Here is a 122,368-nt window from a genome sequence, read left to right on the forward strand (position 1 = left end):
GCCTTGAACTAATGAGTCTTTTAGTGGACCAATATAAAAAGGATATGAGTAAACTAGTTTTAGAAATTACTGCTCTAAACAATGCATTTGAAATAAAAAATCAGGTCTTATTTGACAACAAAAATAAAGAACTGAAGGAATACCTGGCCAAATTGAATAAAGATATAATTGCAAAAAAACAAACTAAAATGGCCAAGGATAGATTAGCCTTTTTAGAAGGGTTTGCATATCACTGGGCAGGACCCAGACCTGGGGGTCGTACACATAAAGAATTTAGAAATAATTCCAACAGGACTAGAAGATTGCCAGACAGTACAGAATCCGATTCATCTGTATCTTTTCTCTTTCAGTATACACCCAGAGGATCCTCTACCAACTCACCCGGTGGCACCAACCTAGGAACACGCCCTGATGAAGGACGTACATTTAATGCACAATCTATAGCAATACCCAATACAGGTGATGGTTCCACTCACATTTCGGGTCACACGACTTCTAAAAACACAACACAATACTACACATTTAGGCTCACTAGCCTCCCAAGCACTGAATATGCTTACCTTTATGAATATACATTCGGCCTAACACAAACGCACAAACAGATACCATCATTGAAAACGCACTATCCCAAAACTCTGATGAAACACTAGGAGCATATAGTATTCCCAACCAAGGGACTTTTTTTCCGGGCGTCCCCATGACAGGAGCGAAGCAGGGTACATTGGACCCATTTGTGACCCGTATGGGGAACCAGATATGAACACACCCCCACAAGATGCTGGTATTGACGTGAATAATCTGAGTTCTGTTTCGCTTAGTAAGAATGAAATTGCTATTTTGAAATTGGGACTGAGTTTCTGCCCGGCATTTGATGTTGAAAAGTATGAGGTAATTTAGGATTTATATTTATTTGCCAGGAGTTTAACATTTAAGTACATTTTTGATGAGGAGCGGGTGAGATTAAAAAAGGACAAAGAGCTCACTGAGCGCATGAAACATCTAAAGATGCAAGAATTTAGGGCATTAAGGGATCTTATCCTTTTACTAGAGGGAAAATGAGGCAACCCAAAATAGAAATAGTGATGTGTTACAACATCAAGATCCTCCTACTCCATCAACAGATGAGCAAGAACTACACTACCCTAGATTCAAAAATAAATCCCTTAAATTCCCAGACCTCACACAAAACCCCAATATATGAGCCTTCCTGGTGGCTACAGTAAGCAAGATTAAGAATACCCAGTTTGATAAGGTGATACCTAACCTCACACGAGCACAACATCTAGCTCTTTCCTCCCTTAAACGAAAAACGGGGATTATAATTAAACCCGCATATAAGGGGGCAATGTAGTAGTGATGAATCAGATAGACTACGAAAACATGTGCTTTGAGATACTTAAAAACTAACAATGGTACAAATTTCTCCTAGCCGTACTGCGCGTTATAGCACTGAATTCAAGGAAATGATCAATGGAGCCTTTCTTCAAGGCCTCATTGATCAGAGTACTTATGAGTATTTGAATATCCCCTTTCCTCGGGATGCTACATTTTACGCCCTACCTAAAATCCATAAAAACCCCTCTAGACCACCAGGGAGACCTATTGTGTCGGGTATAGGTTCCATAACAGAGAATGCAAGTAGGTATGTGGACTTCTTTTTGACCCCGCCTGTGACAAGACTCCCGTCCTTTGTCCAGGACACCCTTGATTTGTTAAAACAAGTGGAAGGACTCTATATACCAGAGGGAGCCCTCCTGGTGACCTTGGATGTAGAGTCCTTATATTCCAGTATCCCCCATGCCAAGGGCCTTGATATGGTACAAATGTTCCTGATGGAGGAGGGTGACACTAAACGAAAGAGGCTATAGTAAATCTTTACTACGGAAAGCCTTTAACAGGGCATTACAACAGGACAGAACCTCATTGCTTTTGAAATCAAAAGGTCGTAATACCAACCATAAAACTGTCAAATTTGTCACCAAGTTTTCTTCTCAACACAATCAACTAACAGGGATTCTGTCCAAGCATTGGCATATCTTATTACAGGACGCCACTATGGCCCGACACGTAAATACCTACCCAGAGATTGTCTTCCGGAAAGCTCCCTCCATTCGGGACAAAATTGTCTCCTCTCATTATGACCCCTGTAAAACAAAACAACCTATACAAAGAAATGGCATATTTAAATGCAACAGTTGTGACTGCTGCCAATGGCGTTTTTTGCTACCTAATCAAGAGACATTTGTAACCCAATTTTTCTGCGAATTGTGCAACAGCAGGTGTGGTTTATCTTATATCTTGCCGATGCGTGACGTTCTACGTCGGCAAGACAAAAAGAATGCTGAAACAGACAATTAAAGACCACACATACTATTCTAACGACCGTAATTTGTTTCACATCTCTAGTCTGAGATTTTTTCTGCTGGACCACTGAGAAAGGTTACCAACCGAAACGCGTCTGGTCCCTTCGCTCCAAGAAATCCCAGCCATTCTTATCTGTGATGTATTGTTCGGCCACTTGTTTTTAATCATTATATGTTTTTCATTTATGTACACAATTTATGTACACAATTACTTCCACGTTTTGTCTATGAATGTTCTAGACTGTACAAATAAAGCTGTTCAAACTTACTCAAACTCTGGTTTTTGCCATTCAAAGTCCCACCCCCAGGGGATCTTTTTGCAATAGTCTTTACTTAGGGATGCTGGCAATTTCCAGGGTAACCACCGCATCCGAATTCTCTATTCCATATTCATAGGGTAGCAAATACCCACTTCCCCGCCTCTGTTCGAATTCGGTGGTTATATTTGATTAAGACATATGGCTGGATTCAGCCAATATATATACTGTAAAGTAAATATACATATATAATTTATAGTTAATGTTTTCTTTTGCCTGATAGGAGCATTTTTACTTTTTCCTATCTTGTGCTTGCCTGTCCGCGGTGGTTTGGACCCTGAGCGCCGCCCCCCTCGGTCTCCTACGGACGGGGCGACGCCCACGGTCCGGACTCCTTTAGGGTGGGCAAGAGACGATATCCCCAGAGTAACCCCGTACCAAACCCTCCTCGGCCTGAAATTGAGATTTCTCTGAGAACAGACATACTCTTCTTTTCTTTTTTCCTCTCCTTTCTTATTCAGCAACTAGGGATTTTTTCTCAGCAACTAATTCCTTGTTGTTTTGTTCATCTCCAAACATGTTTAGAGGTACAGGTTTCGATAACATTCTATCCTCTTACAGAGAACACAGTAAAAAGGAAGCCCAGGACACCAACATTGAATCTTTGGCCTTCCAACTTAGGAAAGCCATAGAGAAAAAAACGAATTTTCATTTACATATTGACAACTTTGAGACCTACACAAAAGAAAACCTGAACCCTCTTGGTTTGAGGATTCAGATTTTACCAACATTAGAAGATTTGGATGACAATTTTAAAACAAAGTGGGAGGCCAACCTCCAGCTCTGTTCAAAAAATATGATGTGTTTACTAATTGAAGAATACCAAAAACGCATCAAAGGACTAGATCGTGCTATTGAAAAGTTTTATGAACAACTTGAACCACAATTAGATACCCCCAAATTTAAAAATCTAGAAAAAAACACGAAAAACTACCTAGATAAAAACATCAAATTCAATATTAGTAAAAAAGAACAAAAACTATGCAGAGATCGCATAGCTTTCCGTGACAAAAAGGCTTATTGATGGAATCAAACACAACTACGACCCTTTAGACGCGATCTAACAAGAGCAGACTCCATGTTAGGCTCAAATTCATCTATTAATTCCTCACAATCGTCCTCTTCTCAACCCCTACAAGGTAGGGGTAAACAAACAATAAAAAACAAGCGGTCCTTTCCCCAAGAAGAACCATCAAACCTGAGCAAACGTCCTCCCACTCCATCAGGGTCTACATCTGGCCCCATGTTAGACACACGACGCATGACCAATGCCAACTTACCGGTGAAAAACACTCTGGAAGTCAAACACATGCTGATTTCCGACACTACTCATGCCATGGCGGCAGACTGAATATCAAATGAAGATCCCTCATGAAATACACCCACCATTTTACCATCAACAGTCCACGAAAATAGCGATATTGTAAATTTATCTAATTATCCCCTCTCAATAGCCGAAATCTCACTATTGCGAAAGGGTCTCACCTTTTGTCCATCCACAGATATCGATAAATTTGAATTAAAAAAAGATCTCAACCTTTTCGCCCGTAAAATATTACTACAGAGCCAATATGCACAGCAACATAATCCAAAAATGTTACAACCTAGATCAAAAAAACTTGAAAACACAGCTTTGGATACTCTAATTTCTCTTTTAGAGGAACAGGAGGGTCTAGACCTAATTGATCGAATAGATTTAGATGCTCTGTTGGGCAATCAATCCCAACCCAGTACCCCCTCTCGCTTTCAAAAAAAAGTCCGATAAATTCCCAGCACTGAATACGAACACAAACCTAGCTGCGTTCGTGATGCTAGTATCTAGCGAGGTAGAAAAAATTAAACTATCTAAACATAAAAAAACTTCCAACTTAAATGAACAGGAAAGCCAAGCACTTACCACTCTCATAGACCAGACCCAACTAACTATTAAGCCCTCCGACAAGGGGGGCAACATTGTGGTCATGAACAATGAACACTATGCTAGAATGTGTTGGAACATCTTGAATAATTCCAAATGGTACAAAAAAATCTCTAGAATTACCATAGATAAATTCTTTACTGAATTCTATGAATTAGTGGATAGTGCTTTTCTTTCAGGCTGTATAGACAAGCCCACTTGGGACTATCTACGAATAAAATATCCTAAAATCCCCACATTTTACAGCCTCCCACAAATACACAAAAACAGAATTGATCCCCCAGGGAGACCCATAGTCTCGGGTAGAGGGAGTATCGCGGAGAACTTAAGCAGATTCGTAGACAGTAAATTGCAACCTTTTGTTCAAATTCTTCCATCTTATGTGAAAGACACCATTCACCTATTACAACTCTTGGAGGGCCTGTCGATTCCCCCGGATGCCCTGCTGGTGGCCATTGATGTCGAAGCACTCTACAGCTTCAAGGCAATCGAACGGGTCCTCATACAATCCAATACGGACTCTTCTGCTATGCACAACTTTATTCTGAAATCTTTGGAATACATTTTATCACGAAATGTTTTTTCTTTTGACAGTTCCCATTTTCTCCAGGTGCAGGGCGTGGCGATGGGGACATGCTGTGCCCCATCGTACGCCAACCTGTACCTGGGGGAATGGGAACTGTCTTTTTTATTGGACGAGACTCATGCATCACACACTCAATATATCCTGTCTTGGCACAGATATATTGATGATGTACTAATTGTCTGGACTGGTACCCCTGATCAACTGACTAACCGTGTAAAATGTATGAACAAGAAGAATTATAATCTGTTTTTCACTCTGAACTCTAGTCCACACTCTATCGACTTTCTAGATATCACGATCACCAAAGATCGTGAAGGCCAGACCAAAACTTCTCTCTACAGAAAACCCACGGCAGCCAACACCATACTTTATGCCACTAGTTCGCATCCGACTCCATTAATACGGTCCATTCCTTACGGACAATACCTCAGTTTACGGAGGAATTTTTCCGATCAACATACTTTCAAAATGGAAGCAGATAAACTAAGGATGAGATTGACCCTAAGAGGATATTCACAAACATGCCTTAAAAAGGCCTATAAGAGAGCCCAATCGCATACAAGACAAACCTTATTGTTTAAAAGTCAAACTAAAAAATCGACTGCAGTGGTATCCCCGATGGAGAATCCCCAACACCAATCCCGGATTATTACCAAGTATACGAAACAACATGACCGTGTCCAAAAAATTGTGAGCAAGTTCTGGCACCTGCTCACGTGTGACCCTGTTCTGAGCCCCTTTGTAACACAAAAACCTTCTATAACCTATCGCAAAACCCAATCTCTGAAAGATAAACTGGTTAAAAGTGAATTCACTGGGGAATTTAGATGTGACCCCTGCAAAAGGACAGGGACTTTCAAATGTGGGGGTTGTAATATCTGTCAGTACATGTGTACCCGTAAAGATATCAAACTACCCAACGGCTGTCCATACAAGCCGATACATTTTGCTAATTGCAAAACTGCAGGGGTAGTCTATCTCCTCCTCTGTTGCTGTGGATGTTTTTATGTGGGTAAAACAAAAAACGAATTTTTAAAACGGGCACAGAGGCACATCTCCAGTATGCGCTCGTGTAACCCAGATCTCCCCCTAGGGAGACATGTACAGGGACTACACAATGGTATTTTTCCACAAGTTTATTTCATTATTTTAGACCGCATACATCCCAGCAACAGAGGAGGAGATTGGGACAAAACCCTACTACAACGTGAATCCAGGTGGATTCAGACATTAAGGGCCACCATCCCCCCCAGTTTAAATGACAATATTAGTTTTAAACCATTTTTGGAGGGATTTACCTCAGGCAACTGGGAACCTTAAAAATTGCAAAAATGAAAATCAAATGTCCACCGTGATGGGTATTTTTTTCCTTTTTTATTTTTATTTTTCCTTTGCCCCCGCATATATAACACTGTGACAGATTCCCATCTAATTAGGTGACAGAAAATTAAATTGTTTTCCTTGGTTTTTTATGACCAAACTATATCTATGTCTCTGCTTCAGCTGTTTCCTCTTTTTCTCCTTTTTCCATTTGTTGTCTCTTCAAACACTTTTCCCAATATCCACCGTTAAGCACTTTCTGCAACAATAACGGGTAACATGGCATTGTTCGTGTTTTTTCTATGTAACAATATCATTCATATTTACACATTTCTATGTCTGGCCTATGGATTTTTTTCATTGCAACATCTGGTATGCAATTATGTCTGCCTTAACCAATTGTCAAACATTATGTCTGTTCCTCCATTATAGATCGATCGGGACATTTCTGGGGTGCTTCTTTTCCCATTTTTTTGACTCCCCACAGCGCACAAAGAGGCGTTCCCACGCCCCTTACATTGACTATACGGTGTTGACTATGTTGACATCCGGCGGTCACATGGTGCGCGCTGGCGTGCCCGGAACGCACGCCGCGGTCCACGCTTGTTGTGGGCGGCGCCGCTGCTCTGCGGACACGGGGTATCACATCCGGCCCAGACGTGCAGGCGGGGCGGCCACGCCCCCGAACACACTGCGCATGCGCCGGCGTCTTTTTATGGCGGACACTCGCATCTAGAGTGCGCACCGCCATTACCTCACATCGGATGGATACAAGGTAGGATTCGAGCTGGATAGAAATTTACCACCACGACACACCACTACAACTTGGGATTACCTTACCTTTGGGGATTCCTTTGGGCTATTTAGTAACTTTCTTGCTGCCTTTCCCTGATACTTGGTGACAAGGTATAAACCTACTATATCTATTTCTATGCACCCCTTAAGAACCAATATGAGTGCTCTGTATGTTACATACTGGATTGATAAATGACTTAGTGAGAATGACCAATATTGATATATCTGTCTACTAAATTATGTGCATCACAAATCACTCATATATATATACTGTTCTGAGGGATCCCAACGACCTGATATTTTCTACATCTACAACTGGCATTTTTTCTATTCTTATCTAGAAGCACACAAATTTCTTACCAGAGATCACTCAGTTATTGAGGGGATGTCTGGGGTCTCCCACATTTTTGGTTTCCATGTGTCTCATGGTGGTGATGCTATCCACTGCTTCCCTATTTTACACCAAGGACCCCTGGTTCCCGTCTGACCTACCCCATTTCTTATATCATACACAGGAACTCCCCCCACTAAAGGAGACATATACTTTCTGATTAGGCTACATTATCGCCTTTGCAAGGAATCTACGTTGGACATATATCTCTACCGTATGTATACAACGTTACAATCCTATACGATATCCATTGTAGGTATGGACACACAATATGGGCCAGATTAATATCCACTAATATTCTATTCACAGACGCCGCACAGTGTGGGCCACCTTTTTTGTGATCCTTGTGGGAGTCTCTTGTGGGACAGCTGCACCCCTCCCGTCTCATATAGCCATCTGCACCTTGATACTTGACATGTCAATTGGTACAAAATTATGTTTAAAGGCCAGACAAAGACCTGGAGAGGCTGATACCCGGTGAATTCTGTCTATAATACAAGCCAGAGACATCTCTGGCTCTGTTTTTTAAGCTTTGTGGCCTTTTTTCCACATCACACTTAGGATGTTTTTTCAAGGTATGTAAATACTTGCTGATATGAAATTATGCTGTGAAATTTGATGACCCTATATGGGTGTAACAGACATCTTGTAGAAAATATGGATGTAAATGTCTTTATATGCAATATTTTTCTATTATGCCTTCTTTCTAATGACCGTAATTTGTTTCACATCTCTAGTCTGAGATTTTTTCTGCTGGACCACTGAGAAAGGTTACCAACCGAAACGCGTCTGGTCCCTTCGCTCCAAGAAATCCCAGCCATTCTTATCTGTGATGTATTGTTCGGCCACTTGTTTTTAATCACTATATGTTTTTCATTTATGTACACAATTACTTCCACGTTTTGTCCATGAATGTTCTAGACTGTACAAATAAAGCTGTTCAAACTTACTCAAACTCTGGTTTTTGCCATTCAAAGTCCCACCCCCAGGGGATCTTTTTGCAATAGTCTTTATTTAGGGATTCTGGCAATTTCCAGGGTAACCACCGCATTCCGAATTCTCTATTCCATATAACACATACTATTCTGGTGGTGGAAAGATGGTTACACCTATTAGCTGTCATCTTGATCTCTACCCAGTGTTAATTTCGTCGACTAAAACCGACTAAAATGTTTTCGTCGACTAACACAATTCAGATGACTAAAATACGACTAAAACTAAAATGGCATTTTAGTCTTAAGACTAAAATACGACTAAAACTAAAATGGCATTTTAGTCAAAAAACTATAACTAAAACTAAATCGAAATTTGCTGCCAAAAATTAACACTGGTGCATGCTCAAAGCATAAATAATAACATATTAGATTTTTCACTCCAGGACCAGCAGTAGTATATAATGAGTTTGGAAATTGTAGAGAAATGCTTAAATAATGCATTACAAATTACAATTGAACTACACCCATTTGATTATAGATGACTAAAATGAGTTTTAGTCGACTAAAATGTAGGGCGTTTTAGTCTACTAAAATATACTGGAGTTTTAGTCGACTAAATACGACTAAAACTAAAACACTTGCAGAAGACTAAAATAGGACTAAAACTAAAATGCCATTTTAGTCCTAAGACTAAGACTAAAACTAAATTGAAATTTGCTGCCAAAATTAACACTGTCTCTACCACAGATTCAAAACATCTTGTATCTCCTTTATTGTACTAGCGGTGGTCCCACCTTACCCCAGAGGGGGTAACTGGGATAAGAGAATTTTGCAAAAGGAGTTTTTTTGGATAGAGCGTTTGAACGCCATATATCCACCAGGTTTAAATTAAATCATTTCTTATAGACCTTTTTTATAAATTAAAAAACTATCCCTATATTGTGTATGTATGTGCAGAAAAGGACTCATTTTGCTGCAGGCTGAACATTTTTAATAACTGGGGACAAAAGTTAAAAACCTGGAAATTGGAGAGGGTTATTAAAGTAGAATTCCAGTTAAGACTTTTTTTTCTAGTTTTGCTAGAGCAAGCAAAGGCTAGAATCTCAGACAGGATTTTATTGCTGTGTGTTGCATGGTCTCTCTAAATTCACCATAATCCAAATACATTCGCTTCCCTCAAAACAAATGTACAGTACAGTCAGTGGAGTATTTAGGTTTTGTGCTGCCCTAGGCCTGACTAAACTTGGGCACCCCCTAATTTAAATATGACCCACCCCATCCTGGAAAGGCCACACCCTTTCCTATTTATGACCCACCCTGTCATCTGTAAACCACAGACCACAAACACAGTCTATCAGTGCCCATCAGTGAAGCCTCATCAGTTCCCATAAGTTCAGCTACATCAGTGCCCATCAGTGCAGCCTCATTACTACCCATCCGAGAAGTCTCATCAGTGCAGCATATCAGTGCAGCCTCATCAGTGGCCATCAGTACAGCCCCATCAGTGGCCACCAGTGCATCATATCAGTGCTGCCTTATCAGTGCAGCCCTATCAGTGCAGCTTATCAGTCCTGCCTTATCAGTGGCCATCAGTGCATTCTATTAGTGCCCATCAGGGCAGCATATCAGTGCAGCTCCATCAGCTTTTTTGCTGCCCCCCAGCAAAGTGCTGCCCTAGGCCTGGGCCTTGTTGGCCTAGGCCAAGATACAGCACTGAGTACAGTATATGTGCAAAGAATGGTAATAATAATAATAATTTGATATCAATATAGTCCCATATAACACATTTTTTTCAAAGAAAGTTACTTTATTCAAACACAATAATATTTGTTAAAAATCCAAAGATTGAGGCTACTAGGAAGCTCTTTTTTGGTGACTGCGAAATAAGGGAAGGCATTAGGACCTAGAGATATACATCTAACTTTTCTTTGGGGTTAGTGCTATCTAGATTCTCCAATAGTGGAAGTTAAGCCAATCGTTTCTTCCTCCCTCCCCACCTAGGTAGCAGAGACATGTCCACTGACATCCGACCCAATCCGATCCGTCAAATCTGGACGGATGGAAACCCTATTTTCCATCCGTCCAGCGGATCGGATGGGATTGGATGAGAATGGACTGACGGTCCGTTCCCATTCGATTTCCCCCATAGAGATGCATGGGGAACTGACAACTGTGTCTCCGCACACAGCGCGGAGACACAGCTGTCATCCATCTGCTCAGCGGGGGATCGACTGATCGATCCCCTGCTGAGAAAAGCTGAGTCCGTTTGACGGACACATTGTGTGAAAGAGCCCTTAGGTGGAATTTTAGACTAAACCTAATTAAAAATGCTCCTTTCCCCCTCCTAACACCCATGCTGACTAACCTGTGTAAGAATAATGTACTTTTGGTGCTGGCTGCAGGGGAGAGGAGAGAGAGCTCAACAACAGCTGGAATGCCTAGCAGCAGTGACGTTACCCATAGGCCCCTATGGCCCAGCCGTTGTTAGTGCTCCCTCCTCTCCCCTGCAGCTGCCAATAGCTTACACAAAGGATCCCGATCACATGACCGGACCAGCCTAAAAATAGGTAAGTATATACAGGTGCATCTCATATAATTAGAATATCATTAAAAAGTTAATTTATTTCAGTAATTCATTTCAAAAAGTGAAAACTCTTATATTTTTTATAGATACGTTACACACAGAGTGATATATTTCAAGCATGTTATCTGCTGGTGTTGGTCCACTGTGTATTATCAAGTCCAAATTCAGCGCAGCCCTCTACCAGGAAATTCTAGAGCACTTCATCCTTTCATCTTCTGACCAGCTTTATGGAGATGCTGATTTAATTTTCCAACAGGACTTGGCACCTGCCCACACTGCCAAAAGTACCAATACCTGGTTTAATGATCATGGTATCCCTGTGCTTAATTGGCCAACAAAATCGCCTGACCAAAACCCCATAGAGAATCTGTGGGGTATTGTCAAGAGGAAAATGAGAGCCACCAAACCCAACAATGCAGATGAGCTGAATTCAAAGCAACAGTGCCACAGGTTGATCACCTCCATGCCATGCTGCATTGATGCAGTAATTCATGCAAAAGGAGCCCCAACTGAGTATTATGCATGAATTATGCAAGTAGAGTGCATACTATCCTGTACATGAAAATACTTTTCAGTAAGCCAACATAACTGTATTAAAAATCTTTTTTTTTTTTTTTTTTTTATTGGACTTATGTAATATTCTAATTTTCTGAGATATTGAATTATGGGTTTCACTAGCTGTAAGCCATAAACATCACAATTAGAAGAAAGAAATGCTTTAAATATATAACTCTGTGTGTAACGCATCTATATAAAATATTTGTGTTTCACTTTTTTCATTAACCACTTGCCGACCGCCGACCAACTATATAAGGCGGCAGTCAGCCCCTCCCAGGCAAAGTGACGTACCGGTACATCACTAGCCTGGGAGCGAATAGGGGGCGAGCGCGTGCCGCCGGTGGCGCGCTCCCGCCCCCGCTTGTACCCGAAGAAGCCGGCGCGTGTGACCGGCGGACCCGATGTCCGCCGCTCACTCGCGATCGTCGGGTGGAGAGGGAGAAAGGCAGGCGGCTAATGTAAACAAAGCCGCCTGTCACTCTCCCCTGTGTAAAAGCACTGATCACTCGGTCCTGCTATGTAGGACCGTTGATCTGTGCTGTTACACACACAGCCACATCCAATCACAGTAAGAAACGCGCCCCTAGGGACACACTTAACCCCTCCCTCTCCAATAAAGTTAACCCCTTCCCTCCCAAAAGTCAGTCAAGGGTCCGATCTGTCCGCCGTAATGTCACAATACCGCAAAAAAAATCGCAGATCGCCGCCATTACTCGTTAAAAAAAAAACAATAAAAATTACAAAAATCTTTCCCTTAGTAAACGCAATAACTTTTGCACAAACCCATCAAAATACGCTTTTTGCGATTTTTTTTTTTACCAAACATATGTAGCAGAAAACAAATTGGCCTAAAATGTTAAAAAATTTTGATTTTTAAATTTTTTGGGGGGAATTTCATATAAAAAAATCTGAAAAATATTGTTATTTTTGCAAAATTGTCGCTTTTTTTGTTTATAGCGCATGATCAAAAAATCGCACAGGTGATCAAATACCACCAAAAGAAAGCTCTGTTTGTGGGAAAAAAAGGACGTCAATTTCATTTGAGTACATCGTCGCATGACCACGCAATTGTCCGTTAAATTCACGCAGTGCCGAATCGCAAAATAGGCCCTGGTCAGGAAGGGGGTAAAATCTTCCGGGGCTTAAGTGGTTAAATTACTGAAATAATATAACTTTTTGATGATATTTTAATTTTATGAGATGCACCTGTACAACTTTAATACATAGGTTAGTCAGTGTGTTAAAAGGGGGAGAGAGCATGTTTAAGATTAATTAGATTTAGCATGGAATTCCACTTTAATCGATCAGAAAGAACGTCATGCCTATTGGATGGTTTTTCATTTTGATCAAATTGGATAATAAAATCAAAGCATGTAATTCTATCATTTCATACAGTCTTTTGTTTCCTTACCTGCCAAAGATACTGCTTACATTATAAATTACAATATATGCTTACAATATAAATTAAAATGAAATTAATATTTATTCTTCATGGCAAAATAATACAAAAGACCTATCCAGTAGAATAATTGGCTACAGAGTCATCAGCAAGTGAAGTTACAAAGGATGCCTGATTCTGCTCCAAGCCATGATTGGTCCCCCCTTGCTTAGAGACACACTGTTCAGGGTACACTGGGAATTGCAGTTCGGCTGGTGCATCTGTGTCCTAGCTACATGAGCCTAGACTACTACACATCCCAGAATCCCAGGGAACATTGGACACAACATCACTTCCTTTTAAAACCCTATTTGACTGCAAGGTATGGGCTGAACTGCTTTGTTAGAAGAGCCTTATCTACTGTGTAGTTTATGTATTTGTATGTGTGCTCCTACAAAGTGATGCATCAAATATTGTGCTTAGACATCTGAATTTACAAATATTGCTCACTAGTACTTTTCAGGGACAATCTAGCAGCTTTCATTGCTGCATGCACTGCATCATGCTGCCTAGAAGTTGTTTTATTCCATTCTTTCATAATCTTGTCATAGCCATAACCTTTAAAAGAACCTTGATTTATACGTTTTGAGAGTTGTAGAAGAGAATTTAATGTAAGGAATACGTAATTTAAATTACATTGCAAAAATACAAAGAGAAATTAGCATTTCTGTAAATATTTAGGGAACAAACAGGATATTTACTGGGTATTTAAAGTGTATTTTTTGTTCTTTTTTTACATATTGGGTTATCCAGTACTGTGTTTTATGTTATGCGTTTGTAGTATTGCAAAAAATGTATTTTTTTTAGCAATACATAGATATTTTTAGATTTCAGAACAATTAAACCAATAAAACAGACAAAAAAAAAATGTAGATTGCAACAAAGCACAGGTTTTGCATTAGTAATTGTCCTTTGCTCATACAATTGCTGCTGGAATCTAACTAGTTATTTTTTTTTTTTACATCAGTTATATGTATCTTCTACATGTTACAGGTGATATGAATAAGTTTTAAAAAGAAAATAATTTTATTACAAGTAATTGTCATGTAATCACAACCAGAATGTCTAGCTCAGTGTTCTTTTTTTTTTTTTTTTTTAATCCTAGCCACACACACACATATATATATATATATATATATATATATATATATATATATATATATATATATTTTTTTTTTTTTTTTTTCAATTGCTTATAATTCTCTTATAATTCTTTTTTAAATTTAATATTTTTCTTTACAAAGAAATGCCAATTCTTTTAATGGGAAGGGAGGAGAAGGCAGTTGGAAGGCGGGGAGGGGGCTGGGGTAATGAAAAATGAATGTCAAGTTACAAAAAGTATGTATTTTTTGTTTATAGATTCATCAACCTCAACTCACACACATTAGTGGAGATTTACTAAAACTGGAGCACTCAGAATCTGGTGCAGCCGTGCATGGTAGCCAATTAGCTTCTAACTTTAGCTTGTTCAATTCTGCACTGACAATGAACTCTGGAAGTTGATTGGTTTCTATGCAGAGCTGCACCAGATTTTGCACTCTCCAGTTTTACTAAATCCCCTCCAATAATATATATATATATATATATATATATATATATATATATATGTGTGTGTGTATATATATATATAATGATGTTATGTTATGTTGTTGCACAAAGTGGTCCCTTACCTCCTCTGTCTATTCCCTCACCCGCACTGTCTGCTACTTCTTCTTCCAAGTCCCCCCCTCGGCAAGCTGTGTGCTAAGTGGGTCCCCATGTGCACACGCTCCCAATACGGGCTGTGTGCATACATAGATACACACAGCATAGACAAACCACATCCCTCCCTGTTCTCAAAGGAGTATGACTAATAGTAACAGGATCCTATGGCTTGCTGTGGGGAGGAGCCAGGAGCGCCAGTGTGGGACCCGAAAAGAGAAGAATCCAGGCCACTCAGTGCAAAACCACTGCACAGAGCAGGTGACTATAACATGTTTATTATTTTAATGAAAAAAAATTAAAGCTTTACAATCACTTTAAATATTCACAATAGCCATTACTACTGAAGTGTGTCAGGAAAAAATTGTACTTTTTGAGGCCTGGTACACACTTGTGTGGGTGGCCCCCCCCTGTGGGTCCGCACCAGTTCCCACAGCTGAAACCACCTGCACCGAATACACAGGAGATGCATGAGGGTGCCTTTAATCCAAATGGCACCCGCACGCACTGGAAATCGCAACAGCCACTTCCCAGACTGGGAACTGCACTGCACTTGCGTTTTCCATGCGGGCTCTCGATTTCAAACACGGCGCAGGGATCTTTTCCCTGCGTTTACACTGGCTGTTGAAGGAGGGATGGCCTTGCCTCCAAAACACATTCCGATAGGCCAAACACTGCATCAGGCTGTACCAGGCTTTGACACCTTTGTTCTGTCACCGATCGAACAGGCCAGGATCTCCCCGAGTCTCCTTCGGCCATGGCAGAGACTGACACACGCGGCACCTGCCACTGTTCTCACTGGTCTCCCTTTGCTGACTCTGATATCATGATGAGCCTGATACATTTTACAAAATGTGAGTGTATTTTATGCTTTTTTAAAGCCCCGTACACACGATCAGATTATCGATCTGTCGTCCGTTTTTTGTGGCATGCTAGTCTGATGCGGAAAGTGAAGAGGCTATTTTCATACGAATTTTCCCGTACGACAGAATTCTACTTCAGAAGTGATGTCATGTGTTGGATTGTTTTGTATGTGTTCTTTCGTCTCTGAGCATGCTTAGTCTTGCTCTTAAGATTTTTTTCCGTCGAAATCTGTACTAATGAGATGAAAATCGGTCGTTGTATTACGGATGACAAAAATTTTATAGCCTGCACATCAGGATTTTGTCAGCCGAAAAGTCGGAGTTGGCTGTCGAAAGCACCATACTAACAATCCGAAAATCGGCAGATCGGTCGTCGGACGAATTTTCCCTTCAGATTTTCTTATCGTGTGTACGGGCCTTTACAATTCAACTTGTGAATAAAATGTTACTGCACCAGAGATGGCTGGCGCTCCTCTCTCTCCCCTTCCCCCTGCATTTTGTCTCCACAAACGGGATACATATCCTGCCACTTTTCTCATTAGAGACCTGCAGGTGCAGCAGCTGATTGATAATTATAAACCACTCCCATACAGATTCACTTTGCACAAATAAACAAACAGTTATTCCTTTAAAAAAACGAAAGGTAGGAATCTGCAACAAAGTTTGTTAAAATCTTTCCAATGTACATAGATAAGCCAGAGGGGAATGTTTATTTTTTCCTCACCATAAGAAGAGTTACTCTTAGCTAATGAACGGCATCACCTAAATGCCAAACCTAATGCCATAGCACAAAATTGCTACTGTGTGCCACCTGTACAGGATGAAGCCATTATAATTTCCTGAACGTTAGTAAAATGCTTTGCGTGTGTGTCCTGTATCAGAGTGAAGATTTGGCTTCACCTAACGCTCTCACGTTTTCCATTTAGAATTCTGCGCTTGCAGCCTTTAACTACACCAAAATGAAAAAGGAAAAGAGGCGTCTGACTGAGAGAATCTTGAACCATGCCCTGGGGATTATCTACTTGCTTACAGGAGAGGTAAATACATACAGCCCTAATCAAAGCCACCAGAAATGACCATAAATCATTAATAGAAATCAATAGTACTAATAGGAAAGAAAGATACATGGAAAAATTCCATTTGGATAGCATAAGAGTAGACATTGAGCCCCAACATCTGATTTTCTGATAATAACATTTTATTTTTTATAAGCACTTGAATAAGTGATGATTACCAATATACAATGGAAGGGTTATGCTAAACCACATAAATGAGCATGTGTAAATAATAAAACTCCAAATGTAAACATTCTCTTTCATAGACCAAAGACTTGTACTTTTGTCCAATTGGGGAGATTTTCCTTCACTTCCTGTCCCATAGCCAAAACAGGAAGTAAGAGACAAATTAAGGGAATCCCTTGGGGACCCCCAACTAGTGTCCCCATTGGAAGATTTTCCCTCTATTACTTTTCTGGGGACAATCCAAAATTTGAGATTTTCCCTTATTTTCACTTTCATTGATAATGGTAAACTAGAAGGATAGGGAAGGTGAATCTCCCTAAAGGGGGCACAGACTAGACAGCAACTAAAACTGCAAATGTACCCCTTAAAAGTTCAGGCGCTGTTTGGAGAACCAACATATGGCAGTCTGTATAATAAATGTTAGCCCTCTGCAGCTAGAGGGGAACCAAAACACCAAAGAACGAACAACAAAAGATTCCTCTTAATCCAGTGCTGGGGGGTGATGGCTTCAAACCACTTAAGGCAGTGGTCCTCAACTCCGGTCCTCAGGGCCCACTAACAGGCCAGATTTTAAGTATTACCTTGGGGAGATGCAGACTAGAGTACTGTAATCACTGAGCAGCAAATTATATCACCTGGGATGTATTTCAGTTATCTCGAAAACCTGGCCTGTTAGTGGTCCCTGAGGACCAGGGTTGAGGACCACTGACTTAAGGCATACCTAGGAAAAGTCATAAAAATGTCTATGCCAAAGTTTGTGATTAAAAGATTTATTGTGAAATCAAAGTCAAAGGATTCCAAGATTGGAAAGGGTTAAAATATGGCTGACAGATAATCAATGTTAAACATCATGCTTTATTATAAACCTCGATCTCACCCAAACCTCAGAAGGCTGACCGCTGGTGCTGGGGGCAGCCAAAAGGTGTGTTGGCACCGCATGTTGCATGAGCATCCACCAAATTGAAGGGATGATAGACCACTGGTTGAACCCGTAAGGGTCAGTGATAAGGAGAAGCCCCCAATGGACTGGGCAGAGGACTCTAAACTGCTGGATGGTGCAGCTGGTATATTCGGGCAGCGCACCAACACAGATCGATGTTGGACTGACTCATGAGGCTTGGAACGGAATGCAGATGCGGTGGTAAAGCAGATGGAAGGCTGTCAGTGAGCTTTAGTCATGACAATGTGTTTTGGGTGTGGCCCTTTAACAAATCATGATTTGATAAAGGGCCTTGCTTTATTTGAAAACTGGAAAAAAAAAAAGGTTTTGCCTTTAGTTGTACCTTTGAGCTTTTTGTTCATGACAAAACTTGCTTCTCTCCCCATACAAGTCCATGGGAATGCAAAAGCAGGTGGATGCAGCTTTGTAGGAGGGGAAATACCCAGAGCCGCTGATAGGGGGGGCCCACCAGTCCTCCTGTAGGGGGGCCGGGCACAAAGGGGGGCCCAAAAACACAGGTAATCGGTGCGGTCGGGCAGAGAAGCAATTACAGAAGGAAGCCCTGTGCGGCTCTCTGCAGCAGCTGAAAGCCAGTTTCTCCCCCCTCTTGCCAGCTTTCAGCTGCTGTGGAGAGAGACACAGACACAGGGCATCATTCCTGTAATTGCTTCTCCAACACTGATCCCCCTCCCTGTTCTGCCTGCTTCTGATTCCCCTCTCCCCTCCCGCAGCACTGCAGGCTTCCCTGTCCTGTAAAAAAATAACAAATTATTAAAAAAAATAAAATGAAACGTAATAAATAAATTAAATTTTTTTTTAAATAAAATAATTTTAAACATTTTTGAAAAAAATTATATACATATTTTTAAAATGTAAAAAAACTATTAAGGGCTAATTCACACAAGTTCTCTGTTATGTTTGTGTCCGCTAATAATGATTTTAGTGTATTTTTAGTAAAAATATTGTCTTGATATATTCGGGGGTGTGCCACCATAGAAAGCTGCTTCAAAGGATTTAACTGACAGCAGCAGGAGCCAATGGCCTGTGGCAGAGGAGAGAGCCGCTGCAGACAGGTACAGCTTTGGACTGATATCAGGCTCAGGTAAGTATAAGGGGGTGAGGGGGCAAAACACACACTGAAACATTTTTTATCTTAATGCAGAGAATACATTAAGGTAAAAATGTTAAGGCTTTTCAACCACTTTAATGCTTGTTCAAATGTGAACAAACATTATGTATTGTAGCTAGATTGTAGCTAGATTGTGCCCCCGAGAGCAGCTAAATGCTTACAGTGAGGTTGGAAGAAGATAGTGATTATCACTAGAGGCTATAGCAGCGGCAAGCGATAATTGCAAGGGAATCCAGCAGGCTGGTTGTACCCAAGTTGATCGATTAATCAACCTGGTACATTCAGCCTGCCCATTAACGGTTTGAATCTCGGCCAGTTCCTGCTGAACTGGTCGAGATGTGAACCGCATATTGCCAGCCTTAGGCCCCTTTCACACATGCGGACCGTTCAGATCCACCTGTCAGTTTTTCAGGCAGATCTGAACAGATGCCCTATGCATCTTTATGGGGCAGCGGATGTCAGAGGAGACATGTCCGCTGACATCCGATCCGATCCTGTCCTTCAAATCCGGACGGATGGAAACCCTATTTTCCATCTGTCTGGCGGATCGGATGAGAACGGACAGGCGGTCCGTTCTCATCCGATTCCCCCATAGAGGACAGCAGGGATCTGACACCTCCCATCTCCGCACACAGAGCAGAGACAGAGCTGTCATCCGCCTGCTCAGCGGATAAACAGGACAAATAGCATAATATGATTAAAATAGAGTTCCGCACCCCCCCCACAAAATAATTAAAAGTCAGCAGCTACAAATACTGTAGCTACTGAATTTTAATATTAGGACACTTACCTGTCCAGGGATCCCGTGATGTTGGCACCCCAGCCGATTTTCGGATCAGCTCTCGGGTGCTCTCGGGGTAAGGGAAAGTGGCAGTGAAGCCTTTTGGCTTCACAGCCGGTTCCCTTTTGCGCATGCGCGAAGCACGCTGCGCTTCCTACCTGGCCCAGCAGTGCAGGAAGGAGGAGGGGTCCTGAACTTCCGAGGGACCTCGCCGAGCTGGGGTCCTGCGGAAGTGGGGACGAGTAAGTCCCCGTTCACACTGGGGCGACCTGTGAGGCGACCTGGTCGCCTCACAGGTCGCCGTAGGTCGCCTTCCATAGGGAAGCTGCGGACCCGTTCTAATAGGAGCGACACAAGTCGCTCCGACTTAGAAAAAGGGTCCGGAGCTTCTTTGGGGCGACCCGGAGCGACCGTCATAGACTTCAATGTTATGAAGTCCGTGCCGGCCGCTCCGAGGTCGCGGGGCGAGCAGCGCGACGCGACCTCGGAGATCGCCCCGGGAAGTAGCGTCGTTGCTATGTGAACGGGGCCTAACTCTCAAAAACAGGTACTGTTCCCCCCTCCCCCCCTGAAAGGTTCCAAATGTGGCACCAGAGCAGGGGAGGAAGCAGATATATAGTTTATATTTAGCATACAGTTTATATTTAGCATTGTAACTAGTAAGCATCTATTTATAAATGATCCTTTCTGTTGTTATCAAGGATTTACACATTTTTCCTGTTAACTCCAATTAGAAAATGTGTGAATCTTGAGTGAAAAAAAAATTAGTCAGCCATGTGTGAAAATATTTATAAATAGATCCCTTATTTTATTAAAATTTTTTTTTTTTTGTATTTTGCCTTATATACTATACAGATAAATAAATTAATATTTGAATACAGCACCATCAAAGCATTGTTTAGAATAAGGAGTCAGTCAACAGAAAGGGAACTTATGGCTGGAATACACGATAAGAAAATCGGCCGAAAATTTCCGTTCAGCGAACGATCGGCCGATATTCTACTCATTAATGCCCAGCCATCAATGAGCGATATCGATATTGTGAACGGAAAATACCGTTAGAAAAGACCGAAAAATTCTGTCGTCTGTTTGCGAATGAACGATATTCTATACATTGGTGTTAAGGTCGTTCATTTGAAATCTGTAGAACATCATCACGCTGAACACTGTTTTGATGGTCGGCGGTCAACGGTCGGGCGATATTCGGACCGTGTATGTTGGCAACGTTTTCGATCAACGAACACTTTTTCATAAGTCGGTGGTCGAATAATCGGGCGATATACTACACAACATGGATCTATATGTAAACAAGAAAAGTTAAATAGTTGTAATCAAAAAAGGGGCAGACTCCTTGGACCATTAGATCTTTTTCTGAGGTTACACTTCTCAATTTCAATGTTGGAGCTCCCTCTAGTGGTAATTTCCCTATTTTTAGAGGTAATTAATATTTTATACTGTTAAAAACATGTGAAAATCACACTGACTGACAGCCTTGTTTTTCCCCAAACAAAAAAAGCGTATATTTTACTTTGCTACCTTAGGTAATGACCACATTATCACCCAAGCAGTGCTAGGGTCATCGGTTCAAAGCCCTGAACGCAGACAGCCTGGAGCATTCCATATAGGGAAATTGTTCAGTTTATCGTCATCACCCAAGGCAAAACCTTCATGTATATTTATATAGATGTGTGACACCATTGCTGTGTTCTCCTGTTTGTACAAACTTTGATCTGCAAGCTTTATAGTGCAGGGAGCTTGTTGGAAAACATGTCAATATAATATGATTTAAGAAACTTTCTTCATTTTATAATTGTATAACTGATTGAATTTAGTGGTACATCTGGCACATGATTGTTTTGCTGTTCTTTAGGAGTATGTCATAGTGAAGAAGAATTCTCCTCATAGTGCCACCCACCTGCTATCTGGAGAGGTGAGTACTGAAAAGGAAAGATTGATGACTTGGTCAATGGTAATGATTGTGAAGGGTTGTTAGACTCCCTGCCAAAACTCTTAAGCCCTTGTTCACTTCGGGGTGATTTGACATGTCAAATCGCATGCCAAATCGGAGCCTATTGCCCGCAACGGCACCATCTGACCTGATGAGACGCCGACTTTAGGGTGCCGCACCAATTCCCAAAAGTAGTTTCTGCACTACTTTGGGCGATTTTGGGGGTGATTTCAATAGACATCTGTGCATGACCCCCCAAACAGATGATGTCTGTGAAATTGCCCCCGAACTCACACTGACATGCTGGTTTGAAATCATACAAGTTCAACTGGACTCGCACCATTTCAAACTGGCCCTCGTTGTGAATGAGGGCTTAGGGTTGAAGCATTTTATATAGTTGAAGTTAGAAAGGACCTTTTATTTCTTTAATTTGAGAGTTTCTTATCTTTTCCCTTTATGAAGAGTAGAGGATGGGGTATTGGGGAATCTTAGACTAAATCTCTGCTGTGAACATGTGGCAGCCACTACCAGTTTTGGTTTGATATCCATAACTTAGTTGATTTGCTTTTGGGGAAAAATAGGTCCACCAACTTTCACTCTGAATTTTTAAATTTCCTATCACTTGTTATACCAGTGACTGTGGTCATCAGGACAATTAGGGAGGATAATTCTTCCCATCAGGTAGACAGTGTCATAAAATACTGGCAAATGCTCTAACCCTCCCCTGTTCAAAGTTTTGGGTAGAGATGCAATTGTCAAGGATCTTTTCCGAGAGACATTTTTTTTTGTATTTCAGGTGCCTATAAAATGTGGGGATGTCTCAATCTATTTTTCCATGGATGAGTGGGACTTTATAGAGGAACATAAACAACTTTATCATGATGTTACACTGCAGAACCCGAAGACAGTTCATCCTTCTGAAATCCTAGCAGCTATCAGCCAAGGTGGGTTAGACCCCTTTTACATATGCGGACCATTTATTTCATCAGTTCAGTCACGTTTTTTCAAAGAAAAAATGGATGAAGTTTCATCCATTTTTTTTAACCGTTTTTTACATCTGCCAGCTAGAGTCCTTAACCAAATGATAATACAAAGAAACAGGGCAAATTTGATATTAATTGACAATAAATTAATAAACACCTAAAGTGCTTAGCATGAATAAATAAATAAATAAATACACCCAAATAGCAAATAACATACTCAATCACTATAATGCACCCCGTGAAGTGAATTTACAGAATTCATGAAGAATACAGTCCATAAAACCTCAATGTATTAAATAGGCTCGAAGAGAAAAACAGTCCAAATTATATTCCAAAAGTGCTTCAGCAGGTAGCCAGTGAAAGGTATCAACCAGAAAACCGAAAATAAGGTGCTCAAGTGTTGAAAATCATGTGCAAATTCACGCTGCTATGGTATGGTGATAAGGTGACTTTTCCTCTCCCCAAGGACGCTGCACTTACTGGACAAAATGGACCCCTAGACAATATTGTGTAAGGGTCACACAGGCAAAGTCCGGCATATGATCCGGGCAATACTCCCTAGGGTTAGTTGGAACCACTTGGGGACCTCCTATAGGCTCTCACCAGGATAGGACCATATGTGGAAGAAAAAAACTCCCAATAGTGTAATATTGCTAAAAATTCGTATTTATTGAACATAAAGATAAAGCACTCACATTTGTTGAGGTAAAAACAGGCGGTGTACAGTCATATACGTCTGTGATAACGCCCAATAGGAGGGCGAAACGCGTCGACGCAATTTCCGGTTCCACGACTGCTGTGACGTCATTTCCGGTATCGGTGAAACGCACGCCGGAGCCAGAGGAGCCCGCTGCACACCGCGATCTTAGTGATCATCTATACCGATTTATGACTGTACACCACCTGTTTTTACCTCAACAAATGTGAGTGCTTTATCTTTATGTTCAATAAATACGAATTTTTAGCAATATTACACTATTGGGAGCTTTTTTCTTCCACATATGGTCCTATCCTGGTGAGAGCCTATAGGAGGTCCCCAAGTGGTTCCAACTAGCCCTAAGGAGTATTGCCCGTATCATATGCCGGACTTTGCCTGTGTGACCCTTACACATATATTGTCTAGGGGTCCATTTTGTCCGGTAAGTGCAACGTCCTTGGGGAGAGGAAAAGTCACCTTATCACCATACCATAGCAGCATGAATTTGCACATGATTTTCAGCACTTGAGCACCTTATTTCCGGTTTTCTGGTTGATACCTTTCACTGGCTACCTGCTGAAGCACTTTTGGAATATAATTTGGACTGTTTTTCTCTTCGAGCCTATTTAATACATTGAGGTTTTATGGACTGTATTCTATATGAATTCTGTATATTCACTTCACGGGGTGCATTATAGTGATTGAGTATGTTATTTGCTATTTGGGTGTATTTATTTATTTATTCACGCTAAGCACTTTAGGTGTTTATTAATTTATTGTCAATTAATATCAAATTTGCGCTGTTTCTTTGTATTATCACGTTCAAAATCCTTTTGATTTTATGCACAGCAGCACTTTTGAGGCACAATTATATCGCCATAGCGCAGCATTAATTTCTTGTTTTTTCATTCCTTAACCCAATGAGTCCTGGAGATTTTTTTTGGTGTAAAAAGGAGCCATTTGTCTGTTTACATCCATTTTTTACCACTTCAACACAGGGCACTTTCACCCCCTTCCTGCCCAGGCCAATTTTCAGCTTTTAGCGCTGTTGCATTTTGAAGGACAATTGCGCGGTCATGCAACAATGTACCTAAACCAAATTTATGTAATTTTTTCCCACAAATAGAGCTTTCTTTTGGTGGTATTTGATCACCGCAAAGTTTTTTTTTTTTTTTGATAAACAAATAAAAAAAGATTAAATGTTTGAAAAAAAAAGAAAAAACGTTTTTTGTTTATGTTATAAAATTTTGTAAATAAATACATTTTTTCCTGCACTGATGAGGCCACATTGACGGGCACTGATGAGTAGGCACTGATGGGTTGGCACTGATGGTGAGACACTAATATGCAGCACTGATGGGCACTGATAGGCGGCACTGATATGCAGCACTAATTGACACTGATTTGTGGCACTGATAGGTAGCACTGATATGTAGCATTGATGGGCACTCATAGGCAGCACCGATGGGCACTGATAGGCGGCACTGATAGGCAGCACTGATGGGCACTAATAGGTGACACTGATGGGCACTGATAGGCGGTACTGATGGGCAATGATGGACGGCACTGATAGATGGCAATGATGGGCACTGGTGGGCAGCACTGATAGATGGCAATTATGGGCAGCACTGATGAGGAGGGCACTGACAGGCTCCCTGAGCACTGATTGGCATCCCTGGTGGCATGGGTAGGCATCCCTGGTGGCCATGGGTGGGCATCCCTGGTGGTCATGGGAGGGCAATGCCTGGTGGCTCTAGTGGCATCCCCAGAGGGTCTGCACTGGTAATCAATGCTCTGATTACCAGCACAAGCCCCCCCCCCCCGTCAGGAGAGCTGACGATCGGCTCTCCTCTACTCATGCCTGTCAGGCGCGAACTGAGGAAAGCCGATCAACGGCACATCCTATATACTATATGACCAGCTGTGATTGGACACAGCTGGTCACATTGTAAAGAGCCAACCTCATAGGCTCGTTACCAGGATCGGAGATGCGGTGTGTCAGAATGACACATCGCACCACCGATCGCCGCTCTGCGCGCCCCCCATATGACGCCCAGTCAGGATAGAGCAACCACTTTGCGGCCATCATTTTGTTATATGACGGATGGGAAGTGGTTAAATGAAAAAAAAATAGGGCTTTCATCTGTTCCAAAAAACAGATGTTGATGGAAGCTGATGTAAACAGATGTAAATGGATGATCATCTGTTTACACCTGTTTTTCCATAGATATGCATTTTTGTCCATTTTTTATCTGTCAACGGAAGTCAGAAAAGGTTTAAGCCTCATGCACAAGGGTGTAGAATTTTATATGGGATCTTGGCAGAAAAATGGCAGCAGAACCCTGTGTAAAAAGCAGTCCATAGTGCATCTCAACTCTTTCTGACATACAAGTGTTTATGTCCATTTGAGTTAAAGTGGAGTTCCACCCTATTTTTATACTTACCTCCATCTTCTCGCTCCGGGTCACCTGAAAAAGAAATGGATAATCGCATATTTTTTTTTTTTTTACTTACCTCGTAGCGAAGAAAATATACTTACCTTACTTCCTTCTTCCTCCTTCCTCGGCCGCGGCCCGTCGTCACTTCCTGGCTCTGCAATGATTCCTGGGAGCTGGACGTCATAGCTCCCAGGAATCATTGCGCCTGCACCGGCCCCGACGTCAGTTCCGGGTCGCGCGCGTCATCCCCTTCTAAACAGCTTCTGGGCATGCCGACCTGGAAGTGACGTCGGGGCCGGCGCAGAGCATCGTGGGACCACAGAAGGCGGAAGAAGACGCCGAAGAGGACGCGCTGGCTTCAAGCTGCCCACATCTGAGATGGCAGCGCTGGACAAGACGTTTGCAAGGTAAGTATTTCGTCTTGCAGGTAAGTGCAACCCGGGACAGATCAGAGGCTAGCCATTGTGGAATGCACTAGCCCTGACTGTCCCGGGGGTATTAAAAAAACAAAAAACAAATCCAGGGTGGAACTCCGCTTTAAGGTTCAAAATATTTGCAACGTCATTCATTAAGAATGACTAAATGGTAAGGTCATTCTGTGCCTGTGCCATGGCAGCTGCCTACACATTGTTTATGCTTATATTTCCTCCCTGGCCCTGAATGACTAGAGGTGGCACCACACCTTGCCATGCCAATTGACTTTAACCACTTCTGGACCGGAAGATTTTTTTCCCTGAATAACTAGGCCATTTTTTGCTATTCGGCACTGCGTTACTGTGACTGAAAATTGCGCAGAGTACAGACGCTGTACCCAAATAAAATTGATGTCCTTTTTTCCCACAAATAGAGCTTTCTTTTGGTGGTATATGAACACCTCTGCAATTTTTATTTTTTGCGCTATAAACAAAAAGAGGGACAATTCTGAAAATAAAAAAACAATATTTTTCACTTTCTGCTATATAACATCCCCTCCAAAAAAACTTAAAAATCTAATTTTTTCATCATTTTAGGCTACATATTCTGCTACATATTTTTGGGAAAAAAATCCCAATAAGCGTATTTTGATTGGTTTGCGCAAAAGTTACTGCGTCTACAAACTAGGGGAAAGATTTATGTCATTTTTATTTATTTATTCATTTTACTAGTAATGGCGGCGATCAGCGCTTTTTAGCGGGACTGCGACATTGCGGCAGACAGATCAGACCACTAACTGACTTTTTTGACACTTTTGGGGAGACCAGTGACATTATTATAGTAATCAGGGCTAAAAATATGCACTGCTACTGTAATAATGACACTGGCAGGGAAGGGGGTTAACCCAGGGGCGATCAAAGGGTGAAATGTGAGCCTAGGGGGTATTTTCTGACTGTATGGGGGAGGGGCTTGTGAAATCAATCCAGAGACCGCTGTTCTCTCTTCATGGGGAGGGATTGCTGGTGCCCAGCGGCAATCGCAGCCGTCCTCTCCATGGATCGGCTTCTCTGCTGGCGAGTGGGCGTGCGTGCGTGTGCCCCCAGAATCGCTCCTGCGAACCGCCATACAGGTACGGCATTTTGCGGGAACCTGCCAACCTGCGGCCGGCGGCTGTTCGGCTAGTTGTTAAGTGCTTCTAAACCTACAACAGTAAAACTCGTCTGTATATGCAGTAAAGCATGCTTGTTATACTCCCTGTGGAACCTAAGGGGTTAAACCTCTGCATTATGTAAAAAGGCTGTTTGATCCTGTCTTCTCCAATCCTTCCCTTCTTCCACAGTCCCCAAACCATCTCCTGATAGAACAGAGCCTTGGGGGCACTCTGCACATGCTTAGTTTGATGTGTATTGCTAGAGAGGTTTTTTTTTTTTCTTGGAAGAGTGCATGCGATCAGCACAGGGCCAATCAGCAATGTCCAGACAGAGGGTTAGGGATCCTGCAGTCTCATAGGACAATCAGGGGGGAATGAAAACTCCTCCTACAAGGTTTAACCAGACACTGATAGAAGTCACGAAACTGCTATATACTGCTGATGAGAAAAAGTATTTAGCAGTTTATTTTGACTAAAACTTTTACATTTCCATGTTCTGTGTACTGTGGGAGACCAGGTATGGTGAATGCAGGGTCCTGGGTTTAGTAACACTTTAATGAGCATGTCATGGTATTTTACATGGGACACATGTAAATGTTTGTGCATGCGTACCACATGAAATACAGTCAAAATCAAACCTTGAACGCCAAATTTTCTTTTTTGGTTTACACAGACATAGTATGACTGTGTTCAGATCCGTATTAAACTGTAAAGATCCCAAGGCAGTATACAGATTGCAGTATGGGTCTGAATGTAGCATATTAGAAGCCCTAAATCGATTCACAAGTAGACTCATTTTTTCCCAGATATGCTGCTCTGGGATGGATGGAATGCAGGAAACAGGCCCTCCTTCAATTGAAAAAAAGTAAACTTGAGTTTGTTAAAGGGCCTTATATGTATGGGTGGTTCCTGCGCTATCTGAGGATATGTATTTTTCCCTTCTTACTGCTGCACCACAGTACTGGTACCAGGAACCAGTTAATACAATGTATACAGTTTGGGTGGGTGATGCGCTTCAGAAGTGAATATAAAGTAAAAATATGATAAATGTATAAACTGGCGTGGTACAAAGTGTTCTAGTGATAAAAAGTGTTGGTGTTGGTTAATAAAAGGTGATCCAATACTTCATTTATATCTCATATATATATATCAATATAAGTAAACTATTCCAGTTATCTTCTATACAATAAAGTGCTGAGTGTTTATACTTTCCTAAAAGGTATCAAATAAATAAACCGTAGACAAGATAAAAATAAAGATACTTCAAAAAGAGATACAAAGTGCTGTGTGCTCATTTGCTTAGATCAAAAAATAAATAAATAAATAAAGTGCTGTGTTTATAGTGTCCATATATATAGAGATCCAAAATCAGGTGTCATTCCCTTCGATATCATTAAATAAAACAAGGTGCTCTCATGCAAAGTATGGGTGTTGTGACTTGTTGCCTCCACCAGGTGTCACATCTAGGTGCTCTATCTTCTCACCTCAATAAGGTGTATATTGCGCCTGTATACAAGCTTAGCCTCCGAATATCATATAGGCTTTACTTATTCCGGTATCTTGCTCCACTTCCAAGTGTTTCCTGTCCTGTCCTGTTTAGTATTTAGGGGTGCATACACTTTCCGTCCTTAATTCCATATCGTGGCCTCGGGCTCAGTAAAAACATAGGGCAATCATGGTGCAGTATGTCAAACAAGATATTTTATTAAAAACGTAGTTGCACTTACAATTTGTAGATCATTTGAATGCGGGTAAAATCTCAATACAGCGTGGGGAGCGTTATCGCTCCGATCTCTAACGTCACTTCCGGTAGTCTGGCGGCTCCTCCTCGCTGTATTGAGATTTTACCCGCATTCAAATGATCTACAAATTGTAAGTGCAACTACGTTTTTAATAAAATATCTTGTTTGACATACTGCACCATGATTGCCCTATGTTTTTACTGAGCCCGAGGCCACGATATGGAATTAAGGACGGAAAGTGTATGCACCCCTAAATACTAAACAGGACAGGACAGGAAACACTTGGAAGTGGAGCAAGATACCGGAATAAGTAAAGCCTATATGATATTCGGAGGCTAAGCTTGTATACAGGCGCAATATACACCTTATTGAGGTGAGAAGATAGAGCACCTAGATGTGACACCTGGTGGAGGCAACAAGTCACAACACCCATACTTTGCATGAGAGCACCTTGTTTTATTTAATGATATCGAAGGGAATGACACCTGATTTTGGATCTCTATATATATGGACACTATAAACACAGCACTTTATTTATTTATTTATTTTTTGATCTAAGCAAATGAGCACACAGCACTTTGTATCTCTTTTTGAAGTATCTTTATTTTTATCTTGTCTACGGTTTATTTATTTGATACCTTTTAGGAAAGTATAAACACTCAGCACTTTATTGTATAGAAGATAACTGGAATAGTTTACTTATATTGATATATATATATGAGATATAAATGAAGTATTGGATCACCTTTTATTAACCAACACCAACACTTTTTATCACTAGAACACTTTGTACCACGCCAGTTTATACATTTATCATATTTTTACTTTATATTCACTTCTGAAGCGCATCACCCACCCAAACTGTATACATTGTTAAAGGGCCTGTTCATGCAGTGACCTGCGTTTTTCCACAGAAGAGCAGCGCAAACCACTGCTAGGGAACAAAGCTGTTTTCTGTGTGCCCTGTTCCCACTACAACTGAGCACAAAGGTGTGGAGTGGTGAGGTGTGAAAAAATGCAGGATGTCTGCATCTCATCGGGGCTCACCTAAAGTTTCCATCTGTCCATCCATTTCTACGCACCACAGTTCCACTACAGGGGAACCACACTAAATCAGAGAACAGCAAACAAAAAACACAATTTAATTATTTTTTAATATTCAAAGCATATTTACCTGTCCATCTACATCTCCATGCTTTATTTTGCTGAGAAATCACTTGACAAAAAAAAAAAAAAAACCCAGTTTTGAGTAAGAGCAGATGAGTTATATAGCATTTACTTCATGGAATCCATCTGCCCTTAGCTCAGGCATGCAGGCAGGAGGGTGTGCTTAGTTAAGAACCCCCTTCCTCCCCTCCTGAAGAATCATTGGATGTATAACATCATTTGCCTAGGCCTGGAAACCAGGAAGTAATTGCATAATTGTAAAAAAAAAATAGTTTAAAGCAAGTAAATATTTTAAACCTTCCTATTTGTTTACTGATGCCAGCAGCATAAATATTAAAAACAGCCAATGTTGATTAAGTTAAATTTCCTTCAGATTTACCTTTTCTATGTAGTGCAAGGGCCTGCCAGATTGCATACAAATTGAAAGTGTTTAGGTTTGACCTCATATTATATGGTTTTGGTAAGTCTAAAGGAAAAAGTCTTCAGAAAATCTTATAGTGTGTATGGCCCATTAGTAAAAGCTGCTTATAATACACACATTACACATTGTAAGGCACACAGTTAACCCCTTGATTGTCCCTAGATGTTAACTCCTTCTCAACCAGTGTCATTAGTACTGTGTCAGTGTACAATATTAGCACCGATCTCTATATTAGTGACACTAATGGTGCCAATTAGTTAGTGTACCTCCCAGCCAGTGTCAGCTAGTGTCAGATTGCCAGCCATACTATCACAGTCCCACTATAAGTCGCTGATCACTGCCAAAAAAAAAAAGTATCTATACCGGACGCTATAACTTTCACTCAAATCAAATAATATACAGTACACTTATTGGGTTTTTATTTTTACCAAACACATGTAGCAGGACACATTTTGGCCTTAGTTATTGAAGAAATTAGATTTTTTTTTTTTTTTAATTTGGATATGATTTAAAGCAGAAAATATTTTGTATAGTTTTTTTTTCCAAAATTTTCTGTCTTTTTTTGTTCATAGCACAAAAGTAAAAAAACCCAGTGGTGATTAAATACCACCAAAAGAAAGCTCTATTTTTGTGAAAAAAATCATAAAAATGGTATTTTTGCGCAGTGCCGAAAAGCAAAAAAATGCTCTGGTCATGAAGGGGACTAAATCTTCCGGAGGTGAAGTGGTTAAACATCCCTGCAGACCCAAATTCTCACTGCAGACCCTTAAACATCCAATTTTATGAAGAGTAAACTCTTTTTTTCCCCAGTGATCGGATATTTGATGTGTACACAGGATGACGTCGTTTACATTTTAGTAAATACTGTATGGCTCAGATTCACCTAACTTCAATACACCTCTCAATAGTTCTGGTACTTTAAATTATATTTGAATGACAGTGGCACGGCACAGGATCATGGAATCTCAGTCAGGTTTACTCTGATGTCGGAAGTAATTTGAGAACTTATATGGAGAAATAATTTTATTTGTATTATGGATGTACCATTGTAAATAATTATCTATATTGATATTACCAGAATGTCATGAGAATGATGACCCTCTATATATGAAGGACATAATGAGTGGAGGATTAAGGGATGTTCAACAAGTAGAAATGCTTTCGGGCAACGGTGCAGGTCAGTAATGTTCATTGGCTTTGTAAATTAGTTACATACTACACAACTAGTATTAAAGCTGAATCCAGTTTTCCTTTCACTTTAAGGCTGGGTTCACATACCGGTATGTGCGAATTGGAATGCGAGTTTCCCTGTTCCGATTCGCATGAAATGCGAGTGTGACTGGCTCTCAATGGAGCTGGTTCACACAGGTCTGCGGGGCCGCCGCGTCCACATTCCAAAATGGTCCTGTGTGTGTCTGGGTCTGGTTTAGAACCGGTGAATGGGAACGCACTAGACCCCATTCTGGGAACTGCAGCCGCACATATGTGAACCTGGCCTAAATCATTTGTTTGGGCCAAGCTGACCTAAACTACTTTCAAGTTATTTTCCTTGTGCATCATGGCAGCATACAGTGGGTTGTGGCTCCACCCCCAAAACCTGATAGGACTGGTTAACTATAAATCAAAGACAGACCCAGCTCGCAGCATTCTCCTTTTTGTCCTCACCTAATCAGGACTAAAGTGGCAAGGTATCCCTTACCGGTTGTCGCCCCAGCCAGGTTTAGCCTCTCCTGGGTGGAAGTCCTTCCTGTACAGTCTCTAAATGAGCTATATGGTTGGAGCCCTATTCTGGTGGTCTGTGGGGCATAGTTCAGCCTCTCCTCGGTGGAAATCTTATCTGTACAGCAGGGGTGTCAAACTCAATTTAATCGAGGGCCGCACCAGCAACAGGATTACCTTCAAAAGGGCAGGTTGTATCTGTAAGACTAGATGTCCAGAGCATCCCCTACCCTTACATAACTTCTGATGGTGGTCTCTTGAGTCCCCCACCTTCCCTTACATTACAATGCACCACCCTTACCATGTGTTGCTGCTGGGAAGAAGATGGAGGCAGTGGTGGAAAGCACAGGGCCTGGAGGAGGGCTGGAGCTTTCCTGCAGCTGCAGGAAAGGTGCGAGGGCCACATGAAATGGCCTGGAGGGCCAGATTCAGCCCTCGGGCCTTGTGTTTGACACATGTGCTGTACAGCCTCTACACATACTATATAGTTGGAGCCCCATTCTGGCAGATCAGCCTGTGAAAGAAAGCTTTAAACAAGCTTTGACGTAAGTGACAGCATTTTCCCTTTGCTTTCCATATGCTTTTCACCTTTTTTCTTTTTTTTTGTGGACTTTTGCCATTTCCAAGATGGCTGCAGCAGTGCAAGTATACTCTGAGCATGAAAGGCAGGAAGTGATGCAGCTCATGTGGCCTGTTTCCTGGCTAGCCCTTTTCCAAGTTCCAAGATGGTGATCTGAGCATGCTTAGGCACTGATATCATCACTAATGGCAAATGTGATAGTTTTAAATGGTTTATGGCATTCTTGGGCAACATATGGTGGAGCTCTCTACTCATGCATGCTGGATGCTGTTGTGGTCATTTTTTGCAGGTATGTTTTCCCTTTTTATGGCATTTACCTGAGCTTTTCCTATTTCCTTCTCAGTGTTGCTCTGGAATCAATGTGCTCTTTATGGCATTCACCTGGGCTTTTGCTTTCTTCTTCTCAGTGTTGCTCTAGGATCACTGTGCTGTTTAAGGCATTTCACCCTGGCTCTTCCTATCCCCTTCTCAATGCTTGCTCTGGGATCACTGTGTCATGCTGTTTTTTATTTTAATCTGCTGCTTTTCTCTGTTTCTATGGGGAACGCAGCCCAGTCAGACCACCCATTGCTTTTAAGGTATTGGGATTAGGTAAGTAATGACGATTGAGAAAAAGAGAGCCAAATCTACAGCCCTGTAAGGACCTCAAAATGGAGGAAGCCCTCTAAAGGTCATGACAAGTTGCCATCTACGAGCAGACATCCAGGCAACGTTGATCAAGGTCATCATCTCACCACTTATTATCATTGCTTCCAGTTTATAAACATCACAGGTTACCAGCCCAAATAGTTGCTGCATTTGTGGTGGAGAGTCATTGCCTGCCAAGCTAATATGTCAAGTCTGCCTGGAACAAGCAGGATACAGCCCTGCAAGGACCTCAAGATGGAGAGAGCTTTCTAAAAGCCAGAACATTTACCATTTAGGCGCAGACATCCAGGCAATGTTGATCAAGGCCATCATCTTGCCCTTCATTATTACTGCTCCCCATTTACAAACACCACAGGTTACCAGCCCTAATGGTTGCAGCGTTTTTGAGAGAAAGTCATTGCCTGACAAGCTAGTATGTCAAGTCCGCTTGGAGGAAGCTACAAATGACAAAGAAGGGGATGTCTGGAAAGTAGCTGCCTTGATTAAAGAATCGGCCAAGGAGTTGATACATGAAGCCTGTACTTCATAGTCAGTGGTTGAATTGCCTAGCATTTCCAACCAAAGCCAGTAGGTGGTGTCCAAATTGGAAAGCTTGTCGGAAGAAGAAGGGATTAAAGGGGCCACAGGCTTTGACGATTGCCCAATAGAGCCTTTTGCAAGGGCGGTTAAGGACGCAATTGCCCGGAGTGAAGTGGAGGAAACTCTCCCCAAGGTTAGAAAGTACTCATTTCCCTACACTGAACAACTGGAGGAGTTACCCCACAAAGAATGGAGGTCAGAGAAAAATGTCAACCTGTTGCAGTCTCCTCCGATGGTGGATGCATCATTAATGCAGTTGGCAAGACACGTCACCTTGCGGTTTTGTTCAAGGAGGTTCTAGCTCGAAAATTAGACCCAGCTTTGAAGTGCTCCTACGTACTGTAGCATCTGCAGATGCCTGCTGACCTGCAATAACCGGTCCATATGCTGAGTGAGTCTAATTTAATCGGTTTCATAATTATCAACCAGCTGCTGCACCTGCGGGACTCTGGTGAAAGTGGCAGGGTCTGCACCCCTTTAGACGTGATTTCCTATTGGGAGTATTTTACCAAAAAATACATTTTTTTTTGCAGTGGATGCCAAAAATCTGACTTGTATCTTTGTGCAGACTTCTTGAAAAATTAATGAGCCAATTACTTAAGCTGGAAATTATGTTTCAGGGGGGCATTCTGTACACATTTTGTGTACAGAACACCCCCCGATAGCCATATTGCCTTGCATTTTACAGAAAATGACAGCCCTGAAGATTGAAAAGGAAAGTGGAAAGTGGAGTTACCATTTAAAGAAGTCCTTCTGGAGGAAGTGAAGACAGACAAGGTGGTAACAGCTTTGTAAGAGCTGAAATTGGTGGGAGACTCTGCGGCGGATGTGTCAGTAGACGTCAATTGATGTTTTTCAAGAGCGGTGTTCTCCGTGTTCACAATAAATAAATAGGGCATTATGACTGAAGCCATGGTCAGCGGATCCCGCCTTAAAAATAAAACTGGTGCAAGATACCAGACAACAGATCCAATCTATTTGGGAGTAGACAGGATACAGCCATCTCAAGGATGACCACTAGCAGGTCAGGGTGAATATTATCTGACGAAAACAGGAAAAATCTGAAAAAGTCGAGCATACAGGCGTCAACCCCCAAGTAAATAAAAGGAGGCAAACTCCTATGGACCAAGAAAAAGATTAGTAAAGGAACTGGAGAAGTACCCAGTCTTCATTGTTGAAGCCTTAAAAATTGAAGGCACCTGTCTTAGAACAGCGGAAGTCCTTTTAAGTGTGCACTTATCCAGAGGGTGCCCGTGTAAAGCTTTGCAAACACACCTGGATGGAAAATATTCAGGATCAGTGGGCCACATCAGCTATATTGGTGTGACATTGGTGGAAGTTTAAGGGGTGTCCACTTTCCGATCTCTTCCAGCCAGCCAGGCTACCAGATTTGATGGAAAAGTGCAAAATCCTGGTCCAGTTTGTAGCTGGATTAAATGAAAAATTAGCAATTGTGAAGTGCCCAGAGGCGATGAGGATTAGGTTCACCTCTGTTCCTAGCAAAAAAAAATAAATCAAAATCAGGTAATTTGTGCCCAGTGCTAAACTTGAAAAAACTCAACAAGCACAGAAAGTGGGAGTCGTGTAAGATAGAGAACCTCCAATGAATTATATTATTGATAAATCTGGGAGACTGTATGCTCTGTAGGTTTATTAGACACCTACTTACTTTTCCCAATCCATCCTAAATTCCTTTACCAGTTTCAGTGCTTCCCCCTTGGTCTGTACACCTCTCCCAGGGCATTCACAAAGGTCTTACTGTCTGCAATAGTGACGGAAAAAAATTCAGCAGAACTTCCACAAGGTAAGATCCATCTTCTGATAGAGAAAGTCAAAGGTGATTTGGGAGCAAAGTCTCTTCCAGCAGAACAGTGCCTGAGTATCCTTGGTTCTTTGTAATTGGCCAACTGTTGTTTTCAAATGGAAGATTATCACATCAGACCCCAGCCAGAAAGGTTGGGGGACGTATTTCAAAGAGCTGGCTGCTCAAGGTCATGGGATGTTCAGCTCATGAGGCAAAGTATGCTCTTGAACTGAGCGTAGTGTTCAAAGTCCTGTCATTCACTCCTTTTATGAGAGAAGCAAGTGTTGTATTGTCCTATACAGCAGTGGAAAGGTAGAATTCTTAGGCTGTCAGTGGAATTTCCTGTATCAATATGTCAGGAAGGCAGATGGAGCCTGACGAATAGAGAGAACTCTCCCCTGATGAGGGCACAAGGTTGTTGAGCCAAGAGCCGGATGGACACTAGGCAGGTACTCTGACAAAAGCACAGGTTTCCCTGAGGTGCGGAGTCTTAAGTGCTAGCTGGTATTCACCAGGGCCCCTGATGGTGGGGATGGACTATGCTGCAGACTAGCACCAGGTCGCGGTCCCCAGGATCACCCAGCCAGGCAGAGAGCAGGTTCTGGTCCAGTAGCAGATAAGCAGACAAGGATAACCAAGAGAGTAGTCAGACAAACCGAAGGTCAGGGCGGGCAGCAAGTAGCAGGGTCAAGAGGAAGCCGGGTCAAACAATCAGGAACAACAGGTACAGAACACAGAATCACAGGAAGAGCTGAAGATAACACAGCAATTAACTGGAGTGACTGCTGTGTTTAAATAGGCCGTTGGCTCCAAGACAATTAGCCCAATGATGAATCCATGCACGCCAACCGCGTACGCCAATTGAGTACGCTAAGAGTGTGCGTGCATGCGCACTGGCGAACGTGCGTTCCTGACGGGAAGATTGCCAATGCGCCTGTGCCGGTTAGCAAGTCTCTGAAAATTTATGTATACATTATATTACTGCTGCTATTGCTAATATAATATTGGGGAATCACACTGGTCCTCATGTGTACTTGGAGGCTGAGAGTGACCTTGCTAGCAATTTCACTCCTGTCATTCAAGTTAAATTTTTTCTTTTTTTTGGAGGGAGGGGGGGGGGGGGGGCTTTGCGAGTAGCTGGTCTTGCCTAGGACGCAACATTTTTCCTGCACCGGCCTTGCCCAGGGTCCTCTCATATAGGTTTAGGGATCTCTGTTCTACGCTCCAACACAGGGTTTACACTTCTCCCCACTGGTAATTTAAGCTCACCTGGAACCTGCAGCCGGTGATCTCGGCCTGGAATACGGCTAGGCTTTTGTTTTGTGGTTAGTTGCCTGTTTATTTTCTAAGACACTGTACAGCACCTGTGAAAAAGACTTTTATATAGCGTATATGAATACTTTAAACACTGTGCAGTAAATTGTGGGTCTAGGGAAATGTACACAAGGCGTATAAAATTAAATAAGTGCGCAGGATCAGTAGTGTGAATAGCTGCAACCTTCGAACCAAATGGTGATAAAATTGTGTAGAAAAGAAATCAGGTGCGCTAAAATTCACTGGTGTCACAAATCAGGAAAAGGTGTGACACTATGAGTGTCCCCCATATACCTGTGATGTGTTTCCAAAATTGATGTGCACTTGAACGGGTGTACAGTAAATACTATGCACCCTGGTGCATATACTTGGGTGTGTTATGGTGAATAGGTGATGATGAATGGATAATGTGATACCAACATAAACCAACAAAGTGCACAAGTAATTCAAAGAAAAAGTGTCCAATATTTCAATGGTTGCCACCTCAGTGTATAGTCCATATACGTATAAAAGTGCATAAAGTCCCAATCGTCCCCTCACAGGCTAAAGTAAAATCCACTCTGTGGGTTCCTCTAGATCCGTGGGGTGCAGATGGGTTCCACCACCTTTGTGGGGATTAGCCCCTTACCATAGAGAAAAGAGGTTAAGGACGGATAATCAACCCAGTAGTGTCTTGGGAATTCAGGGAGGTCACCGTGAAATAATCAGATAGTAAGTGTGGCCTCTTACCGGATCGCTCAAACCAAAAGGCGACTGTCTCACTGATCTTTCGGTGTCTCAACCCAATCCCGGTCCACTCTTGTTCTGGGTGTTACTCTCCGCACAGATGAGGGCTTCCACGTGTATCTCACAGAAACAGAATCAGACCATAGCGCAGTACCTTTGACAATTTATTAAAACAAAAGTATCCAGTGCACTTACAGTTAGATGTTAACTAATGGACACAGGAAACCGATACCGATATTGGAGAGGCTGTGGCCGCCTGCAGTGCGGTCCTCGGCAACTTGCAATGACGATGCGGCGCTCCTCTGTGACGCGTTTCCACTAAACAGTCGTCTACTCCTATTTCCGTAGACGACTGTTTAGTGGAAACGCGTCACAGAGGAGCGCCGCATCGTCATTGCAAGTTGCCGAGGACCGCACTGCAGGCGGCCACGGCCTCTCCAATATCGGTATCGGTTTCCTGTGTCCATTAGTTAACATCTAACTGTAAGTGCACTGGATACTTTTGTTTTAATAAATTGTCAAAGGTACTGCGCTATGGTCTGATTCTGTTTCTGTGAGATACACGTGGAAGCCCTCATCTGTGCGGAGAGTAACACCCAGAACAAGAGTGGACCGGGATTGGGTTGAGACACCGAAAGATCAGTGAGACAGTCGCCTTTTGGTTTGAGTGATCCGGTAAGAGGCCACACTTACTATCTGATTATTTCACGGTGACCTCCCTGAATTCCCAAGACACTACTGGGTTGATTATCCGTCCTTAACCTCTTTTCTCTATGGTAAGGGGCTAATCCCCACAAAGGTGGTGGAATCCATCTGCACCCCACGGATCTAGAGGAACCCACAGAGTGGATTTTACTTTAGCCTGTGAGGGGACGATTGGGACTTTATGCACTTTTATACGTATATGGACTATACACTGAGGTGGCAACCATTGAAATATTGGACACTTTTTCTTTGAATTACTTGTGCACTTTGTTGGTTTATGTTGGTATCACATTATCCATTCATCATCACCTATTCACCATAACACACCCAAGTATATGCACCAGGGTGCATAGTATTTACTGTACACCCGTTCAAGTGCACATCAATTTTGGAAACACATCACAGGTATATGGGGGACACTCATTATAGTGTCACACCTTTTCCTGATTTGTGACACCAGTGAATTTTAGCGCACCTGATTTCTTTTCTACACAAATGTATACAATGCGTAGTATTGAAAAAAAATTTAGTATTAAGATTTGCATGACAGATAAAGTTGAATTTATTTACTTTACCAGAAAATTTTATAGATGAGCAGGACAGTGCCTTAAACAATGAAAGAGACGGCTGTGAAGCAAATGAAAACGACATTCTTCAGGTGGAAATTGACTCCCAAACATATTCCGGTAAGATAAACTGACCAATCACTGGAAGTTTAACTTCAGTCAAAGCGTTTTTTAATGAGTAACCCCGCTTTTGTTGAGAAAAAAACATTCCCCTCTGGGTGATCTATTACAAGGATTTTAACAAACTTTGTTGCAGATTCCTACCTTTTGTTATTCTTAATTAATAGCTGTTTGTCTGTGACTATGTGCTAAGTGATTCTGTATGGGAGTGATTTATAATTATCAATGAGCTGCTTCACCTCTAATGAGGCTCTAATGAAGAAATTGGGAAGGTCTGCATCCCTTTTAGATGTGTTTGGGAGTATCTCACCAAAAGGGCCATTTTTGTTGCAGGGAATGCCAAAAATCTGACTTGTATCTTAGTGCAGACCTCTGGGAAAATCAGTAAGGCAATCATACATGCAGGAAATTACAATTTCAGGGGGCATTCTGTACACTATCTGTGTACAGATTGCCTCCAACTTGCCATATTGCATTGCATTTTACAGAAAATGACATAGCTGCAGATTGAAAAGCAAATGTAATTTTTCATAACATTCAATTACAAAATGACTTGGGTCGCTATTGTATGTGCTATATTACTTTTTTTTTTTTAATTTGCCAGTTTGTTTCCCCACAAGATTGGAGTTACCCTTTAACTTTGGAGAGTAAGGGCTCTTTCACACAGTCTGCCTCCGTAGGCGGATCCGTGCTGCTCAGCAGGGATCGATCCGCAATCCCCGCTGAGCCGGCGGATGACAGCTCCGTCTCCGCTTGCAGTGCGGAGAGGGAGGTGTCACAGCCCCCGCTGCTCTCTATGGGGAATCGGATGAGAGTGGACCACCTGTCCGCTCTCATCCGATCCCATCCGATCCCCAGGACGGATGGAAAATAGGGTTTCCATCCGTCCGGATTTCACGGACAGGATCGGATGCGGATGGCAGCGGGTGTCAGCGGACATGTCACCGCTGACATCCGCTGCTCCATAGGGCTGAATGGGGCATCCGATCAGATCCGCCTAAAAAACTGACAGGCGGATCTGATTGGACCGCCTGTGTGAAAGAGCGCCAAGAAAGAATAGATTTTTTAGGGCTGCCTGATGCCTCATGTTCCCCCACTACTACTCCCGGTAAAAGCATTGCCACCTGAAAAGGAAGTGAGGATATAAGTCCAACAGCAACAACATATTTTTGGATTCAAATTAAGTATTCTTGCCTTATTCTGCAGTAGAGCAGTAAAAACGTAGAGGATCAAATCCTTCCCCACTTTCCCCAAAGTAAATCAAAATGATTAAGGCTAGTGGTATACTTTAATTATTAATAAAAAATACTTTAAAGGTCTTAGACTTCTTTTACACAGGTGGCCAGGGGACAGTAAAAACAGGCAGTTGATCTGTGTTTTTACTACACCTCAACTGTCCACCTACAAGTGGATGGGTTGCCGCTCGGATTCCTCACAGCATCTTTAACACTACATCCAGGGTTTTACATTTGGCAACGCCTGTCAAACTCTCCCATGTAAGTGAATCGGGCCATGCTGCATCTGCAAGCATGCAGCATGCCACAATTGCAAGCATGTAGCACTGCAAGCATTTAAACACTTTGCTCACAGTTGCCTGCACATTCCCACAATGCTAAATTTTCGTTCAGCAATGAAATAAAAAAAAAAAACAATTTAAAAAACAGGAATTCACCTCCTGAATGCCTGCAGACCTCCTTTTATCGCCCTCTGAAAAGCAATCAACTGTGGAATGCTTTTCGGGAGTGAAAACAAACACTAATGCTAGTTACACAAATAACCAGTTTTATTTAATGATAAAATGTATCTATAGCCAAAACTTTTTTTTTTTAATGGGGAAGAGTTCAAACTTCTGTCAAGTTTTACAGATGTCAGAGGCTTATGCCCCATACACACATGCAGATTATCTGCAGACTTTTGTCTGCAGACTTACCTTTTCTATGTAGTGCAAGGGCCTGCCGGATTGCATACAAATTGAAAGTGTTTAGGTTTGACCTCATATTATATGGTTTTGGTAAGTCTGCAGATAATCTGCACGTGTGTATGGGGCATAAGTATGAGAGATTCCTTCACTTTTCTGTCTGCTAAAAAGGCTGCTCCTAGGACAGCAAGTAAAGGGAAATCTCTTTAACAGTAACACAGACAGAAGAAAACATGCTTTAACCCCTTGTTGTCGGCCGTACACAAATATGCCGCCTTTTGGCGCCTAGTTCCTAGGGCTTTGGGGCCTCATATTTGGTGTCAGAAACCTCTTAAAAGGCCAGGAGGCGCCGGGACTAAGAGGTTAAGTTAACTGCTTTCATACCAGGCCAACTCTGGCATTCCTCTCCTACATGTAAAAATCATCATTTTTTTTTGCTAGAAAATTACTCATAGGGAATAAAATGGTGATCATTGCAATTTTTTTATGTCCCACGTTATCTGCACAGCAATTTTTTAAATGCAAAACAGTTCAAAACTGTAAAGTTAGCCCAATTTTTTTGTATAATGTGAAAGATGATGTTACGCCGAGTAAATAAATACCTAACATGTTGTGCTTTAAAATTGCGAACAATCGTGGAATGGCGCCAAACTTTCTTAAAACTCTCCATAGGCTACGCTTTAAGTTTTACCAGTTTAAAGTTACAGAGAAGGTCTTGTGCTAGAATTATTGCTCTCACTCTAACGTTCACAGCGATACCTCAAATGTGTGGTTTGAAAGTTGTTTACATATACGGACGTGACCTATGTATGACTTTGCTTCTGCATGCAAGCACAAGGGGGCAGGGCATTTTTTATTTATTTTTTTTTATTTTACATTTTTTTTATTTTTACACTTCCCCCTTGATTTTTTTTTTTTTTGTCATCCTTTTTTATTCCTATTACAAGGAATGTAAACATCCCTTGTAATAGGAATAGGGCATGATAGGTTCTCTTTACTGCAAGATCTTGGGTCTATTAAAGGCCCGTACACACACGCAGATCGGCGGACGAAAGATCTGCCGATTGTATGCGTGTTAGTATGGTGTTAGTATGGTGCCTCCGACAGCTGTCTGCACACAATCTGCGGACAAGAGTCTTTCTTGCAAACATGAAAATTTTTGTCTGCAGACACCAGAACGGACGATTGTTTGCCTGTCAGTACAGAAATCAGCCGACAGACCGCAGATTTGCAAGACTGGGCATGCTCAGAAAATGAAAAACACAGGGAAAGTTAACCATTACATGACATCACTTCTGCAGTCAGCTGAAGTCTGCGGACAAAATTCTTGTGCTGTCCTTGTGCTGTCTTTGCACTTTTCAACAGACACCGACATCCCGGGGAGAAAAGACGAACATTTGTATGATGACGATCTGCGTGTGTGTATGGGGCTTAAGGCCCGTACACACGTACCGATCGTCGTCATACAAACGTCGGCGGACGAAAGATCTGCCGATTGTACGCGTGTTAGTATGGTGCCTCCGACAGCTGTCTGCGCACAATCCGCGGACAAAAGTCTTTCTTGCAAACATGAAATTTTTTGTCTGCGGACACCAGAACGGACGATTGTTCGCCTGTCAGTACAGAATTCGGCCGACAGACCGCAGATTTTCAAGACTGGGCATGCTCAGAAAATTAAAAACACAGGGAAAGTTAACCATTACATGACATCACTTCTGCAGTCAGCTGAAGTCTGCAGACAAAATTCTTGTGCTGTCCTTGTGCTGTCTTTGCACTTTTCAACAGACACCGACAGGAGAAAAGACGAACATTTGTATGCCGACGATCGGTACGTGTGTACGGGGCTTAAGTCCTCAGATCTCACATCCAGGCAGGAAAGCCTGAGATAAAAAAGAAAAAAAAAAACGATCTTGGCTTCCCAGCTAAAATAATGGCAGTGTTTACAAATGCCGGGGCCGGAAATGCGTCATAACGTCACGCTCGGCCTCCGAAGGGCATAGAAATGACCAGGGACCATTTGGTCAGCTCTATGGTAAGTGGCCGGGCGATTTATTCTCTGGCTTGCACGGGCGAGCCACTTCAGCGCCGATCAGCTGTTTGATTGTTTTTACAGGCAGCAGGAGGGGAAGGGGTTAGGGACAGGGTCGGGGACGAAGACACCCCTCCAAATCTCCTGCCGTCTGTAAAACAACATTTTTGCATATACAAATGATAATGTAGTCTAGGTATGTTCATTGTTACTTTGTAGTTCATCTTCATTAAAGTTGATATACTGTATGCCTAGGAGAAAATGTTAGTCTTGTCAGCATCTGTCAAATAATTGAACCATAAGTCTATGACTAATGTGCATAACTAATTTTATATTTTTAATGACAAATTGTGTAAAACGTTTATTTTGGCACACTGTTTAATAAAAACCTACTCAGGGATTGTATGTGCCACTATGACTAGCTGAAAAAAAGCCTGCTTTCCTCAAGTTTTTGATCAAAGGTATATGATCATTTCAAAAGGACAGTTTATCTGTACCTGTACCTCTTATCCCCTAGCTGCATTTAATTCATGGTCTTATTTAATTTCTTCTCTGGTATGAAGATGTTTCAACAGATCTCTCATTTGAGGTGGGAATTGTGCCGGGTCTTCTTGTTTCTGAGTCAAACCCCAATAACACCTGTAAACTCTAATCTCTATCTATTCACAATAACTTTTACTATTCAGTTGTGTCGAAAAAAAATTTGTATTTGTATTTTGGAAAAAGGGATCTTTACTAACAGAATTTTTTCCAACAGAAAACCGACATTCGATTTAACAATAGTGAAAACAGTCCCTGCTGCTATAGCACCAAGGAGACTGTTTAAAAGCCCATGCTATGAGGCTCCATTCACATCTTGGCATCCCAGATTCTGCCCACGATCCCAAATCATGGCAAATCGCAAGATGCCTGTGCGATCCCTGTCACTTCCAATGGCACCCCAAATGTGGCGTGATTTTGCTACGATTGTCACCCAATGAATCGTGGTAAAATTGCGCTAAAAGGAATCGTGGGATGCCTGTTGCCCAAACGAAGTACAAGAACTTCTGTTGGACGACAGGCATCTCGTGTATCTGTTTGCACAATTTTATTACGATTTGTTGGGCGACAATCGTGGCAAAATTGCACCTCATTTTGGGTGCCATTGGAAGTGATGAGGATTGCACAGGGATCTCGCGATTTGCTGTGATTCAGAATCTAGGACGCATTAATCTTTTTTGGCTAACATGGTACAATACTCTTCTACAGCGGTTTTTTATTGCTATAATTGTTTTGGACAATTACATTAATAAACAGATGACCACTTCCACCTTTAGACTGCAGTGGTGTCTGTAGTTCCATCTGCAGACTGGAGTCCTTTTTTTCCAAAGAAGCCTCCAGCCTGTATGTGTATGTTATTATGCCATAGCTGACAAAGTCATCACGTGATTGGAAACCACTGGTTTTCATTGATTGTCAGTGGGGACTGGAACTGTCAGTGACAGCCAGGATTGGGAGGGTGGATGTTAATGCTGGTTTGACAAAACAGAAGTGTCAGCTTAAAGACTACATGACATTTTTGTGTTTTCCATTTTATATAATAGAAGAATATTACCCTAACCATATATCTGACAACGAGCAAACTGAGGATCTATATGCCAGGAGCTGCGAGCAGATAACACATGGTGATGCTTGGACAGGTAGGAAAGTGTTACTGGATTGAATTCCTTTGCAATATCACAGAATGATTAATGATTAAATGTTAATAGAAGGTTGAAATATCTTCCTGAAGAGGCATTCTTTGTGGCATTTTAATTCAAATTTTATTACCATATCTGAGGTTTAATTTTTTTGAAAATTGACAGGTGTTAATTGTCTTGAAGCTCTTATGGTTACTTTATACTATAATACTATAGTAATACTGAATAGTTTTCCCCTGTCTTTCACCCCTGCCCTACTAATGTTTACCCAAAAGGCAGTTGTGGGCACCCTCATACACTGTCTCCCTCTACCTTAGTGGCATCGACGCCTGTCTAAAGGCAGCCTCATCTCCACTATGGAAAAATGCACAAACTGATTGTTCCAACCATTTAGACATCCTTTTCTTGCCAAACTGTCTTCTCCTTCTCCCATTGAGGAAACCCTTGTCACGTCATCTACCCTACCCTGTTGTATGTCATAAACTAACCTTTTTACCAAACCTTTAACTTTTTTTTATCAGTTTGACCGTATACTGTACTGTATTTACAATATTTCCTATATTTAATCTTAATAATAACTTGCATTTTAAAATAGCATTGGTTATGAGTTCTTTATTTGGATTTGCTATATTTTTAATACAATTTTCCAAATTTAGTAGGAAATTTAATAAAATGTTTATTTCATAAACTTGCTTAACCACTTCTAGACAGAAAGGATTTACCCCCTTAATGACCAGGCCATTTTTTGCAATTTGGCACTGCGTGAATTTAACTGACAATTGCACGGTCATGCAGTGCTGTACCCAAACAAAATTCATGTCCTTTTTTTCCCTACAAACAGAGCTTTCTTTTCGTGGTATTTATCACATCTGCGGTTTTTATTTTTTGCAAAAAAGACCGAAAATTTTTAGAAAAAATTACATTTTCTACTTTTTCTTATAAAAACTATCTAATAAACTAAATTTTTGTCATACATTTAAGCCAAAATGTGTTTAGCTACATGTCTTTGATAAAAAAAATCTCAATAAGCATATTTATTGGTTTGCGCAAAAGTTATAGCATCTACAAACTATGGTGTAAATAATGGAATTTACACAGCTTTTACTTTCTGACTGCCTATCTCATTTCTTGAAGTGATAAAAAGGCAGGGCAGTACAAACCCCTCAAATTACCCCTTTTTGGAAGGTAGACACCCCAAGGAATTTCCTGAGAGGCATCTTGAGCCCGTTGAATATTTAATTTTTTTTTCCCTGGTGTTTGAATAATAACCCCTAAAAAAATGAAATAATATATTGCTCACACATGCTATGGTCATTTGTGGAATTATACCCCAAAATACATGCTGCTGTACGGGGATACCCCCTGTGTGAGACTTTTTGGGAGTCTAGCCACGTACAGGACCCTGAAAACCAATCACTGCCTTCAGGCTTTCTAAGGGCATAAATTGTTGATGTCACTCCTCACTACCTATCACATTTTCGGAGGTCATGAAATGCCAAGACAGCACAAAACGCCCCCAAATGACCCCTTTTCGGAAAGTAGACACCCTAGGCTATTTGCTGAGAGGCATTTTGAGTATTTTGCAGATCTCTCTTTTTGGTCACAAAGTTTTGAAAAAAGAAAGAAAAATGTCCCTATTGTGAGCAATATATCATTTAGTGACAACTTTGTGTAAAAAAAACAAAACAACATTTTTGGCATCTTCCCGATACATGTGGCAAAATATAAAATATTCTATGGACTCGACATGCTTTGCAGCAAATAACTTGGAGTGTTTACTTTCCAAAATTGGGTTATTTGGGGGGGGGGGGGGGGGGGGTTGTGCTATCTTGATATTTCAGGGCCTCCGAAATTGTGATGGGTAGTGAGGAAGTAAAATAAGCAATTTATGCCCTTAGAAAACCTGAATATTCCCAAAACTTGTGGCAAAAAATAAAATATTCCATGGACTCAATATGCCTCTCAGCAAATAGCTTGGAGTGTCTATTTTGCAAAAAATGGGTCATTTGGGGGGTGTTTGCACTGTCTTGGCATTTTTTGCCCAATATTAGAAGCTTATGCCACACATCACCCACTCTTCTAACCACTTGAAGACCAAGCCTTATCTGACACTTTTTGTTTACATGAAATCATTATTTTTTTTTTTACTAGAAAATCACTTTGAACCCCCAAAAATTATATATGTTTTTAAAGCAGAGCAGAGGCCCTACAGAACAAAATGGTGGGTGTTGCAATTTTTTTGTCACACTGTATTTGCACTGAAATTTTTCAAACGCAATTTTTTATGGAAAAAAAAAAAACACTTTTTTTTTTAAATTTAATGCACAAATACACTATACAGTATCTCACAAAATTGAGTACACCCCTAACATTTTTGTAAATATTTAATTATATCTTTTCATGTGACAACACTGAAGAAATTACACTTTGCTACAATGTAAAGTAGTGAGTGTAAAGCTTGTATAACAGTGTAAATTTGCTGTCCCCTCAAAATAACTCAACACACAGCCATTATTGTCTAAACCACTAGCAACAAAAGTGAGTACACCCCTAAGTGACAATGTCCAAATTGGGCCTAATTAGCCATTTTCCCTCCCTGGTGTCATGCGACTCGTTAGTGTTACAAGGTCTCAGGTGTGAATGGGGAGCAGGTGTGTTAAATTTGGTGTTATCACTCTCACTCTTTCATATTGGTCACTGGAAGTTCAACATGGCATCTCATGGCAAAAAACTCTCTAAGGATCTGAAAAAAAGAATTGTTGCTCTACATAAAGATGGCCTAGGCTATAGGAAGATTGCCAAGACCCTGAAACTGAGCTTCAGCATGGTGGCCAAGACCATGCAGCGGTTTAATGGGACAGTTTTCACTCAGAATAGGCCTCGCCATGGGCGACCAAAGGAGTTGAGAGCACATGCTCAGTGTCATATCCAGAGGTTGTCTTTGGGAAATAGACGTATGAGTGCTGCCAGCATTGCTGCAGAGGTTGAAGGGGTGGGGGGTCAGCCTGTCAGTGCTCAGACCATACGCCGCACACTGCATTAAATTGGTCTGCCTGGCTTTTGTCCCAGAAGGATGCCTTTTCTAAAGATGTTGCACAAGAAAGCCTGCAAACAGTTTGCTGAAGACAAGCAGACTAAGGATATGGATTACTGGAGCCATGTCCTGTCGTCTAATGAGACCAAGATAGACTTCTTTGGTCCAGATCGTGTCAAGCGTGTGTCGTGGCAACCAGGTGAGGAGTACAAAGACAAGTGTGTCTTGCCTACAGTCAAGCATGGTGCTGGGAGTGTCATGGTCTGGGGTTGCATGAGTGCTGCAGGCACTGGGGAGCTACAGTTAATTAAGGGAACCATGAATGCCAACATGTACTGTGACATACTGAAGCAGAGCATGACCCCCACCCTTCGGAGACTAGGCCGCAGGGCAGTATTCAAACATGATAACAACCCTAAACACACCTCCAAGACAACCACTGCCTTGCTAAAGAAGCTGAGGGTAAAGGTGATGGACTGGCCAAGCATGTCTCCAGACCTAAACCCTATTGAGCATCTGTGAGGCATCCTCAAATGGAAGGTGGAGGAGCGCAAAGTCTCCAACATCCACCAGCGTGGAAGAGGACTCCAGTGGCAACCTCTGAAACTCTGGTGAACTCCATGTCCAAGAGGGTTAAGGCAGTGCTGAAAAATAATGGTGGCGACACAAAATATTGACACTTTGGGCCCAGTTTGGACATTGTCACTCAGGGGTGTACTCACTTTTGTTGCCAGCGGTTTAGACATTAATGGCTGTGTGTTTGAGTTATTGTGAGTGGACAGCAAATTTATACTGTTATACAAGCTGTACTCACTTTTGTGAGATACTGTATATTGCCAAGTTGTTTGGTAAAATATAAAAGATGATCTGATGCTGAGTACATAGATACCAAACATGATATGCTTTAAAATTGCGCATGCCCCTGCAGTGGCAACAAACTACTTACATTTTTAAAAGCATTTAAAAGCCTTAACAGGTTACCACTTTAGATTTACAGAGGTGGTCTACTGCAAGAATTACTGCCCTCGATCTGACGTTCACGGCGATACCTCACATGCATGCTGCAATTGCTGTTTACATACCAGACTGATGCTTGTGTTCACCTTTTGAACGCAAATTCCCAATGGCGCTGTTTATATCTGGCGAAACCAAAGTCATAAAATGCTCGTAGCTTCCAGTATCTTAGGCCATGGAGATGATTGAAGCTGTTCTGGTCTCCAATAAGCTCTATGGTCAGCTGATGAAACCACCGGCTGCAGTCTCGGGTTACCCGGTGGGACGGGAGAGTCTGAGAAATCCGTGGAAGGTGGCTGGAGGGGGGGGGGGGGGGTTGGAATGTCCCCTCCCACTGCTTGTAATTATCTACTAGGATTGCTTTCATTTACATGAAAGCTCACAGCTGGCTTTAAAAAACTATACCAGAAAGTGTGTGGTATGCCCACCATTAGACCTCCCAGCATTCACCCACTTCTAATGATGGGCATACATGGGCTGAAGGAAAAAAAAAGAACATAGCAGATTCTTCCATTCGCATTGATCGTTGTGAATGAAGAAATCTCTGCCAAGAAAAGTGTTAAAAAATATATGGCAAAGCATAGGGGATATCCGCCCTCTGTGTCCACCCCATCCCCAATGCTTCGCCATATATGCTCTTTTTTTAAAGGATTACTACAGGCAAGCACAGTAAAAATCATTATTGACATGTAGTGATCTTTTAAAATCGATCTGTATTAATTAAATAAATTAAAACGCTCTCAGGAAATAGAGTTGTCAGTGAAGAACAGGAAAAAGCCGATTGTCCAGCTTAGATAAGACTTTCTAAGCTTCACAAGCAACTAGCCAAAAAATTATTAATATCAAAGATAAAGATATTTAACATACTATTAATAGGAAAAATTTCATTTTTTACTGGAATTCCCCTTTAACTGCGGTGGTGAAATCACCTCCTACAGCGCTTCAATCATTGATTGCGTATAGGGTGAGAGCAAACGCTGTTGCTGCCAGAATAAACAAATCAGTGCTGCAGCTGATGGGCGTACCTGCAAAGCAAACAGTGGTTAACAATAAAACACAGTAACAATAAAACATTATAGTATAATAGTATATTATAAAGTGCAGTAAAAGTAGAAAGAGTAGAAAAGTAGAGTAAGAACAGAAAATTAACTCAATAAAACGACAACTGTTTGTTTTTATTTTTTTATTTTTTTTGTAAATTTTTTTTTTTTACACTTTTTTTGTAATTGTAAAAAAACTGTTCCAGGCTAGGGTCTCTCAAAATGTGATAGCCAACATCTTTCGAGACCCTGTGTGAAAAAGTGTGCCTTAGACTGTGCCGTGCTGTACCCTATACTAATATTCTACTAGTGTGTGGTAACAGTCGCCGATGCAGAGAACAGGCTGGCCAGGACGGGAGGGACAGAAATAGCAGGTGTCATGCCTATATCCGTGTTTCTTACAGACACGATATCTTCTTTGGGGTGTTTTTTGGGTAGGGGTATTAGGGAGGACATCCAGGAAAATTCTGGCTCACTGCATCTGGATTGTGAATTTGGGCCACAGCACCTTCTGGATACAGAAGGGCTGTGATGATCTCTTCCTGGAATTTTAGGAAGGATAAACTTCTTCCTGACGCTTTGTATAGCACATAAGCTTTCAGCAGGGCCAATTGGAATAAGTATACAGACACTTTTTTGTGCCGGCATTTTTTTGGCCTTACAGGCAATAAAGTACAGCGCTATCATCTGGTCGTTGAAGTCCACCCCTCCCATGTTAAGGTTGTATTCGTGGACACAGGGGGGGCGTCTCAACAACACCAGTCGCCATTGCAATTTGGACTGTCATATCTGTGTGAATGGAGGACAGAACAAAAACATTCCGTGTGTCCCTCCACTGCACTGCAAGCAATTTATTACACTTCAAGCAGGCTCTCCCCCCCCCCCCGTCTTAGTCGGGAATCTACAAGCCGTTGAGGGAAGTCTCAGTGATTAGGTCACATGGTGCCACGTGCGCCAATTCCAAAATCAAAAAGTTGACTAAAAAGTGGCAAGCTTGTGTAATAATTGTCCGCGTATAAATGGTACCCCTTTCTGAAAAAGAGTGACACCAAGTCCCAAACAATTTTGCCACTGCTGCCCATGTAGTCTGGTCAGTTGGGGGGCTCCACATTGCTATCCTTTCACTTGTAAACTCGGGAAACCTCATGTATAGCCTGTTGCCCTGTCTCAGGGCATATACATCTTGACCCCATATCTGGCAGGCTTGCGTGGGAGAAACTGTTTGAAAGCAAGACCGCTAGAAAATTTAGGGACTCTTCAACGCAGACAGCTTGTTGGGATGTATACAAGGCAGCAAACTTCTGGTTGAAGTGGTCTAATATGACAATATGTCAGTGGACCAATATGACCACAACTCACTCTTTTTAGTAATGCCCATGAGGAGGGATAGGCCCAGAAAGGTTTTAAATTCAGAAACAGTAATACGTTTCAATGCAAATTCTCTGACAAGGGTCAAATTTGGATTTGCGGCAATGAATTGATTCGCATATAAATTGCTTTGGTCCACAATAGATCTGTAAAGATCTTCTGTGAAAAACAGCTCATAAAAACAAAGGCAGGAAAATCGGCTGTTTCCACCTGAATTCTGGATTGGCCACTTAATGGGGGAAGTATGGCCGCTGCAGAAGTGGTGGGCTCCCAATCAGGATTTGCAAGCGCTTTAGGAAGGACACTATGGGCTCTATGGGCCTGTCTTTGAATTCTTGGTGGCTGCGGGACACTACTTGTGCTAACTACCGCACCAGCTTGAACTGCACTTATGGAACTCGCCACATCATCAAGTGTTACTGCAGTGCTGGTTTGACTATAACCAGGATGTACTAGGCCGCGTGTGCTTGCCACCAGAAAAGTTTCACCAGAAAGTTGAGCAGCACTAGTACTGACACTCTGCTGTATACGAGAACCCTGCAGTTGTTGCACCTCAGTTACAGAAGGAGGTCCGGTACGCCTGACCTTAGCAGGGACCACTACTCCATTGTCAGAGCTATCTGTCAGGGTGCCAGTGCTCTCTACAGGTTTGAATACTGAGCCTGATTCTGACAGTGAGGCTTCCCCATAGCTCTCATCGTTCATGTTCAGTATCGTGTAGGCCTAGTGTACCTCTGTTTGGACATATTGGCCAATAAATTTATAGATGCCTAGTGTGACTCACAGGTAAAAAAGCACCTGGTTGTCAAGGACTGTTTGAACCCCTACCAAAAAATGTAATTGCTAGTGCTAGCAGAGATCAGGCCTGACTCTAACGCTGCGGTTTAGTGTGCTGTGTATTGGAAGTAACAATCTGCTGATTCTACACTTCTTGGGTGGGGGGGCGACAGAGGGGCTAAACGCAGGTGCTGGCAGGTGTCGGGGCTGATCCTGCTAACGCTGCGTTTTGAGAACACTATACTAAACGTTTTGGGATGCTAGTATAGTTCTGATCAGATTAAAAATATTGATCCATTCAGATACTATACTAGTAATGGAGGTGTTTAGTGTGTGTTACTGGCAATCAAAGGGTTAAAATGTATTTCTAAATATGTGGTGGGCAATCTGACGCTGTCCTGAATTGACGCTAACGGTAATGTTAACTGATGTCACCTGTGACACCAATACAGTGATCAGAAAAAAGATCTGTACACTTTATTAGTGACACTGTAACAGGACAATGAAGGGATTAACGTCTCACGCTGGAACCGAAAAGGACTCCAGGAGAGGAGATTGCATCTTTTCCTGTGCTTACATTACACAGGCACAGGAGGTTCTGCAATTGGCCAGAATTGATCAACAGGTCCAGGCCAAAAATCATTGACTGATCGGTTCTGAACAGAATCAGATCATCACGGGGACTGCGGGGGCATGTGCGTGCCCCCCTAGCCCCGCACGCTACTGACGTATGGGTACGGCAATTTGCGCAACTGAGCCACCTGGCCGCAGTATATCTGCGGCGGGCTGTCGGCAACAGGTTAAAGTGGAACTTTAGTCAGAAAATCAAGTCCTGCTCACCTCAAGCTGGCTCTTTTGCAGGTATAGCTATGTAAAACATTAAAAATAAGTGTCTATACTGTTTAAAATCAGTACTGTCTCACCCTGTTCTGCACATGCTCAGATGCTCTCTATTTTTAGGCACTTTTAGGCACTGCTGAATTTGTAGAGGCCGATTTGCTGACAGCCTTAAAGAGGAATTAAACCCTCCTATCCTTTAGAGCCCAGGAAGCTGCTTCTGTTTGATCTGCAACTGCCATTGTACTGCACATGTGATCAGATATGACACCAGCCATTTGATGGTTTGACAGTTTGGTTAAGGACACAAGCAAATGTGACAGTTAGCAATACCAGCATTCCAGGATTGTAACTGTTTTCTTAAACCATTAAATCAAAGGGTTTAGTTTCGCTTTCTGATTTACTGTTACCCGTTACCTGTTCAGGCGCTTTGGGCATCAGCAAAATGGAAGCCTTCGCAAGAAGAAACAGGAACGATGCTGGAGACAATTTACAGTCCAAAACTAATATTGGTGGCATAATTATTAATTTGGAATGTATGGTTCTTGCTAAAGAACATTATTTTATCAAGTTGTAATGGGTAAAGTTCAGCTGGAAGGTTCTTTTGTAGGCTGTATTCTAAATTCACCTATAAAAACCCAAGGTGTAAGTGTCTGTAATTTTGCTGATAGTGAAGTGTTAATGTCCACTATCCCGTGATTTTACCCTGCCACATATGAGCACCTGATGATTTAGGGTTTACCAAATTCATTGTGTAAAAAGGTGTCTTCCACAGGGACAGATGCTGTCTGCATTGGAGGTCATTGTATATTTATTATTATATTGTATATCGTACTTTGCTCAAAGCTTTAGACACAAAAACAGATTATGCATCATTTATTCTGCCACAAGTGACCGGCAAAGTGTCAGAAAATATTTTCCCTATTGTATCTTACTGATGACAACTTTGTGTGCATTTATTCACAACTCAATTTGGAGAACTAAAATGCAGGATGATGCAGGAAGCTTTGTGTGTTTAATTGCTGTTAGGGATGAATTTAATTGAGAGATTTTAAATTCTTGAAATTTTGGGTAAAATTCCAGAGATTTGGCTGTATTGCAGTGGAGTTAATGACCCTTAAAGCGCAAATCTGGGCATTGTTTTCCTTAACCAGTTAAGCCCCGGAGGATTTGGCTCCTCAAAGACCAGGCCCCTTTTTTCAACTTGCCACTGCGTGAATTTAACTAACAATTGCGCGGTCATGCAATGCTGTACCCAAACAAAATTTACGTCCTTTTTTCCCCAGAAGCAGAGCTTTCTTTTGGTGGTATTTGATCACCTCTGCGCTTTTTATTTTTTGCGATATTAATAAAAAAGTAGCGAAAATTTTGAGAAAAAATGACATTTTCAACTTTGTCTTTTAAAAAATATCCAATATACTCAATTTATGTCATATATTTTTGCCAAAATGTATTTAGCTACATGTCTTTGACAAAAAAAATCTCATATTTTTATTGGTTTGCGCAAAAGTTATAGCGTCTACAAACTATGGTGTAAATACTGGAATTTATGCAGCTTTTACTTTCTGACTGCCTATCTCATTTCTTGAAGTGCTAAAATGGCAGGGTGGTACAAACCCCCCCCAAATTACCACTTTTTGGAAAATAGACATCCTAAGGAATAGAATATCCTGAGAGCCATGTTGAGCTCATTGAATATCTAATTTTTTTGTTACAGGTGTTTGAAAAATGACTAAAAAAAAAAAAAAAAAATTAATTTTTTACACAAAGTTGTCATTGAAATGATATATTGCTCACGCATGCCATGGGTATATGTGTAATTACACCCCAAAATATATTCTGCTGCTTCTCCTGAGTACAGGGATACCTCATATGTGAGACTTTTTGGGAGCCTAGCTGTATACGGGACCCTGAAAAGCAATCACCACCTTCAGAATTTCAAAGAGCGTACATTTTTCATTGCATTTTCTCACTACCTATCATGGTTTAGGAGGCCCTGAAATGTCAAGATACCACAAAACCCCCCCAAATGACCCCATTTTGAAAAGTAGACACCCCAAGCTGTTTGCTGAGAGGCATGGTGAGTCCATGGAATATTTTATATTTTGCCACAAATTTTGGGAATATTACATTTTTTTTTTTTAACACAAAGTTGTCACTAAAAGATACATTTCTCACACATGCGATGGGTATATGTGGAATGACACCCCAAAATACATTCTGCTGCTTCTCCTGAGTATGGGATTACCACAAGTGTGAGACTTTTTTGCAGTCTAGCCAAGTACAGGCCCCCGAAAACCAATAACCACTTTCAGGCTTTCCAAGGGCGTAAATTGTTGATTTCACTCCTGACTACCTATCACAGTTTTGGAGGCCATGAAATGCCAAGACAGCACAAACCCCCCCAAATGATCCCTTTTCGGAAAGTCGACATCCTAAGCTATTTGCAGAGAGGCATGTTGGGTGTTTTGCAGATCTCACTTTTTGTCACAAAGTTTTGGAAATTGAAAAAAGAGGGAAAAAAAATGCATTTTCCTTTTTTTTCTTTATTTTCCAAAATAAATAAGAGCTGCAAAATACTCACATGCCTCTCAGCAAATAGCTTGGAGTGTCTACTTTGCAAAATGGGGTAATTTGGGGGGGTTTGTGCTATCTTGGCATTTCATGGCCTTCAAAACTGTGAGTGAAATCAACAAGTTACGCCCTTAGAAAGCCTGAAGATGGTGATTGGTTTTCGGGGTCCTGTACGCGGCTAGACTGCCAAAAAGTCTCACACATGGGGTATCCCTGTACTCAGGACAAGCAGCAGAATGTATTTTGGGGTGACATTTTACGTATACCCATGGCATGTGTGAGCAATATATCATTTAGTGACAACTTTGTGTAAAAAAACAAACAAAAAAAAAAAAACAAATTGTCACCTTACAGAAACTTAGGGCAAAATATAAAATACTCAGTGGACTCAATATGCCACTTAGCAAATAGCTTTGATTGTCTACTTTTCAAAAAGGGGTCATTTGGGGGGCATTTGAACTGTCCTGGCATGTTATGCTCAATCTTAGCCACACATCACCCACTCTTCTAACCACTTGAAAACCAAGCCTTTTCTGTGACTTTTTGTTTACATGAAAAAATATTTTTTTTTTACTAGAAAATTACTTTGAACCCCCAAACATATATTTCTTTAAAGCAGAGGCCCTACAGAACAAAATGGTGGATGTTGCACATTTTTTGTCACACGGTATTTGTGCACAGATTTTTCAAACGCAATTTCTGCGAAAAAAAACTTCTATTTTTTTAAAATCTAATGCACAAATACACTATATAATTCCAAATTGTTTGGTAAAATTTAAAAGATGTTCTTATGCCGAGTATGTAGATACCAAACATGACATGCTTTAAAAATTGCGCACACCTGTGCAGCGGCAACAAACTACGTACATTTTTAAAAGCATTTAAAAGTCTTTACAGGTTACCACTTTAGACTTACAGAGGAGGTCTACTGCAAGAATTACTGCCCTTGACCTGGCATTCGCGGCAATACCTCACATGCATGCTGCATTTGCGGTTTACATATGACACTAGACCAAAGCTTGCGTGCGCCTTTTTGCGCAAGCACGGGGGGACAGGGGGGCTTGATTTTTTTTTTATTTTGCTTTTTTATGTTATTTTGACACCTTTCCATTTTTTTTTTTTTTTTAATCATTTTTATTGTTTTCACAGTGAATTTAAATATCCCCTATGATAGCAATCTGTAGTGACAGGTACTCTTTTTTTTTAAAAAAATTGGGGTCTTTTACACTCTAGATCTCTCCTCTGACCTTAACACATCTGACCACGCCAAAATTGGTGTGATAAAATGCTTTCCCAATTTCCCAATGGTGCTGTTTATTTCTGGCGAAACGGAAGTCATGAAATGCTCGTAGCTTCCGGTATCTTAGGTCATAGAGATGATTGGAGCCATTCCCGTCTCCAATCAGCTCTATGGTTAGATAATTGAACCACCAGCTGCACTCTCGGGTTAACCGGTGGGACAGGAGAGCCCGAGAAAAAACGCAGAAGGCGGTGGGAGGGTGGGGGTAGTCCCCTCCCACTGCTTGTAAAAGCAGTCTAGCGGAAAATTATTCCCTAGGATTGCTTTTACATGTAAGCCGACCGCTGGCTTTAAAAAACTATACCAAGATGATGCCTAAATCTGCAGGCATCATCCTGGTATAACCACTCAAAATCCAGCAACATACCAGTACATTGCTGGTCCTTGTTTGGCATATAGTGTAGGTTTTTTTTTTTTCATGCAGCCTACATATACATGACAATATTCCACGTATACCTAAAGGTATTTTAACTGCAGTGATGAAATCAACCTACCACAGCGCTGCCATCAGAGGTATCCATATATGCTGAGTGCAAACGCTGCTTGTGTCAGAATATATAAAATCAGTGTGGCAGCCGACGAGTGCCTGCAAGGGAAACAAGTTAACAAAAGAATGAAAAACAAAGTACAGTAAAAGTACAGTAGGAAGAGTAGAACTGTTTTTGGCTTTTTTATTTTATATTTTTTTTGTATTTTTTTTTTTTACACTTTTTTTTGTGAACTGCAACTTTCCAGGTTAGGGTCTCTCAAAATGTCAATAGCCATCGAACATCTTTCGAGACCCTGTGTTAGTGTTCCCTACCCTTTGTCGTGCTGTACCCTACACTAAAACTCCACTAGTGTGTGGTAACGATGGAAACAGTCCCCGATGCAGAGACCAGGTTGGTCAGGACAGTCGGGACAATAATAGCGGGTGTCACACCTAAATCCGCGCCTGCTACAGACACGACATCTTCTTTGGGGGTGTCTTTTGGTAGGGGTACTCAGGAGGACTTGTGGAAAGTGCCTCTAATGCAGCCGGCTCACTGCATCTGGAAGGGGAAGTTGGGCAAGAACACCTCCTGGGTACAGGTAGGCATTGATGATCTCTTCCTGGAATTCTCGGAAGGATCCGGTTTGTCCTGACGCTTTGTATAGTACAAAGGCGTTCAGCATAGCCAATTGAAATAAATAAATAGACACTTTTTTGTACCAGTGTCTGGCTTTACAGGCAACTAAATACGGCACCAAAAGCTGGTCATTAAGGTCCACCTCTCCCATATTAAGGTTATATTCGTGGACACAGAGGGGTTTCTCCAGTTGCCGTAGTAATTTGGACCGTCATGTCTGCGTGAAGGGAGAACAGAACATAAACATTCCGTATATCCCTCCACTTCACTGCAAGCAATTTGTCAGTTTTCAATCAGGCTCTCTCCCCCCGACTAAGACGGTAATTTACAAGCCATTGGGGGAAGCCCCGGCAATTAGGTCGCATGGTGCCACATGCGCCAATTTGTAATTCGAGCAGGTGACTAAATAGTGGCTTGCTTGTGTATAAATTGTCCACGTACAAATGGTACCCCTTTCCGGATAAGGGTGACACCAAGTCCCAAACTATCTTGCCGCTGCTCCCTATGTAGTCTGGGTAGTTGGGGGGCTCCACAGAGCTATCTTTTCCCTTGTAGACCCAGAAACTAACTCTATAGCCTGTGGCCCTGTCACACAGCTTATACAGTTTGACCCCGTATCTGACACGCTTGCTGGGGAGACACTGTTTCATAGCAAGGCAGCCAGTAAACTTAATCAGGGACTCGTCAACACAGACAACTTGTTGGGGGGGGTAAACAAGGCTGCAAACCGCTGATTGAAGTGGTCTACAAGGGGCCGAATTTTGTGGAGCCGATCATATTCAGGATCTCCCCAAGGAGGACAGATTTCATTGTCGTTGAAATGCATAAATTGCAGTATTTGCTCGTATCTCGCCCTGGACATGGAGGCAGAGTACACGCGCATATGGTGAAGTGGGCTTGTGGACCAATATAGCCACAATTCACACTTTTTGGGTATGCCCATGTAGAGGGAAAGGCCCAGAAAGGTTTTAAACTCGGAAACCATTATAGGTTTCCAGCAGAATTGTCTGGCAAGGGGCGAATTTGGGTTGGCGGCGATGAATTGACCAGCGTATAAATTTGATTGGTCCACAATAGATCTGAAAAGATCCTCCGTGAAAAACAGCTCATAAAAATTCAGGGCAGTAAAATTGTCTGTTTCCACGTGGATTCCAGGTTGGCCAGTGAATGGGGGAAGTACGGGTGCTGTAGTATCAGTGGGTTGCAAATTAGGATATGTCAGCGCATAAGGGAGAGCACTATGGCCTCTACGGGCCTTTCTTCGAATATGTGGTGGCTGTGGGCCACTACTTGTGCTAGCCACCGCACCAGCTTCAACTGCACTTATGGGAATCTCTGCACCTCTTCAACTCCAGAATGGGGTCGGGTACGCCTGGTTCTAACAGAGACCCATCCGTCATCAGAGCTGTCTGTCAGGGAGCCGCTGCTTTCTTCAGGTTCGTATACTGACCCTGATTCTGCCAGTGAGGCTTCCCCATCGCTCTCATCTGACATGGTCAGTATACTGTAAGCCTCTGCACTACTATACCACCGTTTTGACATTTTAGCAACTAAATTTACCGGCACAGTAGTGTGACTCACAGGTAAAAAAAGCACCTGGTTGTCAAGGACTATTTCAACCGCTACCAAAAAAAAAACTGCTAATGCTAGCAGGGATCAGGCCTGACTCTGCTAACACAGCGGTTTTGTGTGTTTTGTGTTTTTTTGTAAGTGACCGTAATCTATTGATTACTACACTTGCCTGGGTGGGGTGGGCGGAGGGGCTAAACGCAGGTGCTGGCAGGAATCAGTGCTGATCGTGCAAACACCGCGTTTTGGGAACCCTAAACTATGGGGACGCTAGTATAGCTTTGGTCAGATCAGATATTGATCTGTTCAAACACTATACTAGTAATGGAAGTGTATGTGTGTTTATGTGGTAATTAAGGGGTTATTTCTAACTATGCGCCGGGGATCTGCGCTATCTTAGACTGACGCTAACACTAACTAATGTCACCTGTGACACTAATAATAGTGATCAGAAAAAAAAACTGTACACTATAAAAGTGACACACTGTCACACTATCGCAGATATATAAAAAACACTATATTACCTGTGTATAGTGTGCAATGTGACAGGGGGGAAGGGGTTAACTAGGGGTGATCAGGTAGGGATCAGGGGGTTAGAACTTTATTACGGGGGGGTGGCGGGTATCCTAACTCTAAAAGGAGCGGCTGCAAGCCCTAAACCTGGTCACAAGTCACACTGATACAGGTATATAGGAAACTGCTATATACTGTATGCAGTGTGTGTTGTGACAGGGGGTGTAGGGGTTAACTGGGGGTGATCAGGGGGTTAAATCTTTATTGTGGGGGGGTGGCGGGGACCCTAAACCTCCTTGGGACAGAAACTAACTCGCTAGCGCTAACTCAAGTCACAATCACACTAATAACAAAATACAGTAAAACACTATATTACCTGTATATTAGTGTGCAATGTGACCGGGGAAGGGGTTAACTAGGGGTGATCAGGGGGGGATCAGGGGGTTAAATCTTTATTGGGGGGTGGCGGATATCCTAAGTATAAAAGGAAGGGCTCCAAGTGCTAAACCTGGTCACAAGTCACACTTATACGGGTATATAGGAAAATGCTATATACTGTATACAGTGTGTGTTGTGACAGGGGGTGTAGGGGTTAACTGGGGGGGGGGCGATCGGGGGTTAAATGTGCCTATCTACGTGTGTGTGTGGGTGCCTGGTGCAGTACTCACAGTTCTGATCCGCTCTCTCCACTCGATGAATCCAAAAAGGATTTGGGGAGGAGAGAGCGGGTCTTTTCTGTGCCTGTGTTTACATTACACAGGCACAGACAGTATCTGAATGGGCAGGACCGATCAACAGGTCCAGGCCAAAAATCATTGGCCTGGACCGGATGACTAATTGGTTCTGAACCCAATCAGACCATCAGCGGGGCTGGGGGCGCGCGGGAGCCCGCCCCAGAGCGGCGGGGGCGAGCGACGTAGGGCTACGTCGCTTTGCCTGTAGGGGGCTGACTGCTGCAGTAAATAGTCGTGCGGCGGTCAGCAAGTGGTTAACTACTCATTTCTAGTGATGAGCCGAACACCCCCGGTTCGGTTTGAACCAGAACACCACGAACGGGGGAAAGTTAGTTAGAACTTTCGAACTCCATTGAAGTCCATGGGATTCGAAATATGAAAAATCAGAAGTCCTCATTTTAAAGGCTTAAATGCAAGTTATTACCCAAAAAAGTGTATGGGGACCTGGGTACTGCCCTGGGAGACATGCATCAATGCAAACAAATTTTTTAAAACAATCGTTTTTACAGGGGCAGTGATTTCAACCACTTCAATACAGGGCACTTTCACCCCTTTGCTTCCCAGGCCAATTTCCAGCTTTCACAATTTGAATGACAATTGCGCGGTCATGCAATGCTGTACCCAAATTACATTTTTATAATTTTTTTCACACAAATAGAGCTTTCTTTTGGTAGTATTTAACCGCTGGGTTTTTTTTTTTTACTAAAAAAAAAAAAAAAGTTTTTCCTAATTTCTGTCAGTAAATTTTGTAAATAAGTAATTTTTCTCCTTCACTGATGTGCGCTGATGAGGCAGCACTGATAGGCTGCACTGATAGGCACTGAGGTGGCACTTATGGGCAGTGATGAGGAGGCACTAATGAGCACTGATAGGTGGCACTGATAGGCGTCTCTGATGAGCACTGACGGAGGGCACTGATGGGCACTGACAGACACTGATCGGCTCTCCTCACCTCACACTCTGACAGTGTGAGGCGAGGAGAGACAGTAAACGGCACTTCCTCATTTACATGTGACCGGCTGTGATTGCACACAGCCGATCACATGGGTAAATAGCCATGTCATTGGCTCTTTACCAAGATCGGGATCACGCCATGTCCTAGGAACACAGCGCAGCCCCGATCGCTGCGCTGCACGCCCCCAAAAAGCTGGTGCACGCCCCCGCAGGTGACCGAGAGCAGCCGTCCCAGAACGAGAGCCGCACCGATCTGCCATCATTTGACGGTGGGCAGGCGGCAAGTGGTTAATAATGCTTAAAGTGAAACAATAAAAATGAAAAATTCTTTTACATATCATGCCTGGGGGGTCCCCTTAATGTGCCTGTAAAGTGGCGCATTTGTGCGATGTATGTAGCCTGCTGCAGCAATACTGACATTTCTAAAGGTAAAAATGCAATTTAAACTTGCTCACAGCTTTAATGTGTTGTCGGCTCCCGGCAATACAGTTTAAAAAAAAACATGAAAAAAGCGACATGGGGTTTTCCCCCCGGTCCATGTCAGGTCCTTTGGGTGGGGTCCCCCCCAAAATCCATACCAGACCCTTATCCGAGCAAGCAGCCTGGCTGGCCAGGATGGGAGGGGTGGCGAGTGAGCGTCCTCCCTGAACCATACCTGGCCTCTTGCCCTCAACATGGAGAGGGTGCTTTGGGGTGCCCCCCCAAAGCACCTTGTCCCAGAGTTGATGGGGACAAGAGCTTCTTCCGGACAAGTCTGTGGGTGAGGGGCTTATCGGAATCTGGAAGCTCCCTTTAACAAGGGGGCCCCCAGATGACGCCCCCGCCCCCCATGTGAATGGATATCGGGTACCCCTACCCATTCACCAAAAATGTGTATATATAAAATAAAGACAAAAGGCAGTTTTTGAAAATCCTTTTTTAAAAAATAAAAATGAAAAATCGTGTCCCCCCCGATGTAAATCTATCGTCAATCACGTCGCTCGCTGCACCCGAAAAATAAAAACAAAAAAAGATGCTCCCGCCTCTTCACATGCCTCCTGCGTAATGAGCTGTTTGAGCTCTTTTATAGGAAAGGGGCAGGGACACCCGGTTACATCACCCAGTGGCACCGCCCCTTCTGACGTGATGTCAGTAATTTATTCACTGCGCCAGCGCAGTGCATTATGGGGCGCTCGTGACATCAGATTCCTATAAAAGAGCTGTCAAAGCTCAAACAGCTCATTACGCGGGAGGCGTGTGAAGAGCGTCTTTTTTTTTTTTTTTCCAATTTTACGTGTGCAGCGGGCCCATGTTGAGGGCAAGAGGCTGGTAAGGTTCAGGAGGGGGGGGGGCACTCCCTCACCCCCCCCATCCTGGCCAGCCAGGCTGCTTGCTCGGTTAAGGGTCTGGTATGGATTCTGTGGGGGCCCTACGCTGTTTTTTTTTTCAGTTATGGCGTGGAGTTCCCCTTAAAATCTGTACCAGACCCAAAGGGCCAGGTATGGATTTTGGGGGGGACCCCACGCCGTTTTTTTTAAAAATTCTGTCATATTGTTCCCCTTAACCATTTAAATACAGGGCACTTTCACCCCTTTCTTGCCTAGACCAATTTTCAGTAGTGATGAGCCAAACACCCCCAGGTTCAGTTCGCACCAGAACACCATACTGTAATGTATTGTCGGCTTCCGGCAATACAGATAAAAAACGGGTCTGGTATGGATTTGGATCTGGTACGCCAATTTTATAAAAGAAAAAAAAACGCACAGGCGCAAGGCGTAGGAACGAGCCCTGCTGTTTAAAATTCCATACAAGATTCAGATTGTGAGGAAAGGAATTCCTCCTCTTCCTCCCGCTGTTCTGCCTCAAGTGCTCTGTCTATGATACTATGAAGCGTGTGCTCCAGCAGGAAGCTTAGAGGAATAGTGTCACTGATGTATGCATCGTCCCGGCTCACCATCCTTGTGGCCTCTTTAAATGGTGACAGAACAGTGCATGCATCCTTTATCAGCAGCCACTGGCGTGGCGAAAAGAAGCCAAGCTCCACTGAGCCTGTCCTTGTGCCATACTCGCACTGGTACTCGTTAATGGCCCACTGCTGCGTGTGCAGCTGCTACAGCATTGCCAATGTTGAGTTCCACCTGGTGGGCATGTCACAAATGAGGGGGTGGGTGGACAGGTTGAATTCCCGTTGAATGTCAGATAGCCAAACACTGGCATTGTATGACCGCCGGAAATGGCCACCGACTTTTCTGGCCTGCCTCAGAAGATCTTGTAAGCCCGGGTACCTGTTCAAGAAATGCTGCACCACCAGATTTAGGACATGTGCCAAGCATGGGACATGTGTCAAGTGTCCATGTCGGAGGGCGGAGGGAAGGTTGGTGCCATTGTCGCATACAACTATTCCTGGCTCCACCTGTCGTGGCATCAACCACCTCTCAGCCTGCCCCTGCAGAGCTGACAGAATCTCTGGCCCGGTGTAGCTCCTGTCCCCCAGACAGACCAACTGAAGCACTGCATGGCGTCTTTTAGCCTGACTGCTTGCGTAGCCCATTGACCACTTAGGGAGCACTGGTGTTTCAGAGGACAATTCAGCAGAAGAAGACATAGAGGAAGAAGAAGAGGAGGGAGTGGAGTAGACAGATGAGGCAGAATTAGCACCAGCTTTTTGGAGGCGTGGTGGCAGAATAAGCTCTAGCACTGAACCCTGTCCTGCATCCTTCCCAGCTGCCAGCAGAGTTACCCAGTGCGCCGTGAAAGAAATATAACGTCCCTGTCCATGCCTGCTGGACCAAGAGTCAGCAGTAATGTGAACATTCCTGCTGAGTGCTCTGTCCAACGAGGCCAAAACACTACCCTCCACATGATGGTAGAGAGCTGGAATGGCCTTACGTGAAAATAAATGTCTTTTTGGAACCTGCCACTGTGGTGCAGCACCTACCGCAAATTCACGAAAGGGGGCAGAGTCTACCAGATGAAAAAGCAGCAGTTGTAGTGCTAGCAATTTGGCCAAGCTAGCATTTAGTCGCTGAGCATGTGGATGGCTGGGACAGTATTTTTTTTTTACAGTTCAGCAACTGAGGTAGCGAAATTTGCCTGCTGGTGAAATCAACAGGTGGTGTACTGTTAGCAGATTGGGTGCAAGTATCTGTGGCATTCATTGCTATACCATCATCCCTCTCAGTGCAGGTTTTTGAGAAGACATGAGGTATAGTAGGGGTAGAGATCTCAGATGAGGAGCAAGGTGAAGTATGCTTTTTTGTCATGATGTTGGTCTTTCAGGTGCTGTTGCCAATGGACTGCATGGCAGGTCGTCATATGTCTTGTCAAGCATGTGGTGCCTAAGCGGCTGGTGTTCTGGCCATGCTTGATCCGCTTAAGAGATTGCAAACAGCTTGCTGCGGTCTACTGCACATGTGTTGAAAAAAGCCCACACCAATGAACTTTTGAAAGTCAGCGTGGAGTTAGTAGCACCCTGCCCCTGTGGAGCTCTGTGGTGTGATGCAATAGGGTGGCTGCCCTTAAGGCAGCCCCTGGAGCATTTCCTGCCTCATTGGAGTTCCACCTCCTCCTTACTTTCCTCCTCTATTCTCGCAGGCACCCAAGTACAGTCAGTGACCTCATCAGCCCCTCCCTCCTCGTCACTAGAGCAAACTTGGCAGTATGCTACAGCTGCGGGAACATGACTGCTAGTTTCTTGTCTGTCATCGTCACCCCCTCTCTCTAGGCTCACGTTATTCCTTCCTCAATCTAGGAACCAACATCAGAGCATTCAAATTGCTGCGCATCCTCCAGCATCATGTAACTGACACTATGATCAAATAATTCAGGTGACTCCTCATGGTGAGGCTACGGAAGGAGTAGCTGTAGACAAGGAGCCTATGGAACGGGAAGCTTTGACAGCGTTGGTGGAAGGCAAACAAATATGAGCCTGGGTGACAGAGGACGAGGAGGATGAGTTATCCACTCCACCAACTCTCCTGCATGTTGTGGCTCAATAACACGGGCAGCACCAGAAAAAAAAAAAAAGGACAAGCGTGCCCCGCCTACAGAGGATGCACCATGTCCGTGGCCACCAATTTTCACTGTGGACACAGAGGCTGCTTGCCCTCTTTTAGTGGCCTGTGGGCGTCTGCCTCTCCTTGTTGGCCTTTCAGACATGATGTGGATTTTGGGGGAGGTTTTATAACTTTTTATTATAGAATGTGGAATGGAAATATGATGCTTGGGTGCAAATGTTTTGTGCTGGGTGCACTATAAACTGTTTTTTTTCAAATTTCTTTTATTGATCAAGCGTAATACAGCCATCACACAGAATATGCATTAGAACACAAGTCCAAAATGTAGAGTACATGAAGCATCTGAGGTTAACGTCAACAACCACTTTGTCAGACCAATAACATATAATTAGAGCTCCATACAAAGAAAAAAGGAAAAAAATGAAACGGTATCAACTGGTGTAACAGTAAATCTCATGATAGCAAACCATGGGGTAAGTGACATGTAAAAGGAAGTGATGCACACGTATGCAACAGGGGTAACCACTTCATAAGTACCAGACAGAGACGATCAGGTAAAGTCCAGATCAGGTAGGGAGGGCGGGTGGGACACGGGGGGGAGGCAGGAAGGGGGGGGGCCAGGAAGGTATAGGAGACAACAGGGGAGCAGAGGAGGGAATGGAGTAGATATGCTCAGTAGCGGGTGGTGGCGAAGAGGAAGCTCGGCCAGTAGGAAACGGTTAGAGTCGTCCCGCGCAGGTGACCCCCGCACAGGTCAGTCCGTGGGCGAATCAGAGCCCCCGCCCAGGGCCACGCCCTCCGCAGACATGACAAAAGAGTTCCAGCATGCCCAGGTCCTGGAGTATTGCTCCCTCCTACCCTGAGCCGTAAGAACCAGATCCTCCAGCTCATTAAGCCATTTGACTCTACGCAGCCAGAGAGAGACCGTCGGGGGCGACGTGCTCTTCCAACAGAGGGCTACACAGGATTTAGCTGCATCTGTCAGGTGCCTAAGCACCGAGCGCTTGTAGCGCTTAGGGGCAATGCCAGTGCAGTGCAACAAGAAGAAGGCCGGATCATCCGGGATGATGCGTTCCGTCATCAGCTGGGAGATCCTACGGACCTCCGACCAGAAGCCCCGGATCAGGGGGCAGTTCCAGAAAACGTGGGACAGGGTGCCTCTATCCCGCAGACAACGCCAACACCTATCAGTCGCCTCCGGGAAGATGCGGCTCAATTTGTCTGGAGTATAGTACCAGTGCATGAGGATTTTGTAGTTGCATTCCTGGATGCGGGTGCAGATCGAAGACTTAAGAGAAAATCTGATAATGTTGCGCCTCTCCGAGTCAGTAAATGTCTTCTGAAGCTCTCCTTCCCATTTGGCAATGCCCGGAAGGACAAAGTCCTCTGGCGGCATGGAGAGGAGTTCATACATCTGCGAGAGGGCATGGGGCAGTGCTCCCCTCGTTACCAGTACTTGCTCCAGCGGGGTGTGGTCTCTTCCGAACCGCGTCGGGGGCCCCAGTCCACGCAGAAAGTGGAGAAGCTGTAATGCCTGCCACCGAGTCAAGCGAAAGCGTCCCGTTATCGACGTCAGCTGGGAGAGAGACACCCACTCGTGGCCCTCACAGAAGTGTGAGACCTGGAAAGCTCCTTCTGTCAATAGAGCAGCAAATCTATCCCCTGCGCAACCCGGGGGGAACCGGGAACAGCTGGGAGTAACTATCCGCTAGACCCCTGGAGGCCACCACCACCGCACACGTCTTAAGGGTTGGGCCCAAGGTGGGATGACGTCTAGCTTCGACCGGAAGGTCCTTCAGAATCAGGGGTGCCCTGGACAGACAGAACGGGAACAAGGAAGCCTCCAGACTCACCCACTGCTTCAGGTCGGCGTGTCTCGCCCAGTCTACCCACCTTGCCAGATGTGCCGCCTGATAGTAGCGGCGGACATCGGGAAGGGCAACACCACCGTGTCGCTTGGGTAGGACCAGGAGTCTGCGGGCCAAGCGCGGCCTCCTACCGGCCCAGACAAAACGCGTGAAGACAGAGTCAACCTTACCAAAGAATGACGCCGGGATGTGTACCGGGAGCGTCTGAAATAAATAGAGGAGCTTCGACAGGACTGACATTTTCAAAATGTTGCATCGTCCAAACCATGAGTGGAAGCCTTTAGACCATTTGTCAAGCATAGTGCGAATCAGCGAAAGGAGGGGCGGGAAGTTCAATCTGAACAGATCTGCTGGATCCGGGGAAAGCCAGGTGCCCAAGTATCGGAGTCCCTCCGTGGCCCAGCGGAATGGAAAGTCGCTGGCCAACAAATCTCGCAGGTCCGGTGGTAGTGCCACCCCCATGATCTCCGACTTGGAAAAATTAATTTTCAAGTTGGACAGGGCCCCGTACGTCTCAAATTCCTTCAGGAGACAGGGCAACGAGATTAAGGGTTGGGCGAGTGAAAAGAGGAGGTCATCCGCGTAGGCGGACACCTTGCAAGTGGAGGTTCCCACCCGTATCCCGGAGATGTTCGGGTTTGCGCGAACCCTAGCCAGGAAGGGTTCAAGGGAGAGGGCAAATAGCAAGGGCGAGAGGGGGCAACCCTGACGGGTTCCATTGAAGATGCGGATCGGGTCCGACAGGACCCCGTTCGCCTTCACCCTTGCCCCCGGACTGGTATAGACCCCCTGAATCCAGGCCATCATCCGTTGACCAAGGCCAAAGCGGCGCAGGACCTCGAACATGTAGGGCCAACTAACCCTATCGAACGCCTTCTCGGCGTCGGTGCTCAGGAAGATAGAAGGCATGTGGCCAACACGAGCTCGATGGATCAGGTCAATGACCTTGGTCGTGTTGTCCCTCGCCTCCCGTGTGGGAACAAAGCCCACCTGGTCCCAGTGGATCAGGCTCGGCAAAAAGGACTGGAGGCGGAGGGCAAGAAGTTTCGTAAAAAACTTCAAGTCCGCATTGAGTAGCGAGATCGGGCGGTAACTGCCGCACGCCGAGGGGTCCTTCCCTTCTTTGGGGATGACCGAAATATGAGCACTCAGTGTTTCCTCACGGAACTCGCAGGTGCGGCCCACCGCATTAAAAAGCCGTAACAGGTGGGGCGCCAAAACGGTATGAAGTGTCTGGTAATAGGCGACTGTAAAGCCATCCGGGCCAGGTGCCTTGCCCTTTTTTGCCGAGGATATGACCGCCACCAGCTCTTCTTGTGTAAAGGGGGATTCCAGAGCCTCTCTGTCAGACGAGGTGAGTTGCGGCAGGGAGATCTCGTCTAGATAGGATGAGAGTGAGAGCAGGCGGGACGGCTGCTGAGGTAAACCGTACAGATCAGCGTAAAAGGTCCCGAAGCACTGGGCTATGTCTTTAGGCAAGTGTACCTTCGAGCCATTAGCATCGATCAGATGGGGAACGTACGAAGCTGCCTGCTGCTCTCTGAGGGACCGAGCCAGCACCTTGCCGCACTTGTCCCCAGACTCATAGCTAATCTTCCCACCTCGTTGGATCTCCGCCTTGGCCCGATAGCGCAGAAGGTCTGCAATCTGATCCCTGAGGCGCGTCAGCTCCGCTCCCACCCCAGGATCAAGACCCCTCTTGTGACGGTCCTCCAGACCTGCCACCTTCGCCAACAAGTCGGTCAGTGCGGCTTCCCTCTCCCTCTTGAGGCGCGCCCCATGTCGGATGAGGACCCCCCGGATCACCGCCTTATGCGCCTCCCAGAGCACACTGGGGTCGCCGTCCGGCTCCACGTTCGTCTGGAAATACAGTTGCAGATGCTGAGTGACGTCAGCGAGCACCTCCGGCACTTGCAGAAGGCTCTCGTTCAGCCTCCAGTGCCAATCCGAAACCCTGTTCGTGCCACTGAGGTTGACCGTCAAGGTCACCGGGGCATGGTCCGACCAGGTAATAGTGCCCAATTCCACCCCCACGACCGACTGGAGTAGCCTGTGCGGAAGGAGGAACAGGTCAATGCGCGAGTAGACTTGGTGCGGCGTGGAAAAATACGAGTAATCCCGCTCTCCAGCGTGGAAAATCCGCCACACATCTACCAGTTGAAGGTCGCGCAGCAGAGTAAGGATCTGTCTGCGCGTACCCCGAGGGACCGACGAGAGGCCCGTTGAGGTGTCCAATCGAGGATCCAGCGGGATATTGCAATCACCGCCCAGGATGAGTTTGCCCTCCGCAAAGTCCAACAAGGACCTCAGCGACTTGCGTAGGAAAACCTCCTGATGTACATTAGGGGCGTAAATCGTGGCGAGCGTGACCCTGACCTCGCCCAGGAGTCCCTTCAGGAACAGGAACCTGCCCCGTGGGTCCACCTCGCGGGCCTGCAAGGTCCAAGGGAGCCGGTTAGAGATCATAATGGAGACCCCCCGAGATTTGGCCTCGGCGTTGGGGGCATGGTATACGCATGGGTAAAACCTGTTCTGCAGGAGGGGGAATGCTCCCTCTCTAAAATGCGTCTCCTGTATGAAGGCGACATCTGCGCGTAGTCTCTTCAGCTCACCCAGTAGGACACGCCGCTTCTCGGGCACATTAAGCCCTCTGGCATTGAGCGTGGTCACCCGCACGGGATCCATGAGGCCCAGCAAGAAGAGAAGAGACTCAGGAGGAAAGAAGGGGGAGGACCAGGTTATAAGAGATATAGGGTAGGAGATCCGAGCCAAGACTTGGGATAGGTGGGGGGGTACCAGGGGAAGGAGGGAAGGAAATCAGTAGGAGAGGTAGTGGGGCAAGAATCGGTAGGTGAAGGTAGAGGGAACAAGGGGAAGAAAAAAAAAAAAAAGGGACAGACAACGACAACAAGGGAGGGCACTCAGAAGTGGTAGGGGAAAAAAAAAAAAAAACTTCAAGACGTCCCGGGACCCCTCCTCCAAGAGGGCGGAGTCACACCTAAGGACGTAGGCCTACTGGGGACGAAGACCTGGAAACTAAAAACGGAAGCGGAAGAGTCAAGCCCATAAGCCAAAACTCCCCCCATCCGTTGGTGCGTACCAGGAGAGGGGACGGACGGGGGAGGAGGGCGAAACCCCCCCCCCCCTACCCGGTGCCCCAACATAGAAAAGAAAAAGACTGCCAATCAGTAAAGTGCAAAATCAAAGGAACAGTAAAAAACAAAAAACAAAAAAAAACATCCCAAACTTAACAGTATTGCAATGAGCACAACTCATCCGCCCTGCATAACCAGGAAAGGGCAAGGACGGCGGCTAACGAATGAGCCCGGGGACCAATCGCATGGAACTACACTCTCCAAGCCCCCGGATCCGGGGGGGAAGGCCCCCGCCGGCCATACCCGTATAAGAGCCGTGCACCCAAGGGTGGGCCGGTGTCTGCAGCACAGTGGGCCTGGAGGTGCAGGACTGCCGATTGTATGCCCCCCCCCCCCCGAGGTATAGATCAGACGAAAACCCTGAGATACATGAGTCAGCCAGACAGAACCCCCACAATCCCACCCCCCCAGTCAGAGCCCCACCCCCCGCCCATAGAGGGCACCCCTCGGTGATCCCCCCTGCCCCCCCCCCCCCCCGCACAAGCCGCCGTCCACCATAGGGAACTAGATCCAGGAGGGCAGGACCATCCCCCCACCAACCCCCACCCCCCCCCATCCAGACCAAAAGTAACCCGTTGCTGCCATAGAACACGCTAAATCTTGACCAGGTTCATCACCCTCTCCCCCCCATCCCGCAACCACGTACTGCAATAAGTCAAGGACCCAGTGGGGCAGTCAAGAGTCACGTGCCCCCTGCACTTCAGAGCACGTATGGCAGAGACACTGGGGACAAGGTTGGCGAGGGGGAGCCATCAGACATCGGGACAGCACAAAGTCACTAGGGATAGGGCCGGCGAGGGGGGGCCAGGTGCCACCGGGGCAGCACACAGTTCAGAGACAGCAGCCTGAGGATCCCAGCCCCCTCGGTAGCGGTCCGTTCCAGCAGGGGTAATGACAAGTGTGGAGACCATCGCATCCAAAAAGGCCGGGGGGGGGCAGACAGCGGGGCAGTCCGTGACAGTGTAGCCGCATGAAAGACAGTCACCAGATGGGGACATGGTCACAGCATGTAGGGGGCCGGTGAGGAAGCGGGGGCAGTCGGAAAGTCATCAAGGACCAGCCGCCGTACACAAGGCGGCGAAGCATTTGGGTAGGGGGAAGCGGGGGGATCCAGCTCAGCGGCTCCTGCAAAAAAGGGGAAAGTCTCACCTCAGGGGAAGGCTCAGCAGTCCGGGATCAGGAAACGTCAGTCCTCCCTCACCGCCGTCGCCGGCTCCGGAAGCAATCTGCGGCGACCCCGCGGTGTACGTGCTGGAAGGCCTCTCTCCCGCCCGGGTGTGTAAGGCGCCCTGCGTCCTGGAGCCGGGAGGTGCTGTAGCCAGTTGGGGACCTCAAATGGGGGGACCCCCAGGAATGTAAAGAGCGCTTGCAGCTCCTCCGGGTGGCGCAGTGTCATTGAAGCTTGGCCCTTCCGAACCGTCAGGGCGAAGGGGAAGCCCCAACGATACGTGCAGCCCTGCTGCCGAATACGATCCAGGAGGGGCTTCAGCAGGGCCCTGCGCTGTAGGGTGGCCCGTGACAGGTCCGGCAGGATCTTAATCTTGGCTCCATCGAAGTCGACCTCACCCGCCTCCCAGGCTTGTCTGATGATGGCATCCTTGTGCGTGTAGCGGTGCAGCCGGAAAATGACATCGCGCGGCCGATCAGCATCGGAGGACCGGGGCCCCAAGGCACGGTGCACCCGGTCAAACTCCAGCGATGCAGGAGGGATGTCCGGCACCAGACGGTGACAGATGGCGTGGACCGTTGGCTGCAGCGAATCCCGCTCTGTGGCCTCAGGCAACCCACGCAGCCGCAGGTTGTTTCTTCGGCTACGGTCCTCCATCTCCTCCAAACGAAGCTGCAAGTCGGTGACACGTTGCTCCTGCGCCTCCCGCGCGTTCTCCAGCAGGGCCACCCGTGCCTCCAACGACTGGACCGAAGACTCCCCCTCGATCACCCGGTCTGTAAGATCCTGAACGTCCGAGCGAACCGCCTGGATATCTCTGGCGTGGGCCTCTTCAAGCCTCAGGGCCAAGGCCTCAAAGTCTCTTTTCGTAGGTAAGGCCTGGATCAATGCCCGTAAGTCACCAGCATCCCCCAGCGGCAGTGTAACAGTCATGGGGGGAGCAGCGGGTGGCAGGCGCGGGGACCCCAAATCCAGCGGCCGGGGTGTAGCCGGGGAAGTCGGAGCCGATGCCATGGGGCCCGGGGGATCCACACGTGTGCGGGCCTGTCCCGCGCGGGCTGTCGAGGATCGGGTCCCCGGGAAGTACCTGTGCAGTTCTGAGCCGGGCGAGGTGCGGAGAGGTTTCCTGGGTCCTCTCCTACGGCCGGTGCTCATTCCGTTGTGATGGTTGGCAGTCTAAACGTGGTGGACAGGGAGAGACGGCGGGAGCTCCGAAGAAGTGCGACCTCACTCCGCCATGTCCAGGACACGCCCCCCACTATAAACTGTTTTACTATTGTGTTTTATTTTTTTTTTTTGGGGGGGGGGGATTTTTATAACTTTTTAGTATAAAGTGTGGAAAGGGAATGTGGTGCTTGGGTGCAATATTTTTGTGCTTGGTGCACTTTAAACCGTTTTATTATATTTTTTTATTAATAAAGAAAAAATGAATAAAGCCAAACAAACAATTAGTGCTGCTGCGCAAAAAAAAAAAAAAAAAATCCCTGCTTATGCAGAAGGACGCACTAACACCTGTGACAAAGAAGGGGGAGGACTAATTATGCAGCAACAGAACCTGATGCTGCAAAAAAAAAAAGTTGAAAAGCAAAAAAAAAAAAAAGACTATATACAGTGTATATATATATATCAATGAAATAAAAAAGGGGATCAGTGGGGTGTCACAGATGTGTTGTATACAATACACTTCAGTGGCCCCACTTCAATCACAGCACCGCACTAAACTGACTGCATTACACTGTGTAGCATAAGAATCAGCCCTACACTACACTGCACTGCTTGAAATATATCCTGCAATAACTGATAAATATATATATAAATACTCAACTATCTGAGATATCCTGCAATAGCTAAAAAATATATATACTACACTGGCTGATTTATTACTTGATAAAATGCACAATCCACTAACTACCTGCCTAATCTCACTCCTATCTCACCCTAACACACTCTACACGGCTGCTGTGCAAGCAGCAGCTTTATATAGCATGGGGCGGGGCCTTTGGCCAATCATGGTTCTGACAGGACACTGTGCTGTGATTGACCAAAGCATACAGGTCATGTGCATGCTTTGGCCAATCATCAGATCATCAGTAATTTATTCACTGCACCAGCGCATTGCATTATGGGGCGCTCATCGGCGGGCGAACTTCCCGCCGAGCGCCCCATTTGTTTGTGTGTTCAGCGTTACTTGCGTTCGAATCAAACTCGAAGCTCATCCCTACTCATTTCTGTCTAGTGGATTGGAAAGCCGAGATACTCGCCTAATCCTCGGATCCTCCCAGCCCAAGACGGGTCCCTGCAGTCCCTGTTATTTTTTGTAATAACAACTGTTGCGGCTAAACAGCCACTCAGCTGTTATTACAGCAGCGGGAGAGGACATCCCCCCCCCTCCCGCCGCCTTCCGCCACTCCACCCGGGTCTTCTGTCCCACTGGGAGACCCGAGAAACCAGCCGGCACGTCGGCCGGCTGGCCGAAGACCCAAACAAATCCATGATTGGCTCGGATTGGGTCTCTGATGTAGTAACCTGTAAGCGATGCCATGAAATCACTTCCGGTTACTGGAGCCTTAAAGGGCCATATTTAAAAAAAAAAAAGACAGTATTCAAAACAGCCTGGCGTTTTGAATGCTTTTAAGTGCAGAGGAGGGGTTTAATAGACCCCAGATCCCTCCATAAAGAGTACCTATCACTGCCTGTTACTGTCACAATGGATGTTTACATTCCTTGTGAAAGCAATAAAAAAAAAATAAAAAAATTTAAAGGACAGTGTAAAAATAAAAACTTTAAATATACAGAATATCAGAACCTTATATTGGCCTGAAGAGTGGCCGGAAAATCTGTATCAGTCCTGAAAAAATGATATTGGTCGATCCCTACAGTTAACCCATGCAGTATGGGCACAGCCCACTTCATGGGAAAAAATTTGCCCAGACTTGGGCTTAAATTGTTATCAAGCAAAATCTTGAGCATCTACTTTTAAAGGTTTCACACAACATTCACATAACTTTCATCCAGAATTCACACATTTTCTAGTTGGTTTCATTTGAAAAATGGATGAATCCTGGGTAAAAGTCATATAAATCTTGTGTGAAAAAATTTATAAATAGACCCCTTAGTAGTGCATGGGTGCTCAACCTGTGGTCCTCCAGCTGTTGCAGAACTACATGTCCCATGAGGCATTGCAAGATTGACAGTTACAAGCATTACTCCCAAAGGCATATCTTTTTTCACATATTGTCCACTGATAATAAAAAACATATACTGTATATACTGTACATATATTATGTAGGGATAGACTGATATAGTTTTTTTTTTTAGGACCAATCGCGATTATTAGCCGCCTTTCAGACCAATAGCCGATAACAGGTGCTTAAATATTTGAAAAATCAACACAATTTCTACACAAATCTGGTATAAACTAAACATGTTTATTCAAATTTTGAACATTAAAAGTAAACAACTGGGAAAAATAAATTGGCATAAATACCTATAAACCAGATGCTGTATGTCACTGTCACTTGTCACCAGATGCAGCGTGTCACTTGCCATCGTCATTTGCCACCGAGATGCAGCATGTCATATGTCACCGTCACCTGCCCCCCAGATGCAGTATGTCACTTGCCACCAGATGCAGCGTGTCACTTGCCACCCTCACCTTCCACCCAGATGCAGAATGTCACTTGCCACCGTCACCTGCCACCAGATGCAGCGTGTCACTTGCCACCGTCACCTGCCATCAAGATGCAGTATGTCACTTGCCACCAGATGCAGCGTGTCACTTGCCACTGTCACCTGCCACCCAGATGCAGTATGTCACTTGCCACTGTCACCTGCCACCAGATGCAGTGTGTGACTTGCCACCGTCACCTGCCATCCAGATGCAGTATGTCACTTGCCGTTGTCACCTGCCACCCAGATGCAGTATGTCACTTGCCACCAGATACAGGGTGCCACTTTCCACTGTCACCTGCCACCCAGATGCAGTATGTCACTTGCTACTGTCACCTGCCCCCCATATGCAGCTCGTCACTGTCACCTGCCACCCATATGCAGCTTGCCACTTTCCACTGTCACCTGCCACCCATATGCAGCTTGTCACTACTTACACTACTTCTGGCAGCCTCGCCGGAGCGGGTAAACTTCCACATGCAGGTGGGGGGCAAGAGATGATGTAACTATCTCTCTGCTCGCCCACGGCTGCAGCTCTGTCAAGAACAGCCTTCGCGGCCCTGCTGTAGGGGCGGAACAGCGATGAAAGGAGGTGGGCAGTGAGAGATGATGTCATCTCTCTGCTGCCTACAGCACCGCTGACAGAGCAGCCTTTTTCGGCCCAGCTGCAAAGGTACTGGGTTGGGGACCCCCGCTTTAAATGGTATGCAGAGGGGCAGATTGACAAAGACTGCAGCAAGTGCTGCGCAGGGACAGGTGGAGGTCTGACTAATATTGGTAATATTGGTAAGTTTCTGGCAGATACTAATTATTAGAAAAATGTTAAATATCAGCTCTAAAAATTGGCTGCTCTGATAATCGGTCGACCCATATTATTATTGATGTGTGTTTGGAAACAGCTCTCTTTTACTTATTAAGTAATATAAGCACTATTCTGTTAGAGCCAGTTTACAGAAGTGTGGTGCAGTTTAGATGCAATTTACATGTGTTTTAAGTGCATTGCTATTGAATGTATATAAAGTGCCATATACAGTACCTCACAAAAGTGAGTACACCCCTCACATTTATGTAAATATTTTATTATATCTTTTCATGTGACAACTCTGAAGAAATGACACATTGCTACAATGTAAAGTAGTGGTGTACAGCTTGTATAACAGTGTACATTTGCTGTCCCCACAAAATAACTCAACACCCAGCCATTAATGTCTAAACCACTGGCACCAAAAGTGAGTACACCCCTAAGTCAAAATGTCCAATCTCGGCCCAATTAGCCATTTTCCCTCCCCGGTGTCATGTGACTCGTCAGGGTTACAAGGTCGCAGTTGTGAATGGGGAGAAGGTGTGTTAAATTTGATGTTCTCGCTCTCACTCTCTCATACTGGTCACTGGAAGTTCAACATGGCACATCATGGCAAAGAACTCTCTGAGGATCTGAAAAAAAGAATTGTTGCTGTACAAAAAGATGGCCTAGGCTATAGGAAAAGATTGCCAAGACCCTGAAAGTGAGCTGCAGCACGGTGGCCAAGACCATACAGTGGTTTAACATGACAGGTTCCACTCACATTTATGTAAATATTCTATCATATCTTTTCATGTGACAACACTGAAGAAATTACACTTTGCTACAATGTAAAGTAGTGAGTGAACAGCTTGTATAACCGTGTAAATTTGCTGTCCCCTCAAAATAACTTAACACACAGCCATTAATGTCTAAACCACTGGCAACAAAAGTGAGTACACCCCTAAGTCAAAATGTCCAAATTGGGCCAACAGGACAGGTTCCACTCAGAATAGGCCTCGCCGTGGTCAACCGAAGAAGTTGAATGCACTTGCTCAGCGTCCTATCCAGAGGTTGTCTTTGTGAAATAGATGTATGGGGGGTCAGACGTATGGGGGGGTCAGCCTATCAGTGCTTAGACTATATGCCGCACACTGCATCAAATTGGTCTGTATGGCTGTCGTCCCAGAAGGAAGCCTCTTCTAAAGATGATGCAGAAGAAAGCCCACAAACAGTTTGCTAAAGACAAGCAGACTAAGGACATGGATTACTGGAACCATGTCCTGTGGTCTGAATAAACCAAGATAAACTTATTTGGTTCAGATGGTGTCAAGCGTGTGTGACGTCAACTAGGTGACGACTACAAAGACAAGTGTGTTTTGCCTACAGTCATGCATGGTTGTGGGAGTGTCATGGACTGAAGCAGAGCATGATCCTCTCCCTTCGGGGACTGGGCCGCAGGGCAGTAATCCAACATAACGTCCCCAAACACGCCTCCTAAACGACCACTGCCTTGCTAAAGAAGCTGAGGGTAAAGGTGATTGAGCATCTGTGGGGCATCCTCAAAACGGAAGATGGAGGAGCTCAAGGTCTCTAACATCTTCCAGCTCCTTGATGTCATCATGGAGAAGTGGAAGATGACTCCAGTGGCAACCTGTGAAGCTCTGGTGAACTCCATGCCCAAGAGGGTTAAGGCAGTGCTAGAAAATAAGGGTGGCCACACCAAATATTGACACTTTGTGCCCAATTTGGACATTTTAACTTAGGGGTGTATTCACTTTTGTTGCCAGCGGTTTAGACATTAATGGCTGTGTGTTGAGTTATTTTGAGAGGACAGCAAATCTACTCTGTTATAGAAGCTCTACACTCACTACTTTACAAAGTTTAATTTCTTCAGTGTTGTCAGATTAAAAGGTATATTCATTTTAAAAGTATGGGATTAGAAAAAAATAAATAATCATACTTACCTAGAAGGCTGCAGCACCAATCCCAGTTGCAGTCGTCCCCTCCAACTCTAAGACCGAGAACTAAGACAAGCGAACAAACACAGCTAATCACTCAGCTTTTGGTCTTCAGCCTGCAGAGAGCTGGTGACTGTCAATCAGCTGCTCTCTGCTCTGCCCCTCCAGCGTTCACTGGAGCTCTGGGTTGTGCAGGGAGCAGGAGCAGCTGGTTCAGGTACTCAGCAGCTTGCAGAGAGGCTGAGCCAGCTGCCAGTCCAGACTTTTGGGTGGATCCTGACCATATGGTCGGGATCTTTTCAGAGCCCGGACTTGATCTGTCTGCTGTGAGTTTAAAAGGGTCACAGGAGTGCAGAACTGACTGCACTCCTGTATCCATAGGAGAAGTATAGCAAAAAAAGCTTTGGCTATCTGGTGTGACTAGAGCCTTATGGTATTGCTTTTTGGTGCAGCCAGTACATCAGCTTGAGCTGTATAGGAATGGGGAAATTATTTTTCTGTATTATAATGTAATTTCTTTTTTAGTGTTTTCAAGCTACAACTATTTACTGTAAAAATATTACATTTAACATATCTTCATTTTTAATACGTGTCCCTTAAGTTGTAACCCATTCAGTTCTCCTGGTATTCATACAATCTCTTTTATTTCCAGTGCACCCTACATTCACTGATAGTTTCATAGACAGGACTATTCCTGAAGAGTCATACAGTGTGAACTGCTCCCCGGATGTTTTGGCAGAGGATGACCTTAGCTTTTTCCATGGGCTTCAAGAAGAAAATTCACCTGAAAAGTCACCTTCTTATGAGATAGGCAATCTCACATTTACTTCTGTGTCTGAAGAATGTGAACAAGGATCACTGCTTCTGAATGAGAGCTTTACCAATATAAATCATGAAGAACCAAAGAGAGATAAGCAGTCGGAAACCAGAAAGGTTGGAAAGAATTCTGAAAGAGTTAGCAGATCGTATTCTCAAACCAGTAAGCAAACCCTGCACATTGAGGAAAAACCCCATCACTGTGATGAGTGTGGAAAATACTTTGATTACAAATCCAATCTCATCCGACACCAGAGAACTCATACAGGGGAAAAACCATATGGCTGTGATGAGTGTGATAAGCGCTATGCCACCAAATCACATCTGACTATCCACAAGAGAACTCATCTGAGTGGAAAACCACATCGGTGTGACCAGTGTGGAAAACACTTTACATACAAGTCCCAGATTACCATGCATCAAAGGACTCATACAGGAGAAAAACCTCATACCTGCAGCCTGTGTGGGAAGAACTTTGCCTACAAATCGTATCTGATTATTCATCAGAGGATCCACTCAGGTGAGCGACCCCACATGTGCCCGCAATGTGGGAAATGCTTCACAGACAAGTCGAACCTACGCAAGCACCAGAACACTCACACAGAAAACAAGCCTTATGTCTGCAGAGAATGTGGCAAGCACTTCAACTCGAAGTACAGTTATACTACACATCAGAGGACACACCAGAGAGGAAAGTGCAAATAATGCTGCTAATATAGTGCGATTAGTTACTTACAAAGCGGAGGCTGCCATTGTAGAGGCTAACTTTGTTTTTGGATGGCCTTACACATTACAAAAAAAAGAAAGCCCTCTGATAGCCTTGAGCCTTATGTCTGACAACTGGACCTTAAACCTTGGATGTGTTAACATCAGGTAGAAAATGAGAACTTTCAAGGTCAGAAATGCCCATTACTACATCACAGATTTACTGATAACTCAGCACAACTGAGCACTAAATTCTTTTACATTATTTTCCCCATCAGCCACTGCGGGAGAAGTACATGGTGGTTTTCAGCTGTGCAGAACTCTATCTTTCCCTGCCTTTTATTTTTGGTGAGAAAATTGTTTTTATTTTAACTGACTTAGGGTCTATTACTTTTGGACAAATAAATGTACATTTTTTTATGCTGGTCTATCCAAACTAGAAAACAGCAGGAAGTTTCTAGGAGCCAGGGCATATGTATTACCATTGACAAAAGTAAATGCTCAACCAATATAGGCAACAGCTGTTTTTTTTTTTCTTTGGGCATATTGGCTAAGCAAGTTTCTGAGATATATGTTGAAAGGCAAACAGCAAATAAACAGCTTTCAAAACTTTACTGTGGAATAATAAAAATGTCCATATTCTCAATTGCTTTGAAGTCCATCATAAGAGCCAGCTGAGATGGTCTGAATGTCTTCTGAAGAAAAGGACTCCCCTGGAACTTCCTCTGGAGCAGTTACGGATACATCCAGTTGTAAAAAGACCCAACACAGACCAAGAGCATGTTGGATATACTGTACCCCCAGCTAAAATCACAATTAAGCAAAAGGAAGCCTGCCATAATAACCCAATGAGCATTCCTGAATCACTCTGATCAGAAAACCTAGGGTGATGATGTCTTTAAAACAAACTATTGACATCACTCAAAGAACCTGTACATGGGAGTTCCCATTTTTTGTTGAGAGTAATCTGACATTTGAAATATAATTTTTGCTAAACTCTTCTGCACCTTGTAAATGGATATTATACAAGCTCTCCATAGTCTGTGGGTCACAACAACAGCTTATTTATCAGTGGACAATATTGGGAAGTTAGATATGACTTTTACAATTTACAAATCCATTATCTTTTGATTTGGTGTCATATTTTTACAAATGTTCCAATTTCCTACACTCTCCAGCTGTTCTATAAAGGCCCCATCATTATTTTTATTGCATCTATAATTCACCTGGTGTATCAGTACCCTTAGAAATGTCACAGAGGCTTTTGTGAATTGATAGCTTTTGTTTCAGCCTTCAGAATTATGGTCTTCATTATGATGGGTGAAAGTAGCCACAGACAAATTCACCAAGTTTGGTGTCAACATGTCTCTAAGGAGTTTGTGTTTATAAATGTTTTTTTTTTAGGAAACCCAAGTCAAGATGTCTCTGTGTCACATGCTGGAAAGTATAGATTAGAATATCAGAAAGATACAGAAGCTGCTTCAAGTGTACATACAGTCTGTCTGTAGGTTATAGTGAATGTTAATATCTTCTGCTGCATAAGCCGGACAGAAGAAAAATGATAATAAAATACACAGTACCAGGAAACTTGCATAAATGGTACCTCTGGCACCTCATTCTATGTATTGTTGCCTTTATTGTCTATGGCCTGTCTACTTTCTAAAAAAAATTGTGTATTGTGGATTTATGTGGCTGCTATATTCTATATAAAATTTACTGAAGGAAAGTCTTTATATATATTTCTATATGCTTTTGTGACCATTAAGGTTTAACTCCAGCCAAGGAATTTTTGTTTTTGAGTGAAGAAGGATTGAAACCTCTACCAAGTTCTTACTGCTCTCTATGTCTCCATTGAGGATATTTTATTTCTTGTCTTGGTGGCAAGTGGTCACCTAGATAGAAATATAGGGGAAATCTCCCCTACAGTCAGGTCCATAAATATTGGGACATCTACACAATTCTTATTTTTGGCTCTATACACCACCACAATGGATTTGAAATGAAACAAACAAGATGTGCTTTAATAAAAATAGTACACTCTGCGCTTATGTTGAAATACTTGAATAAAAAATGATATTAAATACTAATAGGTAGGCTGCTGCCTCCCTGAAATATAGTCAAAGTCTATATAAAGATAGAAAGAAGGTGAGGGACTTGGCGCTGCCTAGTGGCGATGATATAAATAAGGGTAAAAATGTATACAATATATATGATGATATGTATAATAAAAAAAATAGGAGTAAGATGTGAAACAAAACTAATGTACAGTATACAAAAGATAGATCAATAAATATTGTATCAAATAATTAATATAATAGCCTGTATATAAGTGCCTGTACGTGGCATGTGCACATGTAAAATATGAAAAAGTGTATATAAAAATAATGATGTAAACAAGGATATGTATGAAATATAACCAATGTACAGTTTGCAAAATTTATAAAAATATGTATAAAATTAATCAATATAGTATCAAATAATCAATATAGTAGCAAGTGCATAATAAATAATAAAGTGACCAAGTGTTAATAAATATACAAGAAACTGAAGATGCTGTTATATCAGATACTCAATATAGTGGCAGATGCATGAGTGCCTGTAACATGTGCAAATAAGGTGACCAAGTGCTAATAAAAAATCAAATCGAAAAATATGTTGTGAACAAGGATAAGTGATGTTGTAATAATCAACAATGGTGACTTCAGTGGATATAAATATCAATGGTGAATAAAGTAACGGGATGATGATCTAGAGGTGACTAAGTGACTATAAATATTAAATGATAAAAGGATGGCTTGGTGGCTATAAATGTCCAAAAATGTATATATTCAATAAAGTGGCAAAATTCTTCGTGTAAATATACACAATACCGGTGACCCCGTGGTGGGTCATAAGGTGAGGTGCTCTGTGACCCCTATGATAGGTAGCCCACTCACCAGAAGTACCCACCCCACACAGGGGTATAGAGCGGGTATATAAATGGGATGGTGGTCCCTCAGGTGGATCCTTGTTCCCTCTGTATGTCTTAGGATAGACGTGCTGGAGAGTCCCTGTAAGGTACCAAGGTATATCGGGCAGCTGCTGAAGACGTATGCTTACAAAACGCGCATAGCGCCGTCGCCTCACTTCCGGTTCTGGCACTGGCGTGGAACGCAGTGCGTTCCAGACCAATCGTTCACTGCTTGTTTGTATCTGCTTAAATGTGAGTACCTTTTACCTGCTAATTCCTGAATAAAACACTTGCCATACGGTATCACACTATATGCCTTTTCTTTATTCTCTACGGCCCATGTGTATATGATCTGTCCCGCTGAGATTGGTTGACCTTACTCTGGAGCATTGGAGCCACCGCTCCATATAGGCAGGACCCCACCAGACCCTGGCCACCCTCTCTTAGGAATCCCGATATACCCTTGTACCTTACAGGGACTCTCCGGCACGTCTATCCTAAGACATACAGAGGGAACAAGGATCCATCTAAGGGACCACCATCCCATTTATATACCCGCTCTATACCCCTGTGTGGGGTGGGTACTTCTGGTGAGTGGGCTACCTATCATAGGGTTCACAGAGCACCTCACCTTATCACCCACCACGGGGTCACCGGTATTGTGTATATTTACAGGAAGAATTTTGCCACTTTATTAAATATAATAATTTTTGGACATTTAGGCTCCATGTACACGGGACGCTGGAAATGGCCGTTTAGGAGCAGTTGGGCGTTTTTTTCAGAAGCCCCTGAACCCATCTACATTTTATCTTATCTGTCCATGTACACCAGGTCGTTTACAGTCATTTGCAGGCAGTTGCGTTCAGGGACTGTTTTTAGAACGCAATTATTTGCGTTCGAACGTGTGTTTCCCGGCGTTTCAAACGCACAAACGCGTCCGAACGCATCTGAACGCGATGACCCGCGTTTAGCGTTCGCGTTTTTCCATTTTAAAGGGGAATAATTTTTTTGACCTCTAGGAACGCTTCTAAACGCAAACGCCCGCAAACGCTGCTAAACGCGGGTACAAACGCGACCGAACGGACGTTTCAAACGTCCTAAAAATTCCAGCATTCAAAGGGACTTTTAACAACGTCCTGTGTACATGGAGCCTATAGCCACCAAGTCATCCTTTTATCATTTAATATTTAGAGTCACTTAGTCACCTCTAGATCATCATTCCGTTACTTTATTCACCATTGATATTTATATCCACTGAAGTCACCATTGTTGATTATTACAACATCACTTATCCTTGTTTACAGCATATTTTGCTATTTGATTATTTATTAGCACTTGGTCACCTTATGTGCACATGTTACAGGCACTCATGCATCTGCCACTATTTTGAGTATCTGATATAACAGCATCTTCAGTTTCTTGTATATTTATTAACACTTGGTCACTTTATTATTTATTTTGCACAGGCACTTATGCACTTGCCACTATATTGATTATTTGATACTGTGGGGTGACTAGCTGGGTGGTAGGCGTGGATGACCCCTTGGGGGGGTTCGGTACACAGGGACACAGCCGAGAAGTGGTTGCAAACAACACTTTGGTTTATTCATGCAATTTTCTTCAAACAAGTGCATGCAGCAAAAACATCCAAAATAAAATAAAACACAAAATAAATCCTTGCCACTGTGGGCGGCTACCTTCTCACATACTGGAACCTATCTAATGAAGTCTGTCCCCAACCTACTGTTGGGCAGACTTGGCTGATCATACAGCAAACTCTCAATAGTCCATGTTTTATCTTCACACAACAAATGTCCATTGAACATGTCCCTTTTCCTCTTCACATCGAACATGTCCCTTTGCTTGTCTCTTCATATAGCCAACAGTTCATTTATTTCTTCCACATAGAAATAGTTCAAGACCTCACCTTGAGTAGTCTTCAGTCTTAATTAATTTCCCCTTCACACAGGAAATGTCCATTGGTTTCTTTTCACATAGAAATAGTTCAAGACCTCACCTTGAGTAGTCTTCAGTCTTAATTAATTTCTCCTTCACACAGGAAATGTCCATTGGTTTCTTTTCACCTAGAAACGATCCAAGACCTCACTTCGAGTAGTCTTCGCACTTGTTACTCTCCTCAGCTTCACATCGCTTTAGGAGGTCTTCCCCATGCTCACACAGCTTTCAGGGGGCATTCCTTCTCCCCTGCCCACATGGCGTCGGGAGGTACACATCTGACTGTCCTCCTCTCCCAGCCCACACGGCGACAGGAGGCAGCAATCTTTAGACTTCCTTTGGACAAATTATAGAGGCCTTCATTTCCTCATTCTGAACAGCTGAGTGGTTTTCAACTTCCTGCTGGCTATCTCTGCAGCCAACACCCTATAGTAATTGGTGAACTTTCCAAACCAGGTGGAAATGTATCTCCTGTCTGTGACTACATCCACAGATTTACCTGACTTCCTGTCACATACCCCCCCCCCCTCTTGTTTCAACCCTAGGGTTGGGACACAGATTTCCAGACACGCATGTGTCAGGCACTTCTCTTGACTCTCACTGATAAGCCTCCTAGTATCCTCAAGCTTCCGGATGAAACTGTTTCTGTCATCTTCATTGACAGATTTCTCATAAATGTCACACAGTTTGTCTCTCATCTCATATACATCTTCCTCAACTGCATTTTTGGCATCATTTCGCTCCTTCTCAAGTTTGTCTTGCATACAAGTTAGTCCTATCCACCAAGGAGGACCGTGATCCATAGGCAACTCAATTTTGCTAGTCTTAAAGTCTTCAACATTCTTAAGACCCTTCTCTCTGCAATCAACAAATGATTTCCACAACACTTTGAGAACCTCTGCTTCACTTAGCTTTGTTCCAAGAAATGCCTTCTTGAGCTTGGCTTGCTCTAAGATGCTGTGCAGAAGGCCTTCCATTTGCGACAACAGGCTGTCACACATTTCTTCAAAGTGACCCCTGTTCATTTTTCCAGCAACATCATCCATTCCAACTGAATCTTCATCTCTTCTTCTTGCTGTTCTAAGGCTCGCTTAGACTTTTCTAGCTCCTGAACGCTTTTCCCAACATCATCCTTGGAGCTGACCAAATATTCAATTTCTGTACACAGCTGTTGGTTAACTCTTTCTAGTTCAACCTTACACTCTAGAGCTTCCTCCACGGAGCGAGCCAAGAACAGGGCTTTGCTCTCTTTATCACGCGCCTCCGCTTCTGCACGGTCGCGTTCTTCTACATATTTTGCAGACATAGACTTCTCCTCACCAAGCATCTGATCAAACTTCTTTTTCACATCTTCAACACTCTCTAATGAACCAACGCTTTCTTCCATGCGTTTTTTCATATCTGCTATCTGAGCTTGCAATGTTGCGACTTGCTCCGATAGGTTTTTCTTTGCTTCCTCCTCCAATTTTAATTGTTCCAGGAAGCCATTTTTCTCATCTTCCATTTGTTTGAGCTTTGTGATAAAACTCAGCCTTTGACACCTCTCTTCCTGTAAGAGTTCCTGCGTGTCTTGCAGCTGCGATTCCAAGATAGAAAAATCTTCCGCAATTTCTCTAGATTTGCTGTCTGCTTGAGAAAGCTGATTTGTGACATTGTCCAACTCAACCTGCAGTCGGTTTGCCTTTTCTAACAGCTTAGCACACAATCGGTCACCTTCTGACACCTGGACTTGCGATTCCTGCAGCTGTGCCTCTACTTTTTCTCTCTTGTGTTCAGAATCTCCTTTTCCCTGCATAAGAGCCTTCACCTCATTGGCTAGCTTCTGGGAATGAGAATGTAATTCTGCCACACAGGCTTCTTTCTCCTTTAGCTGCTGCTGGAAACGTTGGGCTTCATCTTTCCAACTTTCACAGTCTGCACGTAATTCATCTACCACATTGCTCAAAGTGGTGAGCTCATACACAGTACTCAGTAATTTAGCCTCTCTTTCACTTTTCACGTTGTCGCTGAGAGACAATGTCGTTTTCAGAGCGACATTCTGTTCCTGCACCCCCTGCAGGTCTATTTTGGTAGCTTCCAAAGACTGAAGACTTTTTTTCAGCTGATTACGCAACTCCAACATATCACCCCTACTTTGCTCCTGCAAAGTCTGAATTTCAATTTCCTTTTCCATGAGGATTGTATCTTTCTCCATTATAGTCTCTCTGCGTTTTTGCAACTCGGAAAAAAGAAGAGCAGTGGATTCTTCCCACTGGAAAACCTGAGCCGGCACGTTTCTATGCTCCATCCTAAGCAACTCCAGGGCTCATTCCTTTTCTTCCATTTTCCGTTTCAAGGCATCCAGCTCAGCCCTGTACACATACTCGGTTTCCTCCAAACCGATGACCTCCATTTGCTGCTGGCGTCTCTGTTTCCAGCCTGCCATGCTCTCTTGGTGAGCCTTTTGTTTAGCTGCAAAGCTCCGCTGAAAATCCGCATTTGCCTGAGTGTTGCTAGGGACAACAACCTCTCTTTTTAGCAGACTCCGTTCAGGCATGGATGGGGCTCGTTCAGGCGGTAGCATCCCCTCCATCCATAAAATCCGGTCTCTCATTTCAGCTATCTTTGCATCTTTCAGGCGTTTTGATCGCCCCATCTTCAATTACTCCACAATAAATTTTTCACAGTCCAGCAAAAAATTTTGAGACCGCTGTCTCTTTAAAGCCAGTAGCTTTTCTCTCTCTTGCAGGATCTCCTTTCCTGCAGACACAGTTTGTGCAGTCTCATGCACCAGACACAACAAAGTTCATCAAAAAAATTTTTTTTTTTCTTTCAGGATCTCCTCTCCTGCACACATAGAATGTGCAATCTCATGCATCAGACAAAGTTCATAGAACATATGCACTTCTTTGCAGGGATCTCTGCTTCTGCCCGCATCCTCCACCATATGTGGGGTGACTAGCTGGGTGGTAGGCGTGGATGACCCCTTGGGGGGGGTTCGGTACACAGGGACACAGCCGAGAAGTGGTTGCAAACAACACTTTGGTTTATTCATGCAATTTTCTTCAAACAAGTGCATGCAGCATAAACATCCAAAATAAAATAAAACACAAAATAAATCCTTGCCACTGTGGGCGGCTACCTTCTCACATACTGGAACCTATCTAATGAAGTCTGTCCCCAACCTACTGTTGGGCAGACTTGGCTGATCATACAGCAAACTCTCAATAGTCCATGTTTTATCTTCACACAACAAATGTCCATTGAACATGTCCCTTTTCCTCTTCACATCGAACATGTCCCTTTGCTTGTCTCTTCATATAGCAAACAGTTCATTTATTTCTTCTACATAGAAATAGTTCAAGACCTCACCTTGAGTAGTCTTCAGTCTTAATTAATTTCCCCTTCACACAGGAAATGTCCATTGGTTTCTTTTCACATAGAAATAGTTCAAGACCTCACCTTGAGTAGTCTTCAGTCTTAATTAATTTCTCCTTCACACAGGAAATATCCATTGGTTTCTTTTCACCTAGAAACGATCCAAGACCTCACTTCGAGTAGTCTTCGCACTTGTTACCCTCCTCAGCTTCACATCGCTTTAGGAGGTCTTCCCCATGCTCACACAGCTTTCAGGGGGCATTCCTTCTCCCCTGCCCACATGGCGTCGGGAGGTACACATCTGACTGTCCTCCTCTCCCAGCCCACACGGCGACAGGAGGCAGCAATCCTTAGACTTCCTTTGGACAAATTATAGAGGCCTTCATTTCCTCATTCTGAACAGCTGAGTGGTTTTCAACTTCCTGCTGGCTATCTCTGCAGCCAACACCCTATAGTAATTGGTGAACTTTCCAAACCAGGTGGAAATGTATCTCCTGTCTGTGACTACATCCACAGATTTACCTGACTTCCTGTCACAATACTATATTGATTAATTTTATACATATTTTTATATATTTTGCAAACTGTACATTGGTTATATTTCATACATATCCTTGTTTACATCATTATTTTTATATACCCTTTTTCATATTTTACATGTGCACACGCCACTTACAGGCACTTATATACAGGCTATATTGATTATTTGATACAATATTTATTGATCTATCTTTTGTATACTGTACATTAGTTTTGTTTCACATCTTACTCCTCTTCTTTTATTATACATATCATCATATATATATTATATACATTTTTACCCTTATTTATATCATCACCACTAGGCAGTGCCAAATCCCTCAAGATGTGCTTTAATGGCAGACTTTCAGCTTTAATTTGAGGGTATGTACTTTCAAATCAGGTGAACGGTGTAGGAATTACAACAGTTTGTATATGTGCCTCCCACTTTTTAAGGGACCAAAAGTAATGGGACAGATTAACAATCATAAATCAAACTTTCACTTTTTAATACTTGGTTGCAAATCCTTTGCAGTCAATTACAGCCTGAAGTCTGGAACGCATAGACATCACCTGACGCTGGGTTTCATCCCTAGTGATGCTCTGCCAGGCCTCTACTGCAACTGTCTTCAGTTCCTGCTTGTTCTTGGGGCATTTTCCCTTCAGTTCTATCTTCAGCAAGTGAAATGCATGCTCAAAAGGATTCAGGTCAGGTGATTGACTTGGCCATTGCATAACATTCCACTTCTTTTCCTTAAAAAAACTCTTTGGTTACTTTCGCAGTATTTTTCGGGTCATTGTCCATCTCCACTGTGAAGCGCTGTCCAATGAGTTCTGAAGCATGAATTATTGAATGAAGCATGAAAGGCTGAATATGAGCAGATAATATTGCCAGAAACACTTCAGAATTCATCCTGCTGTTTCTATCCGCAGTCACATCATCAATAAATACAAGAGAACCAGTTCCATTTGCAGCCATACATGCCCACGCCATGACACTACCACCACCATGCTTCACTGATGAGGGGGTATGCTTTGGATCATGAGCAGTTCCTTTCCTTCTCCATACTCTTCTCTTCCCATCACTCTGATACAAGTTGATCTTGGTCTCATCTGTCCATAGGATGTTGTTCCAGAACTGTGAAGGCTTTTTTAGATGTTGTTTAGCAAACTCTAATCTGGCCTTCCTTTTTTGAGGCTTACCAATGGTTTACATCTTGTGGTGAACCCTCTGTATTCACTCTGGTTAAGTCTTTTCTTGATTGTTGACTTTGACACACATACACCTACCTCCTGGAGAGTGTTCTTGATCTGGCCAACTGTTGTGAAGGGTGTTTTCTTCACCAGGAAAATAATTCTTTGATCATCCACAACAGTTGTTTTCCGTGGTCTTCCTGGTCTTTTGGTGTTACTGAGCTCACCGATGCGTTCTTTTTTAAGGATGTTCCAAACAGTTGATTTGGCCACCCCTTATGTTTTTGTTATCTCTCTGATGGGTTTGTTTTGTTTTTTCAGCCTAATGATGGCTTGCTTCACTGATAGTGACAGCTCTTTGGATCTCATATTGAAAGTTGACAGCAACAGATTCCAAATGCAAATAGCACACTTGAAATGAACTCTGGACCTTTTATCTGCTCCTTGTAAATTGGATAATGAAGGAATAACACACACCTGGCCATGGAACAGCTGAGCAGCCAATTGTCCCATTACTTTTGGTCCCTTAAAAAGTGGGAGGCACATATACAAACTGCTGTAATTCCTACACCTTTCACCTGATTTGGATGTAAATACCCTCAAATTAAAGCTCAAAGTCTTCAGTTAAAGCACATCTTGTTTGCTTCATTTCAAATCCATTGTGGTGGTGTATAGAGCCAAAAAGATTAGAATTGTGTCAATGTCCCAATATTTATGGACCTGACTGTATAAGGACAATGACAAGTGAAAAACACTTTATTAGAATGGAAAAAGGTTAGATCTGCTTTTAGCCCATTAATTCTGCTTGTGATCCTGTTGAGAAGATTTCCTCTCAGTTCCTGTCCCAATGACCACCCGAGGGGAAAATCTCAGCAGATAGAAGACATTACAGAGGGTAATTTTAAAGTCTGCCTGTCTGGAGAGATAATTGAAGGCTGCCATTCTGACCTCTCCTGGTACTCGTTGCTTGGCTGTCATGTTGATGCTCTGGCCTCAAAATACTGGTCCAGAACAAGTAATTTTGACATTTCTCTGATTTTCAATTAATTTATACCTGTTCTGGGTCTTTTTTTTTTTTTAACCAGTTTAAATTTTCAGGTAAAAGGGAGCAACCTTCATATTTCTCTCATGGCAGGTGTAGTTGCACAGGAGTACATAGGCACAGTCTTGTGGCAGCATGCGCATTGCTATATTTCAGGAAAAATTCAAGAAAAAGGGTAAGGTTTTCAGAGTGCTGCAAAAAAATTTCTTGATGTTCCCTATAAGATTTTATTGCAGGTCCACTTTAAATACACAAAAAATATACCGTTATATACCAGCTTACAAATTGAAAGGTGCCAAAAAGCCAAATATACTACTATATATCTCTTTTTTTCAAATGATAATCATTAAGGGAGCCTTCATCAGTTCTTTACACACTTAAAGTGGACTTAAAGCATATCTAAATCTAAACAAAAATTATATTTATTGCAGCTTACCCTGGTTGCATTAATTTTTATTTTTACATGCTTTTTGTTTCACCTAGTGTGGGGGGGGAGGAAGGCCAATAACACTGAAGAGTTTACAGAATCCTACAAGCTCACTAGATTTCTGTCAGGGTCAACATTTTTGCACATATCAGATATTAAAAATGCTTAAAATGGTATATTTGACAGACCAAAATGGAGCAAAGCTAAGTTCATTGTACTGGTTTAAATAGCGTACATTTTACCAAGAGATTTACACTATATTGTCAAAAGAATTGGGACACCTGCCTTTACACGCACATGAACTTTAATGGCATCCCAATCGAAGTCCGTAGGGTTCAATATTGAGTTGGCCCACCCTTTGCAGCTATAACAGTTTCAACTCTTCTGTCCACAAGATTTAGGAGTGTGCCTATGGAAATGTTTGATCATTCTTCCAGAAGCGCATTTGTGAGGTCAGGCACTGATGTTGGAGAGAAGGTCTGGCTAGCAGTTTGCGCTCTAATTCATCTCAAATGTGTTCTATCGGGTTGAGGTCAGGACTCTGTGCAGGCCAGTCAAGTTCCTCCACCCCAAAATTGCTCATTCATGTCTTTATGGACCTTGCTTTGTGCACTGGTGCGCAGTCATGTTTAAACAGGAAGGGCTAACCCCAAACTATTCCCACAATGAAATTGCCCAAAATGTCTTTGTATGCTGGCGCCTTAAGATTTCCCTTCACTGGACCTAAGGGACCAAGCCCAATCCTGAAAAACCTCTTTCACACGGGCGTTCTGTATGTCCGTATATCACCCCATTCGTTTGCAAATGATATACAGACATAATGCATGTCAAGGAGATTGCGGATGTCAGCGGATGACCATACGCTGACATCCAATTTGCATCCTTTCAGTTCTGTTCCATTTTTTGGAACGGAACAGAACCCTATTTTTTCTTCCGTTTAAAAAACCGAACGGACGCAAAATCGAATGTCAGCGGTGTCATCCGCTGACATCCGCACTCCCATAGACATAAATTATGTGCGTTTATCATCCGCAAACGGATGGGATGATATGCGGACATACGGACCGGATGACACAAATGTCATCCGTGTCCGTGAAAAAATAAAGTGCAGCAGCGGACGAAATAAACTGAGCGGCTGTGTGAAAGAAGCATAAAGGCAGGTGTCCCAATACTTTTGGTAATATAGTGTATGTTTTCTTGTTACATGAGAGCAGGCTAGCGAAATGCTTAAAATTCAGATCTAGCCAAAACTTTTTATTAATGCAGATATGACATACCTTAGTCTGTGGGAGGGTATTGATTGCTACGCCGCAAGCGGAACACACATGCCAGTCACACAAGCAGAGCATGGATTGGATGGGATTTCCTCTGTATGTTTAGGATAATGCTTGCAGCAGCCACAGCAAAAACCCCTCCTACTAACAGGGAGTAGGCAGGTTACCCAAAGGACAGTAGCTATAGTGACCAGTCTCCACTAAAGAAAGAAGTATCAAGAAAGGGCTAATGAAAGCCTGTTTTTCAGATAATTAGATTAGCTTTAAAATGTGTGTCAGGGCAAAATAAGAAATAGATACGCAGTACATGTTTGCGATGCATGCACATTTCTCACATTTTATACCTAGGTATTTCTGTGTACATGGCAAGTACACAGAAATACCTACTGATCTGCCAGAAATGCTCTAAGCTCCTGAGCTGTCTTAAAACACACAGCATTTTTGTTGAGTGAATGGCGTCAGCCCTGCTCAGGTTTCTTTTGCTTAACTACTCAAACCCACCCACTCTTCCACCGCCACAACATAGACAACGATGATTCCATATTCCCAAGATAAGAACTAGAAGGGCTAATTACTCTCCTTGAGAAAACAGGAAGAGTGCAGAGGACAGTAATTAATTTCTGACAAGATCAACGGGACTTCAAAAAGATGTAGCAAAACAATTTCAATGGTATATTTAACAGGCCAATGAAGGCCTCTTGATCCCTTTAGGGAAAGAGAGCCTTGACTGCTGGGGGCATGGCCAGGGGGCTTGGTTTAAGCAGGCTATATGGGACAAAGGATTGGATGGAGTCTTGGGTATGGGGATGGGCCTGAGCTCAGTTAAAATACCTTCCCCAAAGGAATTCTGGGTCTTCAAGAAGAACGTCACCAAGGATTTTCCGGTGCGGCGGATTTTGCACGGCTGGCGCCGCGCGACACGGTCCCCTGATTCCTGACGTCCGGTTTCGCTTCCCATGCTGTCCAATATTCTTTCCCTATTACCATCGGTGTGCTCCTCCCCCTTTAAGACCCTCTTGTTTAGGGTGGCTTTTTCTTGGGCCTTTTTCGGCGCTTTTCGCATCGGGGAGCTGTTCGCTAAGTCCAGATCTTCCCCCGGCGGTATTCGGGCGGATGACGTGTCGTTTTCTGAACATTGCGTTAGTTTTTCTTCGCACCTCGAAATCTGATAGCTTTGGCAGAGGCAGACGCGTTGTTTTACATTGCTGTCGGGCCCCTTTTGTCCGGTTTCATTATCATTTCACTTTAGGTCTATTCATCCCTCGTCCCCCAATTTTCTTGTCCATGCGGATTCATCCTCCCTCAGCAGGTTCCAATTTTTGAGGGTTTTCAGTAGGGCTGCAACTAACGATTATTTTCATAATCGATTAGTTGGCCGATTATTGTTTCGATTAATCGACTAATCGGATAAAAACCTCCACAAAAAAAAGGTTGGTGTATAATTTAGTTAATATTCTTAAATATCTATATGCATTGGTAAATATAAATATCCAGCTATATAGTTGGATATTTAATCCACTCTGAGACAGATATATGTATTATTGGAGGTTTAAATGTGGTACATATCAGACTCAGAGACCAAAATTTTTAAAAAATGAAAAGACCTAAAAACACTTTTTTACAAATTTTCAGATCGGATTGGTATAGATTATTAACCCCCTTAGCGGTATCCCCGAGCGTGACTCGGGGTGGATTTTCCATGCTATTATCGGTATCCCGGAGTCACGCTCGGGGTAGATGTGCAGAGCGTGCAGCGGGGTTCCTTACCTTCTCCGACGATCCAGCGATGATCTCCCCATTGCTGTGATCGCCGCCGAGATCCCCACCGCTCGTCCGTCGGTATGATGACTTCCTGGTTCCGTTCCCTGCAGCAGCAATGCTGCATGGGAGCGGAACTGGTAAGGGAAATTCAAAAGTTGCACCAAACACAAACACATAAAAAGGAGGTGATACAGTGTAATCTGAGAGGATTACACTGTATCACCTTGGTAAAAGACACAGTGCCCTTTCAGTGCCCCTTACCATTGTCATTTGTGAGAAATAAAATCATTTGAAAATGGCATCAAAAAAGCGCTGTCCTACATATGCGCTTTTGGATCAGATGAGCGACTGCGACAGCGGCAGCGACACGGAGCTGCTCGCAGAACAGAGTGACAGTCTGTCGTGGGGAGATTTTTCATCTGACTCTGATACCGACACTGATCCAGAAAGTGACGCTGATGATCCCGCACCTGACCTAAGCGATGTGCGCACTTGGTTCCCTCTAAACAGCGATGCGGACCAGGCAGCGCCCCCGAGATTCCGATTCACTGGATCTCCTGGGATGAAGGTTGATGTGGAGAGTGACAACCCTCTGGCGTACCTGAAATAATTTCTAACTGAGGAGGTAATTCTAAAAATCGTCACTGAAACCAACCGCTACCATGAGCAGCAATCCGCTACGCTGTGTGCCAGATTTTCCAGATCCAGAAAATGGGAACCGGTCAGTAAAGAGGACATCTGGAAGTTTCTGGGACTCATCATTCTTCAGGGGGTGGTGGGGAAACCACTCCAGAAATGGTATTGGACCACCAATAAGATGTTGGCCTCTCCATTTTTTGGCACAGTGATGTCTGAATATCGTTTTTTCACTGATCATGAAAAATTTACATTTCGCCAACAACGAAGAGTTTGATGAGGCCACGCATCCTGCGCCCAAACTCAAAAAAATCTGGGAGGTGTGCCAAATGATTGTCACCAACTTCCAGCGGACCTATGTGCCAGAAAGGGATGTCAGTGTGGACGAAAGTCTGATGGCCTACAAGGGACGCCTGAGCTGGATACAATTTATTGCATCCAAAAGAGCGCGGTTTGGCATCAAATTTTATATGCTCTGTGAATCATCCACTGGATATATCTGGAATGCGGTCATTTACACCGGAAAAGGTACCAAGTTCAATCCCAGGTACAGCGGCTATGGGATGGCCTCTGTCCTTTCACTGCTGGACCCATTGCTGAACCAGGGATATTGCGTGACAATGGACAATTTTTACACCTCTCCGGAAATTTATAAAGTTTTGCTCCTAAACAAAACTGATGGGTATGGTACTGTTAGGCCAAACCGGCGTGACATGCCATCAATGTTTAGCAGGAAAAATCTAAAAAAAAGGAGAGATTGTTGCCTTTCAAAAGGGTAAAATGATGGCAATGCGGTGGCGAGACAAAAAGGACGTGTGTCTCATGAGCACCGTGCACAACACCTCCACTGCCATGGTCCGCACAAAACACGGAACAGATATGCTGAAGCCGCAAGTCGTGATCGACTATAATCACACAATGGGAGGTGTCGACCGAGCCGATCAGGCAATGACATTTTACCCGGCGATGCGGAAGCAACAGAAAAAGTACTACAAAAAGATTTTCAGGCATCTCCTTGAACAATGCCTTTGGATCGCCTATATCCTTTATAAAGCAAACACTGCCATACCTCTTGTTCATTCTGACTTTATCTGGAAGGTGGCTGAGCAGATTTTCATCAACCACCCGACGCCATCAGTATCTGCTAACAGACCCGGACGACGCGCTGTTGACATTGGGAATCCAGAACGCCTGACAGGCCGTCATTTTGTAGGCTTTGTACCGCCAACCGCAAGAAAGTTAGCACCTACCAGGATGTGCATCGTTTGCTGTTCCAAGAAGGATGGCAATGGAAGAAAAGTCAGAAAGGAAACAAGGTACTATTGTCCTGATTGCAACGTCGGACTTTGTCTAGTTCCATGCTTCAAACTGTTTCACACTCAGGATGTGTATTGAATTTCTTTGTTTGACAAATTTCATTATTTTTCATTGCATTATTGAATAAAATTATATTATTGATTAGATTATAATTCATGTGTTTGTGTTTCAAATTTATCACATCTGGGATGTCTACTAGAGTCTTGTTTTGGTAAGTTTTAAGTAAGTATTTACTAAGAATTGTAGGCCTTCAATACATAACGCCAAATTTCCATGCAAAAAATTATACCGCTTTTGGTACATAATTCCTGACATAATCATACCGCCAGGGAGGTTAATGACACTCCCTTATTAATAGGCAGGTAGCTTGATACAAGCTCCCTGCGCCTGCTGTCACTTATGCTGGCCATACACAAACTACTTTTTTTAGAACATTTTTAAAAACATTTATCCGATTTTACAACCATTAGTGGGGTCCATTTGGTGTTTGTTGTTGACCACAGTGACCGGGAAATTCAAAGGAGCAGAATGGAAAACTTCTCGATCAAACAAATCTTTAAATAGTGTATGTGGTTTTTGCTCATAAGTTAATATTAATTTTAAAATTGAATGTTAAAAGCAAGTGAAATTTTCAAAACAACACTTGTCCATTTAACAAATATACAAATCATTTTTGTATAAATATAGATGCAATATTTTTGTCTAAAAATCCAATACATGTATGGGCAGCATAAGACCTTTAGTAGCAGCGGCATGCTTTTTTTTTCACGATGGGGTTTAAAAAAAATAAATAAAAATAGCTCTTTATAGTAAAAAAAAAAAAAGCAGATCATTGCTACTGTAATATAATTTCTACTATGGAACAGTGAAAATATTTATATCTTGTATCATGTGTATGTATATAAAAAAATATGCCCAGAAGTCGTATATGCAGGATATTTTAACTGGGAGTCAAACATGAAGCAGCTGAGACTTTTTTTTCATGGATATAATTTTAAATATAATGCACAATACTAGTAAAATTTTACTCTAAATGTAATTGTTAATGCCTTATATCACCTCTAGTCTATCAGCCTCCACCTTCTCTGGGTTCAGATGCTGATCTTCCCTGCACAGAGCCCTTAAAGTGATTGTAAGCAAGGTATATAGCAAGGTAACAAAAAAAAAAAAAAACCTCTGCCTTTAGAATCACTTGGTTCCTTCTCTTGCCCAGGACTACATTTCCCATGAGGCATTGCTCCTCACACATTCACAAGTTCCCTGCCATCTACCTACTGACATGTACAGATGGTGTACTGAGCTGTATGTGCGTTGCACTGTATTTTCTGATATGTAAACAAATAATGCATTCTGTATGCAGGACAACTAATCGGCTGACAACTATTTTCATAATCGATTAGTTGTTTCAGCCCTAGTTTTCAGGCTTTGCCTGACCAAGTTCGGTTTCCCTACCTCAGATTTTTCGACGCACTTGTTTCGTATCCCATGTCGTGGCTTCTGGCATGGGATTTTCTGACGCAGAGCTCCAGCGCTTGGGTAGGTAGGAATCTTCCAGTTTTTCCTTATATGTTCGTCCACATCTTTTGTATTAATTTCAGGCTACCACCCTACCTTGGTATGGATCATCGGGGATTCCTTCATTTATTGGGCCTGCTGCCGGTCTGGCGTTCAATGTGATGGGAAGAACCTGGGCTTTGACGACGCTGTTGCCAGAATCCGCTGGCGCAGTTTGCGTGGATTAAGGTGGTCCCAAGTTCTCCAAGAGTGTCTCAAACTCCGTTCGCACATTTCCGGCCCCATTATTTTGATCCTGCATGCCGGGGGGAACAATATTGGTTACGCCCGGTCTGTTGACCTCATCTCAGCTGTTAAACAGGATATTGATCATTGTTACGCAGTCTTCACTAGTTTGGTTCTCGTTTGGTCCGAGATTGTGCCTCGCCTACTTTGGACTCGTGACATTCCGGGTCCATGCCTGGAAGGTTCCCGCCGGAAGATCAATGCCCAGGTGTCAAAGTTTGTTGGGCACTTGGGAGGTGTTGTGATCCGACACAGGGACCTGGAGGGTGACAATGCGAATTTGTTGCGCCCCCGGACAGGGTTCACCTTAACAACATTGGCCTGGACATTTTCAACCTTGGCCTTCAACGGGGTGTTGAACAAGCGCTGACTTCAGTGGAGCGCACGTCAGTTAAATCCTGACGTGCGGGTGGCGGTTTTTGACCTTGCCAGCAGTTAAAGTTATGGTAATGGGTTATGCCCTTGTTTGTAGTACAACTGTGACTGGCGCTGGTCTAAAAGTGTACTTGTTTGGTATTGGAAACGAAATAAAAGCTGTGGCCTTGCCCTTTCCAACTTAATTGTTGTAAGTGTGGTTTCATTTGGGGAGGGGAAAGCGGGATTGGTTATTATGGTAACATGGTTACTGGACCTATGCACCTCAGCAGTCATGAAGGCCCCTTGATCCCTTTAGGGAAAGAGAGCCTTGACTGCTGGGGGCATGGCCAGGGGGCTTGGTTTTAGCAGGCTATATGGGACAAAGGATTGGATGGAGTCTTGGGTATGGGGTTGGGCCTGAGCTCAGTTAAAATACCTTCCCCAAAGGAATTCTGGGTCTTTAAGAAGAACGTGGCTGAAGAGCTGCCCACCCCCCCGCCCCAATTTTCAGTCGGTATGTCACAGCTGTAGTGGCGGGTTTTGACCTTGCCAGCAGTTAAAGTTATGGTAATGAGTTATGCCCTTGTTTGTAAATTGGGGGGTACACTGTCTGTCCTGCACTGATGATAATGACAGACCCTCCCCCCTTTCACCTTTTGGTATTTAAGTTGTTAATGACTAAGAGTGCTCGCAGTACAACTGTGACTGGCACTGGTCTAAAAGTGTACTTGTTTTGGTATTGGAAACTAAATAAAAGCTGTGGCCTTGCTTTGGCAATAAAACCTGGAAGCTGATTGGTTTCTATGCAGTAGAGAGCCTGATTTTACACTCTTCAGCTTTAGTAAATAAACCCCCATGAATGTTCTGGAAGCATTCAGGCTCAGCATCTTTTTCCTGGGTTGAAATCCTTTCCCCATATATCACAATAATATAAATCCTGGTGCCTTTGCAGCAGTCTGTTCTACAATTTTCTTGTACAGACTAGTCACTTTGTGACTCCCTCTAATTTTACAGTCAGAGGTATGGTAAACTACAGTGCCAATATCACTACAGTAGGCTGTTAAACTAATTTTCCAAGACTTCAAATCTCAGCCTTGACACAGTCACTTGCATGGTGATCAAGGACTGCTCTCTAATAGTGTTGAGCGAACACGGACTGTATTATTCGGGTCCGTACCGGATAATTGGATTTTTGCTACCCGGACACGGACCCGAAAACTTTACTGTATGTTCGGGATTAAAATCCGTGTACGGTAATTTTATTTCCTACGGTGCTGGCTGCTGCTGATTAGGGACAGACAGGGAAAAACAACACTGTGCCCGAAAAGAATGCAGGGACAGGTCAGAGTGTAGGCAGGGAAAGATATTTGAGCATTTTAGGGACAGGCTGGAGAGAGTAGGCAGGGACAGATAGGAGACACAGGACAGAACAATCGTCCGTTAGCGATCTACATCGATTTTGCTGTGTGGGGGGTGGTGCAGTGAAAGATCTTTTTGCCCTCACTTGAGCCCACTGAGGAGGAGGAGGAGGGAGAAAAAATATATTTTTATCAGTCTGTTGTGTGCAGCGTTCAGCTATATTTTACTACAGATTGCTGTTCTAATCTGCTATTTAAAAATTACAAAGTTAAAGGGGACATTTTTTTTTTTCCCTTCATAGCCTGCTGCAGCCCGTGACATATAACATAAGACACTGCTGTGTTCACATGTGCTATTGAAAAATCACCAATTTCATATACTTTTTTCTATTCCGCTATTCAATATACACCCTTTTGGGGTAAAAAAAAATTAAATTGCGGCATAGTCTGTACTAATCTGCTATTTAAAAATTACAAATTTAAAGGGGAATTTTTTTTTTCCCTTCATAGCCTGCTGCTGACCGTGACATATAACATAAGACACTGCTGTGTTCACATGTGCTATTGAAAAATCACCAATTTTATATACTTTTTTCTATTCCGCTATTCAATATACACCCTTTTGGGGTGAAAAAAATTTAATTGCGGCATACTCTGTACTAATCTGCTATTTAAAAATTACAAATTTAAAGGGGAATTTTTTTTTCCCTTCATAGCCTGCTGCTGACCGTGACATAAAACATAAGACACTGCTGTGTTCACATGTGCTATTAAAAAATCACCAATTTTATATACTTTTTTCTATTCCGCTATTCAATATACACCCTTTTGGGGTAAAAAAAATTAAATTGTGGCATAGTCTGTATCGGTACGTGTGAGATGCACCTTTCAAATTTTTTGGGCGCATCTTCCACCGCCGAGGATTGCAGGGTGCTTCAGTTTGCCTCCTGTTCCGAACTCCTCCTACTCCTCATCCTGCCTTTAGGGTACAAAAAATTGTAATCGGGGCCTAGTCTGTGTTTGTACGTGTGAGATACACCTTTTTATATACTATTTTCTATTCTGCTATTCAATCTACACCCTTTTGGGGTAAAAAAATTAAATTGCGGCATAGTCTGTTTTGGTAGGTGTGAGATACACCTTTCAAATTTTTTGGGCGCATCTTCCACTGCCGAGGATTGCAAGGTGCTTCAGTTTGCCTCCTGTTCCGAACTCCTCCTACTCCTCATCCTCATCCTGCCTTTAGGGTACAAAAACTTGTAATTGGGGCCTAGTCTGTGTTTGTGCGTGTGAGATACACCTTTTTATATACTATTTTCTATTCCGCTATTCAATCTACACCCTTTTGGGGTAAAAAAAATTAAATTGCGGCATAGTCTGTATCGGTACGTGTGAGATACACCTTTCAAAATTTTTGGGCGCATCTTCCACCGCCGAGGATTGCAGGGTGCTTCAGTTTGCCTCCTGTTCCGAACTCCTTCTACTCCTCATCCTCATCCTGCCTTTAGGGTGCAAAAAATTGTAATCGGGGCCTAGTCTGTGTTTGTAAGTGTGAGATACACCGTTTTATAAAAAGTTTTCTATTCCGCTATTCAATATACACCCTTTTGGGGTAAAAAAAATTAAATTGCGGCATAGTCTGTATCGGTACGTGTGAGATACACCTTTTTATATACTTTTTTCTATTCTGCTATTCAATATACACTCTTTTGGGGTGAAAAAAATTAAATTGCGGCATAGTCTGTATCGGTACGTGTGAGATACACCTTTTAAATTTGTTTGGCGCATCTCCTTCCACCGCCGAGGATTGCAGGGCGCTTCAGTTTGCCTCCTGTTCCGAACTCCTCCTACTCCTCTTCCTCATCCTCCCTTTAGGGTACAAAAAATTGTAATCGGGGCCTTGTCTGTGTTTGTACGTGTGAGATACACCGTTTTATAATTTTTTTTCTATTCCGCTATTCAATATACACCCTTTTGGGGTAAAAAAAATTAAATTGCGGCATAGTCTGTATCGGTACGTGTGAGATACACCTTTTTTTTTTTTTCAAAAAACAGAGAGTTTATTGTGGAAGAAAGAAAAAAAAAACCCAACATGGTACAAACAGTAGTACAGTCACAGGTGGAAACATGCTGTGCAATGCTAACATAGAGAAGTAGGTGAGCGAATAATAATCCTAGAGCGGAGGAATAGCTGGAGCGGTGCAGCGCAACCTGAGGAGGGACACACACATAATATCAGGAGTAATAGAGCCACTAGATACACGTGGCCGGGTTCTGAAGCCATCTGTCCCATATCTTATGATATTTTGCGGGGCAACCCCGGTTTTTGTACATGATGCTAAGATACGGCAAAATGGCATTGACTTCCTTCAACCATTGTGGGAAACCTGGGGGACTTTCCCTCATCCATTGCCTGGCCACCAGCTTCCTGGCCACAAAAAGGGAGTGTTGCAGGAAGATTTTTGTAGATTTATCCATAACGTCGTCTGGGTATATGCCCAGTAAGCATTGTTTGGGGTTCAGCTGAAGGGGGGACCCCATGGTATCATACAGGAAGGCCACAACCTGCTGCCAGTACACCTGGATGCGGGGGCAGAGCCAGAGTAGGTGGTGAAACGTACCCGAGGAGGGAAGGCCTGAGAGAGGTTAGGGCGATATCTCGCCCGCCTAACTGTGGTGAGGTAGGTGCGGTGGACTATAAATAGCTGGGTTAGGATATGTAGAAAAGTGCGCTGATTCAAAAAAACGGGTGTGCTGCTACCTTAGAGTGAGTAAGATGAAATGTGAAGATAAAAATCAGGTGCGCTACCCAAAGTAAGTGTATTAAACCATACAGAAATGTACATGAATGGGAGAATCAACAATAAATGAACATAAATTAATAATTCATATAAATGATGACAAATACAAGTAAATCCGGTGAAACACCAGTGTCCATCAAACAATAGTGTCCATAATATTGAAAAAAGTCCAATAGGTGATTCCAAAATTCTGTGTTGCAAACCTGGAAAATCTGGAAAGTGCAAATCTTGTGATAGGATAGTTCAGCTTCCCACCACCGGCTAAGCCTCTTACCAGAGAAAAGAAAATTAAGGACTGGTAAAGATATCACTGCTTCAGAGATCATATAGCTGCAGAGAGATTCCAAGACCACTCAGATGACACTCATATACAAAGGTAGTACCTGGACTCTTACCAGACAACGCAAGGATGTGAGCCCGGAACTATCATGTACGGTGGTCCTGCAAAGAATCGCTGGGTGCTTGCTGGCTGATATGACCTCAGGTGTCTAGTTTACCTCATAGGTAGGGGACACAACAAAGGGGACCGCCATAGTGCATTATCAACAATGTATTTATTAAGGTATGAATATATTGCACTTACAGTTAAGAAGACAAAATGCACGGATTCCCTCAATATGAAGCAGATAAGCAGATTAGCGGTGACTGCCTGCAGTGCGGACCGCTGTCTCGGTCTAGTAGTGATGATGCGGCGCCTCCTCTCTGACGCGTTTCCCCCGATTGGGCATCCACTGAGATAGGAGGTCTATCTCAGTGGATGCCACCCATTGGCTAACACCCTGGCAGTTGGGGCAGTATACAATAGTCGGACCCACTTAATAAAGTTGGGTCCGAAGCCGAACCGCCGAAGACATTCCCACAAGAAACCCCACTCGACGGAATCAAAGGCCTTAGCCGTGTCCAATGTCACCACCACTCTCTCCCCGCAGTTCTCGTGTGTGGCCTGGAGATTCATAAAAAGCCTGCGGAGATTGAAGGAGGTGTTCCTGCCTGGCATGAATCCGGCCTGATCCTCGTGAACAAGCGATAGGATCACCTTATTCAAGCGGATGGATAGGATTTTGGCAAGGATCTTTATATCCACCTGCAGGAGAGAGATAGGGCGATAGGATTCCGGGCACTGAGGGTCTTTACCAGGTTTTGGGATCAACATGATCATGGCCTCCCGCATTGTGGGGGGTAAGGTGAATTCATCAAACATGTGAGAGAACAATTGAAGCAGTTTCGGGATGAGAATTTCAGAGTAATGAGCATAAAATTCTATTGGGAGACCATCAGTGCCCGGGGATTTCGACCTGGGGAACCTGGACATAGCCTCCGCCACCTCATCCTCCGTGAGCGAGGCCTCCAAAAGTGAGATCTGTTCCTCGGACAGCGTGGGAAAGTCAACCGTGTCCAGAAACGTATGCATCGCTGTATCGTCAACGGGGGCTCTGGACGAGTACAACTGACTGAAGAAGAGACGGAACAGCTCCGTCACCTCCTCCAAGTCCGTTATAGGGGCGCCCAAGGCAGAACGCAGGGTAATTACCACTGGCGGCCTGTCCTCACAATGCACAAGATAGGAAAGCAGGCGTCCCGCTCGCTCACCTTGCTCAAAAATTCTCTGCTTTTGGAAAAGTAACTTAGACTTGGCTCGTTCGTATTCTATCTGGGAGACCGCCCGCGACAAAAGCCCAAGCCGGGAGGCATTCACCTGCGAGGGGTCAGCCAGATACCTGTCCTCAGCACCCTGCAGCTCAGTCACCGCACGGGAGTATGCTGCCACTGAATTAGTTTTAAACCGTTTTATGTGGGTCTGCAGGGAGAGCCTGGCATGCAGTTTAAACGCCTCCCATACCGCCAACGGGGAGGCAGTCCCTTCATTGTCAGCAAAGAACTGGGTCCAGCAAGTGTCCAATGGGGTCTCCTTGGGCAGCAGACTCAACCACACAGGGTTAAGGGCGCGGTTTGCTCAGGTCCAGCCTTAGCGTCAGCCAATAGGGGCTATGATCAGACAATGACCGGGGGGAAGAATCCCACCGACACTAGTCACGGGGTCAGGGTCCGGGAGACCAGGATTAGGTCTATATGGGACATGGTACGATGTGTCGAAGAGAAGCATGAGTACGCTCTCTGTTGAGGGAACAGGAACCGCCACAAGTCCACCAGGCCCGCGGCCTCCAGCAGCCAAGCAAATCTAGTGCTGGTCACCTGCCGCGGAGCCTGGGGGAGGGGCAGCAGCCTATCCAAAGAGGGGTCCATTACATTGTTAAAGTCCCCCAGCCAAATAGCCGGTATAGTAGGGAACTAGGACATGTAGGTGAGACCTGCCGCTATTACCGTCATTGAAAAAGGGGGAGGTACATAGAAGGCCAAGAGCAAGAAAGGCTCCCCATAAATCAACACCTGCAAAAATATGAACCTGCCCTGTGGGTCCGTCTGGGAACCCCGAAGCTGGAAGTGCACCGTCTTAGCCACCAAGATCGCAACACCCCTGGAGTGGGAGGTGTACGCAGAGTGGTATGTCCAGCCAATCCAGGGTCTCCGCAAGGAAAGATGCATCTGACCGTCCAGGTGAGTCTCTAGAAGGTCTAGAATGTCTACCCGTTGAGTTTTAAGAAAGGCAAACACAGCTGAGCGCTTGAGCTTATCGCGGATGCCCCGGACGTTCCAGGTCATTAACTTTAAGGCGGCCATCTAATCTGATGCATAAAATTAAGGTGCAGCAGCCTCAGGGTCCCAAACGCCCCCACACAGTATACATGTTCTAAGAAATACATAGCAGTCAGCACATCCATGGGTGCAGCATTAATAGATGCACCACACCTCCCCAGCACAGTGAGTAAATGAAAACATAATGTGAAGTTGGTCATAAAATACAGCACAACAAACATGGCAATAAAAACAATAACCCCCCACCCCGCCCTACACCAACCCCAACATGTGCGGGCATAAAGTCCCAAAAAGAACACAAACAAAGGTCCCCAATGGACGTGAATACTTAAGGAGGGGAGCGCGCGGGCCCGCAATCCTCAACACCGTGCCCCAAAATTGGGGTTCCATGTAGGCATGCGGCAGGCTCCGAGCAGAAGGGGTGAAGGAGTAGAAAAAATAGGGGGAAAAATAAGTCCATGGGGACCAGGCACCCAAACCGAATGGGTGCAGGGGGCGAAAAAACGCTGGGCGGCAGGACTGACTGTAGACGCAGCCCAGGTAGTGTAGAGGTAGCAGCAAGGCCGGGGTCCTCCGCCGGACCAAAGACAAAGAGGGTCCCCTTACAGAAGGAAATAGTGCACAAAAAAAAACAGGTTAGCAAGGCCGTCCTGGTCCCCCCCACAGGTGTTCTCACAGGAGCGTCCACAATCCGGATAGACGGGTACAGTGGGGGAGGGCAAAGGAGGAGAGATGATCCGGCTAAAGACGACCCACATCAGAGGGCCGCAGCCAAGGGGGAAACAATCCAGGACAAAGTGGAACTAAGCAACAATCGGGGGGGGGGGGAGACAACCACTAACCGCGGGCCTCCAGGCATTCCAGCCAGAAGATGACCGCCTCAGGATCCTCAAAGAAGTGTACGCGGTCATCACCCTCTACCCGAAGACGTGCAGGGTACATCATGGCATGCTTGATGTTCTTGATCCGTAGCCGCCGCTTGGCCTCCAGGAACTCCTTACGCCGTCGCTGCACCTCACACGGGAAGTCCGGGAACACCGCCACTCTCCCATTTCCCAGAGGGATGTTGCCCTTCAGTCTTGCCAGATGTAAAATGGCGTCCCTGTCACGGTAATTAAGGAGTTTTGCAATGAACGTGCGTGGCGGGGCCGCCGGGGGCAGCGGGCGACCCGACAAGCGGTGTGCCCGCTCCACCACAAACGTGGGCGACAGGGACTCCCTGCCATAGGTCTGGATGAGTAGTTGCTCCAGGTAGGTGGCGGGGTCAGGTCCCTCTAATCCCTCCGGCAGACCCACAAACCTCAGGTTACAGCGACGCAACCTGTTTTCAAGGTCGTCTTGCTTCTGCAGGATTTGAGCAACCTGTTGTTGAAGGTGGTCAGTGGAATGCTGAAGGGGGGAGGGCATCCTCCACAGTACTGACTCTAGTCTCAGACTCGGTCACCCTGTCCCGCAGCTGCCGCATGTCCTGTCTGATGAGGGAGATGTCGACTTTTACCTCATCAATCTTGTTGGTGAGGGTCGCTTGGCAGGCTGAGATTGCCTCCAGGACCGCCGTGTTGTCGGCTCCCGCCGCCGCTCCGGCGCCCGGAGAGCGGCCGGCGCCATCTTGGGAGGATGCCTCCTTGTCCTGGTGGCGGAACTTGTCAAGTTTGGCGGCCGCCTCGGATGTCTTTTTCGGTGGGGACATGACAGCAGGAGTACCGGAGTGTCCCAGGGAGCAGCGGCGCACAAGAAGAGGTCTCGGGGAAGCAGGATAGTCCGGTAAGGATATCAGTCCGGCGGAGCTCCAGCTACATGCGTCCTATCGCATGCCGATCCAGGCCACGCCCCCAATATACACCTTTTTATATACTTTTTTCTATTCCTCTATTCAATATACACCCTTTTGGGTAAAAAAAAATAAATTTCAGCATAGTCTGTATCGGTACGTGTGAGATACACCTTTCAAATTTTTTGGGCGCATCTTCCACCGCCAAAGATTGCAGGGCGCTTCAGTTTGCCTCCTGTTCCGAACACCTCCTACTCCACTTCCTCATCCTCATCCTGCCTTTAGGGTACAAAAAATTGTAATCGGGGCCTAGTCTGTGTTTGTAAGTGTGAGATACACCGTTTTATAAAAAATTTTCTATTCCGCTATTCAATATACACCCTTTTGGGGTAAAAAAAATTTAATTGCGGCATAGTCTGTATCGGTACGTGTGAGATACACCTTTTAAATTTGTTTGGCGCATCTCCTTCCACCGCCGAGGATTGCAGGGCGCTTCAGTTTGCCTCCTGTTCCGAACTCCTCCTACTCCTCTTCCTCATCCTCCCTTTAGGGTACAAAAAATTGTAATCGGGGCCTTGTCTGTGTTTGTAGGTGTGAGATACACCGTTTTATACATTTTTTTCTATTCCGCTATTCAATATACACCCTTTTGGGGTAAAAAAAATTACATTGCCCCATAGTCTGTATCGGTACGTGTGAGATACACCTTTCAAATTTTTTGGGCGCATCTTCCACCGCCGAGGATTACAGGGTGTTTCAGTTTGCCTCCTGTTCTGAACTCCTCCTACTCCTCATCCTCATCCTGCCTTTAGGGTACAAAAAATTGTAACCAGGGCCTAGTCTGTGTTTGTACGTGTGAGATACACCTTTTTATATACTATTTTCTATTCCGCTATTCAATCTACACCCTTTTGCGGTAAAAAAAATTAAATTGCGGCATAGTCTGTGTTTGTACGTCTGATATACACCTTTTTATATACTTTTTTCTATTCCGCTATTCAATATACACCCTTTTTGGGTGAGAAAAATTAAATTGCGGCATAGTCAGTATCGATACGTGTGAGATACACCTTCCAAATTTTTTGGGCGCATCTCCAACCGCCAAGGATTGCAGGGCGCTTCAGTTTGCCTCCTGTTCCGAACTCCTCCTACTCCTCTTCCTCATCCTCATCCTGCCTTTAGGGTACAAAAAATTGTAATCGGGGCCTAGTCTGTGTTTGTAAGTGTGAGATACACCGTTTTATAACAATTTTTCTATTCCGCTATTCAATACACACCCTTTTGGGGTAAAAAAAATTAAATTGCGGCATAGTCTGTATCGGTACGTGTGAGATACACCTTTTTATATACTTTTTTCTATTCCGCTATTCAATATACACTCTTTTGGGGTGAAAAAAATGAAATTGCGGCATAGTCTGTATCGGTACGTGTGAGATACACCTTTTAAATTTGTTTGGCGCATCATCCCTTTAGGGTACAAAAAATTGTAATCGGGGCCTTGTCTGTGTTTGTACGTGTGAGATACACTGTTTTATACATTTTTTTCTATTCCGCTATTCAATATACACCCTTTTGGGGTAAAAAAAATTAAATTGCCGCATAGTCTGTGTTTGTACGTCTGATACACACCTTTTTATATACTTTTTTCTATTCCTCTATTCAATATACACCCTTTTGGGGTGAAAAAAATTAAATTGCGGCATACTTTGCATATTTGACTGTGAGATACACCCGTTGTATTTGTATACTGTTTTTCTATTCCGCTATTTAATAAACACCCTTTTGGGGTAAAAAATAAATAAATTGCGGCATAGTTTGAATATTTGACTGTGAGATACACCCGTGGGATACTGTTGTTGTTTTGTTCCGCTATTCAATAAACACCTTTCTAGGGCAAGATCATAAATTACAGAAATATGAGGAGAACGTCAAATAGGGGCCGTGGCCTGGGTCGTGGTGCTGCTGGTAGAGCTCCTGTTGCAAGGAGAGGATGTGGTCGATCTGTGCCAGCTACACGCACAAGTGAAACACCTTCCTCAAGTGTGAGTAGGCGACAGAACCTGCAGCAGTATTTGGTAGGGCATCATGCGCCTCTACAAGTGTTGAGGCAAGAACAAGTACAGGCGATAGTAGATTGGGTTGCTGACAGTGCCTCCAGTTCCTTCACATTGTCTCCCACTTCCTACTGTATTGAAGTGTATTGTATTTGTACTGTCTGCCCTCAAGTTGTAAAGCGCTGCGTAAACTGTCGGCGCTATATAAATACTATATAATAATAATAATAATAAATTGCGGCATAGTTTGCATATTTGACTGTGAGATACACCCATGGGATACTGTTGTTGTTTTGTTCCGCTATTCAATAAACACCTTTCTAGGGCAAGATCATAAATTACAGAAATATGAGGAGAACGTAAAATAGGGGCCGTGGCCTGGGTCGTGGTGCTGCTGGTAGAGCTCCTGTTGCAAGGAGAGGACGTGGTCGATCTGTGCCAGCTACACGCACAAGTGAAACACCTTCCTCAAGTGTGAGTAGGCGACAGAACCTGCAGCAGTATTTGGTAGGGCATCATGCGCCTCTACAAGTGTTGAGGCAAGAACAAGTACAGGCGATAGTAGATTGGGTTGCTGACAGTGCCTCCAGTTCCTTCACATCGTCTCCCACCCAGTGTACTGCAGAAAGGTCAGAGTTGGCACCTGCAGCCGATGTCCAACCGTCTTTCACCTCACCCCCTTGCAAATCAGGCAAGCAGTCTGAGCCCCAAGTCATGCAGCAGTCTCTTCTTCTTTTTTATGATTCTGTCAGCAGGGTTTCCCAGGGCCATCCACCTAGCCCTGCCCCAGAAGTGGAAGAGATTGAGTGCAGCGATGCTCAACCATTTATTTCTCAAGATAAGTACATGGAAGGACCATCGCAGCACGTCTCCGATGATGACGAAACGCAGGTGCCAACTGCTGCAGCACTCAGAATTGTGGAGACAGACAAGGAGGGCAGGGGTGAAGACTGGTTGGAAGATGATGTGGAGGACAATGAGGTCCTCGACCCCACATGGAATGAAGGTCATGCAGGTGACCTGAGTAGTTTGGAGGAAGAGGCGGTGGTCGCACAGAGCCACCAGCACAGCAGAAGAGGGAGCAGGGTGCAGAAGTGGAGCGGCCGTGCCCTAGACACTACGCCTGCTACTGCCAAACGCAGCAAGGGACCGAGCGCACCAAAGCCAGCTCAAAGGAGTTCTCTAGCGTGGAAGTTCTTCAGACAATGTGCTGATGACAGGACATGAGTGGTTTGCACCCTGTGCAATCAGAGCCTGAAGCGAGGCATAAACCTTCTCAACCTGAGCACAACCTGCATGATCAGGCATCTAAGTGCAAAGCACGAGCTGCAGTGGAGTAGACCCCTTCAAAACTAAGAAAGGTCTCTGGCTCCTCCTGCTTCCTCTTCTGCTGCAGTCTCGGCCTCTTCATCCACCTCTGTAGTGATACCGGCACCTGCCACACCGCAAACAGAGGATCTGTCAGCAACACCACCACCTGGGTCACCAACCATCTCCACAATGTCCCGTGGAAGCGTTCAGCTTTCATTCTCCCAAACACTTCAGAGGAAGAGGAAGTACCCCCCTACCCACCCTCGATCCCTGGCCCTGAATGCCAGCATTTCAAAATTCTTGGTCTTTGAAATTCTGTCATTCTGTCTGGTGGAGACGCACAGTTTTAAAAGCCTTATGTCGGTGGCTGTCCCACAGTACGTCGTCCCCAGCCGCCACTACTTTTCCAGGCAAGCCATCCCTTCCCTGCACAACCATGTGGGGGAAAAAATCAGGTGTGCACTACGCAACTCCATCTGTGGCAAGGTCCACCTAACTACCGATACGTGGACCAGTAAGCACGGTCAGGGGCGTTATATCTCCCTAACGGCACACTGGGTAAATGCAGTGGCTGCTGGGCCTGAGGCGGATAGTAATTTGGCGCATGTCCTTCCACCACCGAAGATTGCAGGGTGCTTCAGTTTGCCTCCTGTTCCTAACTCCTCCTACTCTGTTTCCTCATCCTCTACCGCCTCCTCATTCGGTCAGCGTAACACCTTCACCACCAACTTCAGCACAGCCAGGGGTAAACGACAGCAGGCTGTTTTAAAACTTGCCTGTTTGAGGGAAAAACCACACACCACGCAGGAGTTGTGGAGGAGCATGGAACAGCAGACAAATGAGTGGTTGCTGCCAGCGAGCCTCAAGCCCGGCCTAGTGGTGTGCGATAACGGGCAAAATCTCATAGCAGCTCTGGGCCTAGCCGGTTTGACGCACATCCCTTGCCTGGCGCATGTGCTGAATTTGGTGGTGCAGAGGTTCCTTAAAAATTACCCCGATATGTCAGAGCTGCTGCAGAAAGTGCGGGCCGTCTGTGCGCACTTTCTGCGTTCTCACCCTGCTGCTGCTCGCCTGTCAGCGCTGCAGCGTAACTTCGGCCTTCCCGCTCACCGCCTCATATGTGACGTGCCCACAAAGTGGAACTCCACCTTGCACATGCTGGAAAGACTGTGCGAGCAGCAGCAGGCCATAGTGGAGTTTCAGCTGCAGCACGCACGCGTGAGTCGCTCTGCGGAACAGCACCACTTCACCACCAATAACTGGGCATTCATGCAAGACCTGTGTGCCTTGTTGAGCTGTTTTGAGTACTCCACCAACATGGCCAGTGCCGAAGACGCCGTTGTCAGCTTAACTATCCCACTTCTATGCCTGCTTCAAAAAACGATTCGGGCGATGATGGAAGAGGATGTGGCACAGGAAGAGGAGGAGGAGGAGGAGGAGGATGAGGGATCATTTCCAAGGCTTTCAGGGCAGTCATTCACAAGTGGCTCTGAGGGTGGGTTCCTGCACCCACAAACGCCAGGTACACAATTGTCCAGCAGGGGCACAGTTCTGGAGGAGGAGGAGATGGAGGAGGAGATGGAACCATGTTTACAGCAGGGTGGCACCCAGGCCAGCTTATGGCCATCACTGGTGCGTGGCTTGGGGGATACAGAGGACACAGACGATACACCTCCCACAGAGGACAGCCTTTCGTTGCCTCTGGGCAGCCTTGCCCACATGAGCGATTACATGCTGCAGTGTCTCCACAACGACCGCCGAGTTGCCCACATTCTAACTTGTGCTGATTACTGGGTGGCCACGCTGCTGGATCCCCGTTACAAGGACAACGTACCGTCCTTAATTCACTCACTGGAGCGTGATCGCAAGATGCGCGAGTACAAGCGCACGCTGGTAGACGCGATGCTGCTGGCATTCCCACCTGACAGCGGGGCCACAGTGGAAGCACAAGGCCAAGGCAGAGGAGGAGGAGGAAGAGGTCGCCAACGCAACCAGGGCACCGCCAGCACCTCAGAAGGCAGGGTTAGCATGGCCGAAATGTGGAAAAGCTTTGTCAGCACGCCACAACAAACAGCAGCACCAGCAGCTCATCTGGAACGTCTTTGCAGGAGGCAGCATTTCACCAACATGGTGGAGTAGTATGTGTGCACAAGCTCACATTCATTAAAATGAAACAGGCATGGATCCCACAGGACTTTTCCGTACCTTGTGCAGAATAGAGATGGATACCGACCTTACCCAGCCATTGTTATATTTTTGATCTTTCTCACTCTTTTGGGGTGTACCCTAATTTAAAATGACTAAAAAAAAAGCAGTGTTGGCTACCTCGTCCCCCTCCACCGCCGCTTCCACCTACACCGCCACATCCACCGCCACCTCAACCTCCCTCCTACTCCATATGGGCCTCGTCCTTCACAGATGAAGAAAATTGTTTTATTTTTCTGTTTTTTTTTTGTTGTTTTAAGTTATTTCCCTATCCACATTTGTTTGTAGAGCACTTGCCATGCTCTTAACTACATTTTGCTGCCATTTGCAGCACTCTAGCACTTTCCATTGGTTTTTTAGAGCCATTTTAGTGCCTGAAAGTTCGGGTCCCCATTGACTTCAATGGGGTTCGGTGTCCGGGTAAAGTTCGGAAAAAGTCCGGGACACGGACCCGGACTTTTTTTTCAAGTTCGGCCGAACCCGCCGACCGCGAACATCCAGGTGTCCGCTCAACTCTAGTTGTGACATATCATCTCCATGGTTTCTTTACATGAAATGAATATTTCCAATTTATTGTATATGTATGTTTTGTTCTTGTTCATCGTTTTTATACACCAATAAAAAATATATTGATTTTATCTTGTCTTTTGAGTGACAATCTATTACCAGGTACCATTAAAGTCCCCCTCTTTTTCCTAGCCCTCTCTCTGTCAGTTTGGTGGCTATATACATCAGAGTTTTCTGATACCTATCAATTTATTAGGGACGTAGGTACCATGCTTTATCTTACCTATTAATTAGCAATACCTTTTAAGGACACATCCCAATTTCCAATATTAGTACCAAGTTATATTATATAGTTATATTATGTACCTAGGAAAAAAACCCAGGTCTTAAAGCAATCTACTGACTTGGCCAGAGTCACCTCTGGAGGGAGTCTATTCCACATTTTCACAGCTCTTACTGTGAAGAAACCTTTCCGTATTTGGAGACAAAATCTCTTTTCCTCTAGACATAAAGAGTGCCCCCCTGTCCTCTGTGATGACCTTAAAGTGAATAACTCAACAAATACATTCATTATAAGGACCCCTTATGTTTTTTTAGATGTTGATCATATCCCCCCTTAATCTCCACTTCTCGAGAGAATACATTCAGTTCAGCTAATCATTTCTCATAGAGGAGCTTCTCCATGCCTCTTATCAGTTTGGTTGCCCTTCTCTGCATTTTCTCCAGTTCTCCAACATCCTTTTTGAGAACTGGTGCTCAAAACTGAACTGCATATTCAAGATGAGGCCTTACTAATGATTTATACAGGGGCAAAATTATATATCTCTCTCTCTGGAGTCTATGCCTTAATATAAGAAAGGACTTTGCTTGCTTTGGAAACTCCAGCTTGGCATTGCATGCTATTATTAAGCTTATGATCTACCAGAACACCCAGATCCATCTCCACTATGGATTCCCCCAGTTGTACTCCCCCCTAGTATGTACGAATCACTATAAAGTGCACCAATTACACATTTCACAGTATCTATTACATTTGGGTAATAAGCTCCCCTCCCCCATCATGTCTGGAAGGCCAACAAGGAGAGGAAGATGTTCCCATGCCACTATGAGGGGGCCAGCAGTGTCTGTGTCAACAGGCAAAGGTGGACGTGGTCTGCACTCAGGCAGGGAATGTTCTTTTCTGTTAAGTGATATTGCCCGTGCTATCCAGCCACTGCATGCAGAGGAGATGGTGGACTGGCTTACTAAACCATCCTTGTACTCCTTATCCTATATCACCCAAGCTGAGACAGTCCACTGCAGTTGGCAGAGTGACTTATTCTGCCTCCTTTTCCACAGCTACTCCTGTCATAGCCCCAGCATCGAGCATGGAGGAGTCAACTGAATTATTTGAACACAGAGTCAGCCACTTGCTTATTGACAATGCACAGGCATTACTTAAATCTTATGTTGGTTCTGAGGTTGAGAAAGGCAGGAATTTGATTAAAAAAAAATGAAGAGATTTCCAGTCACAACTTACCAACCAGCCAGCGACCAACCGAATTGACCTGTCTAACAGTATGCGTTAAAAACAGGGGATTGGTTGCACACATTTGCAAATACATGCGTAAGCTGCAGGCCCCGACAAGGCACCCTGTGATCTGCAGTCCCTAACTCTACAATTCAAAGAGTCTCTACAATGAGAGCACATGCATTTAATGGGATAGATGGAGGACAGGTGACTAGAGGGAGCCCACCCCTCCTTAAAGGCACAGGGTCACACTGAACACCCAGCACATCGCACAATGGCGGCGAAGGTGTCAGTGCGTTGCCTGGCTCAATATAGATATCAATAATGCAAAAAGTGGTCCCCGCCTCCACCTATAACTGGTCTTAGTGGTAAGGAGCACTGGAAGGGCGGACGCAGATCAAAAAAACGAAGAGATTTCCAGTCACAATTTACCAACCAGCCAGCGACCAACCGAATTGACCTGTCTAACAGTATGCGTTAAAAACAGGGGTTTGGTTGCACACATTTGCAAATACATGCGTAATTAGGATAGGATAGCATAAATAGGAATTTGAGCCTACAGAGAGGGGAGAACACTGATAAATAACAAATTGGCAGTCATGTTACCCCGGCTGCAACATATTTGTCACATACCTTGTAGCAGAGCCTGACGTGCACAGGGAGACCTCTCGTTCAACCCTGGCTCAGGCACCACTGGAGTTGGAACAGTGGATGCGAGAGCGCAATGGGGTAAGAGTGCCTGGGCTGGTCTTCCGTTGGCAGCCAAGATGAGTGGCCGATGAGTCACTAGACAGGACTGGATTGCTGAGCAGCAGGTAAAAACAGGTACAGCTGTGCAGATTAACAGCAGATGCAGGACAGTGTCACCAGGCACTGGACGGAGCAGGATAGACAAAAGACTGGAGCAAGGTCAGACAAGCCGAATCGGTCACAGATATTCAGATATGGTATAAGCAGCAGGCAGAGAATAGTCAGTGTACAGGCAGAGGTTGGCAGCAGGATATAAGGCCGAAAAGCAGGAATAGCAGAGTACAGGCACAGAAACAGAACTCAGGTAAAGCTGCAGATCAGACAGCACTGCACATATATTCCATTTAGGTGCCAATGCTAAAACGGCTAACGCAAATCTTTGTACGCCTGCGCGCATTTCTTTGCATGCGCATCTGCCTATTACCAGAATGTGCCTAACAGTATTGCCAAGTTGGCTCCATTGATGATGAGGATGGAGGGAATGATGATGATGGGGTCACTTACACGACTTGGGTGCCAGATAGATCAGAGGAGGGAAGTGAGGTACAACCCTAATGAGGTAGGATGTCCTCCAGAGGCAGCCATCATGGAACAGTAGAGAGCAACCACCCTATTCCATCAGATTGAGGAGATGTTACTTCCAAGCCCACTTCTAAGCCCACTTCCCGCAGCTCAGCTGTGTGGGCCTTTTTTAGCACATGTGCAGCTGATCACACTGTTACAATTTCCAATCTCTGTCGCAAGCAAATCAAGCATAGCAAAAACACCAGCCATGTGGGTACCACATGCTGGCAAAACCATTTAATCTCCCACCACTCAACCTGTTGGAAAGAGCACCTGAAAGACACACAAAAATAATTCTTCTCCTTCTTACTCCTCACCTTTCAGGTCTACCCCTGCTATACACTGACAGGGATGATGGTATAGCAAAGGTTGTCACAGTTCCTTGCAGCATGTCTGCCAGCAGCACACCACCAGCTGTAAAGTATAGCAGGAAAATTGCCCCAGCTGCGGCATCGAAAAAAATAAATAAACTACCTATACCCATATGCCCAGTGTCTAAATTCCAACTTGTAGAAAATTGCTGGGTTTAAAACTCCTGCCTTTCCATCTGGTGTATTCTGCCCCTTTCCACGAATTTGCAGAATGTGCTGTACCATAATGGCAAGTTCCCAGTCTCTATTTCTTTTCACGTAAGGCCTTACTGCTGACACCTGGTCCTGCAGGCATGGTCAGGGATGATATATTCGTTCACAGCACACTGGGTAACTCTGCTTGCAGCTAGGAAGGATGCAGGACAGGGCTCAGTGCTAGAGCTTGTTTTCCTGCCATGTCTCCATACTGATGGTGGTGATGTGGGATTTCTCAGCTTCACTGCCTCCTCCTCCTCCATGCCCTCCTTTGCTGAATTGTTGTATGAACCACCAGTACCCCCTAAGCATTTAAGGGGCTATTCAATGAGTCAGGCTAAAAGTTGCCATGTAGTGCTTCAGCTGGTCTGTCTAGCGGACAGGAGCCACACTGTAGCAGAGCTTTTTTCAGCTCTTCAGGGGCAGGCCCAGAGTTTGTTCACGCCATGGAAGCTTGAGCCAGGAATGGTGGTGTGCGATAATGGCACTAACCTTCTGTCTGCCCTTTGACAGGGAAAGTTGACACATGTGCCATGCCTGGCACATGTCCTCAATTTGGTAGTGGAGCGTTTCTAAAACAGGTACCCAGGTTTTCAGGATCTTCTAAGACAGACCAGAAGAGTCTGTAGCCATTTCAGGTGGTCATACACAACCAGTGTTCGGTTGGCTAAAATTAGGCCCATACCGCCTGATTTGGGACATGTCCACCAGGTGGAACTCAACTTTGGCAATGCTGCAGCAGCTACACATGCAGCAGAGGGCCATCAACGAGTATGGCACAAGGACAGGCTCCGGGGAGCTCAGCTTTTTTTCTCCATGCCAATGGCTGCTGATAAAGGATGCATGCACTGTATTGTCACAATTTGAGGAGGCGACAAGGATGGTGAGTCATGACAATGCATGCATCAGTGACACTAACCCTCTTTTGATCCTGCTGGAGCATACTCTGTGTGGCATTATGGACAGGGCACTAAAAATAGTTTTTAGTCCCCAGAAACCTTGGGAGTAGTACGTGGCTGAGAGAAGGCAGTTCCAGATACTGTAATCCTCAGTGACCCTGAGGATTCTGCTTCTCATGCCTCCACAAACTTGCAGTACATGGGCTCCCTTATTCTTCAAAGCCTGCGAAAGAGCCTGAAAATTTGTGGCATCAAGAAGAAGGATCATTACTGGTTGGCAACCCTCCTTGGCCACTGTTACAATAGGAAAGTCTTGGAAGTCATCCTGTCCTCACAGTGGGATCACATGGTAAAATATCTTGAGGACACCTTAAAGAGGATTTTATGTAACACCTTTCCAGACTCTGGTAGGTTACAGTCTCATGGAAAATGTAGTTTTGAGGCTTCTGTCGGTATAAGGAGGAGCGGTGGAGAAGGGGGCTGCCTAAGTGATGCATTTAGAAAATCCACCATGAGCAGTGTCTTTATCATATGGTGGAAGTTTATCCAGGGGGCGAAAGCAAATATGGAAAGCTTTTCAGTAGACGATCCACTGAGTTACTGAGCATGTAGGCCCTTTACAAAGTAATATGGAGTGCGTGACCGGGGACAAACAGAAGGCAAATTTAATAAATACTTTCTTTAGCTCTGTGTACACAAAGGAGCATAGGGGAGCTCATGACCATAATGAGGATGGTATTGACACAGCCCCAAATGATCCACAATGGCCCAAAAGTGATATGGTCCAGAAATATTTAGACACAATAAAGGTGGATAAAGCACATGGACCAGATGGCATCCACCCTCGCTTCCTAAAAGAATTGAGCGCTGTAATTTCAAAGCCTTTGTTTCTAATTTTTAGGGACTCGTTAAGGACTGGAATAGTACCACTGGATTGGCATAGGGCCAATGTGGTGCCTATATTTAAAAGGGATCAAAGTCAAATTGTTAGTTTAACTTCTATAGTCAGGAAAATACTGGAGAGTTTAATAAAAGACCACATAGATGAGTTCTTGCTGGAAAAAAAATATTTTTAAGCAAAAGACAACATGTATTCATGAAAAACAGAAGTTGTCAAACAAACCTGATTTATTTTTATGAGGAGGTAAGTAAAACCTTGGACAGAAGGTTGGCTGTGGATGTAGTATACTTGGATTTTGCAAAAGCGTTTGACACTGTTCCCCACTCATGGCTAATGTGTAAGGTAAAGTCTACAGGCTTGGAAACATCAGTTTGTAAATGGATAGAAAATTGGCTAAAAGATAGAATTCGGAGAGTAGTGGTTAATGATTCTTACTCTGAATGGTCTAAGGTTATCAGTGGTGTACCTCAAGGTTCAGTGTTGGGACCCTTACTTTTTAATATGTTTATAAATGATATAGGGTCTGGGATTAAAAGTACAATTTCAGTCTTTGCAGATGACACCAAGCTTTGCAGTGGAATAAATTCCTTACAGGATGTCTCCAACTTACAAGCCAACCTCAATGCACTGTTTCATTGGGCAACTATGTGGCAAATGAGGTTTAATGTTGATAAATGTAAAGTTATGCACTTGGGGGCTAAGAATATGCATGCATCATACCTACTAGGGGGAGTAGAACTGGGGGAATCCATAGCAGAGAAGGATCTGGGTGTTCTGGTAGATCCTAAGCTTAATGAAAACATGCAGTGCCAAGCTGTGGTTTCCAAAGCAAGCAAAGTCCTTTCTTGTATTAACAGAGGCATGGACTCCAGAGAGAAGTATCATTTTGCCCCTGTACAAATCATTAGTAAGACCTCATCTGGAATATGCAGTTCAGTTTTGGCCACCAGTTCTCAAAAAGGATATCAGGGAACTGGAGAAAGTGCAGAGAAGGGCAACCAAACTGATAAGAGGCATGGAGGAGCTCAGCTAGGAGGAAAGATTGGAGGAACTGAATTTATTCTCTCTTGAGAAGAGGAGATTAAGGGGGTATATGATTAACATGTATAAGGGGTCCATATAGTGAACTTTGTGTTGAATTATTATTGTGAAAATGTGGAATAGACTCCCTCCAGAGGTGGTTCTGGCTAGCTCACTAGATTGCTTTAAAAAAGGCCTGCATTCTTTCCAAGGTGTACATAATATAACTGGGTACTAATATTTATAGGTAAAGTTGATCCAGGGAATATCCGATTGCCTCTCGGGGGATCAGGAAGACATTTTTCCCCTGCTGTAGCAAATTTGATCATGCTTTGCTAGGGTTTTTCGCCTTCTTGCAGATCAACTGCGGGTATAGGATTGTGTATATGGGATTGTATGGTTGGGTTTTCTTTACTGTTTTTTGTTTTTTATTGGTTGAGGCAGATGGACTTGTGTCTTTTTTCAACCTAAATAATTATGTAACTATGTAATTAGGAGAATAGACCAGTTATTCTTGGCCTGAGTTTACTATAATTTGGCCTCTTCACATAAGGCTTGCTCACTGTGGTGCAAAACTTTGTTATTTCCATCAAAAGTCTGCCAAAGAGACACCGGAATGATCCAGAAAATCTGTAATCTACATATATATTAAATCTTTTACAGAAAGGCCAATTCTTGCTTTCATGAAATTTACTTCTATAGGGTTATGGTGTGAAGGCACCACCAACACCCACAGCCCACTTTTTCCGCACCTGTTTGACAGGTGCATATACTTTAAATTTTTTACAGAAAGGCCAATTCTTACTTTCATCAAAAGTACCTATAGGCATTTCCTGCTCTTTTCAGTGGTGTGTTCTTGGAGCATTCTCTGGGGGAATTTTTTCTTCTTTTCTCTGGTTTGTAGATCAGTGGTGGCTTCAGTGGCAAAATGAGTTTGCCACTAAACCCAAAACCATTTCTTAATGGCCTTATCGGTAAGCCAATAAATGGTGAAACTGAAGTGGGGTATGGAATACAAGGGATACCTGGTCTCTGCGGATGGCTACATGAACATGTACCTTGCCAATACAGAAGAGTATATTGATGGGGCATCTTGGAGAAGTTCTAATAAGGTGTAATAATGTATTGTATATACGGGGAGTAGAAAAGGAAGAAGATGGCGAGATGAGAGATAAAAAGTCAAATTCGTTTTGTAAATTTATTTTGAAACTTCTCTTTTGAGGTTATTGTTGGACAGTTTGTAGATTGCCTCTATGCGATTACAGTGTGAATGAACCACCAACACCCAAAGCTCAATTTTTCCACACCTGTTAATTGTATCCAAAGTCTGCAAAAGAAAAAAAAATTGTTAATCTTGGCCTGAGTGTACTATAATTTGGCTTCTTCACATAAGGCTTGTTCACTGTGGTGCAAAACTTTGTTATTTCCATCCAAAGTCTGCCAAAGAGACACCAAAATATATCCAAAAAATCTCATTCCGGGTACACTAAATTGTGGCCTCATCATACAGACTGGATCCCCAAGCAGGCCCGGATTGGCTAATCGGGAGCACCGGGAAAATTCCCGGTGGGCTGGTCAGTTTTTTGGCTGCAAGGGCCGTTGTCATGGCCAGGGGCGGACTGACCAATTTGCCTGGGGGGCCCCACGCAGGGTGGCAATTTGCCCGATCTGATCCCCAGGACACCGCAGCACCACCTTTAGTGTGTGCACTAGACTGGTTGCTAAGATGGCCAGCCGCCTGGCGTCTAGCAACCAGTGACGTGCAGAGAAGAGGACCCAGAATGCACAGCGGAGGAGGATCTTCCTCATCCTCCTCTGCGCCTATTGGAATGTGTGGTATGTGGCTCCACCCACTTCCTCCCTGCATCCTTACTGTGCGGCCGAGAAACTGCCTGACTGAGCCATCAGGAGACCCCAGAGCAGGACCGAGGTAAACTGCTGCTTGAGGTGATATCTCCTGACAGACACCAAGAGAGCCCGAGGAGAAGGAGAACACTTCCCGAACCAGTGAGAGAACTCAGGGCAGGGGTAGGCATCAGTTCAACAGCACAGCCAGCAAATTTGCTGCATGTGTGATTTGCTCACATTGTACTGTATATCTCTGCTGCTCGTGTCCCTTTTTTTCAGTGAGAACAGCACTGCCAAGCCTCTCCTACACTGTTTACATACATAGCCCCACCTCCCAGCAGGATAGGATGTCTGGCTGCTTACTCACCCGAATGCAGCTGGAACATGATTGCTATGCTGCCCTGTCACTCAGCGCTGCACCTGCCTCCTCCTGAAGTCCAGGCTGTGCTTCCCACACAATATCATGGAGCAAGGGGGGTAAGAGCCAGGGGCCTCTCTTGTCATAGTTGTACAGAATGGTGAACATGTGTGCAGGGAGGGTAAAGCAATAGAACATATGGGGGGCTGTGTGTGTGTGGGGAGCACTGTTCATATAATGGGGGCCTTTGCATGTCCTTAGCAGGGACAGTGTAACTATCTTCTTGTATTGAGAGACCCCTGTGTGTCCTGAGGATGGGGGGGGGGGCCCTGAACTTATAATGGGGACCCCCTGTGTGTCCTGAGGGGGGGGGGGGGCACTGGACTCCCTGTGTGCCCTGAGGATGAGGGGGCACTGCACATCTTATAGTAAAAAAAACCCCTGTGTGCCCTGAGGATGAGGGGGCACTGCACATCTTATAGTAAAAAAAACCCCTGTGTGCCCTGAGGATGAGGGGGGCACTGTGCATCTTATAATGGAAACCCCCTGTGT

At 44.1% G+C, this 122,368-nt stretch overlaps 1 protein-coding gene and 1 pseudogene across 3 annotated transcripts; both read left to right on the forward strand.

Annotated features, from left to right (window-relative positions):
- Positions 1-13,492: 13,492 nt before the first annotated feature.
- LOC309560739 (uncharacterized protein) lies at positions 13,493-81,816 on the forward strand. 2 transcript variants are annotated; one of them, XM_082264376.1, is made up of 8 exons: positions 13,493-13,527; positions 16,696-16,806; positions 21,731-21,790; positions 22,605-22,752; positions 31,899-31,997; positions 39,474-39,581; positions 45,112-45,207; positions 79,280-81,816. In XM_082264376.1, exons 2-8 carry the CDS (start codon positions 16,729-16,731, stop codon positions 80,146-80,148), a joined length of 1,458 nt encoding a protein of 485 aa, XP_082120502.1. In that variant the 5' UTR covers positions 13,493-13,527; positions 16,696-16,728; the 3' UTR covers positions 80,149-81,816. The 2 variants fall into 2 exon arrangements, with proteins under 2 accessions (XP_082120502.1, XP_082120503.1); XM_082264377.1 differs by having other exon boundaries at positions 39,486-39,581.
- A 38,722-nt stretch (positions 81,817-120,538) lies between these two features.
- Positions 120,539-120,831, forward strand: LOC309559808 (small nuclear ribonucleoprotein F-like; annotated as a pseudogene). The gene has a single exon. The product of its transcript is annotated as a small nuclear ribonucleoprotein F-like (transcript).
- Positions 120,832-122,368: the final 1,537 nt, after the last annotated feature.

The sequence above is a fragment of the Pelophylax lessonae genome (assembly GCF_965119305.1).
Source record: "Pelophylax lessonae genome assembly, chromosome: 7".
In the NCBI taxonomy this organism is placed as follows: domain Eukaryota; kingdom Metazoa; phylum Chordata; class Amphibia; order Anura; family Ranidae; genus Pelophylax; species Pelophylax lessonae.

Bases quoted from the DNA above. Each gene is read 5' to 3' on its own strand.
- LOC309560739 (XM_082264376.1), top strand. From the start codon at position 16,729: ATGAAAAAGGAAAAGAGGCGTCTGACTGAGAGAATCTTGAACCATGCC. The intron at 16,807-21,730 runs GTAAATACATAC...GCTGTTCTTTAG, and splicing joins TCTACTTGCTTACAGGAGAG to GAGTATGTCATAGTGAAGAA. The intron at 22,753-31,898 runs GTGGGTTAGACC...TGATATTACCAG, and splicing joins CCTAGCAGCTATCAGCCAAG to AATGTCATGAGAATGATGAC.